A 121,896-nucleotide genomic window follows, 5' to 3' on the forward strand; every position below is an offset into this window, starting at 1 on the left:
ATTTCCTAAAGAAAGAGAAATCAATATATGAAAAAATATCTGCGGGGGGATTCTTATTGGAGGGAGGGTAATTGGTGAGATCTCAGCTATTGTGCATATTGCAAGGGTACATGTCAAATCTATTAAGAGTATAAATGTTTTCTTTCTTTCTTGCCCTTGGTAGAGGGCCATGGTGTCACAACTCACAGCAACCTCAAACTCTTGGGCTTAAGTGATTCTCTTGCCTCAGCCTCTCAAGTAGTTGGGTTTACAGGCCCCTGCCACAATGCCTGGCTATTTCTTGTTCCAGTTGTCATTTGTTTTTTAGCTGGCCCAGGCCATGCTCGAACCCACAGCCTCGGTGTATGTGGCCCACACCATAACCACTGTGCTACAGGCACTGAGCTGAGTATAAATGTATTAACACAACAACTAAATAAGTGAGGTGAAGACATTGTTAACCAGTTTTATGTAAGCATTCCAAATTGTATATAAAATCAGCACATTGTACCCCATAAATGCATTCATGTACACAGTTATGAATCAATAAGAAAAAGAAAAAAATATCTGCACTTGTATGTTTATCAAAGCACTATTCACAATAGCAAAGATATAGGATCAACTTAAGTGTCCATGAACAGAGAACTGGATACAAGGAAAATGGTGTATACACAACTTTAATACTATTCAGGTGTAAAAAAGAAAGAAGTCATGTCTTTTGAAGCCACACATATGAAACTAAAGGCCATTATCATAAGTGAAACAACTCAGATGCAGAAAAACTAATACTGAATGTTTTCACTTATAAGTGTGAGCTCCCATGCATGTCAAGTTTTCCAAATAAGTGCATGAGTGTGTGATGCAGAAATATCATCTGACAAAATCTAACCTCCAGTTTTGATTTCTGAAGTTCTTAGCAATCAAGAAATCAAGGAATAGATGGGACTTTGTTTAATCTATAAGGGAACAACTCTGGAAAATATATAGTTAACATCAGAATGATAATATACTGAATGTCTTTCCCTTAAGTACAGACACAAAGCAAGGAGCAAGTTGAGGCATTTGAACCTATCATTTTAATTTTCTCTGTAAAGGAAGTGATGTCCTCTGCCAATGCCCAGTTTTCAGTCTGTCACTCTGATACAGTTCATAGATACTGCAGAACTATGAAGGAAAAGAAAAGAAAATGCTTGGGTTTCAGCAAGTAATACAATAGCCAATCATTTATTATATCTGTTTAAATTCACTATGCACCATGGTGCCAAATACTATGCATGACATGATGGTACACCTCACAGATTTCTGAAGTACTTATAAAACTTCAGTACACATTCAAATCACCTCATTAAAATGTATGTAACTGGACCCCAACCCCAAGATTCTATTTTGGTAGGTCTGGAGTGGAATGTGGGAATAAAGGAATCCATATTTCCAAAAAGCTTCCCTCCATCCCTGACATTGATGCAGATGGTTCCTAGACCATGTTCAGAAAAATACTGAACTAAGTGCTATAAGACATCTTGAAGGAAACAAACCAAATTTTCTGGATGGGCATTGCATGGCATTGTTGTCTCTTAGAGCTCAAGCTGCCAGGTTATATGTTGAAATCATAATAGGCCACAGAAATGCACTCTTCACACTTTCTCTGCCTTACCTTCATGACACCAGTTTATTGTAGGCTTCCTCCCTTTTCTCTGGATTCTTGCTGGACTATTTTGATAGTGGACTAGCTGTGTACTAAGACATGTGAAAGTGCCAATGGAAGGGGCATTTTGTGGCCCATTCAACTATTGATATAATCCTTTCTTCAGCTTCTCCATCTTTTTGACCTGTACCTTCTCTGCTCAGTCTCTGGAGTAGTGCAACAGAGCTGTGCCTGTTGTGGGGATTATCTTCCTTTTTTAAACAAGGATGTACATTTAGAAAACCATGTGCTAAGTGTGAACCTAAAACATCTAATCCTTCAAGATATATCTTGATTGGCTCACTGGGTCTCAACTGAAAATAAAGCCAAGTGGCCATTTTCTGACTAGAGGTGACACATGTATTCTGAATTGACTCAGAAACCCACATTTCCCTACAACGTTGGGACTTCTAGACCTCACCTGAACCAACCAATCAGAACTCACCAGCACCAACCAATCAGAGCTCACTTGAGTCAACCAATCATTAATCACCAGAGTCAAACTATCAGAGCACATTGGAACAGACCAATAAGAGCTCACTTGAGTCAACCAATCAGAGCCCATTTTAACAGACCAATCAGAGCTCACATGAATCAACCAATCGGAAATCACCAGAGCCAAGCAGATCTCACTTGAGTCCACCAATTAGAAATCACCAAAGTCAAACAATCAACCAATGAGAAATCACCAGAGTTAACCAAGAAATGACCAGAATCAGCCAATCAGAGCTCATTGGATCTGAGTCAACCAATCAGAGATCACCAGAGTCAAGCAATCAGAGCTCACTTTTATCAACCAATCAGAAATCACTAGAGTCAACCAGACCTCACTGAAGGCAACCAATCAGAACTCACAAGAAACACACCTGGCTTCAAAAGACAAATTAAAACTCCAAGTCAAGGGTTGGAAGACAATTTTTCAGGCAAATGGAATTCAGAAGAAAAGAGGAGTTGCAATCTTATTTTCAGATACATGTGGATTTAAAGTAACTAAAGTCAAAAAAGACAAAGATGGTCACTTTATATTGGTCAAGGGAAAAATACAACAAGAAGATGTTTGAATTCTAAATATTTATGCACCCAATTTAAATGCTCCCAGATTCTTGAAACAGACCTTACTCAGTCTGAGCCATATGATATCTGATAATTCCATAATAACAGGGGACTTTAACACTCCTCTTACAGAGCTGGACAGATCCTCTGAACAGAAATTAAACAAAGATATAAGAGATTTAAATGAGACCCTAGAACAACTGTGCTTGATAGACCCATATAGAACAGTCCATCCCAAAGATAAAGAATATACATTCTTCTCATCACTCCGTAGAACATTCTTCAAAATTGATAATATCCTGGGACACAAAACAAATATCAACAGAATCAAAAGAATTGAAATTTTACCTTGTATCTTTTCAGACCATAAGGCACTAAACGTGGAACTCAACTCTAACAAAAACGCTTGACCCCACCCAAAGGCATGGAAATTAAACAATCTTCTGTTGAATAACAGATGGGTGCAGGAAGAAATAAAACAGGAAATCATTAACTTCCTTGAGCATAACAACAATGAAGAAACAAGCTACCCAAACCTGTGGGATACTGCAAAAGCAGTTTTGAGAGGAAAATTCATTGCTTTAGATGCCTACATTCGAAAAACAGAAAGAGGGCGCATCAACAATCTCACAGGCCATCTTATGGAATTGGAAAAAGAAGAACAATCTAAGCCTAATGTCAGTAGAAGAAAAGAAATATCCAAAATCAAATCAGAGATCAATGAAAAAGAAAACAAAAGAATCATTCAGAAAATTAATGAAACAAGGAGTTGGTTTTTTGAAAAAATAAATAAAATAGATAAACCATTGGCGAGACTAACAAGAAATAGAAAAATAAAATCTCTAGTAACCTCAATCAGAAATGATAAAGGGGAAATAACAACTGATCCCACAGAGATACAAGAGATCATCTCTGAATACTACCAGAAATTCTATGCCCAGAAATTTGACAATGTGAAGGAAATGGATCAATATTTGGAATGACACCCTCTCCCTAGACTTAGCCAGGAAGAAATAGACCTCCTGAACAGACCAATCTCAAGCACTGAGATTAAAGAAACAATAAAAAAGCTTCCAACCAAAAAATGCCCTGGTCCAGACGGCTTCACACCAGAACTCTATCAAACCTTCAAGGAAGAGCTTATTACTGTACTGCAGAAATTATTCCAAAACATTGAGGAAGAAGGAATCTTCCGCAACACGTTCTATGAAGCAAACATCACCCTGATACCAAAACCAGGAAAAGACCCAAACAAAAAGGAGAATTTCAGAACAATCTCACTCATGAATATAGATGCAAAAATTCTCAACAAAATCCTAGCCAATAGATTACAGCTTATCATCAAAAAAGTCATTCATCACGATCAAGTAGGTTTCATCCCAGGGATGCAAGGCTGGTTTAACATATGCAAGTCCATAAACGTTATCCACCATATTAACAGAGGCAAAAATAAAGATCACATGATCCTCTCAATAGATGCAGAAAAAGCATTTGATAAAATCCAGCATCCTTTTCTAATTAGAACACTGAAGAGTATAGGCATAGGTGGCACATTTGTAAAACTGATTGAAGCTATCTATGACAAACCCACAGCTAATATTTTACTGAATGGAGTAAAACTGAAAGCCTTTCCTCTTAGAACTGGAAACAGACAAGGTTGTCCTCTGTCACCTTTACTATTCAACGTAGTGCTGGAAGTTCTAGCCAATACAATTAGGCAAGACAAGGAAATAAAGGGAATCCAAATGGGAGCAGAGAAGGTCAAACTCTCCCTCTTTGCTGACGACATGATCTTATACTTAGAGAACCCCAAGGACTCAACCACAAGACTCCCAGAAGTAATCAAAAAATACAGTAATGGTTCAGGATATAAAATCAATGTCCACAAGTCAGTAGCCTTTGTATACGCCAATAACAGTCAAGATGAGAAGTTAAATAAAGACACAACTCCCTTCACCATAGTTTCAAAGATAATGAAATAATAAGGAATATACCTAATGAAGGAGGTGAAGGACCTCTATAAAGAAAACTATGAAATCCTCAGAAAGGGAATAGCAGAGGATATTAACAAATATACCATGCTCATGGATGGGAAGAATCAACGTTGTTAAAATGTCTATACTTCCCAAAGCAATCTACCTATTCAATGCCATTCCTATCAAAATACCAACATTGTACTTTCAAGATTTGGAAAAAATGATTCTGTGTTTTGATGGAACCAGAAAAAAACCCGTATAGCTATGTCAGTTCTTAGTAATAAAAATAAAGCTTGGGGCATCAGCATACCAGATTTTCGTCTGTACTACAAAGCCAAAGTGGTCAAGACAGCATGGTACTGGCACAAAAATAGAGACATAGACACTTGGAATCGAATTGAAAACCAAGAAATGAAACTAACATCTTATGACCACCTAATCTTCGATAAACCAAACAAGAACATACCTTGGGGGAGAGACTCCCTATTCAATAAATGGTGTTGGGAGAACTGGATGTCTACATGTAAAAGACTGAAATTGGACCCACACATTTCCCCACTCACAAAAATTGATTCATGATGGATAAAGGACTTAAATTTAAGGCACGAAACAATAAAAATCCTCAAAGAAAGCATAGGAAAAACACTGGAAGATATTGGCCTGGGGAAAGACTTCATGGAAAAGACTGCCAAGGCAATGGGAAGAACAAAAATAAACAAATGGGACTTCATTAAACTGAAAAGCTTCTGTACAGCTAAGGAGACAACAAGCAAAGCAAAGACACAACCTACACAATAGGAAAGGATATTTGCATATTTTCAATCAGACAAAAGCTTGATAACTAGGATCTATAGAGAACTCAAATTAATCCACATGAAAAAACCAACAATCCCATATATCAATGGGCAAGAGACATGAATAGAAACTTCTCTAAAGAAGACAGACGAATGGCTAACAAACATATGAAAAAATGCTCATCATCCCTATGTATTAGAGAAATGCAAATCAAAACCCTGAGATATCATCTAACCCCAGTGAGAATGGCCCACATCACAAAATCTCAAAACTGCAGATGCTGGCGTGGATGTGGAGAGAAGGGAACACTTTTACACCACTGGTGGGACAGCATACTAATACAACCTTTCTGGAAGGAAGTATGGAGAAACCTCAAAGCACTCAAGCTAGACCTCCCATTTGATCCTGCAGTCCCATTACTGGGCATCTACCCAGAAGAAAAAAAAATCCTTTTATCATAAGGACACTTGTACTAGACTGTTTATTGCAGCTCAATTTACAATCGCCAAATGTGGAAACAGCCTAAATGCCCACCAACCCAGGAATGGATTAACAAGCTGTGGTATATGTATACCATGGAATACTATTCAGCTATTTAAAAAAATGAAGACTTTACATCCTTCGTATTAACCTGGATGGAAGTGGAAGACATTATTCTTAGTAAAGCATCACAAAAATGGAGAAGCATGAATCCTATGTACTCAATTTTGATATGAGGACAATTAAAGACAATTAAGGTTATGGGGGGGAGGAAAAGCAGAAAGAGCGAGGGAGGGAGGGGGGTGGGTCCTTGGTGTGTGTCACACTTTATGGGGGCAAGACATGATTGCAAGAGGGACTTTGCCTAACAATTGCAATCAGTTTAACCTGGCTTATTGTACCCTCAATGAATCCCCCCCCAAAAAAATAGCTGGGCGTTGTTGCGGGCACTTAGCTACTTGGGAGGCTGAAGCAAGCGAATACCTTCAGCCCAAGAGTTGGAGGTTGCTGTGAGCTGTGACACTACGGCACTCTACCGAGGGCGACACAGTGAGACTCTGTCTCAAAAAAAAAAGTGTTTGGAAGTTGAGTGGGGAAGTAAGTTTTTAAGACCAGATGATTAAGGTGAGAAATATGCCAAAAAACAGAAAATTGGCTTTTCCTTCTGTAGTCCCCTATTTCTAAGAGGGTTTCCTTACTTAGGAAAAAAATTAATGTATCTTATTAACCACTGGATGGCATTCTGTGAACTTTATAAGTAATGTATAAAAGCTGCACGATTTATTATTGTGTCTCATATGTGTAGGTATAAAGCGTAAGAAAATGGCAATTATGGAAGGTGATACTCAGTGTCTCTTAGGTGGTGTTCACTGGAATATTAATATATTATTTAGTTTTAGTGAATCAAGTATAGACGTTTCTTTAAAAAGAGATTTACCACAGGCTAGGTGCCCGTAGCACAGTGTTTACAGTGCCAGCCACATACACAGAGGGAACAGGGTTGGAACCTGGCCCAGGCCAGCTAAACAAAACTGACAACTGCAACAACAACAACAACAAAATAGCCAGGTGTTGTGGTGGGTGCCTGTAGTCCCAGCTACCTGGGAGGGTGAGGCAAGAGAATAGCTTCAGCCCAAAAGTTTGAGGTAGCTGTGAGCTGTGACATCACCACACCCTACCAAGGGTGACATAGTGAGATTCTGTCTCAAAAATAAGAAAGAGATGGGTGGCACCTGTGGCTCAGTGGGTAGGGACCCGGCCCCATATACCGAGAGTGGTGAGTTCAAACCCAGCCCCAGCCAAACTGAAAAATAACAATATAAATGGGCATTGTGGCGAGTGCCTGTAGTCCCAGGTATTCGGGAGGCTGAGGCAAGAGGAATTGGAGGTTGCTGTGAGCTGTGATGCTGTGACACTATACCAAAAAGTATAAAGTGAGACTCTGTCTCCAAAAAAAAAAAAAAAAAAATAAGAAGAAATAAAATAAAATAAAATAAAATAAAAAAGAGATTTACTATAAAGGGAAGTGAAAAAATAGGTGATTTTGTTGGTAAATCTTTAGAATATATAAGTTATTTAAGAGTGTAATAATGGGCACATTGCTCATTTTCTTCATTTCAGGCGTCCTCAAACTTTTTTTTTGTTTTTGAGGATAATGTTTATAATTGTTCCTGATTTCCCATCATGAACATTTTTTTTTTCAGACAGAGTCTCAAGCTGTCACCCTGGGGTAGCGTGCCATGGTGTCATAGCTCACAGCAACCTTCAACTCGAGCTCAAGCGATCCTCTTGCCTCAGTCCTAGCATGAACATTTATTTTATTTATTTATTTATTTATTTATTAAATCGTAGCTGTGTACATCAATATCATCATGGGGCACCATACTCTTGGTTCATAGACCATTTGACACATTTTCATCACATTAGTTGACATAGCCCTCCTGACATTTTCTTAGTTACTTTGCTAAGACATTTACATTCCACATTTACCAAGCCTCACATATACCCTTGTAAGATGCACCACAGGTGTGATCCTTTCAATGTCCCTCCTTCTACCCACCTCCCACCTCCCTTCCCACCCTCTCCCCCTTCTTCCTATTCTTAGGTTGTAACTGGGTTATAGCTTTCATGTGAAGGTCCTAAATTAGTTTCATAGTAGGGGTGAGTACATTGGATACTTTTTCTTCCATTCTCGAGACACTTTACTGAGAAGAATATGTTCCAGCTCCATCCATGTAAACATGAAAGAGGTAAAGTCTCCATCTTTCTTCAAGGCTGCATAGTATTCCATAGTATGTATGGTGTACATATACCACAATTTATTAATCCATTCATCGGCCTGCCCCGTAAGTTTCCTGGGTCTGTGAGTCACCTCAGGCAAATCCTATACTCGGGGTGGCCTCCTCTGGTTGCCCAGGGAGGCAGGGGGTGGGCTTCAGCCGCCTCAGGGAACTGCTGCTCTGATGTGGTTCTCTTCCAGCCTCACTCCTGTGTCCCAGAGTCAGGACCGACCAGCCACAGTTCAGGCACTGTCCACACTCCGACAAATCCCCCAAGAATCTGGACTCCCGGGGGACAGGCCTCCAGATCCCAGAGTGTGGCTGGGGTGGGGCGCCGGGAGCCCAGAGCCGCTGGCAGCGAGCACACTCAGTTCCTCCCAATCTTTAGCTCCCCCTCGCCTCAGCCCAAGCCTCCAGGTTTCAGAGTGAGGGCGGGGTGGGGGGAGCGGTGGGAGCCCGGGGCCCCCAGCAGTGAACACACTTAGTTCCACTTAGTTCATTGCCCAGCAGCCGGGCAGGCGCTCAGGTCTCCAGATCACAGAGTGAGGGCGGGAGGAGCACCGGGAGCCCAGAGCCATCGACAGCAAGCACACTCAGCTCCCTCCCAGTCTCTTGCCGGCCACACCGCAGCAGCTCAAGCCTTCAGGCTTCAGAGTGAGGGCGGGGTGGGGTGAGCAGCTGGAGCCCAGAGCCGCCATCAGCGAACAGACTCAGTTAGACCCAGTTCCTTGCCCGGCCCCATGGCAGGCACTCAAGTCTCCAGACCACAGAGCGAGGGTGGAGGGAGCGCTGGGAGCCCAGAGCCGGGAGCCCAGAGCCGCAGGTAGCGAAGTCACACAGTTCTGCTCAGTTTTATGCCTGGTTGACGTTGCCCAAGGAGGGCTGCAGCACGCCTCAGGGAAGTGCAGCCCTGGTGAGGGTCGCCCTCCGCTGACTGTCCTCACCTCTCTCCCGTGCTCCAGAATCAGTGCTGACCAGCCACAGCTCCAGGACTGTCCTCTCCCCTCTAGAAGTCACCCAAGAATCCGAACTCCTGGGGGACAGGCTTTTAGACCTCAGAGAGAGTGGAGGGAAGTGCTGGGAGCTCAGAGTTGCTGGCAAAGGATATTTACAGTTTTATACAGTTTTATGCCTGGCAGGAGAACGCCTAGGCACCCTAGTAAGGGAGGTAGGTCCAGATTTTAGTAGGTCTCTCCCGTGAAGTATAGTGGGAGGGCCTTTGATTTCTGCCCGTTTGTTTGTGGGGTTCTTAAGCCGATCAGGTGGGGGAGGGGGGACTCCCGTCCGCTTGGTGGTGGGTTTTGTACCTTTTGTTTGCATCCTTGTGGTCGCAGCTCTCCTCAGCCGGGTTGATGTGCGTTCTTCAACTTTCTTGCTTGGTGCTGCTTGAATCCATCAGGTTACTTGCTAAATTTTCGTCTCTTAACTCTCCTTCAGGATGGGAGCCTCTGTGGAAAGCTGGCTTCAGTTAGCCATCTTGTCTCTACCCCCGCCCCAAACTTTTTAAACAGGGGGCCAATTCACTGCCCCTCAGACTGTTGGAGGGCCGGACCTTAATTTAAAAAAAAATTATGAACAAATTCCTATGCACACTACACATATTTTATTTTGAAGTATAAAAACAAAACGGGAACAAATACAATCACACCGCCTCATGTGGCCCATGGGCCACAGTTTGAGGACCCCTGAGTCTATGTATTTGTTATATTCTTTTTTTTTTTTTTTTTGGAGATAGAGTCTCACTATGTCACCCTCCCTGGGTAGAGTGCTCTGGCATCACAGTTCACAGCAATCTGAAACTCCTGGGCTAAGGCTCGGCGCCTATGGCTCAAGTGGCTAGGGTACCAGCTACATACACCAGAGCTGGCGGGTTCAATCCAGCCCAGGCCTGCCAAACAACAATGACAACTACAAGCAAAAAATGGCTGGGTGTTGTGGCGAGGGCCTGTAGTCCCAGCTACTTGGGAGGCTGAGGGAAGAGAATTGCTTAAGTCCAAGAGTCTGAGGTTGCTATGAGCTCAAAAAAAAAACAAACAAACAAACAAAAAAAAAACCTCCTGGGCTTAAGTGATTCTCCTGCCTCAGCCTCCAAAGTGGCTGGGACTACAGGCAACCACCACAATGCCCGGCTATTTTTCTGTTGCAATTGTTTAGCTGTTGTTGAGCTGGCCCGAACCCGCCACCTTGAACCCACCACCTTCATTGTATGTGGCTTGTGCTTTAACCACTGTGCTATGAGTGTCAAGCCAACTCTGGAAGATTTCATTTTTTTTAGGTTGTAGGTCTGAGGTCTCTGTTTTCTTCCTTTCTTTCTTTGTTTTTCTTTTTTTGAGACAGAGTCTCACTTTGTCCCCCTCGGTAAGGTGCGGTGGCATCACAGCTCACAGCAACATCCAGCTCTTGGGCTTAGGTGATTCTTTTGCCTCAGCCTCCCAAGTAGCTGGGACCACAGGTGCCTACCACAATGCCTAGATATTTTTTGTTGCAGTTTGGCCGTGCCATATTCATACCTGCGACCCTCAGTATATGTGGCCAGCGTCCTACTCACGGAGCCACAGGTGCCGCCCATAGGCCTCTGTTTTCTTACTGGCTGCCAGCTGGGATAATATAGTACTCAGCTTCTACTGGCTGCTCTCAGGCCCTGGCCCTGCCACCTCTCAGCCACAGAGTACCTCCCTTAAAGCAAAGCTGTCATGCTTAGAATCTCACTGATCTCTTTGCAACCAGCTGGAGAAAACTGATTGATAACCTTAATTACATTGCAAAATTGTAATCATGAAGGTAATGCCAGTGGAAATCATGGGGCCCATGGGGGTCATCTAGAATTATCTGCTGGATTAGGAGTTCATTTAAGAAAAGGAGCATTGTCTTATGAACATTTACATCCTAGCTCCTAATGTAACTTAGCAGATTGTAAATATCCAGAGCATGTCTATTGAGTAAATGAGATTGTAGGATAAACAGGGTAAAAAGAGTTTGAAATTGGTGATGCTGTGTAAGGATGAGGAACCTTGGAACAAAAAACAAAGCAGCTGTCCCGTTGATATTCTTATAGCAAAAGATTTGTAAAATCCAGTTAAATGATGGTAGGAATTGGGAGAAAAAACTTGAAAACCCTAACTGACTATGTAAGACATACATGTTTTAGTTGAACTAGCTTAAACATTAACTTCGTCATAATTTTTTATTTTTCTAGAAAATAGAGCACTTAGGCTCAGACTGAGTGGAGAGGCAGATGCAGCTGCAAGAGTGGGTCTGGAAGAGCTAGTTCAATGTGCAGCTGGTCAAACGGAGCTTCATGAGAGATCCGACCTTTCTGAGACAGTCAAGGAAAATTGTGAAATTATTTTTTATTTTCATTTATTTTTATTTTTTGAGACAGAGCCTCAAGCTGTCACCCTGGATAGAGTGCCATGGCATCACTGCAACCTCCACCTCCTGGGTTCAAGCAATTCTCTGCCTCCCAAGTAGCTGGGACTACAGGTGCCCTGGACACAATGCCTGGCTATTTTTTGGTTGGAGCTGTCATTGTTGTTTGGCGTCCTGGGCTGGATTGGAACCTGCCAGCTCAGGTTTATGTGGCTGCCACCTCCAAGCTGGAAATTGTGAAATTATAAATGAACTAGTTGCTGCCTCTACCAAAAAAGGCCAGATGAAGAAGAAAAGGCTGAATGAGCTGAGGGTCACACAGGCTGATGAGAACCTCATGTCACAGGAGATGTTTGTCAGAATTGTGGGGAATCAGTTCAAGTGCAATGGGAAAGGAAGTTTTGGGACATTTCTTTTCTGATCACAATGATATAAATAGACAGCAAAATATTGGATTTTGCACACACTGCCCTGGGAATCATTGCTGCCATTGTAGTCTGCTTCATGTCCTTGATTGGGTTTGAGTGAAATGTAGACTTACTGCTATTTGCAGGTGTTGCACACAAAGCACTCCTTTATAAGAAAGATCATAAAACTACATAAGATAGAAAATATTTGGAGATTGCTTATCTGAAAGCCCTGCTTTCTTAAACACAGTTCTTATATTACACCTGTTAGTAACTTTCTAGTGTACTTACACTTCAGCACTTCACAGAGGAAAAAAAAAAAAAAAAATGCAACCAAAAAATAGCTCCATGCTGTGGCAGGCGCCTGTAGTCCCAGCTACTTGGGAGGCTGAGGCAAGAGAATCCCTTAAGCTGGAGAGTTGGAGGTTGGTGTGAGCTGTGATGCCACAGCACTCTACTGAGGGCAACATAGTGAGACTCTGTCTCCCACCCACCCCCCTAAAAAAAAGTTCTCTTGTAAACAGTTTTTTGCTGTTGTTTTTTTGAGACAGACACTCAACCTATTGCCCTGGGTAGAGTGCTTTGGCGGCAAAGCTCACAGCAACCTCCAACTCTTAGACCTAAGCCATTCACTTCCCTCAGACTCCCAACTGGCTAGGACTACAGTCACCCACCAAAGTACCTGGCCATTATTTTTGTTGCAGTTGTGAAGGTGGGAATGGAAGTCTGGACGTGTGGGGAGGGTGGGTGGTGTGACGCCCAGGCAGGCTCAGTGCCTGGGGGCCTGGCCGAGGCAGGTCGCCCCCCAGAAGCCTCTCTCTGGCCGCCAGGGATGGTTGCAGCCTCCCTGTCCTGTCAGCTGCCCTCTAGCCTTGCCAGAGGCCTGGGTAACCCCCAAGGGGGGGGGGAGCTGCGAAGGGGTGCCCAGGCTCGCCCCGCCCCCAGCACCCTGCCTCCTGGCTCTCTGTCACCCAGAGGTTTCTTCCACCGCCGCCGCCAGGCCCCGCATGGCCCACCCTAGCCTAGGTCGGGTGTTGGGGATGGTCCCGATGTCAGTGCCTGACCTTTTCCACTGGAGAGCCAGGCTTGACCTCGGTGAGCGGCTGGCCCCTAGGGGGCGGGGGCGAGTCATCATCAGTCGACCTCCAGAAGGACAGGGCGCCTACCATGGCCCCCACCCCCACCCCTTTCGGAGATTTCTTCTGGGGGGTGGGGGCCCTATGCCCTTTCCCTCTTGCTCTTTCAACACGAGGATCTGAGGCGGGACTTGGGGTTCAACTCTCCCTGCTGCCTCCCTGGGCCGCCTCAGGTGGCACGGCAGGGCGGGCCTTTGCCCCAGCCCGGCTGCGGCTGCGACCAAGCCCATTGGCGCTAAGCCTGGCTGGCAAGGCTGTTGGCAGCAGTGGAGAGCCCCCGAGGCTTGGCTGCCGCTCCCTCAGGCCGCCCTGGCCCGGTGGCGTGGGCTGCGACGTTCACCACTGATCGCCACCAAGCACCTCTGCCCACACCCCCGGGACAGCTGTGTCCGCCCTCTCCTGCCTGCTGCCCCTGGCAGGCCTCGCCAGAGGCCTCGGTCACCCCCAAGAGGAGGGAGGGCCCGCCTGCGCCCCCGCCCTTCCTGTCGGTCTCCCCACCCAGGTGCAGAAGTCTCCATGTGGCCTACCCCGACCACCCCAAGAGATCTGGCCCCAGGGGTCAGGGCCTCGGCCACTCCCACCCTCCTGGCTTGGCGGCCACCCTGCGGGACCAAGCCACCAGCACGACCCGAAGTGACCAAGCACCTTGGGCCTGCCTCCGCTATTGCCCTTGCCCCTGCCCCTGCCCTTGCCCAGAAGCCCCTCCGGCCGTTCCCAGAGCCTGTCACCGGCTGGCGGCCACTGTGAACCCCACCCCAAACCCCGAAACCGACCCAGGGTGTGGCTGCCGCAACTCACCTCTGCAGTCCACAGAACAGCACCATGTGACACCGGGTCCCTGTCCTCTACCCAAGGAGACACGGATGCCCAAACATTGCCACAGCCCCCAGTCCCTGGCCCCACTGCCCCACCCCCATCAGACTCATTCTGCTGCCGGGCCACGGAGACAGGCTTGGACACAAAAAATTCCGAATGCCCCTGCAAGGCTGCGGCTGACAGGGAGCCAGGCCCGTTCCTTCTCCCAGGCGAGGATCCTGCTGAGGAAGGAAAAGTGGTGGCAAGGGACAAGAGGACAAGGTAGCTCCGGGCCCCACGTGTCCCAGCACAGTCTCCTTTCTTTCAGGCTAGGGAGTGGAGGCTGTCTGGACATGGCGCAGTGCTTAGTGGGGTCTCATCCATGAGTTCCCATCCCTGTTCCCATAGGTCTAGCTTTCCCCCGCCACCACCCATTATGTCTGAACAAATCTGACAGGAAAAACTGGCCAGAGCCAGGAAGAAGGTGCAATGTACAAGGGTGGAGGCTCCCAACACAGCCCAAACACACAGCCCCACTCCAGTCTTTCAGGGCAGGACCATGCTACAGTCTGTGTGCCACACCTGACACAGGAAGAGCTGCGCCCAGGTTGCCAATCGGTTCCCTCCGCAATGTCTACTCATATGTCCTGGCCCCTCAAACTACAGCCCAGTGGCCACCCAGTGACTCTGGGCTGGTGATTCCCCCTAGCCTCCAGCCACTCCAATCCTGCCCTCCCTGAGCTCTATGGCCTCCCATCTATAAGTCCCTGGGTACCTTCCCTGTGTTCCCCTCCCTCCTACCCAGCAGAGCAGAGACTGGGGACACGGGTGGACTAGGTGGGCAGGAGTGGAACACAGTGAAGTCACTACGCCCCTCAGAAATGAAATTACCGCCCAGAGCCTGGCCCCTGATCGGACCGCCCACTACCCCAGCTGTTCACTCCCTTTCGGCTTTCGGCCATCTCCACGTAGATTTGGTGGGGCAAGGGAGTCTAAGGAGCAGAGCATTCAGGTCTGAGAAGTCTCAGGCTCCCCCACTCCCTTCACTCAGTCATCAGCACCATCTCTGAGTGGCGATGGGGGAACAGGTTTGGTTCACTGTGCTCTGCGACTGGAGAGACTGTGATATTTTTCACTGAGTTCTCTCCTCGCGTTCACTCGCTTCTATCTGGAGTGAGATCTGCTTGGCTTCTGTGGTTCAGACCCTGGCAAAGTGAACTTCACAGCCTCGCATCTTCCCCCGATCATCTCAACCTGAGATTCTCTGGGTGCCACAGGCTTAACGTGGAGCCTCTTTATGGAAGGAACATCGATTTTCCCAGAAGCTCTGGAGAGTCAACAAGCATTCATGGGCTCAAGGATAAGATCTGCCTACATTTGTCAGGTTGTGATATGTCAGGCAGGCCTCTCTCTGATACAATGCAGATTGACTAGGCACGCGTGTTCTCTGAAATGATGCTCGACTTGGCCTCTTTCTGTGAGGTTCCCAGATTGACTAGGCACACGTGTTCACCACCCTTGTGCCGTTAGGATACACTGACGTCAAAGTTGGAGCCGTGCTGGGGCGCAGCGATCACACCTGTGCAAGGGAGGCCCCGCTGTCTGACTCCACAGCACACAACGCACAGCTCCTGCCCACTTGAGGCTTCCTTCTCTAGGTCCTTTTCAAAACCCTTTGGTGTTGCCCCCTGGCACTTGCAGATTTCCAGCAAAAATCTGCCCTCTGGTCTTTCATGACACCCACCCCCCACCCTTCCTTGGGAGCCAGTGGCCGGACTCTGTGCCACAGGTGAACCACAGGTGCACCCCTGAGACATCACAGGTGGGGAGGGCTCTTCTAGGCTTCCCTGAGTCCCTACATGCCAAGTACCCTCCACAAGCATATCCACTTCTCCCATGTAGGCAGCAGTTTTTCTCAGGTCTCTATCCCAGGAGGAGAAAGAGTTGTCCCCCTTTGCCTGGGCAGCTGCAGGAGCCAATGTGGCAGCACCAAGGCCCGCCTCAACAGGCGGCCCCAGCTCAGCAGCAGCTGGAGGCAGCGGCTCCAGGGTTCCTGTCCTTCGAGGCCAGGCCCATGCATCCACAGGGCCCGGCAGAGGGGCCCAGGAGTGCACAGCAAGGGAGGATACCCTGGGGCCACCCAGAGCCCTGCGCAGGGGCCCACTCAGGGCCCAGGGCACCCCAGAGGCAGGGTGGTGAGTAGAGGTGGCAGGCAGGGTGGGTGTGAGCAGAAGAGGGCCGCAGGGTCTCAGAGCTCTGCCTCTTTCTCCCCAAAGGTTTTCCCCAACCGTGTGGAGCCCGCACAGGGAGAGGCCAGGGAGGGGTCTCCACCCCAGAGGCCCCCTGCGCAGTGGGTCGTGCAGCTGCTGGACCAAGCTCAGAAGCCCCAGGAGCACCCCGCCTGGGACACGACCACCTGCCTCCCCTTCTTCTACCCGGCTGCTGCAAAGACCATACTCAACATCCTCACCAGCTACGGGTGGCTCCTTCACCTGCCGCCTTGTGAAGCTGAAGTTTTTTAGCACAGGGCCACCCCAGCCCTCCCCATTCTCTCCTCCTGTCACCTCTGCCCTCCCCCATCCCTCTCCCTTAATTCTTCCCTCAGGGTTTTTCCTTGGTAACCATGACAACAGTGTTGAAAGCATTCACCTCTGAGTGCAAGAGTCTTTGTTGAACCAGCCTCCCCTGCTAAATGAAGACCTCTGTTAGGCATCGTGTGCCCTCCGTACCCCACTCTGTGTACCTGCAAAGCCTCGCTGACAACCCAAGCTGCAAGGCCAACGGGCAGCTGAGCTGAGGGTTGGGGTGGGGGCACCACGGCCTTTGACAGTGAACATGAGAGTCATCCCCAACGTCTCTCTCCTTTCTGTGCTGCTCAGGCAAGGGTTCCCTCGAGGTTGTCTCACCATCTTTGCCACTGAGTCCGCCCCGCATCTCTAGATCTGACCCACTTCTCTCCATCCACTCCCTGCCCTGACCAGCAGCCTTCATCCTCCCCTTGAACACCACCAGTCCTCCCTACCCCAGGAGGGGATCTCCTGCACCAGGGACCTTCTGCTACCTCAGGCACAACCCTGTTGGGACCCTCCGGGAGTGGGGCTGGCGGGCCTCATCTGGGCCCTGACTGCAGGCCAGGTCTCCCTGTGGTGAGGGCAGGATCTGACTCCCGCCGGCACAGGGTAGACACACAACCGTAAGAACACGTGAGAAAGGCTGGCCTTCATCAATCAAAGCTAATTGAAAGCAGACCCTTTTGAGACTTGGGAGATGAAAAATAGGTATCGATCTTGACCGGTTTGGCCCAGTATGTGGATGGACACAGGTTCTCCTGCACAGGCGGAGTAGCAGATGGAGGGCACTGTGGCCACGTCTGGCAACAACTAAATGCACATATCCCACAGATGTAACGTTCAGCCATCAAGATCTCTCTGCAGCTGAAAGTCCACTGTAGCCTAGTGTGCAATACAGAAAAATCGGGAGTGAGCCAATCATCAGCAGAGGGCGCCGGTGAGACCGTGTCGCAAGAAAACTCCGCAGCCAAGCCAAGTGTGAAGGACAAGTTCTAGGATCCGCCGGCACGGGCAGCCCTCTCCTTCCAAAATCCTAAGTGTAAAGGGACTTGTTCGTTTCTCTTCCCCATCGATATAAAAAGAGGTTGATTTAGATTGAGAATCAGCTAGTGACCGGACAGACGCTAAGGGAGGCAGGCTGCCGAGCCAGGGCAGGGAAGCAGGAGGAGGAGGAGGAGGAAAAGGAGCGGACACCCTAGTCCCTGGCCAGGACCGCACAGCACCTCTTGGAAGATGGGAGAGCAAGGGGAAAGGGAGGGCAGGGGTTGAGAAATGGCCTGGGGGTTCTGAGCCGGGCAGGCCTGGGGTTGGGATGCAGAGGAGGGCCGGGGGCAGCAGTGATTGACTTGCTGGGGGTAGGGCAGAGGTCTCGGTGCACAGGCAGGGCTCTGGAAGGACCCTGGCCACGGTAAACTCGGGACCCAGAGCCGGCTTTCAGAGGAAAGTGCACTGACCTCAGGGTCCAGGAGGAGGAACAGCTGGGGAAGCAGTGGGAGTGCCCTGGGCTGGATATGGCAGCGAGTGGGACAGAGAGGCTTCCAGGATCCGAGAAGGGACTCTTGAGGGAGGGGGCTTCTGAGGACCGGGTGGGGTTCCCTGGAGCTGATTTCGGGGATAAGGAAGTCCGCGTGCGTGGGGCTGTCCCAAGATCGGGGAGCCACAGACCTCCCCCCGCGAAGGGAGGGCGTGGGGGTTCAGAGGCGCCACTGGGTTCCGGGATTAGCCGGGAGAGCGGCCTCTCTCAGGTGCAGTAGGTCATAGAAGTCTTTGAAGGAGGCCATCAAGGGTTCCGCTGGGCCGCTGCTCTTCCTGGAGTGGGCGCGGCCGGTGCCGGAGCCCAGTGGGCAGCTTCCACTGTGAGTCTCCTACGCTGGGCTGCCCGGCCACGCCCCTTTGGCTCGCGCCTTCCTCCTCGACCAATGGGTCGGAAGCATTGAGGCCACGCCCACCCATATCTGTTTCCCTGGTAACTCTGGGCCCCACCTGTCCAGGCTCAGTCGCCTTTCTGCCCCGCTAGGGAGTGGAGGCTGTCTGGACGTGTTGCTGTACTCAGCTGGGTCTCGTCTATGAGTTCCCATCTCTGTTCCCGTAGGTCCCGCTTTCCCCCGCCACCACCCGGGATGTCGGAAGAAATCCGACAGGAAAAACTGGCCAGAGCCAGGAAGAAGGTACAACGTGCCAGGGTGGCGGCTCCCAACACAGACCAAAGACCCCACCCCACCCCACCCCAGGCTCCCAGGGCAGGAACACAGCTACAGTCTGTGTGCCACGCCTGAGACACGCAGAGCTGCCCCCAGGGTGCCCCTCGGGTCCCTCCGCAACGTGCCCTCAGCTGCTGTTCGCCCCTCAACAGACAGCCCGGTGGCACCCCCAGTGACTCTGGGCTGGTGATTCCTCCTAGTCCGGGCTCTGGCCAGGGCCCCGGCCTCCTGCCACCCCAATCCTGCCCTCCCTGGGCTCTTCGGCCTCCCGTCTCCAAGGCCCTGGGTTCCTGCCCTGTGCTCTCCTCCCTCCCTCCCAGCAGAGCAGAGACTGGGGAGGCCGGGGTGGGCAGGAGTGGAACGCAGTGAAGTCACCACGCCCCTCCGAACTGATATTACCGCCCAGAGCCTGGCCCCTGATCAGACCGGCCCGCTACCCCAGCTGTACACTCCCTTTCGCCTTTTGCTCACCTCCAAGCAGATTTCCCGGGGTCTAAGGAGCAGAGCATTCAGGTCTGAGAAGTCTCAGGCTCCCCCACTCCCTTCACTCAGACATCAGCACATCTCTGAGTGGCGATGGGGGAACAGGCTTGGTTCACTGTGCTCTGTGACTGGAGAGACTGGGATCTTTTTCACTGAGTTCTCTCCTTGCGTTCACTCGATTCTATCTGGAGTGAGCTCTACTTGGCTTCTGTGGGTCAGACCCTGGCAAAGTGAACTTCACAGCCTCGCATCTTCCCCCAGTTGTCTCAACCTGAGGTTCTCTGGGTGCCACACGCTTCACGTGAGGCCTCTTTGCGAAGCATCGGTTTTCCCAGAAGCTCTGGAGAGTCACAAAGCATTCATGGGCTCAAGGATAAGATCTGCCTAGATTTGTCAGGTTGTGTCAGGTTGTGATTTGTCAGGCATACCTCTCTCTGAAAGGATGCAGATTGACTAGGCATGCGTGTTTACCACCCTGTGCCATTAGGATACACTGACGTCAAAGTTGGATCCATGCTGGGGCGCGGTGGTCACATCTGTGCGAGGGAGGGCCCCGCTGTCTGACTCCACAGCGCACAGCTCCTGCCCACTCGAGGCTTCCTTCTCTAGTTCCTTTTCCAACCCCTTTGGTTTTGCCCCCTGGCACTCACAGATTTCTGTCCAAATTTGGGAGCTTCGTGTCAGACGACTGCATTTAAATGCCACTCTTGCCTTTTTTGAGCCATGTGATGGGTCCCTTTCAGCCACTGAGTGACCATCACACTCACTTGTCTGGTTGTCCGCGTCTGTAGATCAGACGGTGCACACGATACTGAGTGTTTTGTCAAAGCTGTAAAGTAGACCGACAGACCAACAAAGTCCTTGGACGGTCGAATGTGGCGGAAGGGCTTTCACTTCTCATCGGCACTAACGCCTCTCCGGTCTACAGCTGATGGAGTACCAACTCAAACGCAATTTGCCCTCTTCATACATCAAGAAGAAGCAGGGAAGCGAACGGGAAAGTAGTTCCCAGGCTAGCGGTGATGGCGGCTACTTCCCCGAGAATGTGAGTCTTGCTTGGCCAGGGGACGTGAGCGGATGGTGGCGAGAGTATCAGGTGACGGGTAAGAAGTCTGGCTTTGACTCCTACCTCTCCCGTGCACAGGGCAAATCGGGCCAATCGGGTGGGAGTGTTTCTTTTCACAGGGTCAAGTCGGGGCACCAATCTTTTACTTCTACTAAAGAGAAGTTGAAACGAGGCTTTGCTTGCAGAGCTGCAGGGACCAATGTCTCACCCCACTTCCCCCACAAGCTCTGCAGCACTCTTTGTTAGGAGAGAAGGAGATTTGGGTTTTCTGAGGCCAAGGGGGAAGGGTCGGGTCCCGAGCACAGGCAGCCCTTTTCGCTGGAGGTTGGGGCGCCACTTCCTCTCCAGACCTGGCTTCCCTGACCAGGCCAGGACTCCCTACCACTCTGCCCTCACGGAGCTCCAGGGGGTCAGCCATCCTTGCCATACCCCGCCAGAGGGCCTCTTGGACCCTAGAAGATGTCTGGAGTCACAGGCTCGGACTGAGAATCAGGCCCGGGCCTGAAGAGTGCAGGCAGCACAGCTCCACAGCGCTGCGCTGCCTTGGTCGCTGCGGGCTCAGCGTCTGGACGCAGGCTGCCATCTGCCCTCACGTCCAGGGTCTTCCCACACAGAGTCTGCCGCAGGAAAGGGACCCATCCCTCCTCGACTCAAGGCAATACTCACTGGCCCATCGACTAGTGACCCAGGAAAATGAGTCCCTGCGTAGGGAGCTCCTGCTGACAAGGCAGACCGTGGAGAAACTCCTGGAGGAGAAAGCTCAGGCCGTCCTGGTGGCCCAGCTGGCACGCCAGGAGCTGCACAAGACCAAGGTGGACAGACTTGGTCAGGGCCGGCCCCTGCATGGGACGACCTGGCGGCCTCTGTGCCTTCTCACGCTCTTTCCTGGCCCCTTAGGAGCTCCTGGAAGCCAGCAGGAAACGGAACCATCAGCTGCAGGCCCTGCTCAGCCTGATAACTGAGGATGGGAAGGGTAAGCCGGATGGCTCTCAGCAAGAGGAGGGACGGGGGAGGGCTGGGGGGCTTCCGGGATGGCTGGCCATTTAGCGGAGAGGGGCTGGCCCGGGGCACGCACTGAGGGAGGTGGGCTCATTCGGCCTCCCTCCGTGGGCTTTTCTTAGGATTCTTCTGGCTGCCCCCAGAGAAAGCCCAAAAGGAAGATGGAAGGGAAGAGGACGAGGTGGGTCCAGCAAAGACCCACACACAGGACGATGGAGGAGTGCAGGGAGGGAGTGGAGGAGTGGCAGCCCAAGGGAAAGACGGGACCTCAGATGGGGATGCCGGTAGGCCCAGGCCGGGCATCCCGGAGGACCTGGAGAACCCAGGAGTCCAGGTAGGCCCTTGCTCTTCCTGCCCCTCCTCTGTCCACCATTCCCAACCAGCTCTGTGTCCCTGCGGGAGACCCGTGTGTTCCTGGCTTCCCTGCCCTCTGGTCTCTCCTGTCACCCACTCCCCAGCATTCCTTGTGAGCCAGTGGCCGGACACTGTGCCACAGGTGAACCTCAGGTGCACCCCTGAGACACCACAGGTGGGGAGGGCTCTTCTCAGCTTCCCGGAGTCCCTACCTGCCAAGTACCCTCCTCAAGCATATCCACTTCTTTCCTGCAGGCGGCAATTGTTCTCGGGGCTCTCGCTGTGGAGGAGAAAGAGTCGGCCCCATTGCCCGGGCAGCTTCAGGAGCCAATGTGGCAGCATCAGGGCCTGCCTCAACAGGCGGCCCCAGCTCAGCAGCAGCTGGAGGTGGTGGCTCCAGGGCCCCTGTCCTTTCAGGCCAGGCCGCAGCAGCCACAGGGCCCAGTGGTGGGGCAGAGGAGCGTGCAGCAGGGAGGACTCCCTGGGGCCACACAGAGCCCTGCCCTGGAGCCCACTCAGAGCCCAGGGCACCCCAGTGGCAGGGTGGTGAGTAGAGCCCACAGGCAGGGGGGGTGTGAGCAGGGGAGGGCCGCAGGGGTCTCAGAGCTCTGCCTCTCTCTCCGAAGGTTTTCCCCACCCACGTGGAGCCCGCACAGGGAGAGGCCAGGGAGGGGTCTCCGCCCCAGAGGCCCCCTGAGCAGCAGGTCGTGCAGCTGCTGGGCCAAGCTCAGAAGCCCCAGGAGCACCCTGGCTGGGACACAACCACCTGCCTTCCCTTCTTCTACCGGGCTGCTGCAAAGACCATGCTCAACATCCTCACCTGCTAGGGGTGGCTCCTTCCCCGGCCTCCTTGTGCAGCTGGAGTTCTTTAGCACCAGGCCTCCCCCCCCCATTCTCTCCTCCTGTGACCTCTGCCCTCCCTCATCCTGCTCCCTTAATCCTTCCCTCAGGGTTTTTCCTCAGTAACAATGACAATAGTGTTGAAAGGATTCACTCCTGAGTGTGTGCGTCTTTGTCTGTTGAACCAGCCTCCTCTGCTAAATGATGACCTCTGTTGGGCATCCTGTGCCCCAGCTCGCTGCAGGGGGCTTTGCATGCAGTAAGTGTGCCTTGAGTATGCCTGGCCTGGGGAGATGAACCCTGCCTAGAATACGGTTCTCAGAGCCTCTGGCCCCCTGGCCCACGGAGCCAGAGAAAGTACTGAGTCACGCATGCCCACGCCCCTTCCTCTTGGTGGAAGCTGACCAGCAAGGAGAGGTCCCTCTCCATGGCAGAAAGCAGCCCTCCCCCATGCTGTCCTGATCTGTGGCCACAGGGGCAGGGAGTGTGGATTCCGCCCCCAGACCAGGATCACTGGCCAAGCCCCAGTGGCGGGCGTGAATGAGAGACTGGGAGCTGGGGGGGGCACTCTGAGAGGGGCTCTGCTTCTGGTCCCTTCCCGGACCTCATGTCCCAGGCCCCTCCTCAGAGCATCCAGGGAACACTGGAGGAGGAGGCCTGGGGGCCGGAGCAAAGCCCTCTGGGGCCACGCTGGCCCTCTAAAGCCCTCCGTACCCTTCACTGTGTTCCCCAAAGCCTCGCTGACAACCCAAGATGCAAGGCCAACGGGCAGCTGAGCTGAGGGTCGGCGTGGGGGGCACCGCGGCCTTTGCCAGTGAACATGAGACCAGGCATCCCGCCATATCTCTCCTTTCTGTCCTGCTCAGGCGAGGGTTCCCTCGAGGTGGTCTCACCATCTTTGCCACTGAGTCCGCTCCTGCATCTCCAATTGTGACCCACACCTCGCCACCTGCTCCCTGCCCTGACCAGCAGCCTTTGTCCTCCCCTTGACCACCACCAGCCCTCCTCACCCCAGGAGGGGACCTCCTGCACGAGGGACCTCCTGCTCCCTCAGGCCCCACCCTGCTTGGGACTCTCCAGGGGTGGGGGTGGGGTGGAGGCTGGGCCTCAGCTGGGACCTGCCTGCAGGCCAGGTCTCCAGGAGGTGAGGGCAGGCCCTGACTCCAGTCCAGGGCCGGCACAGGGTAGGTACACAACCCATAAGGACACGTGAGAAAGGCTGGCCTTCATCAATCAATGCTAATTGATAACAGACCCTTTTGAGACCTGGGAGATGAAGAATAGATATTGATCATGACCAGTTTGGCCCAAGTATCTGGACACAGGCTCTCCTGCACAGGCAGAGTAGCACCTGGGAGGGCACTGTGGCCTTGTCTGGCAACATCTAAATGCACATATCCCACAGATGAAACGTTCAAGCCATTAAGATCTCTCTGTATAGCCGGGCGTTGTGGCTGGCGCCTGTAGTCCCAGCTGCTGGGGAGGCTGAGGCAAGAGAATCGCGTAACCCTAGGAGTTGGAGGTTGCTGTGAGCCATGTGACGTCATGGCACTCTACCGAGGGCGGTACAGTGAGACTCTGTCTCTACAAAAAAAAAAAAAAAAGATCTCTCTGTAGCTGAGTGAGAGTCCAGTGTAGCCTAGTGCGCAATACATAAAAATCGGGAGTGAGCCAATAGTCAGCAGAGAGCGCCGGTGAGACCGTGTCTCAAGAAAACTCCGCAGTCAGGCCAAAGAGTGAAGGACAAGTTCTAGGATCCAGCCGGCACCGGGAGCCCTCTTCTTCCAAAATCTTTGTGTGAAGGGACTTGTTTCTCTTCCCCATCGATATAAAGAAGAGGTTGATTTAGATTGAGAATCAGCTAGTTACGCTAAGGGAGGCAGGCTGCAGAGCCAGGGCGGAGGAGGAGGAGGAGGAGGAGGAGGAGACACCCTAGTCCCTGGCCAGGACGGCAGAGCACCTCTTGGAAGATGGGAGAGCAAGGGGAAAGGGAGGGCAGGGGTTGAGAAATGGCCTGGGGGTTCTGAGCCGGGCAGGCCTGGGGTTGGGATGCAGAGGAGGGCCGGGGGCAGCAGTGATTGACTTGCTGGGTGTAGGGCAGAGGTCTCGGTGCACAAACAGAGCTTTGGAAGGACCCTGGCCACGGTAACCTCGGAACCCAGAGCCGGCTTGCAGAGGGAAGGGGACTGACCTTAGGGTCCAGGAGGAGGAACAGCTGGGGAAGCAGTGGGAGCGCCCTGGGCTGGATATGGCTGTGAGGGCGACAGAGATGCTTCCAGGATCCACGAAGGGATCCTTGAAGGAGGGGGCTTCTGAGAACCTGTTGGGGGTCCCTGGAACTGATTTTGGGGATACAGAAGTCTGCGTGCGCAGGGCTTTCCTGAGACAGGGGAGCCACAGACACCCTTGTGGTGGGAGCGGGAGCGGGTAGGGGTTCAGAGGCGGCACTGGGTTCTGGATGAAGCCAGGAGGTGCAGCAGGTCATAGAATTCTTTTTTTTTTCTTTTGACAGTTTGATGCTGTCACCCTGGGTAGAGTACCATGGCATCAGAGCTCACAGCAACCTCCAACTCCTGTGTTCAAGTGATTCTTCTGCCTCAGCCTCCCAAGTAGCTTGGATTACAGGCGTCTGCCACAAGGCCTGGCTATTTTTTGGTGGCAGCGGTCATTGTTGTTTGGCGGGCCCGAGGTGGATTCGAAACCGCCAGCTCAGGTGTATTGGCTGGCACCTTACCTCTTGAGCCATAGGCACCAAGCTGATTTTAATTGTTTTTACCACACAAAGAAAGGGTACAGATGAGATCATGGGTATGTCAATTTGCTTGACAATAGTATTCGTATTATGTGTATCAAAACATCGCTGTACACTTTTAAGTATACACAACAAAATTTAAAAAATAAACACATAGGGTGGCGCCTGTGGCTCAAGGAGTAGGGCGTCGGTCCCACATGCCGGAGGTGGCGGGTTCAAACCCAGCCCTGGCCAAAAAATAAAAATAAACACACATGCCCTGTGACACTCTTGTGACATTTCCTACTCCAAAGTGCTTTCTTGGCTGGGCATGGTGACTTACACCTGTAACTGCAGAAGTTTGGGAGGCCAAGGCAGGATGATAGCTTGAGCTCAGGACATTGAGACCTAACTGGGTAACATAGACAGACCATGTATCTACCAAAAATTAAAAAAAAAAAATTAGGCATAAGCCTGTATTGCCAGCTACTCAGGAAGCTGAGATGGGAGGATTATTTGAGCCCAAAAGTTCAAGGTGGCAGTGATCTGTGATCATACCACTGCACTCCAGCCTAGGCAACAGACCAAGACCCTGTCTCCTTAAAAAGAAAAAAAAAAAAGGCACTTTCATCAGTTTATGGTATGGATAGAGAAAATTAAGAGCAGGAAAGAAGGAATCTGCCTTCGTTTTTAAGCTTTCTTGATGTTGTAGTTGAATAAATGCAATTTTGCCATAAGGTAGTTAAAAAAATATGGGGAACGAAGTTGTGTGCTGTAGAGGAGATATTTTTATGTTTTTAAATCTTTGAAGCGTAAGATCTTTCAAAAAATCTTTTTATAAGCATTATAAAGCAGAGTTGTTCCTCAATGTCAGAGTAACACGCTGTTATAGACAAATATTTACTCAAAGTCCATTTCTATACATTATCTCCCGGCAGGCACCTCAACTGCCAGTGCCTGGAACTCAACACAATCCTCTCAAAACCTCCCAGACAACTATGGCATTAACTCTGCAAATACACGAGAGCCTCTGTGTGCAAGGCATTTTGCCAGGGACAAAGGGAGTGACAAAGGGAGTGACAGAAATAAATAACAGCCCCTTCCCATGAAGAACTGCTGAAACAAATGGCGAAGAGCTGACAAAGGAAGGCAGACTCTTAAGATGAATTCATGACAGGCTCGGTGCCTGTAGTACAGTGGTTACAGTGCCAGCCACATACACTGAGGCTGGTGGGTTCGAACCCAGCCCAGCCCAGCCCAGCCCAGCTAAGCAACAATGGCAAGCTCAATAGAAAAGTACTTGGGCGTTGTGGTGGGTGCCTGTAGTCCCAGCTACTTGAGAGGTTGAGGCAAGAGAATCGCTTAAGCTCGAGAGTTAGAGGTTGCTGTGAGCTGTGACGCTACAGCACTCTACCAAGGGCAACATAGTGAAAATCTGTCTCAAAAATAAATAAATAAATAAGAATTCATGACAAATGGCATGCTGCAGTGGTAAGTTCTGAGTGACTAGAGACCCATCAACAGAGGACAGTTAACTGATAGTGTTGGAGGGTGCAGCCCTCATGAACTTCTGTTTCCATCATGTGAGAACACAGCAAAACTGGGCCCTCACCAGATATTGAATCTATCAGCACCTTGATCTTAGACTTCCCAGCCTCCAGAACTGAGAAATAACTTTAGTTTCTAAGCCCCCCAGATTGTAGTACTTTGTTACAGCCTCCCAAACAGACTGAGACAACAAAGGAAAAGGACCTCAAAGTCAGACTCAACACATTTTCCTTCCAGCTGAAGTGCATGGGATTCTCGAAGGATCACACCAATAGCTCCCTAGTGCCCTTTGAAAGTGTAGTTTTACTCTACATTTTCATTTTTTTTTTACAGAGACAGTCTCATTTTGTCGCCCTCGGTAGAGTGCCATGGTGTCACAGCTCACAGTAACCTCCAGCTCTTGGGCTTAGGCAATTCTCTTGCCTCAGCCTCCCAAGTAGCTGGGACTACAGGCACCCACAACGCCCAGCTATTTTTGTTGCAGTTTTGGCTGGGGCTGTGTTTGAACCTGCGACCCTCTGTATATGTGGCTGGCACCCTACTCACTGAGCCACAGGCGCTGCCCTCTACATTTTAAAGGCCATGTATAAGTGCATCATTCACAAATTTGTCCTAACTGTATTAGACAATCTCTTCACATTTCCCTCTGGTTCTGTCTCAGGCCTTCAGCTCCATGATTCCTTGCTATAAAGCACCCCGAGGGGCTCACATTCTTCAGGTACCAAAGGCTTCCCCTTGTTAGACTTTCAGGATTTGGGAACAAGTTCTTGAGGTCTCCTTTCACAGGCTGAATCTTTGAGTGCTCCCCTTCCAAGTACTGCAACTTCATTATTTAATTCAGGCCCCAAAGCCATAAAGGCGGCTACTTACCAAGAAGCCACATTTCCTCCATGAGCAACGTGTACTTCCCACTAACTTCCCACTGACCCCCTGGCTCCACTTTGTATGGTCACTCCAAAACCCTCAAAAATTCCCCTCTACATAGAGCTAAATAAGCAGATGTAGATAATTTTTTATTATAGTACAAAGCTGCTTCTTGCATGAACAGGTCCTCTCCTAAGGAAATACCTACACAAACAACTCTTGTGGATACTAAAAAGAAAGGTCCAGGGCAGCGCCTGTGGCTCAAAGGAATAGGGCGACGGCCCCATATGCCAGAGGTGGCGGGTTCAAACCCAGCCCCAGCCAAAAACTGCAAAAAAAAAGTAAAGGTCCACATAAACTGAGCACTGCCTATGCTCTGTGACGCACCCCTAAGGAAAAAACTGAAGACTGGCCTTTTCTGGAAGCAGAATGGGAAAGCAAATGTGACGGGGGTGCCCCATCTAGTGACCAGAGCTGGAACTGTCATTTGACTCTACCCAAATACAAGGATCAGATGAGATTCTGTGCTTCAAGAGCAGTCAATTATTACACGGCAAGTTATCACCAAAGCGATTTAATTCACCTTTCAGGTAAGCTATAAGTAATACTAATGAGGAAAATACAGTTTATCCCATGAGCTTTATGAAGATTATTTCCCAAAAGATATTTTATGCCTTTGAAATTTGATAATGCTGGTTAAGTCTTTTACCTGTCAACATGTGCTGGTGTTTAAAAGGCAGTCAGAAATACTAAGAAATTTTAAATGTTTCAAAAGCAACCTGGAGTAATAAAGGTAAGTCATTATTTAAGATTACATTTTAATACAGACAAACATATAGAGACATTTATTGAAGTAACCTATAATTTTATTAATTTTTTAGTATTCTTGCAACCTTTTATACTTACTAAGTCACAAAAGTTCTGCAGTTTACTTTAAGCATTCATATATACAGACCAGACTACACATAGGTTATACTGCAAAACATACAAATGACTGAAGTTTAGGTAGGTAACTATAATTATCCAACAATAAAACAGTTCTCACTTCCTGCAATCATACATAAATGGCTTTTGAAGGCAGATTACATTCAGGCTGTGGAGACAAATGATAAAGTTTGACATAAGCAATACAAAGGTAAAGTTATAGGAATGGAATAGATTCTCAAATGCTACAGAATTTGTTCTCCTGGTTTAAGTAAATTTTTTCACAGAAAAAAATATATTTCAGGCAAATAAAAACAAACTCCAGATTAGCACGGTTCAGTGTTTCAAATCTTTATTTTACCTTCATCAAGGCAAGCGAAGTACAGATGCTGTACATTAAAAACAAACATCACTCATTCTACACCAATGCCTGCAGGTAAAGTATGAGGCACTGCTCCTCTCTGAAGCACGTATCACAGCTAAATGTACAAAGAGCCATCTGCTGGGCCCACATAGCCCACTCCAATCAGTAAGACATCTATCAGAGTCCATATTCCCAGGCCACCAAAACTGAAGAGCTTGCCGAGACCTTCCCGCCACTGGCCCAGGTAGAAACGGTCTGCCCCAAATCCACCGAGGGTGATGCTACAAAAGCAAGTAAGATTGGATCCTGTCAGACTGTCTCTACACCAACTGCAGCCACTTGTGGTTTAAGAACTATACCAAGTCATATTTGTGGGAGGGCCTCAAATTGATTATAACTCTTACCTGGAACACAAGTGACTATTTCACAAATTTACAAGACTGACTAATCATGGACAAGACTGTTTAAGTGTCAATAGTTAGCATTTTTTTTAGCTGTTAAAATATAATATATTCTCTTTTTTAAAAAAGGTAATTGATTTCATTGCTTGTCAAATAAAGCAAAGCAGGAACCCTGTCTCACTGAAAGTGTACTACCAAGAAGCCGTGAGTTAGAGCTGTCAGGCAGCTGAAATGCCATCTGGATGACCTGGATTCAGGTGTCTATGTTCTCAGTCCATGTTTTTCATTCATTCCTAAAAACTTAAGTGTTAGGAATGAATGGCTTTTAAGATTCTTTTAAATTCTAAGATATATCAATGTTGGAGCAAAACTATTTTTTGTTTGTTTTAGGCAGAATCTCAAGCTGTTGCCCTGGGTAGAGTGCCGTGGCATCACAGCAACCCCAAACTCTTGGGCTGAAACAATTCTCTTGCCTTCACCTCCCAAGTAGCTGGAACTACAGGCACCCGCCACAACGCCCGGCTATTTTTTTGTTGCAGTTGTCACTATTGTTTTAGCTGGCCCGGTGTATGGGGCCGGCGCCCTAACCGCTGAGCTACGGGCACCGCCAGAACAATACAATTTATTATGGAAAATTTCAAAACATACATAAAAGAGAGCAGTACCCATGACTCAGCTCTGATAACCATCAACACCTGGCTGACCCTGTGTTTCAGCTATTGCCCTGAACCCTATTCCCACTGCAGACTACTTTGAAGAAAACTCTGCACATTAGCTCATTCATAGTGAATATTTTGAAAGAAACTATGCTGAGCTCTGAGAAGAAAGCTATTCTTAAATTTTTTAAAGTTAGGTGTTAACTGTGGCCTGGTAACATAAGATTAACAGTGTAGGGGGAACTGGATTAGGGGGTGTATGAACTCTACTGTCTCTACAACTTCCCCGTAAATCTAAAATTATTCCAAGTTTAAAAGTTTATTTCAAAAAAAGCTGGCTGTTAAGTTTAATTTGAATCAATGCTCACAAAGACTGTGGCCAGTTACCAAATCTCATTTTTGTTATATCTCATTTTCTATCATAATCTCCTCTTTTCCTTTCCAGCCAGGCAGGGGCGGGAAGGGCTGCCACTGACGAGGGGCAGGGTGAAGGATGCAGCTAGACATCCTGCTAAGCACAAAACAGCAGCAAGACACACAATTATTTGGTCCCAGAATGTCAACAGCGATGAGATAGAGAGATTCTGCCCTATGACAGGCTGCAGGCCTTAGGCAATAATTCTAAGACTTCAAATATAGCTGGCATAACCGTTTCATCAGTTGATCATTTAACCAGGTCCTACCTGCCCTTCCCTTTGGTAGGAAGACCTGGTATAATTTCTTAAAGAACTGTTGTAAAGTTCAATAAATATAAGCACATTTTAATGTAAGAATTATAGGCCTATAATTATCCCTAGATGGTGAGGTTATATGCAATTTTTAACATTTTCTTTGTTGTTTTCCCAGTTTCCAATATTTAACATGTATTACTTTTTATAAGAAGTTACTTAAAATAAAAAATATACATTATAAACCTATTTTAAATAATCCACTGTATTTTACTGATTTGTGGCATACACAGAATGGGAAACCCAATGTGCAGGTGTCTTGGGAGAGAAGTTCATGTCTGCCATTAAGTTCCATGAAGACACAGGTCTGAGCACCTCCGCCCTCTACAGGTGTTTCCCAGTATCTATCTAACATGGGTAGGATCTGAGTGAAGCATCAGCTTGGTTGAGCATAATATCTGGAAGACTCCACTGATCCCAAAGAAATTCAAATGGCATTTTTGGTTTACTAGTAACAAAACTTACCTTAGAGCCAGAGCAGTGGACCACTTATAGCCTCCAGTCCAATTGCAATACAGCATTTTGGGGAAAGTGCGGTTACCTTAAAAGAAGAAGGGGGAAGAAAAGGAAAATGCTCCACATGAAGTATTTCATGCTTTAGAAACATAAGGTATAAGATATAAGAATACTCTCATACAGAGACATGTCACCAATGGCTTCATAATTTAAAATCTAAAGTCAACTCTCTTTACAGACTGACATGCATGGTAGAAAGAAAAGTCCTTACCACCTCTATGTATGGATTTAATATTTAAATCAGTTAGGTTATGGTTACAACTTCAAGAACATGAAATGCTCTACCAGATATCAAGATGTATGGTGAAGCTAAGAGTAAATAAGACAGGGTGGTCCTGGGACAGATAAGTCATCTAGCAAAAAAGGAGACCCAAGGACCAGAACTGTAGGCCTCTTATCTCTAGATGGTGAAATTATAGGTGATTTTAAGTATTTTATAGAATGCATTTAAACATATATACACATATAAAACTTCACACAGGATAGAAGTCTCACACAGATCAGCAGGAAATGTTGAGAAAACTGGTTCTCTAGGTGGTGAGAAAAGTAAAGTTGAATCTCTCTCACACCATCTACTAAGACTAAGTCCAGGTATATTATAAATCTAATGTAAGAAAGGTCAAACTTACAATTTTAAAAGAAAATGTAGCAGACTGCCATTATAAACCTGGGATAGAAAACAAATTTCTTTTTCTTTTCTTTTTTTTTTTTTTTTGAGACATAGCCTCAAGCTGCCGCCCTGGGTAGAGTGCCATAGCATCACAGCTCACAGCAACCTCCAACTCCTGGGCTTAAGAGATTCTCCTGCCTCCGCCTCCCAAGTAGCTGGGACTACAGGCACCCGCCACAATGCCCAGCTATGTTTTGGTTGCAGCCGTCATTGTTGTTTGGCAGGCCCGGGCTGGATTTGAACCAGCTCAGGTGTACGTGGCTGATGCCTTAGCCGCTTGAGCCACAGGCGCCAAGCCAGAAAACAATTTCTTAAAGCAACAACAAAAACGGGCTAACTATGACATAACTTAATTACATTTTTTAAAGTTCTGTTCATCAAAACATACCATACAGTAAAGGAAGAAAGTTAAAATCAAGGAGAGCAAGTAGTAGAGAACATCTGGATTATCAAGAACAGTTATACATGTATACCACTGGCAGAGATGTAAATTAATGTGACTATTTTGGAAAATAACACATGCTGGAGAGTGTATGCTAGACAGACTCCTGCCCATGTGCAGCCACAAGTATGTACAGAAATTTTAACAGCAGCTGCAATAGCAAAAGAAGGTAAATAATCCAAATTCACTGGAGAATGGATAAACTGTGACACGATCTCTCAACAGATTATTATACAGAGGTTAAAAAAATAAACAAGCAAAGTTGCATGAATTAATCTTACAGTCATCACAGGGAGAGGAAATAATAAAGTCCCAGGAGACCAGAGTCTCAATGCTATCATATTATGCAGTTATAAAATATGCACTATTGAATAATGGAACAACAGAAAAATTTTTAAAGGAAGTAAAATGACAAAATGTGTGTGGTGACCTCTGAAGAGAAGACAGAGCAACAGGATAAGGGCAAAGCACTGGGCAGCTGCAGCAGTGCTGCTGTGCTAATTGTTAATTTGGGCTAATTTGGGTGAAATTCAATTACTATATGTTTTATACTTTGCATATTTTTTCTTATTTTATAAAATATTACATTTTAAAATATAATAAAATTACACATTTTCTGGATGTTCCTTTTTAGTTTATTGATTTTATTAATGAGGCTTGGCATATGTAAAAAGCTGCTGATAAATGTTTCAGGTTAAATAATTTAACTCTCAAATTTCTGGTTAAAGTCCCTCGGTAACCTAGAAATATTTTGCTCACTAATTTCCTTGAACGCTGACTCACCCAAGCAATGGACGTGGTCCCGCACTGTGCAGTTGGCAGTGTAACGCTGCCGAGGGCAGGACACCGTCATGCAGCTGGTGGAATTGGAGCACTCGTAATCTGTCTCAGGAAGCTGCCAGCAAAATCTGCAAGTCATGTTAATGACGAAGTTCCTTTGAGATTTGAAGTCTTGATCCTGTGTACCAAAGGACACAGAACTAATCGATGACAATATGGTAATCTGTTAACATGCCAATAAGCCAACACACTCATATGATGCAAAATTTCTAAAATACTTTTATTTAGGGAGTAGTAAGTGGCAGAAAAATAGGTATCAAAATAATATGCATACAAAACTAACATAATGTAGTATGACCCCCAAATCATAAAAATACGTACCCAAATATGTATTCCTAAGGAAAAAAACCTAAATAAATTCACATCAAAATAGCAAAGGCTATTTCAGGGTAATATGATTAATTCATTACTTTTTCTGAGCTAAATTTTTCATAATGAGCATGAACACTTTCGTGATACAGAGAAAAGGAAAATTTATAAAGTCACAGTCACAGACAGATGGAAGGAAGAGATGAGTGCATTTGCTGAAGGTCACACCTGAAGGCAGGAGTAGAATCAAGGTACCTCAACCCTAGCCTGATGCTCTGATAAATGTAACACACTGCTTTCTTCCCTTCCAGTATAAATCTTCCCTAACGTCTCATCTCCCGAGTGGCCCGGCACTTCAGGGCTATTAGCACGGGACTTGGCAATGATTTAATCCAGAGGCAGCCAACTCAGAAAAACCTCTTGACAGGTAGAAACTCAGCAAGTGTTTCCTGATGGCCTTGGATTTTGAGATCAGAGATTTTTTTTCATTTCCATTCAAAGAGTCACTATTCTAAGTACCATATGTTCTTAGCATGCCACACATTTGGAACTCACAGACAAAAATCTATAACCATTCCAGAAATAAACACTTTTAATTTTCTTTACATTTCTTCTAAATGTATATTTACAGATTTACTTAAACAGAGTAAGTAAAAGCATTCTGAAGGCTTTTTACTCCCACTTGACATTGCATGTGTGTTGTTTAATACATACTTTTCAAAATCACTCTTACATGGTCACAATCATCACTGGAAGTAAATTTTTATTGTTTTTAATGCTTCATGAATTGTGTGTTATCCTAGCACAGGACAGGAGCCATGCTAATCTCTGAAACGCTCCCATTCAGGTGGATGTGCTGGTGAAGTAAGCACTATTAACTTTTTTGATCACTGCAAAAATGCTTTTTATGAGTAGTGTTCAATTCTGGGTAAGGGATCACTTGATTAGGCAATACCTGCCTGTTTTTAGTGGTGCATTTAGAATACAGGTTTTTTTAATAAGTGATTTTTTTAAAATTAGGTGATATATGTGCAAGGTACACATCTCAAGACACAACAGGAGAATGGAGTCATCCTGACCCAGCCTCTGGTGTCATTGCCCTCCTCAGCCAAGCACTGTAGGCTCTCTGTACTTTCAGGGAGAGTCTGCTCTACGCAAAGGCACATTTACACTATATACATTTAACTTTCCCCCAGTACTTTTCACTTAATTTCAGATGTCACTACTTTAGAGCTGCTTATTCTTTTTTTTTTTTTTTGAGACAGAGTCTCATTATGTCACCCTCAGTAGAGTGCTGTAGTGTCACAGCTCACAGCAACCTCAAACTCTTGGACTTAAGCGATTCTCTTGCCTAAGCCTCCCAAGTAGCTGGGACTACAGGTGTCCGCCACAACACTTGGCTATTTTTTGTTGTTGAGGTTGTCATTGTTGTTTAGCTGGCCTGGGCCAGGTTCAAATCTGCCAGCCTCGGTGTATGTGGCCACCGCTGTAACCACTATGCGACAGGCACTGAGCCCTGCTTGTTCTTTTTAATGCCTGTGATATGTTTATACCATTACATGTATGCTATAAATTAAACAGCTTTCTCTTAGACATTGTTTCTTTTTCTTTCTTTTTTTTTTGACAGAGTCTCACTTTGTTGCCCTCAGTAGAGTGCTGTGGTGTCACACCTCACAGCAACCTCCAGCTTTTAGGCTTAGGTGATTCTCTTGCCTCAGCCTCCCGAGTAGCTGGGACTACAGGCACCCGCCACAAGGCCTGGCTATTTTTGTTGCAGTTGCCACTGCTGTTTTAGCTGGCCGGGACCGGGTTCGACCCCGCCACCCTCAGTATATGGGGCCGGCACCCTACCCACTGAGCCACAGGCGCCACCCGGACATTCAGTTTCTTTTGAACCTTTTGCCTTGACTGACAATGCAGCTAAAAAATACCCTGATGTATATTAATCTGATCCATGTACATAATATCCGTAACATAATTTCCCAGATATGAAGTTCCTAGGTCAAAGACTATGTACATTTATAAATTTGACAGATGTGACAAACTGCCTATAAGAGGTTGACCAATTTGCCTACCCTCTAATAAGATCTGACCCTGATGCCCCCACAAACTCAGTGTTGTGGCGAAGTTTTTTTGCCAACCTGATTAATACATTTTTTCATGTTGTAAGTCTATTTGTACTTTCTTTCACATGAACCATATGCTCATGTTCTATTACCATTTTTCTAAAAGACTATCATCTTTTTCTCATTGGCTTTTAAGAAGTCTTTATGTGTTATAAAGATGAATGTATTATTTGCCATATATGATAGAAATATCTTTTCCTAGTTTGTCATTTGTTTTTTGCCTTTATGTTTTAAGTCATGCAGAAATCTCTAATTTTTTAAGTCAATTGTATCAATTATTTCTTTTATAGCTTCTAAATTTTATTTCATACTTAGAAAAATATTCCAAGCTTTGGGATCATTACAAAAACTACCATGTTTTCTCTGGTACTTCAAGGTCTTATTTTTTATATTATATATATGGTCTACCTAGACTACAAGACAAGGATTCCATTCAATTTTTTTCCTGAGAGCTATCCAGGAATCCCAGCACTTACTGAATCCATTTTCTCAGCACAGATCGGTACTGACCCCTTCAAAAATCTTTTATGATAAAAAGATGCTACTATCTCCTCTGCACACTAGCTGTCACTACTAAGAACACAAAACCCATCTAAATGAATTATACCTGCTTCATATTACACTACCAGACTGAGATCTTCTCCAAGTCCTACAAAACATTTCTGTAAGCGCCTTTCCAGCTAACATCAATTGGCTTGACAGTTATCAACATCTGATATGAAAGGGACAAAAGGATTTTTATTTCTTACATATTCAACATAACAGTCATAACAGAATATAAAAATCATTTCAGATTCTTTCCCCCAATAGTCAAGTCTAAACTGCACTTTTAACTCAAAGTTTACAACAAATTTATTTAGAATAAGTGCACAGCAGTACTTACAACACAGGTTACAGATGGTTTTACTGTACAGTCAAAGGTGACAGGCTTCCCATAGATACAGGAGAAATTTGTTGCACAGTCTACACAGTCCGCAGGAAGTCTGCTACACAAACCATTGCTTGGACATTTCATCACATAAGGTGGGATTTCAGTACTTTCTGCAAGGGTTAAGAGAGACACTTATTCCCTTATAATACCAATCAGAATTACAGAAGATAATTTTCCAGAGTGAGGAGACATGATCATTAACCTGGAATGGGAAAACCACAGAACTGGAGTCAGAAACACCTGCAGTTAAAGCAGGTTTCTGCTGCCAGCCTGGTAAGCACCACACTCACAAAAATATTTCCTTCCTGCTTCCCAAGTGACCACAAAAACTAAATGTTCTCAGTTCCCCTGTGACTCTTCCATTTCACCCAGCCTTGGGGGAGCCTTTAACATCCAACATCAGGAACAGGGTTCCTAGAAGTAGAAGAAACTTTCTGAAGGGAAAGCAGCATTGGTTGAAGGTTATACTGATGGATGAAGTGCAAGAATAATAGAAATTGAGGGGGCATTGGAAAAAGAGATGAATTAGAGACGTAAAAAGGTATTCAAACACTGTCCTTAGAGTGTCTACTGAAAATGGCTGTGTATCAGCCCTTAATCCACATAATCTAAAATACAATAAACAAAATATTGGAAATGACTTCGTACACTACGAGAAATATTGTCGAAGAAGAAATTTCTAGATATAGGTATGTGCGTTTACTAGACGAAACACCTTCCTTGGGAACCGCTGTGAACGTACGTACTGGGCCGGATCCTTCACTGACCAGAGCCAGCTCTCGAATGCTCTAAAGCAGGGGTCCTCACACTTTTTAAAAAGGCAGCCAATTCACTGTCCCTCAGACCATTGGAGGGCCGGACTATAGTTTAAAAAAAAAAAAAAAAAAACAACTATGAACAAATTCCTATGCACACTGCACGTATCTTAATTTAAAGTAAAAAACAAAACGGGAACAAATACAATTCACACCGCTTCATGTGGCCCGCGGGCCGCAGTTTCAGGACGCCCGCTCTAAAGGAAGGATCCTGCATTACGGAAGTGTGTTATCCCGGGCAATGAAACCTTGTTTTGTGCAATTAACACGCAGGGTCTACCCCAGAGCAATAAATGCTCCTGAAAACCTCACGGCTTGACCACTAGAAAGAGAAAAGTGAAGGACCAGACGCCGACTGGTCGACGACTATTGAGGTCCGTCAGCAAGGAGGAAACCGAGGGTGGAGTCGGGCTCCAGCTCCGCGGCCCCGCCGCTCCACCTCCGCTCCAGGCTTCTGAAGCCGGCTGGGCGGCTCCGTGTCGCCGAGCCGAGGGGGCTCGGGCCAGGTGGCCAGGGCGCGCGGTCCCCAGACGCAGCGACTCGTCACCGGAGCCCGCCACGCAGCCTCCTCCCCTATCAGCCTCTGGGATCCTCCGGCGACTCAGCCCGACCCGGCGCGGGTCCCGGCCTTTAACTCACCATCGCCCAACAGGATGCAGAACTGCGAGAGGAAAAGCAGCACACGGTACAGGCGGGGCAGACCCCGCAACAAGCCCGATGCAGCCGCCATTTTGCCGGCGCGAGCATTTCCAGGCCAAGGGGCGGGCTCGCGGGGGCGGGGCCTCTGGACGCTGAGGGCGGAGGGGGCGGGACCTCGGGACGCGTCGGAGGGCGGATGCGGAAGGGGCTACGTCCCGGGGCGCGTCGGAGGGCGGATGGGGAAGAGGCTACGTCCCAGGCACGCGGTCGGACGGAGGAGGTCAGTGCGTTTCCCTGCTTGGGTTCCGCCGACCAGTACTGGAGAGGAATGCAACCCTGTGAGATTGCTTAGTTCTCAAGCGCCCCAAGCGCACCTCTGCCTGCTAAGGCAGGCAAATTTGGGAAGCTGGCTACCATGTTTTGTGTCTGAACATGTATGTTTAGGGCTAAAAATTGTTTTTGCGTGCAGGGCACTGTGCAAAAGTTCTGATGACATCACCGCGTCTCATTTCGAACTTTAAAGGTACTTATTTACAGACGAGGACACTGAGGCGCCAAGGTGTGACAGGTGGCCCCAGGGACCAGCGCCTTGGATCCAGGCCTCGAGGCCTGCCCTAGGTTTCACCCTGGGGTGACTGCTGAAATATACCGGTGCTTCCAGAAAGTTCACCCGAGACTAGAAGCAGGGCAGGCTCTGAGGCATCAGGACCGCAGCTGGGTGCTGGGATGTGGAAGAAGGGTCTGCAGCACAGCCCTCCGTGCAAAAGGCTAGCCTTGGGGACGGAAGCTGCCCTGCAGCTCATGGCCACCTGCTCCTGCTCCTTCAAGGGCATCTTTGAGCCCAGCTGTTGACAACCTTCTCTTCCCACCCGCCTGTGCGAGCTTATTCATTGTGAGATCTGCTACTCATTCTCCCTCATGCGCGTTTGACAAATGAAAAACAAAAATACAGGAGTAGTGCCTGGCACATAGTAAGCCCCCATCAAATGTTAGTTTTAAAAACTATATCACAGGCTCGCGCTTGTAGCACACTAGCTACATACACTGAAGTTGGCGGGTTCGAACCCAGCTCTGGCCTGCTAACCAACAATGACAACTGCAAACACCAGCGTGGTGGCAGGCTCCTGTAGTCCCAGCTACTTGGGAGGCTGAGGCAAAAGAATCGCTTAAGCCCAAGAGTTTGAGGTTGCTGTGAGCTGTGACACCATAGCACTCCACCCAGGGCGACGTAGTGAGACTCTGTCTCAAAAAAAAAAAAAAAAAAGTGTATTACATCATCTGCAATTTATACTATTACACAGGTCTGAAATGTAATGGTTTCGTTTGCCAGCTGTTTCTTGTTCATATCCTTCAAGAAGCTAACTAAATTATCAGTATGTTGAAAAGAGATCATTTCTTGGCATTTATTTTTAATTCTATAGCACTTAGCCAAAAATAAACAATAAATACTTCTTGACAGGTAGCTGAATTCTCTGACAGAAAGCCATTTTAATTCGGTTCTAACCAAGGTGCTCCTCCTGGTTAAAATCTGAAATCCATGGGAGTAGACATTAGTACCAGAAATTAAACAAAAATATCTGAAATCCATTTGAGTCTATAAATCAGTGGGATGTTATTCCATCAAAAAAGTAATTTCAGCTTTACGGGGTAGAAGCCCAGAGCTGACACGCTGAAAACACTGTATGATGCATTTGATGTTTAGTCTTTTGTCATGATCCAGGATTTAGTACTAGCTGCTAGTTTTGTGGTTTAAAGTTAAGTAACAATTCCAACTTTGAAGATAAAGTTTCAGTGTGAACTTTAGTAAAACAGTCTTAAAAATACCTGAGACGGTATTATAAAATAAGATTTTTCCCCATGTTCAAAAAAAATTGGCAAACTTTTATTTGAAGCCCACCTTCTGAGAATGACAAATCTGACCCATAACATTCTATAATCCTCATTTCCTAGTGTTTTCCTTTTTTGATGAATAACATTTCCCCATTTAAGTCTGTCAAGGTGTTGACTGCTTGACATTGTCTCACACTTGCCCTCTGATTGTCCCCAGCATGAAACAGTGAATTAAACTTGCACAGCTGAGCTACACATTCGCTGTCTCCTTTCTTAACTGAGTGCATAAGTGGGCCCAGCAGTGGGTCTGCTGTTCTGAAAAGCACTAATATGTTAACTGGGTGAGAGTCAAAACAAAGTTACACAGAGGCAAGTACAAGGAAAGGACTTCAGAAGTCTTCCTCAGCATTTAGTGTACGTGATTTCTTGAGATTCTTCAATTTATCAATGGCAGAAATTACTGAAATCTCGCCATGAATTTTGTTGTCTCTTGTTCGAACATTTACAGCATTATTTATCTTTTCCTTTTCTCCAACCACTGTAGAAAAGAAAGGGAAATAAACATTTTAAATCAATAATTAAACATTAAGTCAAAAGTCACATGACACGTGTTACTGAGTTTTTCTTCAGTATTAATCACTAAATGCGGAGCTAATGACCATTAGGGATAAGCTTCTTGTGGGAAGGAATGATTTCTAATCACTTCCCTGTTTTCCATTTGAGAGAACAGCTACTGTGGTCTTACGGTACAGAGGGGAGCAGGGAGCTCCTACAGACCCTGAGTCCACCTGGCAGACTTGATGAGTCAAGGGGTGGATACCAGAACCATGCCAACCAACCAGAATTTTCTGGACTGTGGAATTTGTTCTGGAATTTGTTCTCTCTGGTGATTCATATTGAGATGGTGCAGAAATCCGCAGACATGGTTCTAGCCATGCAGAAGGAAGAAATTGGTCCTCAGATAAGAGGAATAAAGTAGGTATTCAAGAGAAGCATAAAGAACCAGAGTGAAACAAGAACTATAAATAGGAAGAAGCAGTCCTGGTTGGGGTTGGGCTCTGGGCTTCTCTTCTAATGATTTGGCTTATTCAATTCTACCCTTCATGTCATGGGATAGTCCAAAACCCTTCCCGTAAATACTGCCTCTGTCTAAGTGATCCTGAGATTTCTGTCACCACAAGAAGGCTGATTGAAATACCTACATTATCAATAAAATCTGGCAATAGGATAACATTCTCTGTATATTTATTTTGCCTTTTACAGACTCTTTCAGCTTATGGGAGATAGTAATATCGATGAGTGGATCATACTAAAGTCAGTCTCTCTTGATTTTGAAATAATTTTTAAAGCCAAAATTTTAGATTCTATATCAATTACTTGTTTACCTCAAGGACATTTTATTTTCCAACTAAATCCTTTTAATCATTTTAAGTATGGAATTTTTTCATCCATTAGATTAATCCCAAAGATTCCTAATAAACCAGAAGAGCAAGGCAAAATATTTTAGTCCTGACAGGCTGAAACACAAGGAGTATAATTCTACTGATGGGATCATTTTCACATTTTTCCATTTTTTTTACAACATGAACTATTGCTAATAATACTATACCATGAAATTCATGTGAAACTTCATAACTCTTCCTCCAAAAAATTATAAAGAGTACCAGGAACAGCGAATGCAGGAACTCCATGGACCCTTCTTTGTGTGTATTAAACAATCAAATTAGCAATCAAGGAGTTGTACCATATTTCTTGTTTTGTTTCTTTGGAATTAACGAGGGGAAAAACAAACATTTGGAAAAGCATATACAAACTTAAATTACCCAAAACAAAATTATACTGAGCCAGTTGTGCATTTCTTATTTTCTTATTTAGTGTACAACTATGATCTAAATCAACATCAGCCATGAATCCTTCTTCAAAAAATTCAGTGGACACCTAGAAAAAAACAAAACATGCATATTTAAACATTTTTTTTTTTTTTTTTTAGAGACAGAGTCTCACTTTATTGCCCTCAGTAAAATGCTGTAGCATCACAGCTCACAGCAACTTCCAACTCTTGGGCTTAGGTGATTCTCTTGTCTCAGCCTCCAGAGTAGCTGAGACTACAGATGCCCGCCACAATGCCCGGCTATCTTTTGTTGCAGTTTGGCCAGGGCAGGTTCAAACCTGCCACCCTCGGTATATGGGGCCGACGCCCTACTTACTGAGCCACAGGTGCCGCCCAAAACATGTAAATTTTTACATTATTTATGGTGGCCAGCCTCCAAGGCAATCCACAATATTCCCCATCTTGTCATTAACACCTTTGCATAGTTCCCACCATGCTGTACCAGGCGTCCTCAAACTTTTTCAACAGGGGGCCAATTCACTGTCCCTCAGACTGTTGGAGGGCCGGACTATTGTTTAAAACAAAAAACTATGAACAAATTCCTATGCACACTGCACATATCTTATTTTGAAGTAAAAAACAAAACAGGAACAAATACAATTCACACCACTTCATGTGGCCCGCGGGCCACAGTTTGAGGACGCCTGAGTTAGACTGTGGCTGCAGAGACAGCAGAAGTGATGGCGTATCACTTCTGAGACTAGTTTAGAAACAACTGCAGCTCCCATCTTTCTCGGATCACTTGCTCTGGGGGAAACTGGCTGCCATGCTGTGAGCACATTCAGGCAACCTAAGAGGAAGCCCAGTTAGTGAGGAGCCAGAGTCCCCACTGACTACGCCGTGAGCCCAAGCCCACAGCCTGACTGCAGCCTCCTGAGACTGCGCCAGAATCAGCCAGCTGATCTGCTCCCAGATCCCTGATTCATAAAACCATGAGATAAAAACTGTTTGTTGTTTTCAAGCCGCTAAGATCATCTTTGATGCAGCAATGGATTAAAAAAAAAGTTCTTCCCTAACAGAGCCATGTGCAAAAGAATAATTTAGTTATGAGATATTTTAAAATACCAATTTCTCATAAAAATTAAGGAATAATATTCATAGGAAATCCCATCCATTAGTGTTCTGTTGTGGCTACACACATGACTCTCATGTGTTAGTTATACAATGTTTTAAAGCACGAACGACATCCAAGCCAATGGCCTATGTGGAATACATGCACTGTTCTTATGGACTTAAACGTCCCTGATGGTACCTGAAGTGCATATTCTTCACAAGTTGGCCCCACAGGGATGACCATTACCTGACGAGGTGAAAGCCAGAAAGGCCTGAAAAAGATATAAAATATGTATTTCAGAATCTAAGAATGACCACTTATTATGTGATTTAAAAATAACTAAAGATTTTTTTTTTTTTTGAGACAGAATCCTACTATGTCGCCCTCAGTAGAGTGCTGTGGCATCACAGCTCACAGCAACCTCCAACTCCTGGGCTTAGGCGATTCTCTTGTCTCAGCCTCCCGAGTAGCTGGGACTACAGGTCCCCACCACAACGCCTGGCTATTTTTTGTTGTTGTTGTTGCAGTTTGGCCTGGGCAGGGTTCGAACCCACCACCCTCGGTATATGGGGCTGGCACTCTACCCACTGAGCCACAGGCACTGCCCACCCCTCTCCAACTCTTGATTCCACTATTTCTCTTTAGTTTTTTACCACTTTCGCTATCATTCTAGGGCAAAACAGCACCAGTTCTCATCTGCGCTAAAGTATTTAAAATGTAAAATGGAGCCAACTGGAAAGAAATATACATATGTTACCTCATCCTTAGTTGGCATATATATTCATATCTATACTTTTGGCTTATGTGTAACTTGAATGGCTTAGAATATCAGGGATACACACACACTTTTTAGCTACTGAGGACCTTTGGAAGATCCTCTGGGAAAATTCCCAACTGAGTTTTCCTTCTCAGAAATCTCCCCCGGCCTCCCTAGACATGAATGCTAGTGTGTGATCTAGGTTCTGCCAAACAGACAGAGAAGCGTGGCATGGTGACGGAAGGCACACAGAAAGGGGCACCATGAAGAATCCATTCTGACAGAGAAGTGTGACGCCAAGATATGGAGCTTTTGGAGCCTGTGGCAGTGACCCCAGCAGTAGCAGCCAGGGCCTGGTCCACACAAGGCTGCAAGGACCTGCCCAGCAACGGCAGCACTGGGGCAGTAGTCTCCCAAGACAGAAAACTGCATGAGCAGATGTGCTGTCAGTGTCTTCAAAATGGAAAGCGAGGCAAAATGTCCCCAATGGTGGCTGGTTTGCAGCATTTCCACAGGCTGTAGGATGCATCATCACAAGCTGTTCCTGCCACCTGGTGCTGTAACTGCTAGGAAGGCCAGTTGTTTTTCAGGTGATAGTTTTCTGAATCCCTCGATGTCAGCTTGGTGCCTTACTTCTTGCTATAAAATTATTAATACTTTCCAAGTCAGAAACCTCACTGTTTCTGACAGCAGATGAGGCTTATTAAGTATAGACACAGTGCTACGGGCAGAAGCATGGCGGGAAAGAGGAAAGCAAAGCCCAGAGGCGATGTCTTTTCCAGTGAGGACAAATCACTGGCCCTTACATAATGAAGGGAACCAACGTAATAGCCAACTCTTCCTCAGGGTTAGGGTACACTGTGGAGAGTCAGAATTAACTGCCACTTGTTACAAGTTGAGTCCTCAGAACATGGCCAGATGGAACCTTGTCAGGGAAGGTCCATGTTGTTCAGCCCTCGTATATCCCCTGATGGCCGCTCTGTTCATGAACCACTGAGCAATCAGTAGAGGGGGAAAGAAGCTAATTTTAACAGAATAGGTTCTCTTGTATGTAAATACTGAGAAATTCCTCGACAGTGACGGCTTTTTGGTGGCAATACCACCTTCATGGCCCATGCTGAGCAGTCATTCCCTTCCTCTTCCTCAAATCTATGAAATTCCTTTTTTGATCTAATTACTTCTAAATATTTGACCTTGTGGCCAAAGCAATACCCAGATCTCGTGAATCAATGTAACTCTATCCCTCTAGCCAGTTTTCATTCTAGGCAAAGAGATCTACGAGAGGCACCACTCAAAATTCTGTTCTCCAGGGCATTCCCTCCCTGTCACCTTCCCTGGGCTGTGCTGCTGTGGCTGTCCTCTCTGCATTTGTGCAGCACACTGTCCAGTCCGTTCATGGATCATGTTTATATGTTTTTCTCCTCAGTGGTCACAGGGAACCCCGAAGACAAACAATATGGGTTGAAGGAGGGACAGGGTAGAAGGAATGTATCTAGGAGTGTGGGCTGTAAGTTTTGAAGGGCTTGAAATAGGTGAAAGGATAACTTTAATTCTTCTGAGTCCCCCAAAAGATAAATGGTACGGTTTTATGCCATTCTGCCTTTGTTTTCTATGTTTCTGTCTCCTGATCTGGCAAATGGAACAAGAATTCCATATTTGCTGTTTAGATTCTTGCTAATTATGAGGCAGGGACTGCCATTTTCCCCTACTATTTTATCTTGTTATATATGACTTTTAAGAATAACAGATACATAGCTTTTCTTTTGCGTATCACTTACCATTTCCCCCCATAGTTTTCTGAAAGAATGGCTATCATTCTCTCCACTGACCCCAAGATGGCTCGATGAATGATTACAGGTCTCTTCTTATCATCTCCATCCTTACTAAAAAAAATGAAAATTAGATATTTAAGTATTTTTCTGAGATTCAGTAATAGCTATCTTCTTACCTTACATTTGTGTCTTGTTTTCTCAAAAGACTGCTTTGCTTGCTAATCTTTTTTCTGTTATTAAAAAATTTTTTTTATTAGAGATACACAAGTAGAGAGCATAGTAATAATAAAATCCCACGTCCTCTCTCAGCATCACAAAATGTCAACTCATGGCCAACTGTTTTAATCCCATTGTCCTCCATTCCTGTCACTACCCACCTCCCCCACTGTACATCTCATTTTTCAAAATGTTCTCCATTTTATCTGTTGAATTTCTTGATATTTTAACAACCCCAGTGATAATTTTATCTCTTTCTTTAAAAACTTGCACTTGCAGAATAATTCTGATTTTACCCAATCACCTTGGCACTTTACCCAGGCTGACAGAGCAAGACTGTGTCTCAAAATAAAGAAAATAAAACTAAGTTTACGTAATATTCTAAATCCTTTGTTGTCATTTCAACAGTGTTCACAACATCTCTACCAGATCGCATCTCAGGAAACCACTTTCTTTGCTCATCCATACAAGCCATTCCTCACCCACTCATGTTTTATCATAAGATTGTGGCAGTTCAGCCACATCTCCAAGCTCCTGTCCAAATTCTAGTTCTCTTGCTATTTCTAACAGAACTGTAGTTTTCCTCCACTGAACTTTTTTGTTAATATGGAACACGTCATGAATTTGCATGTCATCCTTGTGCGGGGGCCATGCTAATCTTCTCTGTATCATTCTAATTTTATTATAAGTGCTGCCGAAGCGAGCACCTTCCAGCTAATTTTTGAATCCCTTGAAGTCATCCATGAGGACTGGAATCAGTTTCTATCAAACTCTGTTAATGTTGATATTTTGACCTCCTTCCATGAATCATGAATGTTCTTACAGGCATCTAATGGTGAATGGTGAATCCCTTCTATTATCTAATTGTAAGACTTACTATAAAATTATAGTAATTAAGACAATATAGTATTGACAAAGGGATAATCAACAGACCAATAGAACAGAACCGAAACTCTAGAAACAGAGCCACATGTCAAAAAAACATAACTTTTGGCAAAGGTACAGTAGTGAACAAATTCTTAAAAAAGTATGTTACACTAATTAGACATCTAGATGCAAACATTGAACCCTGACCTAAGCTGCACATCTTACAGAAAAAATTAACTCATATCAGATCTTAGATCTGGATATAAAACTTAAAACTAGAAGGCTTTTAATAAAACATAGAAGAAAATCTTTGTGACCTGCGCTTAGGCAGAGTTTTTAGATGGGTTGCCAAAAGCATGATTCATAAAAGAAAAAAATTATAAACTGAACTTCACTGAAATGAAAACTCAAAATGAATGAGAAAGTTAAGATGTTATACAAAATGAAAAAGCAAGCTGAAGACTAGAAGAAAATATTTACAAATCATATACCCATCAAATGGCTTGCATCTAGACTACATAGAGAACTCTGAAAATTCAATGGTAAGAAAACAACCCAATTAAAATATGGGCAAAAACTTGAACCGACACTTCACCAAAGAGGATATGTGAATAGCAAATAAGCACATGAAAAGATGTTATCATTAGCCACTAAAAAAGGAAAAAAATCAAACATAACGAAATACACACCTATTAGAGTGGCTTAATAACAAAACCTGACAATGCAAGTGCTGACAAGATCACGGAACATTTGAGGGGATTCTCACATTGCTGGTGAGAATGCAAAATGGCACAGATGCTGTAGAGAACAACTTGGCGGTTTCTACAAAGTTAATACACTTATCATCTGACCCATTTCCAAGTATTTACCCTAAAGAAATGAAAACTTATATTCACACAAAACCTACACACTAATATTTATAGCAATTCTAATCACAATCACCAAAAACTGTATGTAACCCAAATGCCCTTAAATGAGTGTTAAATGAGATTAGACAAGAAAATTGAGGTGCATCCATATATGGGCCTAGTAGTCAGCACTAAAAAGAAATAAACTATTGGTACATGAAAAACACGCGTGAATCTCCAAGGCATTAGGCCATGTGAAAGAAGCCAGTCTCCTCAAGTCATATACTGCAGGATTCCATTTATAGGACATTCTGAAAGGTAAACTAGAGTGATGGGGAACATATGAGTGTGCCAGGGGCTAGGGATAGGATAGTGTGACTATCAAGTAGCAGCACAAAGAGTTTTGTGGGAAAGAAAGAATCCATAATTATAGAGGTGGTCACACCACTCTATACATGTATTAAAAACATGTTGGACTGTATACACAATTTTTCTATGTATTAAAAAATTTTTGTATAAATATGTTATTGATTTGCACTGATGAATTGCCTTTTGCTTTTGCTTTTTCTGACAAATATCTCATCCTCTAGACAGATCCAATGCCAGCATTTTGTGAAGTGCTCCCCACATGCCAACAGAGAGTTAGCAGCCTGGATTATGTTTTTGTTTTGTTTGTTTTTTTTTTTTGAGACAAAGTCTCACTATATCACCCTCAATAGAGTGCTATGGTATCACAGCTCACAGCAAACTCTAACTCTTGGGCTTAAGTGTTTCTCTTGGCCTCAGTCTCCCATCTACCTAGGACTATAGGCGCCCGCCACAACGCCCAGCTATTTTTTAGTTGTTGTTGTTGTAGTTGCCATTGTTGTTTGGGAGGCCCAGGCTGGGTTCAAACCCAGCTCTGGTGTATGTGGCTGGTGCCCTAGCTGCTGAGCTACAGGCATGAAGCCAAGCCTGGATTATGTTTTCATGATACTTTGTTCACATATCTATAATCTTTTTCTTTTTCTTTTTTTTTTTGGTAGAGACAGAGACTCACTTTATGGCCCTCGGTAGAGTGCCGTAGCATCACAGCTCATAGCAACCTCCAACTCTTGGGCTTAGGCAATTCTCTTGTCTCCGCCTCCCAAGTAGCTGGACTACAGACATCCACCACAACGCCCGGCTATTTTTTTGTTGCAGTTTGGCCGGGGCCAGGTTCGAACCCGCACATCTCTATAATCTTATGCTTACTTAGACTGTATCCTGAGAACCCCCACTGGATTATGCACAAGTCAACAAATATATATTGAGCACACAGCACATATACTAGACATTCACTGATAAAGTTTATTTTTAGTATTGCTAATGCTCAAATAACAAATACTAATAATTAGGATATTAGTACATTATTTAGCATATTTAATCACTCACCTAACATACGTGAGATTAAATCTAATAGGCAGTTGGAAGTCCAGCTGAATTGTAGCACATTGATGGTATCTGCCAATGGCATCCTTGATTTTTATATCAATCTGAAAATTAAATGATGTTTCCTTAGAGGAAATATTTATTTTTATTTTAAATTTAACTTTTTTGAAATATATGCTTCACTTACTTTAGGGCCATAAAATGATCCATCTCCTGGATTCATTTTCCATGGTTCTCCAAATTCCATCAAGCTATTCTTCAGTTGCTATTTTTTTTTTAAAGAAAAACATTTAAAACTTCTACTTTATCACATTTTCTTTTTTTGACATATAGCTCATAGAAGTTACTGTGAATCTTTGTCACATTATGTATTAGTTCAACATACACTTGTTAAGCATCTTTTACATTCAATAAACTACTGAGCTGGGGCTACTTAAAGATGATTAAGGTGGTACTTACTCTCAAGACACATACATTTTAGGGGGTAAGGTAAGATGGCCAACTGGAGCCAGCTTTCAACAGAAACTCCCATCCAAAGGGAGAGGTAACGGTCAGAATGAACCCAATAAAGCTGAAGGCTGGGAGTGAGCTGAGAGAGAAGATTGATGAGTGCACGTCATCCCTGCTAAGGCCAGCTGCCACTCCAAGGAAGCAAATTTCAGGTACAAAACCCATCCCAAAGAGGACGAGAGTCCGTCCCCATCCCCCAAGAGAGTGGCTCACTGTGTGATCTCCACAAGCAAGCAGAGAATAGAAGACCTCTTGTTTCACCCCACGGGAGAGAGTTGCTGAAGTCCAGGACTCCTTCTCCAGAGAGACCCGCTGTGAGCCTGGGCATCCTGTTGCCCGGCATAAAAGTTGAACAAATATTTTCCCTGCCATTCTGAACTCCCAGTCCACCCTTTCCCCCTTGCCTGGTGGTCTGGAAGCCCACTGCCTGTAGAGACCTGAGTGTCTGGTGGTTCCTTGCTAGGGCTGGGCATTGCATTGGGCATGGTACAACTGTGCTGAAACTGTGACTTCAGTAGAAGTGGAGAGAGATGCAGAGGGGAGGGTGACTGGCCCAGCACCTTGAAAGTGTGTATCAGGTGCAAGAATCCATGCAGCGGCACCTGCCACGCAGCAGCAGCAATAGTGGATGCTCCCTGCCAGGGTCAAATTTTAGAGAGACATCTCCCCAACTCTGTGGACCACTGAAGGGAGCCATACTGTGCCCTGCAGGGGTACCAGAGGAGGAATACGGCTGGGGCAGAGGCGTGGTCTCTGAGGGAGAAAAACAAACCCTGCAATGGTAACTGCTGGCTTGGAACAGACTCAGGTGGAACACTCCCCAGTTTCCAATGAGCACCAGAGGGAGTCAGGCTTCAACTCCCCCTGCCTGGTGGTGGCAAAGTGCAGCGGCCTGCTGAGGAGGCATTGACTCCCCTTTGACTCTGGCAGGCACTAATCCCTGGCACATCTGCTCATTGGAGAGAACTGGGCCACAGCCCCACTGGATTACCAGTGACTGGGTGTGGCTGAGACGCAAAGTGGGAAAGGAGGTGCCAACCCTCCTGGACTAACGTTTTTGTTGGACCGTCCTGGACTAATGTTTTTGTTGGACCGGCCCTTCTGACTCCATGGAGCACAGGAGTGAGTCACACTTGAGCTGCCAATGGATCCCTACTGTCTGGTTGCTGGAGACCTTTTGAACTTTCCCACTTGAACAGCAATTGTGTTGCCCAGGACAATTGGTTTGGAACTCTTGACCTGGGCTGGTCACCAAAGGATCTTCCAAAGTTGAGCCCTGGCTGGGTTGTAATGGAAGGGACTGATTCTCCTCTTCCAGTTGTTGCCAGAGGGAGGCAGGGTGTGTTAGTTGCTTGTATCTCTCCCCAGCTGGAATTTCAGCCCAAAGCCACTGATTCAGTAGGACTGGATAGAGACTAGCTGAATACAAGACAGAGCCACCTAGCCCCATCACATCAAGCAGGTCCCAAGAGTCTCAGGCTATAGGACTGAAAGGGACGTTTGTAAAGCTATAGGGGAAAAGCTACAGTCACCAGTCCCAGCTCTTTGGTAAAGGGCTGGTTAACTACAACTCTTGGAGCCCTCAAGCCAATCTCACCTTACCAGCTTCTCTAGCCAAAATGTGAAAAATAATCATGGGGCAGAATCAGCCGGAAAACTCTGGCAGCATCAATAATCAGAGTAGATCAACTCCCCAAGAAACAACAAAAGAGACACAACAAAAGATGCCATTCATAAACAAATGGCTGAGAGGTCAGAAACAGAGTTCAGAATATGGATGGCAAATAAGATTAACAGAATGGAAGTAACACTGGAATCAGAAATTAAAGGAGTAGGAGGTCTGGCTGCGCACAGTATATGACAGTACATCAGCAGCAGGATGGCCGTAGCTGTGGTGGCGGCTGCAGAAGCCGGAGCAGCAGCAGCCGCAGGGCAGCACCGGCAGCTGCACCCCGGGGAATTTAAAATGGCGGCAGCACTACGGACTGTGGTGTGGGCGGCTGGGGCAGGACAACATCACCGTTGTACATGTGAAGCTCACTGAGAAGGCCATCCAGGCGCTCCAGACTTACCAGAGCCATAAGAATTTAATTCCTTTTCGACCTTCGATTCAGTTCCAAGGACTCCAAGGGCTTGTTAAAATTCCCAAAAATGATCCCCTCAATGAAGTTCATAACTTTAACTTCTATTTGTCAAATGTGGGCAAAGACAACCCTCAGGGAAGCTTTGATTGTGTCCAGCAAACATTCTCCAGCTCTGGGGCCTCTCAGCTCAATTGCCTGGGATTTATACAAGATAAAATTACAGTGTGTGTAACAAATGACTCGTATCAGATGACACGAGAAAGAACGACCCAGGCAGAAGAGGAATCCCGCAACCGAAGCACAAAAGTTATCAAATCTGGGGGACCATATGTAGGGAAAAGAGTGCAAATTTGGAAAGCACCTCAAGCTGTCTCAGATACACTACCTGAGAGGAAAAGGTTAACCCCCATGAACCCTGCCAACACAATCTGAAAGACACAGGGCAGCAGCAGTGTCTCTCAGCGACCATACAGGGACAGGGTGATTCGTTTACTGGTCCTGAAGGCTTACAAGAAACCTGAGCTGCTTGCTGGACTCCAAAAAGATGGTGTCAGTCAAAAAGACAAGAACTCCCTGGGAGCAATTCTGCAACAGGTAGCCAATCTAAATCCCAAGGACCTCTAGTATACCTTAAAGGATTACGTTTTTGAAGAGCTTCAGAGGGACTGGCCTGGGTACAATGAAATAGATGATCATTGGAGTCAGTGCTCTCTAGAAAACTAAATCTGTCTCAGAATGCTGCCAGCACCAGCCGTTCAGAATCTCCAGTATGTTCTAGCAGAGACACAGTATCTTCTCCTCAGAAACGTCTTCCGGATTCAGATTTTATTGATCCATTAATGAATAAAAAAGCCCGAATATCTCACTTGACGAACAGGGTACCGCCAACACTAAATGGTCATTTGAATCCCACCAATGAAAAATCCACTGCAGGCCTCCCACTGCCCCCTGCAGCTGCCGCCATCCCTGCCCCTCCACCGCTGCCTTCAACCCTTCTGCCTGTCTCACATTCTCTCCAGATCATAAATTCTAACTCCAATTCCCCTAGCACTCCAGAAGGCCGGGGGACTCAGGACCTGCCTGTCGACAATTTTAGTCAGAATGGTAATGTCTATGAGGACCAGCAAGACAAGTATACCTCTAGGACTTCTCCAGAAACCTTACCCCCTGGTTCAGATCTACTGAAGTGTCCAAAGCCTATGGAAGAAAACCATTTGATGTCTCACAAAAAATCTAAAAAGTCTAAAAAACTCAAGGAAAGAGACCAAATCAAAGATCAGGACATTGAGACTATCAAGGAAAAGGAGGAGGACCTTAAGAGAGAAGAGGAAATTGCCAAGCTGAGTGACTCCAGTCCGAATTCCAGTGGAGGAGTTAAAGAGGGTTGCACTGCCTCCATGGAACCGTCAACAATTCAACTCCCAGATTATTTGATAAAATATATCACTATCATCTCCTATGAGCAACGCAGAACTACAAGGATGACTTCAATGCTGAGTATGATGAGTACAGAGCTCTGCATGCCAGGATGGAGACTGTAGCTAAGAGATTCATCAAACTCGATGTGCAGAGAAAGCACCTCTCTCCGGGTTCTAAAGAGTATCAGAATGTTTATGAAGAAGTCTTACAAGAATATAAGAAGATCAAACAGTCTAGTCCCAATTACCATGAAGAAAAGTACAGTAGCGAATATCTTCATAACAAGCTGGCTCACATCAAAAGACTAATAGGTGACTTTGACCAACAGCAAGCAGGGTTGTGGCACTAGAGCTCTGCTAAAACCAGAAGATGTAAATAAACTTAAGCTTATTTATTTAAAATTCCAAATGAGTTACTCTAGATTTTAAGAAGATGAAACTTTGCCTTTTAAAAGTTTCAGTGTTAGTAAACTTGAGTCCCCCCTCCTTTTTTTTTTTTTGTTTTCCATTTTACTTTGCTTCCCTGAATTTCAAAGCTGCTTTTTCTGGTCCTTTTTCTCTCCCTCAAGACTTGTGTTTGTTAATAGAAAATAATTTTTAGGTATTGGGATCCAATGTCTATACTTCAAATCAATTGTTTTTCCTCAAAAAGTTGTGTTTGTCATTATAAATGATATTTTAGATATTAGGGATCCATTGTTCACACTTAAAAGTTGTGTGTGTTTAAGTAACATGCAAGGCAAAATACTTTTGGATAAACATAAACCTTTTTTCTGACCTTTCTTAATGCAAACTCTTTGCTTTAAATGGTAGAATATTTAGAAATTTGCACAAAATACAAAAAAAAATTAAAACATTGTCTTGGAGGGTTAAAAAACAGAAAGGTATCTGAGTATGTATATGTGTACAGAGTTACATACACATATGTATTTACAGACTGGCTTGATCTAGAACATTAAATCCACCCTGCAAGTTAACTCCCCTTTGCAATGGTTGCCTTAAGGTGTTTGCTAGTTATGTACATAGTGTGGTTAATCCTTAGCTACACTGCTTCCCACTTGATTAGTGCAACGGGAAGCATACAGTGGCCTACCAGCATCTGAAAGTGCTCAGCCTGTTTGCGTGCAGAGGTGGTGTGGATGTGAGCATGTGTGAAGGAAAAAAAGCTGCTACTCTCAGTAGGCCAAAAGGAAATAAGAAAAGAAACAGAATAAGATCAGAGTCCTCCCTTGGGTCAGTATATTGCTCTGTTCCGGTCCTTCTTGAGATGCCATGCCTGGGATCTCTTCCTTCCTTCTCCAAACCTCAGACATGAGCTGAGCCACCCTGCCCTGAGTGGAGCTCACTGGGTTACCTCTAGACTTGAGCAGAATCTCGGTGGGGCATGCTCAGAGAGACCAGGAAGCCAGTCATATGAGGTAGAAAAGGATGTTTAACTGATGAGTGTTACTGTAGGGTTTTTTTTTTTTCTGTCAAATTGCTGCTTTTGCGGAAGACAAAAGCATTTCCATTTCAACTGTTTGTCAGCTTTATTAATGTTGGGAAAAAATTAATATGTTATGAAAATGAAACAGATCTATAGTTTTGGGACAAAATTATAAAATTAATTGTGTAGGTAACCTATTTATATACTGCTATAAAGTATTTTTTGAAGAGAGATATGCAAAGAAGCTATTTGAGATGTATATTTAAAGATTTTTTTTTTTCTTCCTGGGCACCAGGAATATAAAGAAGAGTGGATATATTTAACATAACATACTGTGATTCATCAAACAACACAAACTTTCATCTCATGGAGTTTATCTGTTGGCGTTGATTTACACTATCACTTGTTTTATCATGTAGGAACATAAGTTATATGGTCAAAAAGATAAGGTTCTTAAACTAATGTTGATTAAGTTGTGTTGTCTTATTGTATTGTCTTTTCAAAGTGCTGCCAGTTGAAAAGGGAAGTATTATGTTTACAAATCTGTTTTGAAATGTTTGCAAAATTTTGGTTGTGTCTTTAATAAAGATACTTTTATTTATTTATTTATTTTTATTAAACCATAGCTGTGTACATTAGTATGATCGTGGGGCACCATACACTTGGTTCATAGATCGTTTGACACATTTTCATCACATTAGTTAACATAGCTTTTGTAGCATTTTCTTAGTTATTTTGCTAAGACCTTTACATTCCACATTTACTAGGATTCACATATTCCCTTGTAAGATGCACCGCAGGTGTAATCCCATTAATCCCCCTCCTTTCCCCTCCCTCCCCCCCTCCCCTCCCTTTCCCCTTTCTCCCTATTCTTAGGTTGTAACTGGGTTATACCTTTCATGTGAAGGTCCTACATTAGTTTCATAATAAGGGTGAGTACATTGGGTACTTTTTCTTCCATTCTTGAGACACTTTACTAAGAAGAATATGTTCCAGCTCCATCCATGTAAACATGAAAGAGGTAAAGTCTCCATCTTTCTTTAAGGCTGCATAATATTCCATGGTGTACATATACCACGATTTATTAATCCATTCGTGGATCGACAGGCACGTGGGCTTTTTCCATGACTTAGCAATTATGAATAGGGCTGCAATAAATATTCTGATACAAATATCTTTGTTATGGTGTGATTTTTGGTCTTCTGGGTAAATGCCCAGTAGGGGGATTACAGGATTGAATGGCAGATCTATTTTTAGATCTCTAAGTGTTCTCCATATCTCTTTCCAAAAGGAATGTATTAATTTGCATTCCCACCAGCACTGCAAAAGTGTTCCCTTTTCTCCACATCCACGCCAACATCTCTGGTCTTGGGATTTTGTGATATAGGCTAGTCTCACTGGAGTTAGATGATATCTCAAAGTAGTTTTGATTTGCATTTCTCTGATGATTAAAGATGATGAGCATTTTTTCATATGTCTGAAGGCTGTGCACCTGTCTTCTTCAGAGAAGTTTCTCTTCAAGTCCCTTGCCCAGCCTGCGATGGGATCCCTTTTCTTTTCTTGCTAATGCGTTTGAGTTCTCTGTGGATTCTGGTTATTAAACCTTTGTCGGAGACAGAACCTGCAAATATCTTCTCCCATTCTGAGGGCTGTTTGCTTGCTTTACTTACTGTGTTCTTGGATGTGCAGAAGCTTTTTAGTTTGATCAAGTCCCAATAGTATATTTTTGAAGCAGCTTCAATTGCGCGGGGGGTCCTTCTCATAAAAAACTGGCCCAACCCAATTTCTTCAAGGGTTTTCCCTACACTCTCTTCTAGTATTTTTATAATTTCATGTCTTAGGTTTAAATCTTTAATCCAGTGAGAGTCTATCTTGGTTAATGGTGAGAGGTGTGGGTCCAGTTTCAGTCTTCTACAGGTTGCCAGCCAGTTCACCCAGCACTATTTGTTAAATAGGGAATCTTTTCCCCACTGAATGTTTTTAATTGGCTTGTCAAAGATTAAATAACGGTAAGTAGCTGGATTCATCTCTTGGTTCTCTATTCTGTTCCAGACATCTACTTCTCTGTTTTTGTGCCAGTACCATGCTGTTTTGATCACTATCGATTTGTAGTATAGTTTAAGGTCTGGTAGTGTGATTCCTCCTGCTTTGTTTTTATTTCTGAGTAATGTCTTGGCTATTCGAGGTTTTTTCTGATTCCATATAAAACGAAGTATTATTTTTTCAAGATCTTTAAAGTATAACAGTGGAGCTTTAATGGGGATTGTGTTGAAATTATATATTGCTTTGGGTAGTATGGACATTTTAACAATGTTGATTCTTCCCGAACATGAGCATGGTATATTTTTCCATTTGTTAACATTCTCAGATATCTCTTTTCTTAGAGTTTCATAGTTCTCTTTATATAGATCTTTCACATCCTTTGTTAGATAAACTCCCAAGTATTTCATCTTCTTTGGCACTACTGTGAATGGGATAGAGTCCTTAATTGTTTTTTCAACTATTGACTATTAGTTGAAATAGTTGACTATTGTTGGTATATATAAAGGCTACCGATTTATGAATGTTGATTTTGTAACCTGAGACACTGCTGTATTCCTTAATCACTTCTAAGAGTTTTGTAGTAGAGTCCCTAGTATTTTCCAGATATACAATCATATCATCTGCGAAGAGCGAAAGTTTGATCTCTTATGTATATTGAACCAGCCTTGACACCCTGGGATAAAACCAACTTGATCATGATGTATAATTTGTTTGATGTGTTGCTGGATTCTGTTTGTTAGGATCTTGTTGAATATTTTTGCATCTATATTCATTAGTGATATTGGTCTATAATTTTCTTTTCTTGTTGGGTCTTTTCCTGGTTTGGGGATCAGGGTGATGTTTGCTTCATAGAATGTGTTGGGTAGTCTTCCTTCTTTTTCTACCTTTTGGAACAGGTTGAGTAGTATAGGTACTAATTCCTCTTTAAAGGTTTGGTAGAATTCTGATGTGAAACCATCTGGTCCCGGGCTTTTCTTTTTGGGGAGATTTTGTATGGTTGACGATATTTCTGAACTTGATATGGGCCTGTTCAACATTTCCACTTGGTTTTGATTAAGTCTTGGAAGGTGACGTGCTTCCAAGTAACGGTCAATTTCCTTCAGATTTCGTATTTCTGAGAGTATAGTTTCTTGTAATATTCATTAAGGATTTTTTGGATTTCTGAGGAATCTGTTGTTATTTCGTCTTTGTTATTTCTGATTGATGACATTAGAGATTTTACTCTTTTTTTCCTGATTAGGTTGGCCAAAGGTTTATCTATTTTGTTGACCTTTTCAAAAAACCAGCTTTTTTATTTATTGATCTGTTGTATTATTCTTTTGTTTTCAATTTCATTTAGTTCTGCTCTGATTTTGGTTATTTCTTTTCTTTTACTGGATTTGGGGTTGGAGTGTTCTTCCATTTCCAGTCTCTTGAGATGTCCCATTAAGTTGCTTACTTCCTCTCTTTCCGTTCTCCTGAGGAAGGCTTGCAGTGCTATAAATTTCCCTCTTAGAACTGCCTTTGCTGCTCTATCTCTCCTCCTCTCTCTTCTCTCTCTCTGTCTCTCTCGGTCTCTCCTCTCTCTCTCCCCCTCTCTCTTTTCTCTCTTTCTCTTTTCTCCCCCCTTTCTCTCTTCTTTTCTCTCCTCCTTGGTGCTGCTCTGCAGCATCCCGCCCTCGCCAATAAAAACCTTTCGTACAAGCAAAAAAAAAAAAAAAGAACTGCCTTTGCTGTGTCCAGAGGTTCTGATAGTTTGTGTCTTCATTGTCGTTTTGTTCCAGAAATTTGGCAATTTCCTTCTTGATCTCATCTCTGACCCAGCTATCATTCAGCATAAGGTTATTTAACGTCCATGTTTTTGTATGTATATGCCGATTCCTGTTGTTACTCATCTCAAGTTTTATTCCATGATGGTCCAAGAAGATGCATGGAATAATTTCTATTCCTTTAAATTTGCTGAGGTTAGACTTGTGACCTAAGATGTGATCGATTCTGGAGTAAGTTTCGTGGGCTGATGAGAAGTATGTGTATTCAGTTTTGTTGGGATGAAATGTTCTGTAGATGTCTGCTAAATCTAAATGCTGGATGATTAGATTTAAATCTAGAATTTCTTTACTCAGCTTTTTGTTGGAGGATCGATCCAGCACTGCCAAAGGAGTGTTAAAATCTCCAACTATTATAGAGTGGGAGGAAATCAAGTTGCTCATGTCTGTTAGAGTTTCTCTTATAAATTGAGGTGCATTCTGGTTGGGTGCATAGATATTAATAATTGAAATCTCATCACATTGAGTCTTACCCTTAACAAATATGAAGTGGGGAGGAGGAGCAAGATGGCAGCCGAGTAACAGCTTCCTTGCATCTGGGCACCGTGAGTCTGGGGATATAGGACTCCAGGCATCTCTGGCTGGTGGGATCTGCCTATCATCACCCCTGAGAGGATACAGGGAGTCAGCGAGAGACTTCTGGACCCCAAGAGGAGGACTAAAACAGTGGAAAACCGGCAAGTGGTCGCGGGTGTTCAATCCGCCTAAACCCGCCCGCAACTGTAAGTTCAGTAGCAGCGAGACTGCAAACCAAAAAGGCCTTACCTGTGAACTGTTTTGGTGTCTTTGGACTTGGCACTCAGCTGAACTGCCTTGGGGAGAGCCTGAGCGGGAGTGCGGAGAACTTTGGCCTTTGTCTAGGGCCCCAGTCTGAGCCGCTGAGCCAGACGGAGCTAATAGAGTTTGGCTCAGGGTCACAGGCAGACATTGTGAGCGATCTGCCCTGGCAAGCTCCGCCCTCAGGGTCGCAGAGCTGGAATTGGGTGGGAGCTGGTAACCCAGCGACCAAGTAGCCTAAGGGCGGGGTCTGAGCCGCCTTGCAGCCCTAACCCTCAGGGACAGAGGGAGACCAGTTTTGACACACAGGGTAAGTGGATAGCCACTTCAGCAGTGATTCCAGCAACAAGCACTTCCCTGAGAAAGCTTCTGCTCAGTAAGTGAACAAGTTCAAAGTGCCTTTTAAGTGGGCTGAAGAGAGATTTAGGGTGTCTACCTGCTGGGGTTCGAGAAACTAGCAGCCTCCAGTCATATCAGAACTGTGATTAACATCTCATACCCCAGAAGACCACGTGTTGCCCAGACAATATACAATTCCATATACATACTGCTTTGTTTTTGGTTGCGTGTGTGTTTTTTTTTTGTTTGTTTGTTTGGTTTTTTTTTTGGTTTGGTTGTTTTTTTGTTTATTTTGACGTTCTAGATTGTTGTTTTGTTTTTTAAGTTCAACCTTTTCCATACAGATCCTTTTTCTTTCTCAATTTTTCTAGTTTAATTATAATTTCCCATTGCTGCCTATTTCAATAATCAGAATTTCATTTTTGTTAGTGTTTCTACCACTATTATTTGGTTTTTCCAGCCAATTTTATCCCGTAAAGTTTTCTGTTTGCTTGTTTTGGTTTGATTTATAGCATTTTTGTCTTTCCTCTCTACTTGGTGGAGGTGGGGTACTGTGTCTGATCAGGTTAGAAAAGAGCTGCTGACCTCAAGGGAAGCACCCCACTTGGCACCCCCAGAAGGTTTTTTTTTTTTTTTTAAGGTTGTATCAAAGTACCCTACTGTACACCTATATTGCTCTGTCTCCCTCTTTCTGTGCCTCTCTTCTTTTTGTCAATATTCCTTTCACCCAACCACTCTCCTTTCTCTATTTTTCTTTTTTTTCATTTTTTTTTTTTTCTTATCACTCGGTCCTCATTTCTTTCATTGCTTTTTTGCTCTTAAACCTTCTCAACCTTCTGGTCCTGTAACCCTTAGTCCACAGGCACAAGAACTTAAAGAGCAAGAGGAATTGAAAGGAAAATTAGGGCAAGTAAACAGATAAAAGAAATCACCCATGAGGAAGAATCAGCAGAAAACTCCAGGCAACATGAAGAACCAGTCCAGAACTACCCCGCCAAGGGACCATGAGGTAGCTACTGCAGAGGATTCCACCTATACAGAAATGTTAGGAATGACAGAAAGGGAATTTAGAATACACATGTTGAAAACAATGAAGGAAATGATGGAAACAATGAAGGAAACTGTTAATAAAGTGGAAAATAACCAAAAGGAAATTCAAAAACAGAATCAAATAAGAGATGAACGATATGAAGAATATAAAAAGGATATAGCAGAGCTGAAGGAAATGAAACAGTCAATCAGGGAACTTAAAGATGCAATGGAAAGTATCAGCAACAGGTTAGACCATGCAGAAGAAAGAATTTCAGAGGTAGAAGACAAAGTTTTTGAGATAACTCAGATAGTAAAAGAGGCAGAAAAGAAGAGAGAGAAAGCAGAACGTTCACTGTCAGAATTATGGGACTTTATGAAGCGTTCCAACATACGAGTTATAGGAATTCCAGAAGGGGAAGAAGAATGCCCCAGAGGAATGGAAGCCATACTAGAGAATATTATAAAAGAAAATTTCCCAAATATCACCAAAGATTCTGACACACTGCTTTCAGAGGGATATCGGACCCCAGGTCGCCTCAACTCTAACCGAGCTTCTCCAAGACACATTGTGATGAACCTGTCCAAAGTCAAGACCAAAGAAATGATTCTGCAAGCTGCCAGGAGTAAGCGCCAGTTGACCTACAGGGGCAAATCCATCAGATTGACCGCAGACTTCTCTAATGAAACCTTCCAAGCAAGAAGACAATGGTCATCTACCTTTAATCTACTTAAACAGAACAATTTTCAGCCCAGAATTCTGTACCCTGCTAAGCTAAGCTTCAAAATTGACGGAGAAATCAAATCATTTATGGATATACAAACATTGAGGAAATTCGCCACAACAAGACCAGCTCTACAGGAAATACTTCAACCTGTTCTGCACACTGACCACCACAATGGATCAGCAGCAAAGTGAGAACTCAGAAATTAAAGGACAGAACCTAACCTCCACACTGATGCAAAAGACAAAACTAAGCAATGGACTCTCACAAAATACGACGAATAGAATACTACCACACTTGTCAATTATCTCAATAAATGTTAATGGCTTGAATTCCCCACTGAAGAGACATAGATTGGTTGACTGGATTAAAAAACACAAGCCATCCATTTGCTGTCTGCAAGAAACACACCTGGCTTCAAAAGACAAATTAAAGCTCCGAGTCAAGGGTTGGAAGACAATTTTTCAGGCAAATGGAATTCAGAAGAAAAGAGGAGTTGCAATCTTATTTTCAGATACATGTGGATTTAAAGCAACTAAAGTCAAAAAAGACAAAGATGGTCACTTTATATTGGTCAAGGGAAAAATACAACAAGAAGACATTTCAATTCTAAATATTTATGCACCCAATTTAAATGCTCCCAGATTCTTGAAGCAGACCTTACTCAGTCTGAGCAATATGATATCTGATAATACCATCATAACAGGGGACTTTAACACTCCTCTTACAGAGCTGGACAGATCCTCTAAACATAAATTAAACAAGGATATAAGAGACTTAAATGAGACTCTAGAACAACTGTGCTTGATAGACGCATATAGAACACTCCACCCCAAAGATAAAGAATATACATTCTTCTCATCACCCCATGGAACATTCTCCAAAATTGATCATATCCTGGGACACAAAACAAATATCAACAGAATCAAAAGAATTGAAATTTTACCTTGTATCTTCTCAGACCATAAGGCACTAAAGGTGGAACTCAACTCTAACAAAAATGCTCGACCCCACCCAAAGGCATGGAAACTGAACAATCTTCTGTTGAATAACAGATGGGTGCAGGAAGAAATAAAACAGGAAATCATTAACTTCCTTGAGCATAACAACAATGAAGACACAAGCTACCAAAACCTGTGGGATACTGCAAAAGCAGTTTTGAGAGGAAAATTCATCGCTTTAGATGCCTACATTCGAAAAACTGAAAGAGAGCACATCAACAATCTCACAAGAGATCTTATGGAATTGGAAAAAGAAGAACAATCTAAGCCTAAACTCAGTAGAAGAAAAGAAATATCCAAAATCAAATCAGAGATCAATGAAATTGAAAACAAAAGAATCATTCAGAAAATTAATGAAAGAAGGAGTTGGTTTTTTGAAAAAATAAATAAAATAGATAAACCATTGGCCAGACTAACGAGGAATAGAAAAGTAAAATCTCTAGTAACCTCAATCAGAAATGATAAAGGGGAAATAACAACTGATCCCACAGAGATACAAGAGATCATCTCTGAATACTACCAGAAACTCTATGCCCAGAAATTTGACAATGTGAAAGAAATGGATCAATATTTGGAATCACACCCTCTCCCTAGACTCAGCCAGGAAGAAATAGAGCTCCTGAACAGACCAATTTCAAGCACTGAGATCAAAGAAACAATAAAAAAGCTTCCAACCAAAAAATGCCCTGGTCCAGATGGCTTCACTCCAGAATTCTATCAAACCTTCAAGGAAGAGCTTATTCCTGTACTGCAGAAATTATTCCAAAAAATTGAGGAAGAAGGAATCTTCCCCAACACATTCTATGAAGCAAACATCACCCTGATACCAAAACCAGGAAAAGACCCAAACAAAAAGGAGAATTTCAGACCAATCTCACTCATGAACATAGACGCAAAAATTCTCAACAAAATCCTAGCCAATAGATTACAGCTTATCATCAAAAAAGTCATTCATCATGATCAAGTAGGCTTCATCCCAGGGATGCAAGGCTGGTTTAACATACGCAAGTCTATAAACGTTATCCACCATATTAACAGAGGCAAAAATAAAGATCACATGATCCTCTCAATAGATGCAGAAAAAGCATTTGATAAAATCCAGCATCCTTTTCTAATTAGAACTCTGAAGAGTTTAGGCATAGGTGGCACATTTCTAAAACTGATTGAAGCTATCTATGACAAACCCACAGCCAATATTTTACTGAATGGAGTAAAACTGAAAGCTTTTCCTCTTAGAACTGGAACCAGACAAGGTTGTCCTCTGTCACCTTTACTATTCAACATAGTGCTGGAAGTTCTAGCCAATACAATTAGGCAAGACAAGGAAATAAAGGGAATCCAAATGGGAGAAGAGGAGGTCAAACTCTCCCTCTTTGCTGACGACATGATCTTATACTTAGAGAACCCCAAAGACTCAACCACAAGACTCCTAGAAGTCATCAAAAAATACAGTAATGTTTCAGGATATAAAATCAATGTCCACAAGTCAGTAGCCTTTGTGTACACCAATAATAGTCAAGATGAGAAGCTAATTAAGGACACAACTCCCTTCACCATAGTCTCAAAGAAAATGAAATACCTAGGAATATACCTAACGAAGGAGGTGAAGGACCTGTATAAAGAAAACTATGAAATCCTCAGAAAGGAAATAGCAGAGGATATTAACAAATGGAAGAACATACCATGCTCATGGATGGGAAGAATCAACATTGTTAAAATGTCCATACTTCCCAAAGCAATCTACCTATTCAATGCCATTCCTATCAAAATACCAACATCATACTTTCAAGATTTGGAAAAAATGATTCTGCGTTTTGTATGGAAGTGGAAAAAACCCCGTATAGCTAAGGCAGTTCTCTGTAATAAAAATAAAGCTGGGGGCATCAGCATACCAGATTTTAGTCTGTACTACAAAGCCATAGTGCTCAAGACAGCATGGTACTGGCACAAAAACAGAGACATAGACACTTGGAATCGAATGGAAAACCAAGAAATGAAACTAACATCTTACAACCACCTAATCTTTGATAAACCAAACAAGAACATACCTTGGGGGAAAGACTCCCTATTCAATAAATGGTGTTGGGAGAACTGGATGTCTACATGTAAAAGACTGAAACTGGACCCACACCTTTCCCCACTCACAAAAATTGATTCAAGATGGATAAAGGACTTAAACTTAAGGCATGAAACAATAAAAACCCTCCAAGAAAGCATAGGAAAAACACTGGAAGATATTGGCCTGGGGGAAGACTTCATGAAGAAGACTGCCATGGCAATTGCAACAACAACAAAAATAAACAAATGGGACTTCATTAAACTGAAAAGCTTCTGTACAGCTAAGGAGACAATAACCAAAGCAAAGAGACAACCTACACAATGGGAAAGGATATTTGCATATTTTCAATCAGACAAAAGCTTGATAACTAGGATCTATAGAGAACTCAAATTAATCCACATGAAAAAAGCCAACAATCCCTTATATCAATGGGCAAGAGACATGAATAGAACTTTCTCTAAAGATGACAGACGAATGGCTAACAAACACATGAAAAAATGTTCATCATCTCTATATATCAGAGAAATGCAAATCAAAACAACCCTGAGATATCATCTAACCCCAGTGAGAATGGCCCACATCACAAAATCTCAAAACTGCAGATGCTGGCGTGGATGTGGAGAGAAGGGAACACTTTTACACTGCTGGTGGGACTGCAAACTAGTACAACCTTTCTGGAAGGAAGTATGGAGAATCCTCAAAGCACTCAAGCTAGACCTCCCATTTGATCCTGCAGTCCCATTACTGGGCATCTACCCAGAAGGAAAGAAATCCTTTTATCATAAGGACACTTGTACTAGACTGTTTATTGCAGCTCAATTTACAGTCGCCAAAATGTGGAAACAGCCTAAATGCCCACCAACCCAGGAATGGATTAACAAGCTGTGGTATATGTATACCATGGAATACTATTCAGCCATTAAAAAAAATGGAGACTTTACATCCTTCGTATTAACCTGGATGGACGTGGAAGATATTATTCTTAGTAAAGCATCACAAGAATGGAGAAGCATTAATCCTATGTACTCAATTTTGATATGAGGACAATTAATGACAATTATGGTTATGGGGGGGGAAACAGAAAGAGGGAAGGAGGGAGGTGGGTGGGGCCTTGGTGTGTGTCACACTTTATGGGGGCAAGACATGATTGCAAGAGGGACTTTACCTAACAATTGCAATCAGTGTAACCTGGCTTATTGTACCCTCAATGAATCCCCAACAATAAAAAAAAAAAAAAAAAAAAAAAAAAAACAAATATGAAGTGACCATTTTTGTCCTTCCTTACTTTTGTTGGTTTAAAGCCTATTGTGTCCGCAAATAAAATTGCAACTCCTGTTTTTTTCTGGTTACCATTTGCCTGAAATATGGATGACCATCCTTTCACCCTGAGTCTGTATTTGTCTTTTAAGTTAAGATGTGACTCTTGTATGCAACAAATGTCTGGCCTGAGTTTTTGTATCCAGTCAGCTAACCTATGTCTCTTTAGAGGGCAGTTTAAGCCATTCACATTAATGGAGAGTATTGATAAGTTTGGTGAAATTTGGGGTATTGAGTTTTTTGAAAGTCCAGTGGGCATTTTTAATCCTTTTGCCATTGTGGAAGTTGGAGTTTGATCAGAAGTTTCTGAGTGAGTTTACTTTTGTAGTAGAGGATTGGGTTGGTTATTATGGAGGATAGGTCTGAGAATATCCTGAAGAGCTGGTTTGGTCATGGCAAATTTCTTTAGCATATGTATGTCATTAAAGTATTTAATTTCTCCATCGTAAATGAAACTCAGTTTAGCTGGGTACAAGATCCAGGGTTGAAAGTTATTTTGCTTGAGGAGATTAAACGTTGATGACCACCCTCTTCTGGCTTGAAAAGTTTCAGCAGAGAGATCTGCAGTCATTCTAATGTTCTTCCCTTTGAAGGTAATAGATTTCTTTCACCTGGCCGCTTTGAGAATTTTCTCCTTCATATTAACTTTAGTGAAGTTAATTATGATATGCCTGGGGGATGTCTTATTGGGGTTGAGTTGTGCTGGGGTTATGAAGCTATCTGCTATCTGGATTTCAGGTTCTCTAGGCATGTCTGGAAAATTCTCTTTCATAATTTCATGCAGAAGGGCCTCTGCACCCAGTGAGGCCACTTCATCTGTTTCAGGAATTCCTATGAGACGGATATTTGCCTTCTTCGAGTTATCCCAGAGCTCTCTGAGTGAGTGATCCATTTTTGCTCTCCATTTCTCTTCCTCTTTGAGAGTTTGGGAGCGTTCAAAGGCTTTATCTTCGATGTCGGAGATCCTTTCTTCTGCTTGGTCCATTCTGTTGCTAAGGGATTCTACTGTATTTTTCATATCTTTGAGGGCTGCAAATTCTTATTTCAGTGTGTCTAAGTCTTTCGTGGTTTTGTCTTTAAATTCGTTAAATTCTTGAGACAGCTTTTGAATTTTTCCACGAATTCCTAATTCCATTTTGTTAATCTTGTTTGCCATCCAAATTCTGAATTCGATTTCTGACATCTCAGCCAGTTGTTTGTGAATAGGATCTTCAATGACATCTGCCGTATCTTTCCTTGGGGGGGTTGATCTATTCTGGTTATTCATGTTACCAGAGTTTTTCCGCTGATTCCGCCCCATGATTGTTTTACTCCTTTTGATTTTCCTCTGGTGTTTTGTTGAGGACCCGTACAGTTCTGTGGCCTGAGAAATTGGGGTCCTGTTTGGTGTAGAGGGGCTAAGTGGTTCTGACTTGTTTTCAGCTGGTTTCTATGTGACCCTAGTGAAACAGTTACTCTGGGTTGAAGTCTCAGCTGTGGAGAAATACCAGCAATTAAGTCATCCCACCCACCACAGGCAACAAATGGAAAAGGAAAATCAAACCTTCCTACAACCACACACCCAGGGCACCACCTGGATAGTCCCCAGGTGAGTGACTCAGTTCAAAAGGTCCAAGTCAATTGTCTCAGTCAGCAGCTGCCTCGGGTGGGAGAGTTCAAGAGGTCCCTGGGAACTGGATCACAGGGGTCTGGTGACTGCTCTAAAATGGTTTGCTCCAGTGCTGCGTGGAGTCAGGAAGAGCCACCAGTAAATAGATCAGTCTGGGAAGATTGATGCCTCCTTCCCCACCTTGCAGCTCTGTTACACTCAGTCGCTGCTAGCCCCACGGGGCTGTGACCCAGTCAGTTGTCTGCAGTAAGCAGATACTCCAGGGGTTTGCACCTGCCTAAGTCACAGGGTAGTCTGTGTCTGCTCGACTAGGCCGCTATTCTCTGTCTTTATCCAGTAGGGAGTGATGTGGCCTGTCAACCTCGGGCACTTGATGGAGGCTGGAGGTGTTCACTCAGTTCCAGCCCCACCCTTAGTTTATGTTACTGGATGAAGGGAACAACCCTGTGGGAGTTTGTTTCTGACCTTGCCAGATTCCTCTGCAGAGGAGAGGCTGATTTGACAGCCCCCTCAGGCCCTGTCTTTAGTCCTGCGGGTTTGTATTTGCAGCATGATCAGTTGTTGGCTGTAGCCTCTTGGCCTCCTTTGTCTATAGGCTGGTGATCCCCTAAGGGCCAGGTGCGTCTTAGGCTCAGTAGAGCGGTTCTCTGGATCAGCCCCACCCTAGGAGTTTCCCAGCTCTGCGGGTGTGTTTTCTAGTCCCCGTGTTCCACCCAGTTCGGTACCATCTCAGGAAAACCCTTTACTCACGGGGCCTGTGTTTCAGTCCCAGGTCTGTTCCATGGTGGTTGCCATCTGAGAAGATGCTCAGCCTCATCTGGTTGCCCAGGATGACAGGAGGAGAAGCTATGGGATATATGGGGCTGGGCCTTGTTATTGCTGAACACGGCTGTTGCTCTGCACCTCGGGGCACCACCGCTCCAGTGTAATTCCCTCTCAGCTGACCGTTGTCTTCTCGCTCCTTTGCTACAGAGTCAGCACTGGCCAGCTGCAGTCCGGTCCTGTCTACACCTCTTGAGAGTTCACCCAAGAATCTGGACTCCTGAGGGGGCAGGTCTCCAGATCACAGAGTGAGAGTGGAGGGGGATGTTAGGAGCTCAGGGTTGCAGGTCGTAACACCAAGCTCATTGACACCAAATGAACAAATAAACAGATACAAAGGTTACCAGGCACATGGGCCCATAGATACAGAGACAGACAGAAACACATAAACATACAAGCAATAGCCACGACAACAGCAATATAAGAACAACTGCAATAAAAATAGTGATATTGGTAAAATAATCGAAAGAATGGAAAAAAAAGAGAAAACAGTGGTGTTAGAAGGAATGTTAAGTGAGAAGAAAGAAGAAATTAAAATTAGAAGACATAGAAATAGAAAAATATATCTATATAAAATGTAATAATAAAAAATTATCGAAATCTCCTCTAAGAAAATGGAGAGGAAAAAATCAGACAAAAAGAAAACAACAGCAAAAAAAAAAACATGAAAACCAAAAAAAAGAAGCAAAACAAAACAAAAAAAAAAGGCACCAACTGCAAAAATATTCTTGTAGTAGAAATATACCTATAAATATCTATATGTCTGCTGTAGGGATCAACTTTCGTAGGAATATATTCATACTGCAATATACTTTCTGGACACCAGGTGGCGCTGTGAGTGGTTTCGAGACTTATACCTGGTTTACAGTTTATACCGTTACCATGGTAACCACCTTCCATGGCCGACTGCCATTTTGGAGTTTCCGTAAAAGTTTGTCGCCTAAGAATTGTGCAACCTCGGCTGTTCTTTTCCAGACAGCACTTGCGACCGACCTTCCCACTCAGTGCAGGTGTCCACGCTTCCTAAGTCCCTCCACTCTGTTCCCAGGTTCCCCCCACAAACTGGCGACTGCAATCTGCCATAAGGGGAGTGGTGTTGAGTTCGCACGGTATCTCCTGTAGCTGGTTCCCCGGGCTTCAGCAGCCAAAGCCGGTCCGCGGCTTCAGTTGCTTCGCCGCTGCAGAAGCCAAAGCCGGGTCCTAGGCTTCAAGCCAGTTCCCGTGGTTGGAGCGCTCACGGGATTTATTCTGAGTTTTATGGTTCAGAGTTTTGGATGGGCGTCCACCAGTTCGCTGCGCAGCCTGAACCGCCAGCCCCCTCCAATACCTGGGGGAAAGGTGCCCGCCCTTTTGGGTAGTTCAAAATGTCTGTTTCCCGGGCAGGATCCCTTCCCTTCAATTGTCCAACAATTTGCCCAGCTCCCTGTGGTTTTGAGTGGCTCTCCTTTCGGATGCCTCCCTCAGTTCAGGATTAATTACTTGTCAATTGGATTTTGTCAGCATTTACAAGCTGCTGACATCCGTGGGGGAGGGGCCTGCTGGCCGTCACGGCCAAGCAGGGAAGAATCTCTACAACAGAGTCTGTGATTTTAAATTACCCCTCATATATAGCAAACCGCCAGTTCACTGGGCGTCTCCAGCTGTCTGTCCACTCCAATAATCCACAGGGAAGGTCCAGACCGCCTTTCCTCTCACCTGGTGGCTTGGGAGAGGTAGGCTACACATCTGTCCTGTCTGCCATCATGCTCCGCCCCCTCTTTTTTCTAATAAAGATACTTGTCTTGAGCATCCACAAAAATAAAAAAAAATTTTAATTTAAAAAAAGAAATTAAAGGAGATCAAAAGTTGTCTCAAGAAATCAATGAATTCAAAGACAAAATCTCCAAGGATTTAGACATAATTAAAGAAATAGCAGACCTCAAAGAAAGAGAAATACAGTAGAATCCCTCAGTAATAGAATGGAGCAGGCAGAAGAAAGGATCTCTGACATTGAAGACAAAGCTTTTGAACACTCCAAAATGTTCAAAGAGGCAGAGAAATGAGAGCAAACATGGATCACTCCCTGAGAGAGTTGTGGGATCACTCCAAAAGAGAAAACATTTGTCTTATAGGAATTCCTGAAGGAGAATAGGATGGTCCTAAAGGCACTGATGCTCTACTCCAAGATATAATGGAGGAGAATTTCCTAAACAATACAAGAGACACAGAAATTCAGACAACATACAGTTCAGATCCCCAGCATGACTCAATCCAAATATAGCATCTCTTAGACACATTGTAATTAAGTTTGCCAAAGTTTATATGAAGGAAAAAATTCTGCAAGTAGCCAGACCTAAGAAAATCACAACCTACAAGGGGAAGAATATAAGAATGATTGCTGATCTTTCAGCTAAAACTTCAAGCCAGGAGAGGATGGTCATAGACCTTCAATCTCCTAAAACAAAATAACTTTCAGCCCAGGATCCAGCTAAACTAAGTCTTATCTGTGATGGAGAAATCAAATACTTTATCTACTTACACATGTTGAAGAAATTTGCCATGACTAAACCAGCTCTCCAGGATAGTCTGAGACCCATCCTCCATAATGATCAGCTTAATGGTCTACCACCAAAGTATACTCACCCAGAAAGCCTTGAACAAAAGCTAACATCCATAATGGTGAAAAGATCAAAAATATCCACTGGACAATTGAAAAACATGACAACCAAAACACTACCATGCTTATCAATACTCCCAATAAATATAAATGGCTTAAATTATCCTCTAAAGAGGCACGGGTTGGCTGACTGGATACAAAAGTTATTATCCTAATAAAACTAAACACACATTCTTCTCATCAGCCCATGGAATATCCTCCAAAACTGATCACATCTTAGGTCACAAGTCTAACCTCAGAAAATTTAAAAGAATAGAAATTATTCCTTGTATTTTCTCAGACCATCACAGAATAAAAGTTGAACTCAACAACAAGAGGAATCTTCATACTCAAACAATGTCATGGAAACTAAATAACCTTATGCTGAATGATAGCTGGGTCAAAGATGAGATTAAGAAGGAAATTAAGGGCGGCACCTATGGCTCAGTGGGTAGGGCGCTGGCCCCATATACCGAGGGTGGTGGTTTCAAACCTGGCCCTGGCCAAACTGTAACAACAACAACAATAAAAAAAAAAATAGCCCAGCATTGTGGTGGGCACCTGTAGTCCCAGCTACTCGGGAGGCTGAGACAAGAAAATCACCTAAGCCCAGGAGTTGGAGGTTTCTGTGAGCTGTGACACCACAGCACTCTACCAAGGGTAAGAAAGTGAGACTCTGTCTAAAAAAACCCAAAAAAGCAAAAAAAAAAAAAGGAAATTACCAAATTTTTGGAACAAAATGACAACGAAGACATGAATTATCAAAACCTGTGGGATACAGCAAAGGCAGACCTAAGAGGGAAATTTATAGCATTGCAAGCCTTCCTCAAGAGAACGGAAAGAGAGGAAGTCAACGATTTAATGGGTCATCTCAAACAACTGGAAAAGGAAGAATATTCCAATGCCAAACCCAGCAGAAGAAAAGAAATAACCAAAATTAGTGCAGAATTAAATGAAATTGAAAACAAAAGAATCATTCAGAAGATCAACAAATCAAAAAGTTGGGTTTTTTGAAAAGATTAACAAAATTGATAAACCTTTGGCTAACTTAACCAGAAACAGAAAAGTAAAATCCCTAATATCATCATTCAGAAACAGTAAAGGCAAAATAACAACAGACACCTCAGAAATCCAAAACATCCTTAATGAATACCACAAAAAACTCTATTCTCAGAAATATGAAAATCTGGAGGAAATAGACCAATACCTGGAAGCACATCACCTTCCTAGACTCAGCTAGAAGAATTGGAAATGTTGAATAGACCTATATTAAGCACTGAAATAGCATCAACTACACAAAATCTCCCAAAAAAGAAAAGTCCAGGACCAGACAGCTTCACATCAGAATTCTACCAAACCTTTAAAGAGTAACTAGTACCTATATTACATAACCTTTTCCAAAACACAGAAAAAGAAGGAATACTTTCCAAAACATTATACGAAGCAAATATCACCCTGATCCCTAAACCAGGGAAGACCCAACAATGAAAGAAAATTATAAACCAATATCATTAATTAATATAGATGCAAAAATATTCAATAAGATCCTAGCAAACAGAATTCAGCAACACATCAAACAAATTATACACCATGACCAAGCTGGTTTTATCCCAGGGTCTCAAGGTTGGTTCAACATACATAAATCTATAAATATAATACATCACATAAACAAAATAAAAAACAAAGACCATATGATTCTCTCAATTGATGCAGAAAAAGCATCCATTTAATGATCAGAACACTTAAGAATATAGGCATAGAAAGGTCATTTCTTAAACTGATAGAGGCCATCTACAGCAAACCCACAGCCAAATTGAAATCATTTCGACTCAAATCAGGAACCAGGCAAGGATGCCCATTGTTGCCCCTGCTTTTCAACATAGTGATGGAAGTCTTAGCCATTGCAATCAGGCAAGAGAAGGCGATCAAGGGTATCCAAATGGGGTCAGAGGAGATCAAACTCTCACTCTTTGCAGATGATATGATTTTATACCTGGAAAACCCCACGGACTCAACTACAAAACTCTTAGAAGTGATTAAGGAATACAGCAGCATTTCAAGATACAAAATCAATACTTACAAATCAGTAGCTTTTATGTATACCAACAATAGTGAAGCTGAAAAAATAGTCAAGGACTCTATTCCAATCAGAGTAGTGCCAAAGAAAATGAAATATTTGGGAATGTACCTAACGAAGGACGTGAAAGATCTCTATAATTATGAAACTCTGAAAAAAAAATAGCTGAAGATGCTAACAAATGGAAAAACATACCATGCTCATGGCTGGGAAGAATCAACATTGTTAAAATGACCATAGACCCAAAGCAATCTACAGATTTAATGCAATCCCTATTAAAGCACCACTGTCATACTTCAAAGATCTGGAAAAAATAGTACTTAATTTTACGTGGAATCAGAAAAAACCTCGAATAGCCAAGACATTACTCAGAAATAAGAACAAAGCAGGAAGAATCACGCTACCAGACCTCAGGCTATATTATAAATGTATAGTGATCAAAACAGCATGATACAGGGTGGCACCTGTGGCTCAGTCAGTAAGGTGCCGGCCCCAAATACCTAGGGTGGCGAGTTCGGACCCAGCCCCCGCCGAACTGCAACAACAAAATAATAGCCAGATGTTGTGGCAGGCACCTGTAGTCCCAGCTACTCGGGAGGCTGAGGCAAGAGAATTGCATAAGCCCAGGAGTTGGAGGTTGCTGTGAGCTGTGTAATGCGAAGGCACTCTACCGAGAGCCATAAAGTGAGACTCTAGCTCTACAAAAAAAAAACAGCATGATACTCGCACAAAAATAGAGGTAGATGCATGGAACAGAATAGGGAACCAAGAGATCAACCCAGCCACTTCTCATCATTTGATCTTTGATAAGCCTATCAAAAACATAAATTGGGGGAAATATTCCCTATTTAACAAATGGTGGTGGGTGAAATGGCTGGTGACTTGTAGAAGACTGAAACTGGACCCACACCTCTCACCATTAACAAAAATTGATTCTGAATGGATAAAAGATTAAACTTAAGACATAAAACTATAAAGACACTTGGAGAGAGTGCAGGGGAAACATTTGAGGAAATCAGCCTAGGAGAATATTTTATGAGGAGGACACCTTAGGCTATTGAAGCAATACCAAAAATATATTACTGGGTTCTGATCAAACTAAAAAACTTGTGCACAGCCAAGAACACAGTAAGTAAAGCAAGCAGGCAGCCCTCAAAATGGGAGAAAATATTTGCAGGTTATGTTTCTGACAAAGGTTTGATAACTAGAATCTACAGAGAACTCAACTAATTAATAAGAAAAGAACAAGTGATCTCATTTCATTGTGGGCAAGAGACTTGAACAGAAGCTTCTCTGAAGAAGACAGGTGCATGGTCTAAAGACACATGAAAAAATGCTCATCATCTTTAATCATCAAAGAAATGCAAATCAAAACCACTTTGAGATATCATCTAACTCCGGTAAGAGTAGCCCACGTAAGAAAATCACAAAACTACAGATGTTGGCATAGATGTGGAGAAAAGAGAACACTTCTGCACTGCTGGTGTTGGGTGGGAATGCAAGCTAATACATTCCTTTTGGAAAGAAGTTTAGAGAATACTTAGGGAACTTAAAGTAGACCTGCTGTTCAATCATGCAATTCCTCTACTACGTACATATCCAGAAGACCAAAAATCATTTTACAACAAAAATATTTGCACCAGAATGTTTACTGCAGCTCAATTCAAAATTGCCAAGTCATGGAAGAAGCCCAAGTGCCGTCAACCCATGAATGGATTAATTAACTGTGGGACCATGGAATATTATGCAGCCATAAAAAGATAGAGACTTTACCTCTTTTATGCTTACATGGATGGAGCTGGAACATATTCTTCTTAGTAAAGTATCTCAAGAATGGAAGAAAAAGTATCCAATGTACTCAAAACCATTATGAAACCAATATATAATCACCCATACTTTCATACAAAAGATAAAACACAACTATAGACCAGGATGAAGGAGGGAAGAGGGTAACGGGAGGGGAGGGAGGAGGCCGGGTGGAGAGAGGGTAATTGGTGGCACCTCGCCTATTGTGCATATTGCAAGGGTACATGTCAAATCTATTAAGAGTACAGTATAAACGTCTTAACACAATAATTAAGTGCAGTGAAGGCTATGCTAACCAGTTTGATGTAAGCATTCCAAATTGTATATAAAATTAACACATTGTACCTATAAATGCATTAATGTATACAGTTAGGATTTAAAAAAAAATTATTAAGAGAAAAAAATGAACAGTTTAATTGGAGAAAAAGGAGGGGGTGCTTTGGCCCTTCTTCCAGTGCAAGCCCCCTCTGCCCTCCACTTACCAGCTTCTGCCTCCTAGGGAGAGTTAGTTACAAGACCAATGCTCCTTGAGGGTAGGGCCTCCACATAACAAGGCCTGAGAGCCTTGATTTTGCTCCCTCTTCTACTCTTTGTTTGGGTGAGTTTAAGAAGGTCTTGCCATTTCTCTTTTGCTTTTCCTCCACTTCTGTACTTATAAGGGTATGGGAGCAGGAGACCTCACTTTGTCTTAGGCTGAGCCACTACATGCTTTCAACTTGTAGGGAAGAAGCTCCAAGCTGAAGGTGAGTGTGTCCGTATACACCTTGAAAAAAGGGTTCTTTGAGTCTTCTGGCATTTCCCTGGGAAGCACCTGGGCATACCGCCACGAGAGCCAACCTCCCGTCACCCACCCAACACACTGGTGTCCATGAAGGGCCTGATGTGACATTCTGGAGTGAAGTGCCTCATGGGAAATCAAAACAGTAGTGGAACCTTGAGGTTTCAAGGCTGGAGTTATCAAGAAAGCTGACTTCGGAGTCCAGGCAGACCTTCTCAGGATCTCCTTCAGAATTTGGTTTTGATAGAGACAGAGATTTCATTTCCAAGAAATGACTTCTGTAGAAGTGACCCTGTATAAATGACTTCTTTTCTACTTAGGTTAAGAGAGGTCCCCTCCACAGAGGCACCTCACAGGCTACACTCCCCTGTTCTACTATGTTTCTGAAAAGAGAAGAGGCATCGGTTATATTCCCAGAGAAAACAAAGCTCTTTTTCAGCAGATAACTCAGCAATGGAAAGAATACTGGGAGCTCCCAAAGAGTTAGAAAGCCAAAAAAAGAGGCCAAGTTCTGGAGAAGGGCATAAAGCAGAGGTCACTGCTTCCCATTGGGCCTTGGAGGACATAGGGACAGGAGGGCCCGACCGTAGCAGCCTAGGCTAAGAGGCCAAGGTGAAGAAAGCATTAGATTTATGCAAGGTATGGTCTCTTTCAAACCATTTCAGAGACTTCTGAAGACAAAATATTCAAATACTCATCTCACTGATTCCAGGTCAGGGGAATTATTTAGAGAAATCACTCCAATGTGGAAGTAGCGCCATTCCTTGACAGAACAGTCCCATCCCTGGATGACCTCGGGCTTGGCTACTGAACTACTCAGCTATACCAATTAAAAAAGAGAAGAATGGTGAGACTTTCATTCCATCCTCCCTGTGCTCAACCCATGCCTGGTCCATGTGTGTTAGTTCCCCAAACCCTCCCTAGTTTCAAGTGAACGGAGAGATGATGATGATACCAACACCTAACATCCACAGGGCATCTGCACACTCCTGGCACTATGCCCAGCACCTCGTAGAGACCATTCATTTAAGCGAACCATCACCTTATGACGTACGTGTTATCAGTACCTCACCATCGTCACCACCGTTTCATACTTCTTGATGCTCAGAGGTCTCGTATAATTCACTCATAGAGAGAAAATCTGAAGTGGGCAAATGGCCCCAGAGCTGGACTTTGCGTCCTCTTCTTTCCTGCTTCCATATGGCTGGCAGGTCGACTGAGTCGGCATCATTTGGGAGTAGCCATCTCATCTCATCTTACTTTCTTCCTCCATGTAGTGGACAAGGAAGAAGAATTTAGGACAAGCCTGAGGCAGTGGAGAAGGCCCAATCCGTAGACCTCAAGCCTAAACTGCTTCTACGCAGCCTCTGCCTAATCTCTGTACCTAATAACATCAAGACAATTATTACACTATTAATACAATGGTTCTCTGATTCTTATTTCTTGTTATATGTGTGTTCAGCTCTTGAGAATACAGTAGTTACCTCTCATCCAAGGTTTTCTTTTCCACGGTTTCAGTTACCCACAGTCAACTGCAGTCCAAAAATATTAAATAAGAAATTCTAGAGATAAATTACTCGTTAAGTTTTAAGTTGTGTGCTGCTGTCAGTAGTGGGATGAAGTCTCACTCCATCTCACTGGGGATGTGATCCCTTCCTTTGTCCAGAGCTGCAGAGAAATCACTCCAATGTGGAAGTAGCGCCATTCCTTGACAGGACAGTCCCATCCCTTGATGACCTCGGGCTTGGCTACTGAATTACTCAGCTATACCAGTTAAAAAAGATGCTCCCTGCCCATCAGTCCCTTAGTCTCCATCTTGGTTACCAGATTCACTGTTGTGGTATCACAGCACTTGTGTTCAAGTAATGTTGGTTTCACTTACTCATGGCCACAAAGTACAAGAGAGTAAGGCTGCCAAAGATATGCCAAAGAGAAGCCATGAAGTGAAAGAGAACTTCCACCTTTACAGTCACACTCTAGAATCTGCATACTTGTCACGAACTTTCTCAGCAAGGAAAGAAAAAAATCCTATGCTGAAACTGTTAAGGTCTACAGTAAGAACAAATCTTCTATGAAAATTGTGAAGAAAGAAAAAGAAATCCCTGCTAGTACCAAAGTTCCAGCCACAGTGTGTGATAAGTGCTTAGTTAAGATGGAAAAGATCTTAAATTTGTGGGTAGAAGCCATAAACAGAAATGTGTCCCAAATGAAACCCGTGAAGTCCAACTCCACCCAGGGGATACAGGGGACACTATACCCCAGAAGAGGGGGACTAACAGGCAGAGCAGGGGTCTGGACATATGCCATGTTCATTTCTAAATGCTCAACTTTGTTTGTCAACAGAAAAATGCAAATCAAAACTACAGTAAGACATCACCTCACTCCAGTTAAAATGGATTTAATAAAAAAGACACGCAATAATGAAAGCTGGCGAGGATGTGGAGAAAAGGAAACCCTTGTGCATCGTTGGTGGGAATGTAAATTACTGCAGCCACGACGGAGAACAGTGTGCAGCTTCCTCACAAAACTAAAAATAGAACCACCATAGGATCCACAATCCAACTTCTGGGTATATGTCCAAAGGGGAGGAATTCAGTCTATTGAAAAGATATCTGTACTCATGTGTTCACAGCAGCACTATTCACAAGAGCTAAGACATGGAGTCAATCTAAGTGTCCATCAATATATAAATGGATAAAGAAATTGTAGTACATTTACACAATTGTGTGAATTGTGTCATATTCCACCATATTGTGGAATATTATACAGGCACGAGAAAGAAGGAAATCCTGCCATTTGAAACAAGACAGATGGAACTAGAGAGCATTACATTAAGTGAAACAAGCCGTACACAGACAAATCGCACCTGTTCTCACTCACATGGGGGAGCTAAATATTAAAAACACTTGATCTCATGCAGAGTAGAATGACAGTTACCAGAGGATGACAAGGGTAGCAGAGAGGGGAGGATAAAGTGGGGATGGTTAATTGGTACAAAAATATAGATAATTAGAATGAACAATATTTGATAACAAAACAAAGTGACTAGAATCGACAAGTTACGGTATATATTTAAATAACTAAACAAGTGGAACGATGTTCCTAACACAAAGAAATGATAAATGCCCAGTTACCTAGATTTGACTAATTCACTTGTATGCCTGTATCAAATATCACACTTACCCTCTAAGGATATACAACTATTGTGTACTTACAATAATTTAAATTAAATTAAAAAAGAAAACTAACATAGAAGACACACTACATCCTTTACTTTAATCCTTTAATAAGAAAAACGAAAGGAATGTGGTGAGTTCCTTAATCTTGTTCTGCAAAGCCTGGATGTCCTGAGTGTGGACACGTCCTTTCTGAGTGTGGACATCTTCAGACACAAGAAGGGGCCACATGTGTGCCTATGAAGGGGACTCCCATGTCACGCGTGCCGTGCAGGAGGCTCCCATGTTGGGTACACACACCCTCCTAGAACCTGCAGTCCTGGGACTCTGTGAGTCAGACACAGGACTCAACAGGCAGTGGTTTAACATAAGCCACACGAACCAGACAATTTCATTGCCAGTGACCAGCAGTAAAATGAGTATAAATGAAAATCTAATATGAACTTCAAAGTGTGAAGCAAATGTAAGGTTTTAATATGATCACTGTAATGAAGAAAACTGGATAGCCAAACTCTATAACAGGCGTCCTCAAACTTTTTAAATGGGGCCAGTTCACTGTCCCTAAGACTGTTGGAGGGCCGGACTATAGTTAAAAAAAAAAAAACTATGAACAAATTCCTATGCACACTACACATATCTTATTCTGAAGTATAAAAACAAAACGGGAACAAATACAATCACACCGTTTCATGTGGCCCGCAGGCTGCAGTTTGAGGACCCCTGCTCTATAATCTGCATACTTGTCACAAACTTGCAATTTTGAAATTTCTACTACAAAGTATTGCATCCTCCTGCAAGGAAGTGCAGTCTGTTGGGTGCTTCCTCATCAGAACTGGAGGGGAAGCACTTTGTTTCTCCTTTACCTTTTCAGCTTTATCCCACATCTCTATCTCTCCCAGGAAGTTTTCAGGCCTTGTTGACAGGTTTAATTGGAAGAAGCAGCCAAATGTTGAGTAAACATATTGCAAAAACTGCAAACATCCTTTTATTTCTTCTTCAATCTGAAATTAGAGTGAATAAAATATTCAAATAGAATATCAAATTAAATTCATTTGTGGCATTTTTAAAAATAAAAAAAAATCAAAAGAAAAACATAAGCACAGTCTAGAAAAAGGGAGTGGAGAGGAGGGCAGGTGATGGATGGAATCTCACCTACTGTGTCAGAGTGTTCAGCACGCCCCCTGGGTGAAGGGCTCAACTACAACTTAAACTTTACCTTAGAAATGAAAACAAAGGGCTCAGCCACATACACCAGAGCTGGCAGGTTCAAACGTAGCCTGGGCCTGCCAAACAACAATGACAACTACAACAACAACAACAAAAATAGCCAGGCATTGTAGCAGGCGCCTGCAATCCCAGCTACTTGGGAGGCTGAGGCAAGAGAATCTCTTAAGCCCAAGAGTTTGAGATTGCTGTGAGCTGTGGGATAGTGGGACTCTATCTCAAAAAAAAAAAAAAAAAAGAAAGAAAGAAATGAAAACAATGTAATCTAAATATTTGTACCCTCATATTAATCTGAAATTAAAAATGAATAAAAGTAAAATTAATTGTTCATATCAGACAGAAATAAAGTATGTATTTGTTTATTTTTTATTTTTTTGAGACAGTCTCACTTTGTCACTCTTGGTATAGTGCCGTGGCGTTATACCTCACAGCAACCTCAAACTCTTGGACTCCAGTGGTCCTCCTGCCTCAACCTCCAGAGAAGCTGGGACTACAGGAGCCTGCCACAACACCTGGCTATTTTTTTTTTTTTTTGAGACAAAGTTTTGCTATGTCGCCCTCAGTAGAGTGCAGTGGCGTCACAGGTCACAGCAACCTCAAACTCTTGGGCTTAAGTGATTCTCTTGCCTCAGCCTTCCGAGTAGCTGGGACTACAGGTGACCGCTACAATACCTGGCTATTTTTTTTTTATTGCAGTTGTCATTGTTTAGCAGGCCCAGGTTGGGTTTGAACCTGCCAGCCTCAGTGCATGTGGCTGGCGCCATAACCACTATGCTATGGCCACCAAGCCAAACCTGGCTATTTTTTAGAGATGGGGTCTCACTCTTGCTCAGGCTGGTCTCAAACTCCTCAGCTCAAGCAATCCACCTGCCTCAGCCTCCCAGCATGTTAGGATTACAGGCGTGAGCCACCTTGCCTGGCCCTAAAGTATGTTTTTTAATGGAGTACAGGTGATGTCACTGCGTTGGTTGTCCATTCAATCCATACTTGAATCTTCCTTTGGGTACCAGGCACTTTCAGGCTGCCACAGGCTCCTATTCCATTCAGGAGACCTAGAAGCAGGCAAGGATACCACACTGCAAAAAGGCAAAACCACATACGCAAGGAGAGGCAAGGAAGGGCTGCCCACATGACTGAGACCAGGCTGCTCTCGGAGGATAAGAAAGAGTTCTCCATGGGGAGGTACGGCAGGAGTTTTCAAAACAGAGAAAACGCCCAGAGTGAAGGCTTAGAAGACAGAGGAGCAGACTGAGTTAGGGAGCTGCACAAAAAGGGCAAAGGGGCAGAGAGGGGAGGGTGGTGGGTGATCAGGCTAGAGGCAGGCAGGGGCCAGAGAAAATTAAATGCCTTCAAAGTCAAGGTAATGTGTGGACTTTTGAGCTGAAGACAAATAGAGAGACAGTGAAGGTTTTTTGTTTGTTTGTTTTTTGTAGGAGATTAAAACAATTCAGTTTGTTCTTTCAGGGCATGTGATATGAACTGGCAAGATTAGAAAAGAGGCCCATTAGGAAGCTGGTGGAGTCATTCAGGAGCAAGATGATGGCGGCTGGAACCGGTGAGCAGCAGGTGGAATGCTTGGAATTTGATGAGTTTGAGAAGCAGCTATTCTTTCGCTTCTATTTTTTCATAACAGATACCTTATCCTTCATCAACAGTGTGATGGTTAACTTTAAGTGTCAACTTGACTGCCCTAAAAATGCCAGATAGCTGATAAATCAATTTCTCTGGGTGTGCCTGTGAGGATGTTTCTGGAGGAGATTAGCATTTGAATCAGTAGAATTAAGAAAGAAGATTCAAAAAAAATTTTTTTTTTTTAAATGCTAGCCACAAGCCACATACACCAGAGCCAGCGGGTTCGAATCCAGCCCAGGCCTGCCAAACGACGACAACTACAACAACAACAAAAAATAGCCAGGTGTTGTGGTGGGTGCCTGTGGTCCCAGCTACTTGGGAGGCTGAGGACCTCAAGAGAATTGCTTAAGCCCAAGAGTTTGAGGTTGCTGTGAGCTGTGATGCCACAGCACTCCACCCAGGGCAACAGCTTGAGACTCTGTCTCAAAAAAAAAGAAAAGAAAGAAGATCCACCTTCTCAAACGTGGGTGGGCATCATCTAATCAGTTGAGGGACTGCATGGAACAAAAAGGCAGATTTGGGACATTCCATCTTCTCTTGTCCTTAGAGACATTGGATCATCTGGTTCTCACACCTTTGGATTCTAGGACTTATACCAGCTCCTTCTCTATTTGTTCCTCCCCAGTTTCAGACCTTTGGCCTCAGACTGGGAGTTATACTATTAGCTCTGCTGGTTCTCCAGCTTGCAGGTAGCAAACTGTGGGACTTCTTGGCCTCTGTACTCACATAAGCCAATTCCCTTAATAAATCTCATCTTAAATGTCTATGTTTCTATTTCTCTGAAGAACCCTGACTAATACAAACAGCTAGTAACTGCCCATGTGCTAATACTGTGCTATATACTGGAAATTCAAGATGAATTAAATTACTCAGGATGTAATAATGTATTAGGGAGAGTGATCAATAGGACTTGCAGATTTATCATTCCACTATAGATTCCTACTTTAATTCCAGTATGGTCAGACAAAACCCTGTATGATTTTATTATTTTAAATTTGTTAAGGTCTGTTTCATGGCCCAGAGTATGATCTATCTTGGTGTATATTGTTTGTGGGCACTTGAACAGAATGTGTATTTGGCTGGTCTTGGGTGCTCTATAAATGTCAATGAGGTTGACATTTACTGGTTGATGGTGTTGTTGAGTTCTTCCATATTCTTGCTGATTTTCCATCTTGTTGTCCTATCAGTTATTGAGAGGAATGCTGAAGTTTCTAACTATAACTGTGCATTTGTCAGTTTCTCTGTTTAGTTCTATCAGTTTTTGTTTCACATATTTTGCAGCTCTCTGTATGGTGCCTACACATTCAGGACTGCTCTGTTACTGTGGTGGATGAATTCTTTTATCACTATGTAATAGTCCTCTCTGTCTCTGGCAATTTTATCTGAAGCGTACTTTATCTGATATTAATATAGCCACTCTTGCTTTCTTTTGATTAATGATTACATAATGTATTTTTCTATCCTTTTACTTTAATAATGTAATTGTTTAGCGATGGGGTCTCACTATGTTGCTCAAGCTGGGGTGCAGTGGTTCTGCACAAGTGTGATCACAGCTCACTTTAACTAACCTCACTTTAAGTGATACTCCTGCCTCAGTGTCCTGAATAGCTGGGACTATAAGCGTGAGCCACTATACCTAGTTATCTTTTTACTTCTAATCTGCCTTTAGTATTATATTTGAAGTATGTTTCTTGTAGATAGCATACAGTTGGGTCATGTTTTTTAATCCACTCTGCCTATCTCTAGTCTTTTAATCAGCTTACTTAGGCCATTTACTTTTAATGTAATATAATGTCTAATGTTATGTAATGCAATATATTAGGTCATTTTCTTGTCTTCCTATGGATCACATTAACATATTATAGAATTCCATTCTGATTCATCTATAGGGCTTTTTAGTGTATCTCTGTATAAAGGTTTTTTTTAAAAAGAGGTTTCTCTACATATTACATAAATTATCACAGTCTATTAGTGTCACTGTTTTACTGGTTCAGGCAAAATGTATAAGCTTTACATTTATGAATAATTTTCTTGAACATTTCCTCTATACAATACATTTAGAACAACAGTGTTACACTTTTTGCTTCGGCAATCATGATTTACATCACTAAAAAGGAGAAGAATGTATCATGGTTATATATTTTTACTTTAATAATTTTTTTCTTCCTAATGTTCCTAGACTCCTTTCATTATTCCTTTCTGTTTACAGGAATTTCTATAGCCGTTCTTTTAAGGCAGGTTTAATGTCTTGATTTCCTGTTCATTCCCGAAGGACATTTTCTCTGAATACAGAATTCTGGTTGTGACACTTCCTTTTTTTCAATACTTGAACAATGCGCCATTCTTTATGTCCAGTTTTTTACAAGAAACTGTTATCATTCAAATTGCTTTTTTCCTTAAGGGGAAGGCATAATTTCTCTCATTGATTTAAAGATTATTTTTGTCTTTAGTTTTTAGAAATTTGACTATAATGTGTCTTGATGCACATTTCTTTGGATTTATCTTGTTTAGGATTTGCTTAGCTTCTTGAATCTGTAGGTTTATTCCTTTTGCCAAATTTGGCAAATTTTGCCAGTTTTTTTTTTTTTTTTTTGAGACAGAGTCTCAATTTGTCACCCTCAGCAGAGTGCCATGGCATCACAGCTCACAGCAACCTTCAGCTCTTGGGCTAGGATGATTCTCTTGCCTCAGCCTCCCAAGTACCTGGGACCACAGGCACCCGCCACAACGCCCAGCTATTTTTGTTGCAGTTGCCACTGCTGTTTCAGCTGGCCAGGGGCCAGGTTGGAACCCGTCACCCTAGGCACATGCGGCAAGCGCCCTACCCACTGAGCCACAGGCACTGCCCAATTTTGCCATTTTTTCAGTACTTTTTTACTCCCACATTATTCTTTCCTCTCTTTCCAGAAATATGGTAACGTGAATAAGAGCTACAGTAGAACTAATTGGTCAACATGTGGAAGTGGTCAACATAAGGAACTAGGCCTACTACACTGATAAATATATGGTGCATGTCCAGTCTATGAAAATTAGGTCAACTTAAGGAGGTGGTCAGTGTAGGGAGGTGTCAGCTACAGAGGTTCTACTGTGTTTTATTATAGTCCCATTGACTCTGAGGCTCTTTTCTTTTAATCTGTTTTCTCTCTGTGAAAATTAGGTAATTTCTATTCTTGTCTTCAAGTCACTAATTCTTTTCTCAATCCCCATCTGCTCGTGAATCCATTCACTAAATATTTTATTTTGGTTATTATATTTTCTGTCCTGAAATTTATGTTTGGTATTTCTTTGTATCTTCCATTTCATTCTTGAGATTTTCTATTTCTTTGCTAAAACTTCCTATTTTTCATTTGTTTCAAATATTTTAGTAATTGCTCACTGAGGCATTTTTTTTTTTTTTTTGTAGAGACAGAGTCTCACTTTATGGCCCTCGGTAGAGTGCTGTGGCCTCACCCAGCTCACAGCAACCTCCAACTCCTGGGCCTAAGCGATTCTCTTGCCTCAGCCTCCTGAGTAGCTGGGACTACAGGCGCCCGCCACAACGCCCGGCTATTTTTTGGTTGCAGTTTGGCCGGGGCCGGGTTTGAACCCGCCACCCTCGGTATATGGGGCCGGCACCTTACCAACTGAGCCACAGGCACCGCCCTCACTGAGGCATTTTTAAGATGACTGCTTTAAAATCTTTGCAAGATAATGATAATATCTTTGTCATTTCTGTAGGGAAGAAGTCTAGGTTTCCCTTTGGGGACCCTCAGGGCAGGAGGAACTCCTCATTACATGTGGGTGGCAAGAGACTTCTAGCTCCCCACCCAGCCTTTACTGAGAAGAGAGTACATGGCATCATCACCACTGGGCAGTGATAACAGTCTTGGCAGTAATCACAGTCTTATCTTTTTACTGGACAACCCCAGACACTACTCAAGCAGAGTGGAAGAGGGACCAAATGAAGTGGAAGCCCCACAGGCTCTCCACGTGGTCTTCACTGACACTGGGGGGTTGGTAGGGGGCAGGACCTTGTTAACATGGAGTGTAGTCCCAGCTCCCTAATAAGCCTTCTCTTACACCTGCACAGCAGGCATTCTTCACAGCCAAGCGAGGGTGGAAATATAGGCTCCCAAACAGCCTTTGCTGGCATGGATGGGGCCACAGTTTTTCCTTTGATAATTGGCTAGAACCGAGTTGATTATTCTCTAAAAGTTTTCTGGCTTGCTAGCCTGCCTCCTTTCTGGCTCTAGAATAAGCAGTCTTTTCTTAGCTTTTTTGGGTCTCTACCTGTTGGCATTTCTTTCTTACCAAGTCTAGGATATATGTGGCAAAAAGAAACTTAAAGAACTTACTGTGATGATGTTCCTTAGGTCCTGATATCCACAAGCCAGAGTGCCTTTTTCTCACCATCTTTCAGAGTCTCATGTTAGTTTTATGTACAATATACAAGGTTCTTACTTGTACTTAGTGGGGAGAATAGGGAAAATACATCTGCTTCATCGTTCCCAAAGCAGGTCTTTTTGCCCATTGTTTAATTGGAACATCTGTGTTCTTAGTGAGGTTTGAAAATTCTTTAAATATTTTGGATTTAAGTCCTTTATTAATACATGCCTTGTGAATATTTCAGACTTTGGTTTGCCAGTATCTTTTTAAGTGTAGAAGGTTTACATCCTGATGTACCCAATTTATCAATTTTTTTCTTTTATAGATTGCCCTTTTGATACCACTTTTGAGACATCATCGCCTAACCCCGAATCACAAAGCTTTTCCCCATTTTTTCTTCTAGAAGTTTTATATTTTCAGATTTTACATTTAGGCCTATGATTCATTTTGAGTTAATTTTTTTTTTTTTGAGACAGAGTCTCACTATGCTGCCCTCGGTAGAGTGCCATGGCGTCACATCTCACAGCAACCTTGGGCTTAACCGATTCTCTTGCCTCAGCTTCCCAAGTAGCTGAGATTACAGGCACCCACCACAATGCCTGCTTATTTTTGTTGTTGTTGTTGTCATTATTGTTGTTTAGCAGGTCCAGGCTGGGTCGAACCTCCCAGCCCCAGTATATGCGGCCAGTACCCTAACCACTGAGCTACAGGTGCCAACCATTGAGTTAATTTTTTCATTTGGTATGAGGTATGAATCAAAGTGCTGATGTATAAACAATCATTCTAGAGTCACTTGTTGAAAAAACTATCTTTGCTCAATTTTATTCCTACTATATTTTAATTTAAAAAATTAGTTGTCTCTATTCTGAAAAATAGAGTCTGAAAATAGACCCTATTTATATACCTTGATTCCAGTACCACAATGTTATAATGACTGCAGCTTTCTTGACATTAAGCATAGCGAGCCTTCCAACTCTGTTCTTCAAAGTTCTTTAGGCTTTCTTAGGTTCTTTTGATTTCCATATGGATTTTATTTTTTAATTTATTTTTTATTTTTAGAGATAGGGTCTTGCTATGTTGCCCAGGCTGGAGTGAAAGGGGTCTTCAGAGGTACAGTCATAATGTGCTACAACCTCAAACTCTCTAGCTCAAAAATCCTGCTGCCTCAGCCTGCCAAGTGGCTGGGACTACAGGTGTGCACCATTGCACCCAGCACCGTATGAATTTTAGAGTCAGCTTGTCAATTTCTATTTTAAAAGTCTGCTTGGGCACTGGCTATGATAGCATTGACTTTATAGACCAATTTGAGGAAAACTGACATTTTAATAATATTAAATGAATAATATACATCTCCTCATTTACTCAGTTTTTAGGCTTTCTCTTTAATTTACCTCAGCAATGTTTTATAGTTTCCACTGTATAGGTCATGTATATATTAGGCAGCCTGGGCTGCTACCACAGTATACCATGTAGACTGTGCAGCTTAAACAACTATGAGGAATAAAACAAACTGTGAAGAACACATTTCTCATAGTTCTAGAGCCTGGAAAATCTAAAATCAAAGTGCAGACTGACTCAGTTCCCCAGCGAGGGCTTCCCTCCTGGCCTGGAGATGGCTGCCTCTTCACTGTGTTCTCACACAGCAAAGAAAGAGAAGGAAACGAGCCCTCAAGTGTCTCTTGTAAGAGCACTATTCCTGTCACAAGGGCCACACACTCATGATCTCATCCAAACCCAGTAACTTCCCAAAAGACCTGTCTCCAAATACTACCACACTGAGGCTCAGGGCTTCAACACATGAATTCTTGGAGATATAAATCAGTTTATAGAAACGTATTTGTCAGATATATCCCTGAATTTTATCATAGTTTTGATACTAATATAAACCGATTTTTTAAATTTTCAATTTACTGGTAGTTCTTTACTGGTAAATAGAAATACAATTGTATTTCTATTAATTGTGTATATATTTATATTCCATACTACAATTTTTCTAAACTTACTAGTTCTAACAGCTTTTCATAGATTTCATCTAATTCCTACAAAGGTGATTATGGCATGTGTAGGAAATTCTTCCTTTCCAATCCAGATGGTTTTTACTTCTTCCTTGCCTTATTGCAATCAGAGAACCTCTAGTACAACGATTAATAAAAGTAATGATAATAGACTTCTGTACCTTGTTCCTGATCTTAAGAGTAAAGCATTCAAACTCTCTATCAAGTACCATGTTAGCTGGAGGTTTTTCATGGAGGCCGTTTTTCAGGTTCCCTTCTATTCCTAGTTTCTTAAGAGTTTTTATTAGAAACAGATGTTAGGTTTTGCCAAATGCACTGTCCTGCATATATCAAGATGATCATACTTTTTTATGTGCATTCGTGAGTAAGTGAAATAACAATGATTTATTTTCCAATGGTAAGCCAACCTTCAATTCCTGGGATATAGCCCATTTGGTCAAGATGTATAATCCTTTTAAAAATATTATTGGATTTTGGCTCGGTGCCCATAGCTCAGTGGCTAGGGCGATGGCCACATATACTGGGGCTGGCGTATTTGACCCAGCCCGGGCCTGCTAAACAACAATGACAACTACAACAACAACAAAAATAGCCGGGCATTGTGGTGGGCACCTATGGTCCCAGCTACTTAGGAGGCTGAGGCAAGAGAATCACTTAAACCCAACAATTTGAGGTTGCTGTGAGCTGTGATGCCAAGGCACTCTACCAATGGTGACATAATGAGACTGTCTCAAAAAAAATTATTGGATTTGATCTGTAAAAACTTTGTTTAGAATTTTTGACTTTATGCCCATGAGGGATATTGGTCAGTAGTTTTCTTTTAATATCATCTTGTTTTAGTATGAGGGCATTGTTAGTTCCAGAGATGAACTGGTACAGATTCCCACCTCTTCAGTTTTCTGGAAGAGTTTGTCTAGAATTGGTATTATTTCTTCCTTAAATGTTTAGTAGAATTTATCCACTAAATTTCTATTTATCAAGAAAGGCATCTGGCCTTAAATTTTCTTTTAGGGAAGGTTTTTAACTGTCAATTCAAGTTCTGTAATAGACAAAGGGCTGCTCCGATTATCTGTGTCTTGAGTATGGTAGTTTGTGTCTTTCAAGGTTTTGCCATTTCATCTACATTATCAATGTCGTAGTATAAAGTTGCTTATAAAAATGTTTTTATGAACTACATAGCTTTGTTTTATCAACAGAATCTGTTGTGATGACAGCACTCTCATTCCTAATATTTTAAATTTGTGTCTTTTCAAGACAACCTACACAATGGGAAGTTATTTTCAGGGTATGAATCTGACAAAGAGTTGATAACTAGAATCTACAGAGAACTCAAATTAATCAATTAAAAAAGAGTAAACAATCCCATCTACCACTGGGCAAGAGATATGAACAGAACCTTCTCTGATGAAAATAGACAAATGGCTAACAAACATTTGAAAAAATGCTCATCATCCTTGAGCGGCAGAGAAATGCAAATCCAAACCACCTGAGACATCACCTAACCCCAGTGAGAACAGCCCACATCACAAAGTCTCAAAGCTGCTGGCATGGATGTGGAGAGAAGGGAACACTTTTACACTGCTGGTGTAAAATACACTAATACAACCATTTTGGAAGGAAGTATGGAGAATCTTCAAAGAACTCAAACGAGGCTTCCCATTTGATCCTACAATCCCATTACTAAGCATCTACCCAGAAGGAAAAAAATCCTTTTATCATAAGGACATTTGCACTAGATTGTTTATCACAGCTCAATATACAATTGCCAAATTGTGGAAACAGCCTAAATGCCCACCAACCCAGGAATGGATAACAAGCTGTGGTATATGTACCCCACGGAATACTATTCAGCCAATAAAAAGATGGAGACTTTACATCTTTGTATTAACCTGGATGGAGGTGGAACACATTCCTAGTAAAGCATCACAAGAATAGAGAAGCAAGAATCCAAAGTGCTCAATTCTAATATGAAGGCAGATGAGCTAATACAAAGTGGTGGGTAGGGGAATGAGGCTGTGGGGAAAGGGGAGGAAAGAGGGGAATGAAGGGGTCACAGTGTATGGCACACCTCTCGGAGGTGGGACACAATTATAAGAGGGACTTGACCCGACAATGCAATCAGTGTAACCCAATTCTTTGTGCCCTCAATGAATCCCAAACCAAAAAAAAAGTCTTTTCTTCTTCTCCTAATCAGTCTGACCAAAGGTTTACCAATTTTATTGATCTTACAGAACCAGCTTTGGTTTTTATTGATATTCTCTATTTTCTTTATTTCGATGACTTCTGCTTACAGTGGATATAATTTGCTCTTCTTTTTCTAGTTTCTTAACTTAGGTTGAAGTCTCTGATTTGAACCCCTACTTTTCCAACGTAAGCATTTGGTGCTATAAACACCCATCCAACTACCACTTGCGTCCCACAAATTTTAATGTGATTTCGTTTTCCTTTATTATATAGTATTTTCTAATTTCACCCTGGATTTCTTCATTAGCCCAGGGATTATTTAGAAATATATTATTTACTTTACCAATGTTTGGGTATTTTCCCAATAGCTTTCTGTTGTTGATTTACATTTTAATTCCACTGTGGTCAGAGAACATTTGCTTTAATTGAATCCCTTTAAACTTACTGAGACTTGGGCTCTGGCTCCAAATGTTGTCTATCTTAGTAAATATTCTATGTATGCTTTCAAAGAATATATATTCTTCTGCTGTTTTACTGATGTCGGTTCAGTCAAATTGATTGATGGTGACCTTTTTATGTTATGAATTTAATTTGAATTAATACCAAAAATGTAAAAAAGTAAAATTTAAATTCTAGGCAATATTGAAAAAGTTCCACCAAATCCCTTAAAATATTCCACTTAATGGAATTTAAAGTTAATAAAATGAGAGGAAGCCAAAGGAAAAAATTATAAATTTCACGTCAAGAGATTATCAATCTGTTGACCCAGTTTAGAGAATCACAAGAGGTTAGAGCCAAATGAGACCTCAGAGACTAGACCAAACATCTTAATTTTACAGCAACTCTGAAAAACCACAACGTTTGTTCAGGGCAACACGTGGAATCTATGATACCCTTTCCCCCTGCACCATTGCTTACCTGCTCCACTGTGCAAAAGATGTGAGCATCATCCTGCTGGAAGCGCCTGACTCGGGTCAAGCCACTTAAAGTCCCCGACAGTTCACTTCTATGCAGAACTCCAAAGTCAGCGAACCTAATAGGCATTTCCCTCCAAGATCGTGGACGATGGGCAAACATTAGACTAGAAAAGATGATAATACACAGCTTTTCCACAGCACAGAAAAGACAAATAATCATCTAAATATTAAGAAATTATAATTAAGCCTCAAGATTTGTAAACTCCTTATACTGGTTTTCACGTCACCAAGAAAAAAAATTTTGAACCCTGCATTGACATCACTGCAGCACTCTGAAAAAGACTCTTCTCTAACATCTTTTCCCGGAAATGCTGTTCCCTGTCCTGATCCACTCAGTGAATCTCCACTTACTGTTCATACTTCATTTCTAAAGCTGCTTCTTAAATGAAGCCTTGCTGGACACTTCCCTAGGTAGATTTATCAGTCTGTCTTCAAACTTCAGAAACACCTTGAATGTACCACCATTGTGTCACTGGTTCTGCTTTGTTAATAACTGTCTGCAGATCTGTCCCTGCTCATGAGATTCTATCATGAGCTCCCTGAGGGAATGAACTGTGTCATAGTTGCCTCTGCACTTCCAGCACCAACCATGGGAAGCACTCAACTAATGTTCTCTGCTGCACGAAAGACTGTTCTTCTGCAGAAGCCCTCCCGGTCCCTATGTCTCATCACCCCTAAGCCACTGAGGTCCTGCTTCTTATTCCGAGGTGTGAAAAGACAAAATTACATTGTCTACTTAGTCTTAATTATAGTTTAAATCCCAGGCTACAGGTGCTGAGCCACAGAGGAAATATTTTTAAATATTCATTCTCTAGAACAAAACAACTTGGTAAAGATGGTTAGTAACCACCACTCTTCAAATTAAAGATCTCACTTAGGCCCGGTGCCTGTAACTCAGTGGTTAGGGCGCCAGCCACATACACTGGGGCTGGCAAGTTCGAAGCTGGCCCAGGCCTGCTAAACAACAATGACAACTACAACAAAAAAATAGCTGGGCGTTGTGGTGGGCACCTGTAATCCCAACTATTTGGGAGGCTGAGGCAAGAGAATCGCTTAAGCCCAAGAGTTTGAGATTGTTGTAAGCAGTGACACCACAGCACTTGGTACCAAGAGTGATGTAGTGAGACTCTGTCTCCAAAAAATAAAAAAAAATTAAAAAATAAAGACATCACTTAATTACAAACAGCAAAATAATAATATTAAAAGCTAATGATGGTGAAGCATGCTACACATGTCTATGCAAAGATCTACTTCACTTTTAACACTCACCAGTGGCCTGGACAATTCATGGGTTTGAGAGCAAAAGTGTCCTTTTCAATCTCAAAGGCAAACATGTTCTCACTGTAATGCTGCCAGTGGCCAGAGGCTTCCCAGAGTTTACTGTTGTACACATTGGGAGAGAGCACTTCCGTGAAGTTACGTTTGTGATATTCCTCCTTTAAGATAAATGCATTTAATGTTAAAATCTGCTAGGACAGATAACAATTCCTCATGAAGTTACGCTACAAGCAAATATTTTTAAAATCAAGATCATGGCTTATATTAATTCATGGTTAACATACCCTGTAATAGTTTTAGACTTTGTGGTTTCTGAATCATGAAAAGATATAAATGTATATATACATGCCCAGTATAATTTTCATCAAATATAGTATACAATAGTATATAATATATAATGTTTTAATTCTTTGAAAATTAGTAATTGGCATACAATATATACAGAAACTTGCTATAACTACAAACTTCAAATTCTTTCTACATTCTAGATAAACAGCAGAAATTCTCTCTTAAGTAATAAGAATAACTTCACAATTTAATAAGCCTGAATGCCATGTTGCATATTAGAATTTTGGGATTATGTGTTTGTTTGTTCAAGACAGAGTCTCACTCTGGTGGTGTTACTGTAGCTCACTGCAGCCTCAAACTCTTGGCTCAAGTGATCCTCCCACCTTTGCCTCCCAAGTGGCTGTGACTACAGGCATAGGTCACCATGCCCAGCTAATTTTTCTATTTTTTATAAAGCTGGGCACCTCAGCCTCCCAGAGTGCTAGGATTACAGGTGTGAACCACTGTGTCTAGCCCAAGTTACATTTTTGATCTATTTTTTTAATTTTAAATAGAAATAAAGTTGAGAATTTTCATTTATAGCAATTTAAATAGTTGATATCTATTAAGTCATAAGCTAGCTCCTCTCCCTCCCTATTAACAGCTTCCCAAACTGAATCACTGGGAAGAAAAGAGTTTTTTCAAGCAAAGTTTTAATTTTACTTCAACTTCCTTTTTTCCCCCCCTTTAGGTATCAATTTGGTGATCTTTTGGGGTAGGTATTCTTGTGTATTTTCAAAGACTGTATTCTTGGTAAACATTCTATGTGTACTTTGAAAAAATGTACATTCTGTTATTGTTCTATAAATATCAAATTTATAATGTTCAATAGTGACACTTGTATGACAACTTTAATTTCAATTAACACAAAAATTGGGAAAAGTAAGAATCCTAAAATTCCTTAGATCCTCAATATTTGTAAACAAATCACTTAACAGACATATCATTATCATTATCTGGCACAAACATATCTGACCAAACATTAGGCAAGTTTAAGTAAAAGATTTCTCACAGTTAAAAAAAAAAAGAATACTATTTTAAAATTTCTAACAACAGTTTCATATCACTGAAAAGGATGTTCTCTGTTGCTTTTCAACAGGCATCTTCTAATTCCAATAGTGGATAGCCTGGATCTCAGCCATTCAGTAAAGTGCTTTACCTGCCCTGTCTTTACGAAATTAGAAAACTGGGTGCAGTGGCTCTTATAATCCTAGCACTTTGGGAGGCCAAGACGAAAGGACCTCTTAAGATTAGGAGTTTGAGACCAGCCTGAGCAAAAGCAAGACCCCATCTCTACAAAAAATACAAAAACTAGCCAGGCATGGTGGAACATGCCTATAGTCCCAGCTATTCAGGTGGCCGAGGCAGAAGGATCATGTGAGCCCAGGATTTTGGGCTATTACAATGCCATGGCACTCTAGCCCAAGCAACAGAGCAAGACTCTGACTCAAGAAAAAAAAAAAAAAAAGAAAAGCACAAAATTAGAAAATCCAACAGAATTATATATCACTAGGAATAGCTGTATGACATGGTTCTATATTTCTATATATTTGGATTAACTAAGGTCCCAGCAATTAAAGGGGGTGTATGTGTGTGTGTGTGTGTGTGTGTTTTTGCTGTTATTAAAGACTACTTTTAAAGCCTAGCTCAGGAGATATTGCTTAATGGATTTTCAGTGGATTCTGAACATAATCATGTTAGGAATTTGTTGAGTTGAGGTATTTAGAAAGAATTTTAAACTATCCCCGCACCCCAAATTCATATGATGACTCTCATCCCAGGGTGATGATATTAGGAGGTGGGGCTTCTGACAGGTGATCAGGTGATACATGTGAAGGTGGATCCCTCCTGAAGGGGATCAATGTCCTTAGAAAATGAACCCCAGCTGGGCACGGTGGCTCACGCCTGTAATCCTAGTGCTCTGGGAGGCCGAGGCAGGTGGACTGCCCTGAGCTCAGAGGTTCAAGACCAGCCTAAGCCAGAGCGAGACCCTGTCTCTACCAAAAAAATAAATAGCCAGGCGTTCTGGCAGGCATCTATAGTCCCAGCTACTTGGGAGGCTGAGGCAAGAGAATCGCTTAAGCCCAAGAGTTGGAGGTTGCTGTGAGCTGTGATGCCACAGGACTCTACTAAGGGCCACAAAGTAAGACTCTGTCTCAATAAAAAATAAATAAAAGTTAAAAAAACTTCAAACTAAGATGATTGACAGCAAAATTCAAAAAAAAAAGTAAAGAAAATGAATCCCATATTAAGCTGGGAAAATATTTTATGAGGAAGACGACCCTCCCCCCAGCAATTGCAGCAACCCAAAAATAAATAACTGGGATTTGATTAAGCTATAAAGTTTCTGCACAGCTAAGGGTACTACAACCAAAGCAAACAGACAGCCTTCAGAATGGGAGAAGATTTTTGCATGTTATGAGTCCAACAAAGGTCTGATGACTAGAACCTACAAAGAACTCAATTTAATCAATAAAGAAGAGCAAACAACCGCATTTCTATGTGGGCAAAACTTCTCTGAAGATGATAGATGAATGGCTAACAAACACATGCAAAAATGCTCATCATCTTTAATCATGAGAGAAATGCAAATCAAAACCACCCTGATAGATATCACCTAACCCTAGTGGGAATAGCCCACATCACAGTCTCAAAAATGCAGATGCTGGCACGGATGTAAAGAGACAGGAACACTTTTACACTGCTGGTGGGATTGCAAACTACTACAACCTTTATGGAAAGAAGTATGGAGAATTCTCAAAGAACTAAAAGTTGACATTTCATTTGATCCCACAATTTCATTACCAGTTATTTACCCAGAAGAACAAAGATCATTTTACCACAAAGAAATTTGCACCAGAATGTTTATTTCAGTTCAATTTATAATTGACAAGTCATGAAAGCAACCCAAATGCCCATCAACCCATGAATGGATTAACAAACTATGCTATATGTATACTATGGGACACTATTCAGCCATAAAAAAGATGGAGGCTTTACATCTTTTATGTTTACCTGGATGGAGTTGAAACACATTCTTCTTAGTAAAGTATCTCAAGAATGGAAACAAAAGTATCCAATGTAATCAATACTAATATGAAATCAATATATAAACAACTACACACTCACAGAAATGATAAAAGACAATATAGCCTAGCAAGGGGGAGGAGTGAAAAGAAAGGAGAGGGGAAGGGACAGGGTGATTGGTGGAGGAGAGAGGGAAATCAGTGGGATCTCACCTAACATGTACAATGCAAGGGTGTTCAGCACAACCCCAGGGTGAGGGGCTCTCCCACAATTTGAACTTTACCTTGGAAGTGAGAACAATATAACCTAAAAATTTATTCCTTCATATTAATTTGAAATTAAAGATAAATAATTAATTTAAAAACTCACCAAAAAAAAACAGAATCCCAGTTAACCATGCTAAAGTTTTATCAATTTTATTTATCTTTTCAAAGAACCAACTTTTTATTTTGTTAATCTTCCAAATAGTTTTTTTGTTCCCAGATTTCATTTAATTCTGATCTAATTTTGGTAATTTCTTTTCTTCTGCTACGATGGGGTTGGATTGCTCTTCCTTTTCCAGGTCCTTGAGATGATTAATTAGGTTGCTGATTTATATGCTTTGTTTTTTGGATATGGGCATTTAATGAGATAAAGTTCCCTGTTAGGACTGCTCACAGGTATTGATAACTTGTGGCTTCACTGTCATTTTGTTCAAGGAATCTAATGATTTCCTTTTTTGTCTCCTCCTTGACCCGGCTGTCATTCAGTATCAGGCTGTTTACTTTCCATGACTGTATGTGGGATGAATGTCAAGCATCCACCCCAAAGTGAACATGGGTGCACATAACATGCGTGTGTGGTTACCATGCATGTGTGTGTCCCTTCATAACAGTCACAGCTCCTCCTGAAATCTGTCACATGTGCAGACTTAGCCAACTCCTTCAGCATCACTTTCTGTCTTGCCCCTCCCTCCCTTGCAGTACCTTCCTCCAGTTGCTGCCGAAGTTATGCGTCCCAGCCTGCAGGATGGCCAACCTACAGTTGCAAACCTTTATAAGAAATAAAGCTCTCCACTCCAAACTCATGAACCTTGTGATTCTTCAGTTGACATAACAATAACCCAACATGTAGCTTTGTCTTTAGAGTCAGGCAGATGCTCTAAGGGCTTCAAAGTGACTGTGGGGACTTAAAGAACAGTGAGGACGATGTTACTGGAGGTCAAAGAGCAGACCCTGTAACGTCATGCCAGAAATCGACTGGGTAAAACTGTCACCAGAGGTTAACACGGAAATGGGAAGGGTATCCAAAGAATTCCTGCACTTAGCTGGGGAAATGTCCAGGCAGAGTGTAGAAAGTGACAACTGATTTCTTCTAGCTGCTTATGTTAAAATATAAGAGAGACAAAAACCAGTGATGAAACTAATTAACTTTTTGAGCCAAATTTAGAGAAAATACAAAAGGTCCTACTGGGCCCAAAATAAAACTTTCTCATCCTTACACCCTCCCAACAAAAGACTCACAAAGAAAAATTATTTCAGAACAAAGGTAAAGTTCAGGTTAAAATCACTGAAGCATGGTCTTAGGGTGAAGATCTTCAGGACGTGGTTGTGATCCTTTGAGAAGCCCTGGGAACAATCTTCTGTAAGTCAACTTCATATGCTTTCTAACGGTCTTCAGAGTGCGCTCTGTAGAGCCTCTCAGGTAGACACAAAGGCTTTTTTTTTTTAATTGTTGGGGATTCATTGGACATGAAGGCTTTTAAGACTCCCAGCAGCCCAGCGGGGAGAGAAGGAGCCATCTCGGAAAGAGATGTGGGTGTGGCTTTTATCCAACAGCATTGATTATAAATTTACATAAAGGCCCTCACAAAGTATTTAGAGGGATGGTACTAGCTTAGTTTTAAAGATGGTGCAAAATGTAAAGAGGCCTTATGACCCCCAGCCTTCTGTGGAAAGCAGTAAGGTGGGAACACTAAGAATGCTCTTCAAAGGCACATATGACTGCAATGAACAATGTGGTGCAAATATCTTCATTGCCAAATGATTTTTAGTCCACAAGTGCCCATCGACCCATGAATGGATTAATAAATTATGGTATATGTATACCATGGAATACGATGCCGCATTAAAAAAAATGGAGACTTTACCTCTTTTATGTTTACATGGATGGAGCTGGAAAATATTCTTCTTAGTAAAGTACCTCAGGAATGGAAAAAAAAATATCCAATGTACTCAGTACTACTGTGAAACCAACTTACGATCACTCACGCTTGCATATGAAAAATGAAACACAACTATAGCCTAGGATGAAGGAGGGAAAGGGAGAAGGGAGGGGAGGGGAGGGGAGAGAGGAAAGGAGAAGGGAAGGGAGGGAGGCGGGTGGATAGAGGGAGGGTTAGTAGGGGCACCACACCTATGGAGCACATTGCAAGCACAAGTTTGATCTATCAAGTGTAGAACACAAATGTCTTAATGCTGTAATTGGGTAAATGAGGTGAAGGCTATGTTGATCAGTAGGATGTAAGCACTCTAATTTGTATAAATAATCAACACATTGAATCCTATAATGGCATAAATGTATTTATGATCTATGTACAAATGACTTAATTTTTAAAAAGGCAAATACGGGCTCTTTCTTACAGAAAAGGAAGGACGATTCAGAGAGAAGAATCACAGCTGAGGGAGCAAACCTGGGTCCTAGTCCAAGTGCACTATTGGCTCTGGGCAGTGATAACGAGTGGACATCTGAGTGTCCACAGAGGGTGACCACCATGCACCCCACTGCTTGCTGAGTGGGACTATCTACCACATCCTGTCCTTCATGATCATTTCATTATGTAGGGGGATGTGCTGATTTTCCAGCAAAGACAGCACATCTGAAACAGAGCTGTGGCTGGCTAAGCTCACCACTTTGGAAGGCTGAGGTAAGAGGTTCATTTGAGGCTAGGAATTTGAGACCAGCTGGGCAACCTAGCAAGACCCTAACTCTAATAATAATAATAATAAATTTTAAGAACAAAATAGTAAAATACAATCATGTGTGATGGTCATTACCACCTGCCTTGGTCTTCAGTGATTCTTCAAGTCCCACCTCCCTGCCCTCTGATCTGTTACCACTGCCTTGCACTGGCCAGTCCCTACTGGAAAGTGTGTAGCCCAGGGTATAGTCCACAGAGGTCAGCCTCCAGGGGCACAGCTAAGGAAGAGAAGGAAGGAAAACCAAAGACTTTCAAAGAAAACAGAGGAGAACCAGCATGTACCAGGCACCTTTTTCTCAAAAAGCTACTGAAAAAAGTGACCCCCAAATGAGAGTTATGGATAAACAAGGAAGAAGATAAAGACCAGGAAAGAGGGGAGGGATTCACACAGGAAAGACACAAGGGGAGTAGCCAGGATGACAATGAAAGGAAGTCCTAAGGCATCAGCTTCCAAGAATCTTGAGAGCAAGTTAACTCTGGAGCAAGGTGACCAAGCTCAACCAACGAACCAAAGGATCACAAGCGATTATCCAAATCATTTAGAACACGCTGCAAAGAGTTTTGCCCTTCTGAGAGAATTCTAAGGATGAATTAGTGATAGGCACGCAGAAAAATTAGTAAGTGAAAATTTTAGGTATTTACTAGTTAGAGAAAAGACAAAACAAGGCAAGAATGAAAATGTAATCCTAGGCTCAGTGGCTAGGGTAGCTTAGCGGCTAGGGTGCCAGCCACATAGCTGGCAGGTTCAAATCCAGGCTGGGCCTGCCAAACAACAATGACAACTACAAACAAAACACAGCTGGGAACCTGTAGTCACAGCCACGTGGGAGGCTGAGACCAGAGAATGGCTTGAGGCCAAGAGACTGAGGTTGCTATGAGCTGTGATGCCATAGCACTCTACCAAGGGTGACATAGTGAGACTCTGTCTCAAAAAAAAGAAAAAGAAAAAAAAAAAAGAGAAGAAAATGTAATCCTAGTAGTCTGCACAGATCACCTACCAACAATACCTCTGCAGCCTTAACCACATAAACCCCAAATTTCCAACCTATGACTTTGTATTTTAAGTAGGTATTTTACACAACTGGTTTTCTCTCTTTTTTTGTCTGGAGCCACCAAATCACCAGGGAGTGATGCTGTGGACAACAGGGGTACCCTGGTGGTCCATAGACCACTCTGGAGAAGCAGTGCCTCATAGGTCAACATTCTGCGCTTTCACAGGAAGTTCCATGCTTGGTCTAATGCTTATCCTAAGATTCTACATGTTTTATAAACATATATGTGCAATCAGTGTACTTCATGAAATCTAAGACATATTTAGGGAAAACAGAAATTAGTTTTTATTAGAAGGCACAATCCAGTATCTCACTTTTGGGTTCAAAATTATTATTATTATAATAACTAAAATAAAATTAATGGAAATGCTTACCCACTTTATTATGAAAGAAAGGAGTAAAATGTAAAATGGAGTTGAATGAGAATAAAATATTTTAACTTACTCGTATGAAATCCATAAGTGTATTATAAATGAAGGCTCCTCTGGGAAGAAAGAAACAGCTTCCAGGACTCAGATCATGGAAAAAGAAAAGCTCTTGCTCCTAGATTAAAACAATAATTGCACTTCAAATTTCATCTGCTGTTGCTTATACAAATACAAAGTACACACATGATATGCTAGGAATAAACCCTATCATACCCCGTTACCTCCATCCTCTGAGAACAGAGCCCCTCAATACCTACACCTAACTGTAAGTTACAATTCAGACCTAGGGTTACTCAGCCCTGAACTTCACTTTTATGTCACTTTTTGTTATTTACTATTAATTTTCTTACTTGACATACTTGGACTATGGATCTCATGGAGAGACAACATGGTAAAAGATCAGACGAGCTCACTGCAGGGGGCAGGCTGTACGTGCTGATGATCATTTCATGACTGTCACATACTGAGAGTGTGCCCTGTGCTGGGCATCACCGTGACATGTCTGCCCTCACATCACCCCTACAAGGCTACCCAGCAAGGGTTTTATGGAGTTTCATAAGCAAATACCTTACCCATTACCCAACACGTCTAGCAAGTGGTAGGACTGAGATTAAAACAGATCTAGCTACTTTCAAATTTTCTTTGTACACACTGCTTTGCCTCCCAAAGTATGTTATCAAGTGTACACAATACAAAAAGAAATCTACTTTTTTTAATATTATGATATAAATAAGAAAAAATTCAATTTTTTAAATCTAGTAAAAGATATAGAAGGAAAGAGGTTAGAAGATACTTGGGGTATTAGCATGACTCAACAGCAGGCTATGAGTACCAGCAAAATAGAATGCAGAAGAGAAGACGAAATATTATTTTTAAAACAATTCAGTTTGGGTGGCGCCTGTGGCTCAGTGAGCCTGTGGCTCAGCCCCATATACCGAGGGTGGCAGGTTCAAACCTAGCCCTGGCCAAAACTGCAAAAAAAGCCGGGCGTTGTGGTGGGTGCCCGTAGTTCCAGCTACTCAGGAGGCTGAGGCAAGAGAATCGCCTAAGCCCAAGAGCTGGAGGTTGCTGTGAGCTGTGACACCACAGCACTCTACTGAGGATGACAAAGTGAGACTCTGTCTCTAAAAAAAAAAAAAAAAAAAAACTTAGTTTTATGAGATATAATCATAAGCCAACAAAGTACACGCTCTGTCGCAGTAGTGATGAAGACATGGGGCACACCTTCCCGATCTTCCTGTGATCTCGGTTCATGGCTTCCTCCTGGAGCTTTTCCCACACTTTCATCATTCTGTTATCAGGAAAGGATATCCCATAGACCCTCTGTAAGGTTTCCATTTCAGGATCGCCCTCCCAATATGTTGAGGAGTTCTAAACATCAAACAAGATTCTGGTGAACATACCAAACACTTGGTTAGAAGTAAAACTGCTCTTAAATATGTCTGTGAGTTCCCACTATAACATGGACTAACTTACTTAAAGATTTTTTGCAGTGCTAGAAACAATCTTAAATCGATTCCAACCAAACCTTCCTGGCACAAATTATACCATTAACCGGTAAATTATGTAGAAGAGTCTGTTGTGGATTCTAGGAATGAAGCGAGAGCAAGTGGAAAGGAGGAAAGACTAGACAGCAAGTATGGTTACCACAAAGAGGGCAGAGAATCAGGAGGCGCGGGAAGGGAGGGAGGGCCAGTCTTGCTGACCCCTGGCCAAGCGTATCTTCCAGTCCCACATTTCATGAGAAAACCAAAGCCCAGAAAGACTGGCTGCCATGACAGGCCCGGGCCTCTTGACTCCCAGAGTGACGTTTTCTCCATTATACCATTACAGCCCCTTTTGATTTTCCCTTTTTCCCATAGTACATTATTCTCATGGACTCTCATGCTCACATTAGGGCCATTCAAAAAAAACACAGTATGCAGAACAACAGTTTAAAATATCATATGAAAGAGCAATGAATTTTAACACCTGCACTAAGGTTAAATTACAAACAAAAGCTACCTATAACATAGTATTTGAATTATCAAAATTCTTAATAATTATTAGTTCTAATCAAATAAGAATACAATATTTTAAAATATCATGATATTCAGACTATAAAAGAAGATTGAAATTGCTTCTTATCTAGTTCACCTTAAGTTTCCTATTTTTAAAAAAATCAATGCTTACCTTGAAAATTTTTATGGTTTTAATTTTTCCAGTGTGTCTCACATGGGGGCCTTTACAAAGGTCAATTAGTGGACCACACCTATAATGAAAAATTTAAGACATGCCAAGGCAGTTATAGCCTTTAGAATGCTCCATTATAAACCACATTTTCTTTTTTTTTTTTTTTTTTTTTTGTAGAGACAGAGTCTCACTTTATGGCCCTCAGTAGAGTGCCGTGGCCTCACACAGCTCACAACAACCTCCAACTCCTGGGCTTAAGCGATTCTCTTGCCTCAGCCTCCCGAGCAGCTGGGACTACAGGCGCCCGCCACAACGCCCAGCTATTTTTTGGTTGCAGTTTGGCCGGGGCCGGGTTTGAACCCGCCACCCTCGGTATATGGGGCCGGCGCCCTACCAACTGAGCCATAGGAGCGGCCCATAAACCACATTTTCATATGGCTAGTTGTTGTTGTTTTTTTTGTTGTTGTTGTTGTTGTTGTTGTTGTTGTTTTATATAGCTTTTGGCTGGGACTGGGTTTGAACCCACCACCTCCCGCATATGGGGCTGGCGCCCTACTCCTTTGAGCCATAGGTACTGCCCTGTTGTTGTTTTTTAAGACAGAGTCTCACTCTGTCCTGACATCAGCCTGGCTCACAGCAGCTTCAAACTCTTGGGCTCAAGTGATCCTCTTACCTCAGCTTCCCAAGTAGCTGTGACTACAGGTGCCCACCACAATGCCTAGTTAATTTTTCTATTTTTAGTTGAGAAGGGGTCTTGGCTCTTGCTTAAGCTAGCCTCGAATTCTCGAGCTCAATTAATCCTCCCACCTTTGCCTCCCAGAGTGTAGGATTACAGGCACGAGCCACTTCACCCAGCCCATATTCTCAAATGTTTTAAATAAAAGAGTTTCACTTATTTATACATGTGTGTTGGGGCAATTTTCAATTTAGGGTCAAGGAAAAAGGCAATTCATCTAGCCTCAGAGCCTGGCTTACACTCCTTACTCAAATTCTAAAGCCATAAAACATCTTCTGAAAGAAACTATACATACAGAGATAACATTTTCAATTGTCATATCCCAAGGCTCTAAAAAGCCTTGTATTGTCATATGAGGTTGGACAATTAAGTTCATAAACTTGTCCTAGAAAAAGCACTACATACTTCATTGTTAAATATCACTTATGGTCACCTTCTAAATACTACCCTTGGGGAGTTACGCACCAACACCAGCACCTACTCCATCTCAAGGCAATTTTCCTAGAATTAGTTCACAAACCTAATTGTCAGACCTCATATGATGATAGCTCTGATGGTCAGTCTATAAAAAGAGTTCCAAAATGTTTTGTTTTTTATTTATTTTTATTTTTCCAAAGTCTCAACAAATAGACAACTAATATTTATAAATAAAAATAGAAGATAATTTTAAAAAACAGATCATGCCAAATCTTTTTTTTTTTTTTTTTTTTTTCCAGACAGAGCCTTAAGCTGTCACCCTGGGTAGAGTGCCATGGCATCATAGCTCACAGCAACCTCCAACTCCTGGGCTTAAGCGATTCTCTTGCTTGAGCCTCCCAAGTGGCTGGGACTACAGGTGCCCGCCACAATGCCCAGCTATTTTTTGGTTGCAGCCGTCATTGTTGTTTGGCAGGCCCCGGGCTGGATTCGAACCCACCAGCTTAGGTGTACGTGGCTGGCGCCTTAGCTGCTTGAGCTACAGGTGCCGAGCCACATATTACTTTCTAAGACAGAGGTTGTAGTAACTCTCAGAGGAAAGGAAGGAATGCACAACTAGCATGAAAGCCTTCAACGCTCTAATCTTAAAATAATCCCATAAAAGGGCCATTTTTTCAAAAATTAAATTCAAGCATTCCAAGTGACAGGATATAAAAAGTGTCAATGTTGGCTTACATGAAGGTTCTAAAACCCAGAAAGGTTAGGTATTAGAAGCCAGAAATTTTAAACTTAGCATATCTTTTCTATTGCTTATTTTTATTTTTAAATCTGTATTATTTACTTTATTTTAAATCAGGTATTAGCAAACTGCTTCATTTATTTTTAAACTTCAAAATGGTTATACGAACATTTACTTGAATTACTGGTAATAAATAATAAAACCTTATCAAGTCATTGGAGAGTTCCAAAAATAAGATAAACATGGCACCACACATCATTGTCAAATGGCAATGAGTTCATATTATAAGCTAAGAAATGCACTATGCGTGGCTTTGCACAAAGGGAATATAAGATTCCTTATAGTACAATTAAGCCAGAGAACCAGAAGTACTTGACTAGCAAAACAGTTTCAGTAGAGAATATTTGTGATCAAAAGCATGGAAACCAGTCCTTCTGAGGTAGACTGACGGTCCCCACAGCACCTACATGGCTGGAACACACAGAAAGAGGGATCAGCAACTTCCCATGGGGTGGCTTTAAAAAATAAATAAATAAAAAGTGGCTCCCGAGCCTGTGGTTATTAAACTGACTGAGCTGAGGGCTTCCAGTATGGATTACACTGGCCTCTTCTTAATACCTGATTCTTCCTTTGCTTCCCAGTATTTTCTGTTTGTCCCACTGTGAATATCCTACTAAAGCATGGTGACCGGCACATCCGGAATCGGGACAGTGGGGACAGTGTGAAGCAGAGAATCACTGTGTGAGCTCTCACTGCCAAGTTAATAAGGATGTGGAGGATGAAATAGAAACTCCTTTCCCTAAAAGCTCCCCAAAATATAAGGCACTGGGTAAACAGTCTCACCCACATGGAAGGGGATTCTGTTATAGGTGATGTACAGAAAGTAAAACTTGGGTTTCAGTACCGTCTTGATAACTAAAAAGGAGAAAATAATTTCCCCTTGGTGCAAATATTTTGGCCCTCCTAGCTGAAGTAGTGTATGAGCTATACAGTCTTACAAATAGCCCACCCACCGGAAGACAAACTCTGTCTCTCCTGCTCCTCCTTCAAGTTTACCACTGAGCAGCATTTAAAGTTCACAGACACGAACCTGTACACTGTGGTACTTGCAGTGTTCACCTTCTCGTTCAGGATGCGGCATTTAAATTTATTGTACTACAAAGAAAAATACATTTATACATTATTATACAAAATGTGTAAATAAAGAAAAGAACTCTACTCTTTTCAAGAAACATTTAAAGGACATCTACCGTGTCCTGGGACTAAGACACTAGAGATGCAAAAGCTCCCAGCCTAGAGCTACACTGTCCAGCATGGGCAGCACAAGCCCCGTGGGTAATGGACACTTAATGGCACAACTAATCTGAAGTGCCGTGCTGGAAGCACAAGAGAAACTGGACTTCAGAGGTGTCATGTGGGAAAAAATATATAAAGTAGATCATTGATTATTTTTTTATATTGGCCACATCTTGAAATGATATTTTTGATACACTGAGTTAAAATTTTTTATTAAAATATTTTCAGCTTTCTTTGACAATTAAAATGTAGTTGAAATAAAATTTAAGATTGCATCTGTGGCTCACATTCCTAGACCACATCATATTTGTATTGGACAGCATTGTTCTGGAAGACCCAATTTTAATAATAAGAAATAAATAAAAATAAATTAAATTCTGAGAAGGACATGGCTACTACGTTAATGATGTCATTACATTAAAAAATTAAGATACTTTTTTTTTTCCTTTCTTTTCTCCTTTCATCACTATTACCATGGTATCAGGTACTTTATATTAAATAACTCCTTAAAGGAAGTAAAAGGGAAGAAAAAACCCAGATTTGTACGTATTAATTGTTTTATATCTACATATAAAAATAAAATCACTTTCCTTCACAGAGGTAAATTGCATTTAGTTCTTAAAAGCAGCTGCAAAAAAAGCAACTTGCAGAATGGAAGAAAATATTTGTAAGTCATATATGTTAAGGGATGATATCCAGAATATATAAAGAACTTCCATAACTCAAAAACAAAAACAAAAAAGAAAGAAAAAGAAAGGAACCTCATCCAACATTGGGCAAAGGACTTGAATAGACATTTTTCTAAAACCATTTCTCCAACGAAGACGTATAAATGGCCAATAAGCACACCAAGATACTCAACATTACCAAGTCATTAGAGAAATGCAAATCAAAACCACAGTGAGATACCACTTCACACCCATGGCTATTATCAAAACCACAGAAGGTAACAGCCATTGAAAGGATACAGAAAAACTGGACCCCTTATGCTGGTGGAGCTGTAACATGGTGCAGCCACAAATAGTAACTCTTCAAAAATTAAAAGTAATCTGGGTATATACCCAGAAGAAGTGAAAGGAGAGACTCAGACAGAAATCTGTACACCCATGTTCATAGCAGAATTATCAACACTGGTCAAAAGGTAAAAGCAACGCAGTGTCCATCATCAGGATGAATGAATGAAACTGGTTTAACACTCGACGGAGTATTATTCACCCTCAGAAAGGAAAACACGTTGACACATGCTGAAACATGGATGGATTTTGAGGACAGTATACTGAGTGGAGCATCCCAGCCACAACAGGATGAATACTGTGACTCCGCCAAGGTTCTATAAGCAGCCAAACTCATAAGGACACCAAGTAGTGGTTGCCAGGGGCTGGGAGGAGGAGGGAATGGGGAGTAAATGTTTAGTGGGTATTGTGTTTCTGTCTGGGAAAATGAAAAGCTCTGAAGACAGACAATCATTGCACAACACTGCGAAGGTATTTAATGACGCAGAACTATACACTTAAAAATGGTTAAAATGGTAAATTTAATACTTTAATATTTTACCACACAAAAAAGAATAACTGCCACTTTTAATAATACTGTGCTTTCAAGATGCATTCTTTCTCTGATATAGATAATTTTAAAAACCAAATTAGGAATATGTTTAAGTATGTTGGTCAAAACGATATAAAGAGAATGTTAAAGTTTTATACATCTGTCCCTTTACCTACCTATATCATTTGCCTTAAATTTTTCATAAAACAAATGAAGAAGGAAATATCATAGCAAGGGACTGGTAACAAGCTCACAATATGTTACCACAATTTGGTGAACAAAAGTCAATAATTCGGGGGGGGGAACCAAAGCTAATTATGTTAATTAGTTGTAATGTTCTTAGTAAAAAATTTTTATTTTAAGAGTTTCCCCAAGTTACCTTAAACATTTCCAGGAGGATTTCCTTGCTGACTTCTAATCTTTCAAAGGCTTGCTTTTCTTTTATAATATCTTTACATATGTTTTCCAATGCTGACAATTCTGTGCTGGACACTGCTCTATAAAGAACAGCACGTAAGAATCAGTATGGACTTTTTAACACATAATTCATTTCCCTTTTTCCTTTGTTCTATAGCCTTTGTCACTGACACATTTTCTAAAGTGAATTTGGTGTTTTATTGTACCAAGACTTCAGATAGTCACATATTCGTACACAAGCCGATATTCCGTTTTCTCCGAGAGGGAGACAGAGTAACCGGAATCTGCCTCCCACTCTTCTCTGCTGAGAGGTTATGTGGGAAAACCCAGTTAAGAGACTCCTGTAAGATCTGTGGTTTGCATGGTCTTCCTTACTCTTCACACATTCACATTTTTGTTCAAACGAGCTGTATTCAGTGCTCATCATGTCTCTGGCCCCCCCTGGCTGTGGGATCTAGGGTGGAAGGAAGACTTGTGTGAAACCTCACAACAACAATCAGCCTCCACCAGGCAAGGCCTGACCTCCTGTTAGTCCCCCCTGGATGGTGCTCAGTCCCCTCCTATCATGTTGGCCTCCTTGCCATTCCTCAAATAAGCTAAACATGTTCCCTCAACAGCACAGTCCCACAAAGGTCTGGAATTTTCTTCCCCTAAATGTCCATAAATGCCCCCAGTATCCTCCAGACCTGCATCCCCCTCCATTCTGGTCTCTGATTCAACGCCCTCTGACCCTTCCTGACAACCTGCCTGCTGTGGGGCACACCTCCCCATCTGGCTGATGTTTCTTCATACACTCATCACCAGGAGCTGGTTGCTTGTTTATTTCTCATCTCCCCCTACCAGACTGTTAGCTCCAGGAGGACAAACTGATTTGTTCACTGTGAAGTGACCAGCACCAAGCACAGAGCACACAGTGGACAGCTAAAACAAAATCCTGTCGACTGAATCCTAGAGTGGAGTGGTGGTAACAAGAGATGAAGTTGGAAAAAAAAAGAAGAGATGTAGGTGGATGTGACATTTTAATTCAATAAGAAAAACTTATTTAGTCTTTATCCAGGTTCCTAGAACAGAGCTGCTCAGACCCTGGACTCTATAGAGTGACAGGAGTATCTTCTGCAGAGATGACTGGTGTCTGTGGGCTTCAGGATTGGGGGCTGATCACCAGAAAGATATAGGCACGATTAGAGGGTTAGAACTTACAGACCCATCACCAGCTTTGAAGAGAGAAGGGCTGGAGAGCAGGTCACCAGTGGTCAATGATTTAATCAACTGTGCCTTTGTGATGAAACCTCCATAAAAACTCTTAAATTCTGGAGCTCTGAGAGTTCAGAGAGCTTCCAGGTTGGTGAACACATGGAGGTGCTGCGAGGGTGGCATGTCCAGAGCAGCACAGAAGCTCCATGCCTCCTCCCACACACCTCACCCTAAGCATCTCTTCCATCTGGCTGTTTCTCTGTACCCTTTATATTAAATGTAAATAAAGTTGCTTTCTAAGTTCTATAAACCATTCTAGCAAATTATTGAAACCAAGAAGGACATCATGGGAACTCCCGATTCATAGCCAGATGGTTTGAAGTATGGGAGACCCAGACCTGCGACTGACATCTGAACTGGGGGAAGTTTTGTGGTACTGAGCCCTTAATCTGTGGGGTTTGCATAACTCAGGGTAAATCGTGCCAGAATCAAAATGAATCATTAGACACCCAGTTGGTATCTGGAGTGTTGGAGAATTGGTTGTAGATGTGAACACAAGACACAAACTTTGGAGTCTGAAGTGTTGTAGGTAAACAGCTCATGGTTGTGAGTACAAATAGCTCAGATCAGACAGTTCTATAAGTAGTAGCTACAGAGAGCTGGATGCTCAATTAGGGAGGTCAGTATGCAGCAAGAAGGAAACAGGTAAAGGCAAAATGCACCGTACTAGTCTAGGCAAGAGATATTATTAAGGCAGAAGTGAGAGAAGGAGAGGAAGACAGGCGAACTAATCAGGAGGTAAATTGGCAGTACTGGATTGAACAGGTGGATGGGGTGGTGGAGAGTAACAGGAACTGGAAGGACCTGAGGTTTCAGCTTTGACAACTAGTGGTGTCCGTAAGAGTTATGAGGAATACAGGGCAGAAGGTCAACTGGGGCAGGCCAGTTGCGATGACTTTAAGCACAGACCCGTGGAATGGGAGGCCTCTGTGAACCATCCCCACAGCACTCAACCGTGCAGATATTTGGCTGAGGTTGATGGTGCCCTTGATTACCATTGAGCAGAACTGAGCTAACTGCTATCCAGGAATTATCGTATTTTGTTGGGTATAATGCCCACATTTGTGCCCAAATTTCTGAGGGAAAAAAAAGGATGCACATTATACATGGGGACTGCCGTACCCTCCTTGCCTGGGCCTGCTGGGGCACAAGGTGTTTCAGTACAGGAGGATCTAGGATCCAGAGGGAGTGGGCCAGGGTGGCCTCCATCAAGCACTACAGTCAGGGGAGAGGGATGGTGGTAGGGCTGGTGAGGTGGGCTGTGGCCATGCAGGGCGAGGGCTGAGGTCCAAGGCATGGCCATGCAGAGGGAACCAGGAGCCCTGTGCTGGCCCCAGGGACCTGCCTGACTGCCCACTTCTAAGGAACAGCCTTAGAAGTTCCTGTCCTGTTGGCTACACACGCGGCCATTTCAGCTGTGGCCTCTGACATGGCAGGGAGGGAAGGGCTCGGGGAACACAGGAAAGGGGAGATTTCACAGAACAGGAGGCTGCAGGAGGGCAATGTGATCTGCACATTTACTATGGGCCCTCAGCCCTCCCCAGATGTGTCTCCCAGCTGAGAGCGGACCATTTTCTTGAGGGGTGTTTTCCTGAAAGTATGGCACACACGTACACATTATATATAGGAATGCACTACACAAAAATGCAAAATACAATAACCTTTCAATTCTAATCTTAATAAGCACCATGTTTTAGCAAGTCCCACATTAGATAAAGAATGTATCACATTCTTCTGGGAAAAAAAGAAAGAAAGTAATTAAGAAATTACCCTTGAATATAAACTCATTAAAAAATAATTTTTAAAAATGACTACCAATTGGGCGGCACCTGTGGCTCAAGGAGTAGGACGCCGACTCCTTATACTGGAGGTAGCGTGTTCAAACCCGGCCCCAGCCAAAAACTCCAAAAAAAAAAAAAAAAGGCTACCAATCTATAATCATGTTATGCAATACAATTGACCTTAAACTGCACAAGTCCAAGTATACATGAATTTTCTTCTGCCTCTGCCACTCGAGACAGCAAGACCAGCTCCTCCTCTGCCTCCTCCTCCTTAGCCAACCCAACATGAAGATGGTGAGGATGAAGCCCTTCATGGTGAGCCACTCCACTTGATGAACAGTAAATAAGACTTCTCTTCCCTATGATTTTTTTAATAACATTTTATTATCTCTAGCTTACTTTACTGTAAAAATAAAGTATATAATACATATAACATACAAATACATGGTAATCAACTGTTTATGTTACTGGTAAGGCTCTGGTCAACAGTAGGCTATGAGTAGTTAAGTTTTAGAGGAGTCAAAAGTTATATGCAGATTTTCAAATGCATGGGAGTTTGGCACACTCAACCTCACAGTGTTCAAGGGTCAGCTGGACAGAATTACTAAGCTAATGTGTAATCATTACAGAGTGAAAGATAAACATATGCATTCAGAAGCCAGCATTCAGTAGTATTACCTGTCTTCCATGAACATGTCATAATAAAATCCATTTTCGATGGGTGGACCATAGCAGAGGTGGCCTCCATAGTAAAGCTCCATGGCCTCCCCAAGAATGTGAGCACTGGAGTGCCAGTACACCTGCATGGCAAGGACAGAGAGGCCATCAGTTACTGAATATGTCAGAGAAAATTAGTAGTAAGATAAGGTAAGCAACTAAATAATTTTTTTTTTCCTGGCCAGGGCTGGGTTTGAACCCGCCACCTCTAGCATATGGGGATGGCACCTTACTCCTTTGAGCCACAGGCACCACTCACAACTAAATAAATTTTAATGTGATAAATGGCAAGATCTCAGGGCAACATCAATCTTCAATACCCAGTTAGAAGAAAGAGAATATTCTCTGAGCCCTCCCTGACCCCACCAGAGCCACTTGGTGGGTTCTAGTATGAAGCTGCTCTGTGAAGAGTGGCGCCTATAGCTCAGCTACAGCATCATTCTCCTGTGCACACCAACCATGGGGAGTGAGCCCAGCTGCGTGGACACAGAGCACAGCAGCTGTGTGGAGCCTGTCTGAGGCCGAAAGTAGAGGAAGGCCAAAGAGCGCACATGCTAGTTCTCCCCTTTCCTGGCCGGGAGGGACTATCTGGGCTGGATGCAGAGAGCCAGAGTGCTTTTCACGACATCACTTAATGAGAATTTGCATCTCCACAGGTGTTTTCAACATGTGACCATAGAAGTTTGAAAGATGGTTCAGGAAGAAAATGGTATTGCCAAGGAATGCCTGCTGGCTGCCTGAGACCCCTGAGCAGTGTACACACAGGTCAATAAACCACAGTCCATGTCATCAGCCTTACAAGTTCAGAAAGTTGATCTGGTTTAGAATTGCCCAGGAATTAGGTTTAGTTTATAAATAAACTATAACTAAAGTCACCAGATAAACATAGGTGCCAAAGGAGCCACACGGTCAAGTCCTTTGGCAGCACTCTCTTGCCCTTTATTAAGTACAATTAGAAAGCTGTTTAATAAACTGGAGCAGAGGGAGTCAATCAGAGCAGCTATGTGCAATCCCAACCCACTGCAGTGGGCTGGGATGTGATCAGCAAACAGAATCTTGGGGCAGAGTACCTCTCATTTAGAATTTGCCAGGACAGCAGGCTGACTGCCAGCAACTGCCTAAATCTCCTCTTCGGTGTATTATCTACCCCTAGATATCTGTTGAGCCAAATACCAGCAGGAGCCGGGAATATAACAGTATAGGAAACAGATAAAGTCGCTGCCCTCACACAGTTGCCACCAACTAGGTAAGAGACGGGCAACAAGCAGGTAAGTGCACAGTCATAAGACGACAGGCAGGGCTCTGTGATAAAAGAACAATAGCGAAGGCCTGTGTGGCTACCGTGCAAGGGACGGAACAAGTGGCCCCAGAAAGGTTGGAGACGTAAGGAAGGGTCAGGCACCATGCAGGACGTGGGGAGGAGTGTGGGTTGTATGCCAATGCAGTGGGGCACATTAAAGAGTTTTAACCACATTGCTGAGTGAGTGGCAGGGAGGAGGAGAAAGTGAACAGATTCCAGATACATCAAGAAAGTAAGAACTGCTAGGCCTACCCATAAACTGGAGACAGGAGTTAGGGCAGGGAGACTAACCACCCACAACCTCTGAGGTTCTGGGTTGAGCTACTGGGTTATGTGGTGTAGTAGTGAGATGGGCAAAGAGGAGAAATAAGTTGGGGGGCCAAAATCAAGAGTTCTGTGGTGAATTTACTCAACTGAAAATCCTTGTACACGATCTAAATGGAGCTACACACAGGCAGTAGTGCACACTAAACTGAGGCATCTCCAGCTGCAGGTACAGAGTTAAGAGCTGACAGCTGACAGAAATGTACCTGCTGATCACTTGTGAATATGGTTTTAATATGTTTAGATATTTAATGGTTATAATTTGCATATTTCAAACAGAGATTATAAGATGGTTCTCATAGTTTGGATTAAGAAACTAAGAAATTTAGCACAAGCCTTGCAGTTAATGTAACCTGAGCTAATCACCAGTTAGGATTTAGGGAGACAATAGGCTGCTCAAAGGGCAATCACAAAAGTTCAAGTGAGAATATTTATCACAAACCTAAGTGGACATGGGGTACCTATTTCACAGAAAATTACATTTATTTAATTTAATAAGAAAAGTCTTGTTTAAAAAGACATTTGAGTTTTTGATAATTTCTTCCAGTTCTCCTATACAAATTACAGGGTAGACTCATTTTTAAGAGCCTATTAAAAATTCATTTCAAATACATATAACTACAGCTTTCTAACTTAAGAAAATAATCCTTTTAAGAAGTAATAAATATGGGCTATTTCAAAAACTGATATATATTGCATATATTCATTCCACAAATATTTATTAAACATTTATTAAATACCAATATTCAAACTTTAAATCTTAGAAGCCAAAAAAACTCATCATTATTGACTTCAAATGTTTGTGTGTGGCTTCTTCATAAGAAAGTTTACAACGTAGGTACCCAAAATCTGGTTGGCTGGTCTTTAAATACTTAATACTTACAGCTTGAGCTTCCTTGTTATCAAATGTAAGAAGCTCTAGCGTAGAATCCCCTTCCAGGGGGCGGTCCAGGTCCCACAACTCACCATTTACTCTGGCGATTACTGTGCTTTCAGCCAGGTCTTGACTAGGAAGAGAAAAGCCACTCGGAAGTTAACCTTATCATTTCTACGATGACTGGTTAGATTCATTCATTAGATTAAAATGATAAACTTTTTTATTTTTTTTTTATTAAATCATAGCTGTGTACATTGGATAAACTTTTTTAAGTGGATAGAAAGTACAAATGTAAACCAATAGATTTATTTTTTATTTTGTAACATTTATTTTATGTAAAAAAGTAATACATGTTCACTATGAAAAACTTGGAAAACAGAGCAAGCAAATAGAATACATAAAAATAACATATAAATCTCAGAAATAACCTAGAAATAACTACTCACAACATTTGGCCCTTTTCTGTCCATTTTTCTACATCTATCCACCCACAAACATATACTTCTTAAAAGACATAGTTGCCAACGTAATGTCATAGCCTGTTTTTCTCTGCCATGCCATCAGGCAGACTTCCAAAGTCGTCTACAAGTGCAGTGCTTATTAAAGAAACCTCTCCACCTGCACCTTTTGGTCACCTTTTTATTTTCCCTCTGCAGAATATACCACACAGACATCCACACACATGCATCCGGTGACTTCTGTGACTGTTTTCTGAGAAAAGAGGCATGCATGTTTGAAAGATTTCTGATAAACACCATCTGAGTAGGTCATTTCCATGCACCCTGATTTTTAAAAGTTTTTTCAATGTGATGTTGAAATTTGTTGTTTTAATTTATCTGATTTTTAATGTCAGAGCTATTTTTACTTTTATGACCTGTCCATTTCCTTGGCCTGTTTTCTAGCAAAGTATTGACCTTTTTTTCTTGTGTGTGTATCTTTTAAATAACATTTATTATTTGAAAATTATCAACAAAAATAATGTTAAGAAATGCTACCAGGAAAAGCACAAAGAAAGAAAACATCCACAACCCTACCACACAGAAATTACTGTTAATGTTTTATTGTATGTCCTTCTCCATCATTTGATGTATACACGGACATAAAAGATTTAACAGTATCATTAATACGTGTTATTTTATCACCTACTTATTAAACTTAACAATAGATCACAGCATTTTCCCTAACAGGAGACAGGCTCCTAAAACATGCTATCTAATAGTTGCAGAAGAGCCAAGATTTGCTAGGCATTTCTTTATGGGTTACGTTTTTTTGTTTGTTTTATTTTGAGAATGACATATAATGTAGCAATGAACATTCCTGAAACATCTCACCCAGTAATTTTTTTTCTTTTTTTTTTTTGCAGTTTTTGGCCAGGGCTGGGTCTGAACCCGCCACCTCTGGCATATGGGGCCAATGCCCCACCCCTTTGAGCCACAGGTGCCACCCCTCACCCAATAATTTTTTCAGGAAAATTCTGGAAAGCTTCTGGGTCAAGGGAAATGCATTTTTTGATGTCTGTTGGAATAATCAGCAAATTCTACTTACCAGCAGAAGTACCAGAGTACCTTGTCTCTGTGCTCTCATAATTTTAGGTACTACATTATGAATAACTGTATCATCTTTATCATACTACACCACATTATACAGTTACTATACTACATAATATATAAATTATGTCATCTCTACAATGGGATGTTTTAATATGCATTTCTGTGATGAACCAGAGCAGGACAGGATTGTGTTTAAGAGCTCAGAGGTGAGGCCAACCTGGGTTTAAACCCTGGACAACTTATTTGGTTTCTCTAAGTCTCAGTTTTCTTATTTATAAAAAGATACACTCAAGGATTACATCATATGTATATATAAGAACTCGATGTTAGATACTGTTATTAAAAAAGTAGAATTTTATTTTCACTTTTACTGGATGTCGCATCCGTTCTGCTTTTCTTCTACAGGAAGTCCTCTGCAGCCTTCCCTGCAGCTAGAGGTGGCCACATGACCCAGTCTGGAGCCAAGGAACACCAGCAGAAGGGATGTACAGCACTCCCGTGTCTCAGCCTTAAGACAGTGGAGGACAATTCTCCACCCTCTTTCTACCTTCTGTGGACTGGAACACACATGTGCTGTCACATGCAGACAAGGACAGCACTGTGCCAACAGCCCAGCAACCAGACAGAAGGAATTTAAGTCCTCAAGTGACGGTATGGAGAAGTGCTCCTGCACTTATCTGGACTGCTCAGCTCCAGATTGCTTTATGAGAAAGAGACTCTGACTATATCGTAGCCATCAAGTTCTTTCTGGTGTCTCTGTTGAAGCAGCTTAGCCTCTATCTCAAATAATAGAAAACTAAGGATCTGGAAGTAGCAAAAACCAAAACATATGCCATTGGCTTAGCATACAGGCACTGGGTTACAAAGAAATAGATTCTAAGATGTGGAAAGCCAACAACCCTGGTTATGGCGTAAGAAGATACTTGATAAGACTTGTAGTGTACTATGTGTTATAGTGCTTATAGCACATGAGGAAGAGGATATAAAAGGCAGAACTTTGGTATACAGTAGATGACTCTTGCTGCTTTTAGCAAGATGCTACCAGAATGAGGTAGGCTCAGGTGTGAATTAACTAGTCTACAAGCACAGATGGAGGGGACAGGGCTTTGCCAAGGAAGGCTCTCTCTGCCTGTTACCTACAACTCAAATTGACTAAGAGTCCAGAAATATGAGGCTGTGCATCATTGGAAAGATAATCTTCAGTCCCAAGAGCAGGAGGAATGGGCACTGACAGACCTTCCCAAAGGCCACGTGTAAAGACAGACATCAGGGGTCAAAGTCAAGGAATCACCAAGTAAGGGTGCTTTTCTCCCAGAGCCTATTATCTCCGCCCTTTAAATTGAGGGACAGGAATGTGCCAAATACAAATGCCACGAAACAGAAGGGCGAGAAATCTCTTCCTAACGCTCTCTAAGTGAGATTACTTTCATGTGGAGCTGGATACCAGCAAGTAGACAAGAAACATACTGCAGTCAACCATTCCCAGGAACTGTATCACCAAATGAACTATAAATCCAGCTTACAGTTACCTGGGACTTGTGTGATCCTTACGTGAACCCTCGGTCCCAGTGTGGATCAGTAAGAACTGGGCTACACAAACTGTACATCCCCCATGGACTTCAGACATGACAAACAAGGATAACAAACAACTATGAACCTTCTCAAAGAGCAAAGCATGTAGGCCTGTGGACACAGACAGCTGCTTTCAGAAAAGTGACCAGATGGGCTGACCTAAGCACTAACCACTGCCAGGATGTGGCCTCACAGCCACTGTGACAGAATCTGATGACTTCTGTATACCACTTTCTGCTTTTTCAAATAGAAACTTTAATCATGATTGTCCTGTGTTTAATGTATACATGTGTGGTGTGAGGAGACTTGTTGATTAGTTTATTTGTTGCTGGACTATAAGTAGCCAGCCTGATAGGCACATTCTGTACATCACTCAGAATTTCTGGGCTTTGATATATGGTAACTGGAGTCACCTCACTTAGGGAACAGATGTGCTGGATGTTGAAAAAGTTACCCATAGATACACTGAGGGGCAAACTGTAGCAGACTCCCAAATTGTCCTCTCCCCCTAAATCGTTCCTGTCTTCCATGATGTGAGTGCTCTAGATAGATGTGTGGCTGATCAGCCCATGGATCTACATTCCCTTCTCTCTGACAGTTAGGTGTGGCCACGTGACTAAATGTGGACCAGATCTCCCTGGGAAGTGAAGCAAGTCATATGGGGTCTTGGCCTCACAGTATCACTGTTCTCCAGCCTCTCGTTTCCCCAGCTGCAGAGGGGTCCAGAAACGCGATCCAGCTTTCCTTGCTAGACACGAACAAACCACACCAAGGGGTTGCCAGATGAATAAGGTGGGAGGAAGGTGAGTCCATAGATGACTGCATGGAAAAGCGACGTCCACCAGCCTGGAGTGGTTGCTTCTAGAAAGCCACAGGAGAGAATCGATGTCTACTATATTTAAGCCACTCTCCTTAGGGGTCTCTGTTGCAGTAGTTTAGTCTAATTGAGTGGTTCTTAAATGTTAGCTTGTATCAGAAGCCCCTGAAGGACTCAGAAAAAACAGGAGGTTTGAGGTGTAGCCCAAGAATTTGCTTTACCAACAAGTTTCCAGGTATGCTGATGCTGCCAGTCTGGAGACTACACTTTGAAAAATACTGACCTAATACATTTAACATGACTCTTCATGAGGAAACATAAATATCTTTTTGCTTCAAAGCCCATTTTCCCCCAGCATATCATATCATCTGTCCTAAAAAAATATGCAAATAGGTTAGGAGGGCTTTTAGGGTACATGATAGGATAGGATGAATCAGAAATAATCTTAGCCATCGTTTTCAAAGGAAATCTGAGGATTTCAATTGTTGAAATACCTTGCTTTTTAAATAATAAAGGTTCATGAACATGGCAGTTTTGAGCTATAGCAACCATGTAATTGTATTTTATACTAGGAAATTAACATTAGTCAAAACAATACAACTTCACTAACGTATCTAATTTCTAGAAAGGTCAAAATAATATTTCAGGACTGATAATAGTTTTAACACACATATCTTCAATCTATAATTAAAAGACCTACAAATACTCAGAGAAATAACTTGACTGATGAATAAAGTTAGTGTAATGTGGCCTGTCAACGATTATAGATTTTTTCTCTATTATACTTTTCATTAGAACAAGAAGATACTATGCTCTGACATTCAGTTACTTATCAAAATGGCCTTTTTAGAAGCCAGAGGGGAAAATTCCATTTAATTTATTCAGCTAAAGATGAAAAAAATATTTTAGCAGTACCTAACAAAACATTTTCACCAGGCTCTTGTACAATTATTTCATACTGAATATCTTTTTCAAACGATGCTTTACCTGATTTCAGCAGCCACTTGATAAGGCGTGGTTTTCCATACTTCCCCTTCAACTGTTTTCCCACCATCCAATCTTACTGTGATCACCTTGCTTGTATTCTCCTTCTTCTCATAAACACCAAGCAAAGGCTGACGATCTTTCTTCAGTATTTCGAAAAGCTTCAATCTTTCTTTTATGAAATTTGGTTGACATTTCACCTGAAAACGTAGAATACATTGAGGTTGACAAACACAGCCCACTCTAGCCACTCAGCACTAAATCAGTTCCACCCTTCCCTGCCTTCTCAGCACACCATAGATCTAGCAGTCTCTCACTCTGCATATGGTCCCAACTCACAGTAGTTTGAGTTATGGTTTTTCAACTTTATAATAGTGTGAAAGTGACATGCATTCAGTAAAACTGTACTTTGCCCACATGACCATTCTATTTTTTTACTCAGTACAGTATTCAATTAATTATACGAGGTGTTCAACATTTTATTATAAAATTGGCTTTGTGATGTGAAACTTGGTAAACGGTCTGTGAAGCTAGTGAATGATGCCCCATGAATATATCAATGTACACAGCTATGATTTAATTAAAAAAAAATAAAATTGGCTTTGTGTTAGATGATTTCGCCCAACTGTAGGCTAACGTTAAGTGTTCTCAGCAAATTAAGGTAAGCTAGACTAAGCTATGATGTTTGAAAGTTTAGGTATACTAAATACATTTTCTTATTTTTCTTTGTTTTCCGAGACCGTCTCACTGTCGCCCTAGGTAGAGTGCCATGGTGTCAAAGCTCACAGTAACCTCAAACTCTTGGGCTCAAGTAATCCTCTTGCCTCAGCCTCCCAAGTAGGTGGGGAAACAGATGCCTACTGCCACAAGCAGCTAGTTTTTCTGTTTTCAGTAGAGATGGGGTCTTGCTCTTGCTCAGGCTGGTCTCAAACTCCTGGGTTCAAGCAATCCACCTGCATCAGCCTCCCAAAGTGCTGGGATTATAGGCATGAGACACCATACTCAGCCTTAAAACACATTTTCAACTTGCACTGGGTTCATCAGGACAGAACCCCACTGTAAATAAGGAGCATCTTCCAAAATGCTCCTGTCCATTTATCTAACTACTTCTTAGCTCTAAAGGTCCAGCTCAATGCCCATCTTCTCCAACTAAATATTCCACCCACTGGCATCTCCCTTTTCCACTGTTTACAGCACACACACAGCAGAGTCACACAGTACGGCGCTTCTGTATACACCACCTTATTCTGTTCTCTGTTTCTCCTGCTTTCTGAACTCTTCAACCAGGCATTGAGGCCAGGCATTCCTCCTTTGCCCCCACCAAATGTTGGTGCTACATATGCATATTCTGGTTGTTTGAATGATTTACATAGAAAAGCAAAGTGGCTAGTTTCCTTAATACAAAAGAACTCTGCTAAATCAACTAAAATAGACAAAGGGGCACTTTAAATACAGCTGTGTGGGTAGCTCACTTCTAAGTTAAGTCTTTTCATATCTAAGTTTTAAATACACTCATGTGGCCTAAATAAATTTAATTAGTAATCATGTTTTTATTAACAATCCTAGGTAATTAACTATATACACACACTTAAAATTAACAGGTAGTATTTTATGTTATTTCCATAGCAACAACATACCTCACTATCTGGCTCACTTTCCTTCATTTTCTTCTTTTTAGCTTCCTTTTCTTGGCTTTGAATAGAAGACAGCTGAAAGATAAACAATAAATGACTCACATCAATGGGCAAGGAAGAGCAAGGCATCTCAAACCTGAGGAAGAAAGGGGACATGCCGGCAGGCTACAAGTGGCCCATAGTTCAAGGCTCCCAGCTGGGCTCTCCTGCCTCCCACATACAATCCTCAAAGTCAAAGCCATTTTCCAGGGTTCAGCCTTCCTGTCTGTGCATTTCACATCCTTGCTAAGCACATTTAATATATCTTGGTCTTTAAAATTTTCTTCCCTGAACTTTGAACAAATAAAGATACTAGAAAATACGTGGTTGCTGCCAGAGACTTCAAATGCACTATTTCATGAAGATGTTGCCAGCGCACCAAAGTTTCCCATTCTAAAGAACTGAAACACATCTCGGTCTAAAAAGCTTCAGGACGGAGAAAGTTTATTATGTTACAGGAAGATAAACTGGTAATGAAATGAAATATTAAAATAATGTTAAGTATACAGATCTCCCCTCAAAACTAGCGAACAAAAAACTAAGAAAGGGGAGAGGGAGGGTAGAGGAGAGAGTGAGTGGGTGGAGGGAGGGTAATGGTGGGACCACACCTACGGTGCACCTTACAAGGGTACATGTGAAACTTAACTAAATGTAGAATATAAATAAATGTCTTAACACAATAACTAAGAAAATGCCAGGAAGCCTATGTTAACCAGATTGATGAAAATATTTCAAATTGTATATAAAACCAGCATATGGTTCCCCATGACTGAATTAATGTACACAGCTATGATTTAGTAAAAAAAAACTGAAAAAAAAAACTGAAACCACTGTTCTAAAAAGCTCAGAACCAGCCACTAACGGAAATGTGAGAGTTTATATTGGTAGCTGCTACTCATTCTGCCCAAGGAAAAAACGAGTTTTAACTGCTCCAGCATTTTTTTAAACAAATGAAAATACTATTGCTACTACAAGGAAAAAATAATAATAATAGCAGGGGCGGCACCTGTTGAGTAGGGCGCTGGCTGCATATGCCGGGTTGAAACCCAGCCTCGGGCAGAAACTGAAAAAAAAAAAAAAAAAATACTAGCAAGATATTTAACAGGAGAGCTGAGAAATTACACCATTAGGTCAATCTGGAGATTGCTGGGAGTCGGATGGTTCCCATGCCGCGAAGAAGGAAGGAGGAGCGGGGCCCTGGGGGCCGGAGGGGATGCGCGCCCCGGGGGACACCGAGCGGCCGCTGTCACCCGCAGGGCGCCCCCCGCGCCCGTCCTCGTTCTCGCGCGGAGAACCGCTCCCAGCGCACGGGCGCGGCGGGCCGGGGGATGGGCCCAAGAGAATCGCGGCCCGCGGCCCACGGCCCCGCCGGCGTCGGCTGCCCGGTTACCTGCGCGCCGCCCGCCGCGCGCCCGGCCTCGTCCTGCGCTCCCGCCGCGCCCTCCCGCTTGGCTCGGTGGCTCAGCTCCTCCGTGAGGCACAGCCGCAGGCGGTACAGGCGGTGGCGCAGTTCGCGATTCTCCGCCCGGAGCTGCGCCACCTCCCGCGGGAGGCACTGCCCCTCGGCCGGGGCCGGGCACCGGTCGGGCGCGTTCAGCTGCTCGTCCCTCAGGCGCTGGACCTCCGCCCACAGCCAGCGGATGTCCTCCTCCTGCCGCTGCAGGCGCGAAGCCACGGCCTCGGCTGCCAGGGCCTTGGCAGCCATCGTGCGCGCCTCCCTCAGGCACAGACACTGAGGTGAGCGCCTGCGGCTATGGCGAGGGCTACGTCGCAGCTGGGTGACCCCAGCTACAGACAGAGGCGGGGCTGCGCGAGGTGGGAGGCGGGGCGAGCTCGCCGCAGGGGCGTGGCCAAGGCGAACCACACTGCAGTGGGTGGGGTCGCGGGGCGGGGGCGGGGCCACAGGGAGGGGCGGGGCCGAGGCTAGGCACACGGCAAGGTTGGGGGGCTGAGGCCCAGATGCTCTGAAGGGAGTCCCGTACGTTGGGAGATGGAAACGTGTCCAGGTAGTGGCCTTCAGTCTGTTGAAACACAAATCTTCCAAAATCTTGGGACAACCATCCACTCCCTTCCTCAAATGGGCTTCTCCCTTTCCCTTCTTGAATTCTGGTAATCACCATTCTTTTGCCTGGCAAACAGGTTCTAAAATGTGGCCATTGAAAATCGAGAGTCTGTCTCAAAAAAAAAAAAGAAAAGAAAATCGACC

The 121,896-nt window shown here is 43.0% G+C and overlaps 2 protein-coding genes, 1 long non-coding RNA gene, 1 other non-coding gene and 1 pseudogene across 7 annotated transcripts; 2 read left to right on the plus strand and 3 right to left on the minus strand.

Annotated features, from left to right (window-relative positions):
* Nucleotides 1–28,867: 28,867 nt before the first annotated feature.
* On the minus strand, nucleotides 28,868–38,081 carry TM2D3 (TM2 domain containing 3). The gene is made up of 5 exons (XM_053581943.1): nucleotides 37,971–38,081; nucleotides 36,469–36,626; nucleotides 33,094–33,268; nucleotides 31,148–31,223; nucleotides 28,868–29,178 (listed from the first exon to the last, which is right to left on the minus strand). The coding sequence occupies exons 1-5, from the start codon at nucleotides 38,059–38,061 to the stop codon at nucleotides 29,013–29,015; spliced, it is 666 nt and encodes a 221-aa protein (XP_053437918.1). The 5' UTR covers nucleotides 38,062–38,081; the 3' UTR covers nucleotides 28,868–29,012.
* Nucleotides 38,082–39,334: 1,253 nt separating this feature from the next.
* Nucleotides 39,335–121,415, minus strand: TARS3 (threonyl-tRNA synthetase 3). Of its 3 annotated transcripts, XM_053581944.1 has the most exons (20): nucleotides 121,081–121,398; nucleotides 120,697–120,753; nucleotides 119,655–119,726; nucleotides 118,021–118,217; nucleotides 113,101–113,224; nucleotides 110,555–110,676; nucleotides 106,804–106,921; nucleotides 104,674–104,738; nucleotides 101,692–101,770; nucleotides 100,744–100,890; nucleotides 99,536–99,634; nucleotides 91,718–91,884; nucleotides 90,390–90,552; nucleotides 78,915–79,052; nucleotides 48,803–48,880; nucleotides 48,619–48,719; nucleotides 45,281–45,385; nucleotides 42,944–43,016; nucleotides 41,624–41,738; nucleotides 39,337–40,338 (listed from the first exon to the last, which is right to left on the minus strand). In XM_053581944.1, exons 1-20 carry the CDS (start codon nucleotides 121,393–121,395, stop codon nucleotides 40,190–40,192), a joined length of 2,484 nt encoding a protein of 827 aa, XP_053437919.1. In that variant the 5' UTR covers nucleotides 121,396–121,398; the 3' UTR covers nucleotides 39,337–40,189. The 3 variants fall into 3 exon arrangements, with proteins under 3 accessions (XP_053437922.1, XP_053437919.1, XP_053437920.1); XM_053581945.1 differs by lacking the exon at nucleotides 120,697–120,753 and having other exon boundaries at nucleotides 39,338–40,338; nucleotides 121,081–121,415; XM_053581947.1 differs by lacking the exons at nucleotides 90,390–90,552; nucleotides 91,718–91,884 and having other exon boundaries at nucleotides 39,335–40,338.
* Nucleotides 46,091–46,197, minus strand: LOC128580031 (U6 spliceosomal RNA). The gene has a single exon (XR_008378392.1). It is a non-coding gene; the product is annotated as a U6 spliceosomal RNA (small nuclear RNA).
* Nucleotides 49,904–53,742, plus strand: LOC128569181 (RNA polymerase II elongation factor ELL2-like; annotated as a pseudogene).
* Nucleotides 110,087–117,592, plus strand: LOC128579790 (uncharacterized). Of its 2 annotated transcripts, XR_008378265.1 has the most exons (4): nucleotides 110,087–110,215; nucleotides 111,250–111,358; nucleotides 111,747–111,839; nucleotides 115,050–117,592. It is a non-coding gene; the product is annotated as an uncharacterized LOC128579790 (long non-coding RNA). The 2 variants fall into 2 exon arrangements; XR_008378266.1 differs by lacking the exon at nucleotides 111,747–111,839.
* Nucleotides 121,416–121,896: the final 481 nt, after the last annotated feature.

The sequence above is a fragment of the Nycticebus coucang genome, chromosome 2, assembly GCF_027406575.1.
Source record: "Nycticebus coucang isolate mNycCou1 chromosome 2, mNycCou1.pri, whole genome shotgun sequence".
NCBI lineage: Eukaryota > Metazoa > Chordata > Mammalia > Primates > Lorisidae > Nycticebus > Nycticebus coucang.

Excerpts from the sequence above, each read along its gene's own strand:
- TARS3 (XM_053581944.1), bottom strand. The coding sequence starts at position 121,395 with ATGGCTGCCAAGGCCCTGGCAGCCGAGGCCGTGGCTTCGCGCCTGCAG. Across the intron at positions 119,727-120,696 it reads GCCAGCGCCCTACTCAACAG|CTGTCTTCTATTCAAAGCCA; the intron begins GTGCCGCCCCTG and ends TTTATCTTTCAG. Across the intron at positions 99,635-100,743 it reads ATCACAGGAAGATCGGGAAG|GAGCAAGAGCTTTTCTTTTT; the intron begins GTGTGCCCCATG and ends GTTTTAATCTAG.
- TM2D3 (XM_053581943.1), bottom strand. The coding sequence starts at position 38,061 with ATGGCGGCTGCATCGGGCTTGTTGCGGGGTCTGCCCCGCCTGTACCGT. Across the intron at positions 31,224-33,093 it reads GGACCACGTCCATTGCTTGG|GTAACCGCACTTTCCCCAAA; the intron begins GTGAGTCAGCGT and ends TCTTCTTTTAAG. Across the intron at positions 29,179-31,147 it reads TCCACTGCTCTGGCTCTAAG|CATCACCCTCGGTGGATTTG; the intron begins GTAAGTTTTGTT and ends TTGCTTTTGTAG.